The sequence below is a fragment of the Hippocampus bargibanti genome, linkage group LG01 (assembly GCF_051943395.1).
Source record: "Hippocampus bargibanti isolate YZ-2025 linkage group LG01, ASM5194339v1, whole genome shotgun sequence".
In the NCBI taxonomy this organism is placed as follows: Eukaryota; Metazoa; Chordata; class Actinopteri; order Syngnathiformes; family Syngnathidae; genus Hippocampus; species Hippocampus bargibanti.
The window spans coordinates 27937057-28051881 of NC_142734.1; the positions used below are offsets into that span (position 1 = coordinate 27937057).

The 114825-nt window shown below is 44.6% G+C and overlaps 9 protein-coding genes, 1 long non-coding RNA gene and 1 pseudogene across 26 annotated transcripts in view; 7 read left to right on the top strand and 4 right to left on the bottom strand.

Moving 5' to 3' along the window:
* Positions 1-7162, top strand: part of LOC148903718 (target of Nesh-SH3-like) — an 18278-nt gene extending 11116 nt beyond the window's left edge. The window contains exons 5-19 of the mRNA XM_089007531.1: positions 1-109; positions 372-424; positions 1871-1910; positions 2218-2277; positions 2433-2492; positions 2905-2952; positions 3027-3230; positions 3318-3407; positions 3474-3683; positions 4554-4659; positions 4736-4815; positions 4904-4933; positions 5012-5170; positions 5245-5367; positions 5449-7162. The exon at positions 1-109 is cut by the window's left edge and continues 73 nt beyond it. Coding sequence (XP_088863657.1) covers positions 1-109; positions 372-424; positions 1871-1910; positions 2218-2277; positions 2433-2492; positions 2905-2952; positions 3027-3230; positions 3318-3407; positions 3474-3683; positions 4554-4659; positions 4736-4815; positions 4904-4933; positions 5012-5170; positions 5245-5367; positions 5449-5564 — 1488 coding nt within the window. The 3' untranslated portion in view covers positions 5565-7162. The remainder of the gene's footprint in view (positions 110-371; positions 425-1870; positions 1911-2217; positions 2278-2432; positions 2493-2904; positions 2953-3026; positions 3231-3317; positions 3408-3473; positions 3684-4553; positions 4660-4735; positions 4816-4903; positions 4934-5011; positions 5171-5244; positions 5368-5448) is intronic.
* An 11210-nt stretch (positions 7163-18372) lies between these two features.
* LOC148903719 (uncharacterized) lies at positions 18373-20220 on the top strand. Its single transcript, XR_016116382.1, has 3 exons — positions 18373-18513; positions 18615-18757; positions 20084-20220. It is a non-coding gene; the product is annotated as an uncharacterized LOC148903719 (long non-coding RNA).
* Positions 20221-26175: 5955 nt separating this feature from the next.
* LOC148903720 (uncharacterized) lies at positions 26176-45112 on the top strand. 3 transcript variants are annotated; one of them, XM_089007561.1, is made up of 12 exons: positions 26176-27001; positions 27080-27486; positions 28043-28223; positions 29265-29558; positions 29800-29895; positions 32909-33180; positions 35522-35659; positions 35758-35924; positions 37543-37688; positions 40087-40164; positions 42053-42176; positions 43747-45112. In XM_089007561.1, the coding sequence occupies exons 1-12, from the start codon at positions 26440-26442 to the stop codon at positions 44381-44383; spliced, it is 3102 nt and encodes a 1033-aa protein (XP_088863687.1). In that variant the 5' UTR covers positions 26176-26439; the 3' UTR covers positions 44384-45112. The 3 variants fall into 3 exon arrangements, with proteins under 3 accessions (XP_088863687.1, XP_088863667.1, XP_088863678.1); XM_089007541.1 differs by having other exon boundaries at positions 26176-27486; XM_089007552.1 differs by having other exon boundaries at positions 26176-27486; positions 40087-40119.
* Positions 45113-49307: 4195 nt separating this feature from the next.
* LOC148903721 (cyclin-dependent kinase 15-like) lies at positions 49308-58550 on the top strand. Of its 3 annotated transcripts, none has more exons than XM_089007580.1 (13): positions 49308-49496; positions 49814-49942; positions 50053-50147; positions 51964-52043; positions 52754-52848; positions 52908-52970; positions 53109-53232; positions 53321-53441; positions 55896-55989; positions 56111-56174; positions 56561-56609; positions 57324-57466; positions 57540-58550. In XM_089007580.1, exons 1-13 carry the CDS (start codon positions 49311-49313, stop codon positions 57650-57652), a joined length of 1356 nt encoding a protein of 451 aa, XP_088863706.1. In that variant the 5' UTR covers positions 49308-49310; the 3' UTR covers positions 57653-58550. The 3 variants fall into 3 exon arrangements, with proteins under 3 accessions (XP_088863706.1, XP_088863723.1, XP_088863713.1); XM_089007597.1 differs by having other exon boundaries at positions 53124-53232; XM_089007587.1 differs by having other exon boundaries at positions 52911-52970.
* Positions 58551-61615: 3065 nt separating this feature from the next.
* LOC148903722 (frizzled-7-A-like) lies at positions 61616-63290 on the top strand. Its single transcript, XM_089001259.1, has one exon. The coding sequence runs from the start codon at positions 61644-61646 to the stop codon at positions 63288-63290; it is 1647 nt and encodes a 548-aa protein (XP_088857385.1). The 5' UTR covers positions 61616-61643.
* Positions 63291-64667: 1377 nt separating this feature from the next.
* LOC148903723 (claudin-22-like) lies at positions 64668-65635 on the bottom strand (annotated as a pseudogene).
* Positions 65636-65885: 250 nt separating this feature from the next.
* Positions 65886-67885, top strand: dph3 (diphthamide biosynthesis 3). The gene is made up of 3 exons (XM_089007731.1): positions 65886-66073; positions 66814-66888; positions 67555-67885. Exons 1-3 carry the CDS (start codon positions 65966-65968, stop codon positions 67621-67623), a joined length of 252 nt encoding a protein of 83 aa, XP_088863857.1. The 5' UTR covers positions 65886-65965; the 3' UTR covers positions 67624-67885.
* Positions 67886-68261: 376 nt separating this feature from the next.
* On the top strand, positions 68262-73489 carry LOC148903725 (pinopsin-like). Its single transcript, XM_089007744.1, has 4 exons — positions 68262-68907; positions 70654-70979; positions 71875-72102; positions 72747-73489. The coding sequence occupies exons 1-4, from the start codon at positions 68322-68324 to the stop codon at positions 72993-72995; spliced, it is 1389 nt and encodes a 462-aa protein (XP_088863870.1). The 5' UTR covers positions 68262-68321; the 3' UTR covers positions 72996-73489.
* A 127-nt stretch (positions 73490-73616) lies between these two features.
* On the bottom strand, positions 73617-93135 carry lrrfip1b (leucine rich repeat (in FLII) interacting protein 1b). 10 transcript variants are annotated; one of them, XM_089007682.1, is made up of 18 exons: positions 92607-93038; positions 87958-88044; positions 85724-85771; positions 85271-85315; positions 85115-85165; positions 84867-84944; positions 84703-84738; positions 82615-82740; positions 82318-82488; positions 79815-79907; positions 79560-79652; positions 79265-79357; positions 78981-79116; positions 76141-76190; positions 75918-76035; positions 75766-75845; positions 75497-75601; positions 73617-74869 (listed from the first exon to the last, which is right to left on the bottom strand). In XM_089007682.1, exons 1-18 carry the CDS (start codon positions 92694-92696, stop codon positions 74759-74761), a joined length of 1611 nt encoding a protein of 536 aa, XP_088863808.1. In that variant the 5' UTR covers positions 92697-93038; the 3' UTR covers positions 73617-74758. The 10 variants fall into 10 exon arrangements, with proteins under 10 accessions (XP_088863808.1, XP_088863736.1, XP_088863744.1 ...); XM_089007610.1 differs by lacking the exons at positions 73617-74869; positions 75497-75601; positions 75766-75845; positions 75918-76035; positions 76141-76190 and adding an exon at positions 76299-77686 and having other exon boundaries at positions 92607-93135; XM_089007618.1 differs by lacking the exons at positions 73617-74869; positions 75497-75601; positions 75766-75845; ... (1 more) ...; positions 76141-76190; positions 85271-85315 and adding an exon at positions 76299-77686 and having other exon boundaries at positions 92607-93135.
* Positions 93136-93934: 799 nt separating this feature from the next.
* mlpha (melanophilin a) lies at positions 93935-107469 on the bottom strand. 4 transcript variants are annotated; one of them, XM_089007711.1, is made up of 17 exons: positions 107148-107469; positions 106592-106716; positions 104870-105091; positions 104689-104801; positions 103362-103406; positions 102950-103008; positions 102182-102271; positions 101901-102003; positions 101624-101814; positions 101192-101272; positions 100406-100615; positions 97343-97513; positions 96288-96449; positions 95825-95881; positions 95706-95751; positions 94839-94886; positions 93935-94517 (listed from the first exon to the last, which is right to left on the bottom strand). In XM_089007711.1, exons 2-16 carry the CDS (start codon positions 106699-106701, stop codon positions 94843-94845), a joined length of 1704 nt encoding a protein of 567 aa, XP_088863837.1. In that variant the 5' UTR covers positions 106702-106716; positions 107148-107469; the 3' UTR covers positions 93935-94517; positions 94839-94842. The 4 variants fall into 4 exon arrangements, with proteins under 4 accessions (XP_088863837.1, XP_088863829.1, XP_088863820.1 ...); XM_089007703.1 differs by having other exon boundaries at positions 94807-94886; positions 107148-107468; XM_089007694.1 differs by having other exon boundaries at positions 93936-94886; positions 107148-107466.
* A 4458-nt stretch (positions 107470-111927) lies between these two features.
* Positions 111928-113960, bottom strand: cd59a (CD59 molecule (CD59 blood group) a). The gene is made up of 5 exons (XM_089001501.1): positions 113855-113960; positions 113553-113631; positions 113268-113369; positions 112381-112454; positions 111928-112308 (listed from the first exon to the last, which is right to left on the bottom strand). The coding sequence occupies exons 2-5, from the start codon at positions 113605-113607 to the stop codon at positions 112186-112188; spliced, it is 354 nt and encodes a 117-aa protein (XP_088857627.1). The 5' UTR covers positions 113608-113631; positions 113855-113960; the 3' UTR covers positions 111928-112185.
* Between the last annotated feature and the right edge of the window lie 865 nt (positions 113961-114825).

A 114825-nucleotide genomic window follows, 5' to 3' on the forward strand; every position in this document is an offset into this window, starting at 1 on the left:
ATTGACAACCTGACTCCTGAGACACCGTACGAATTTGGCGTCCGCTCCAACAAGGACGACCGCAGCGGCGCCTGGAGTAAAGCCACCATCCAAAGTACCAACATGGCTGGTAAGAAGGGAACATTGTCAACCGTTTGTCATGTCAAAATATATACTCCAAAGTCGGCCATTTTTTTTCTTCTCCAAAATCACAACAAACCCCCCACCCCATCCCCTTTCAATTGCTGCTGTGGACTGCAAATTACCCCATTGTGGGACGAATAAAGGTTTTTTGATTGTGATTCTGAAAGGAATGAACCGTTTAGGGCTAAAATACGACATTGTGTTTGCATGTCTTTGTGCGTGTTGATGTTTATGATTTTGTGTTTCAGCTAAAATGATACCAAAGCCACCAAAACGCCGTCTACCTCTGATGAAGCCACTGGTGGGTCAATTGACAAATGTTCTTTTTTTGGGGTGGGGTGGGGCGGTGATGTGTGTATTATTGGAATCTTACATTGAATTCTGCTGAGGGATCAATCCTTGCCGAGAACAGCAAAATATTAGAACCTTTTTCCCACTAAACACGAAACCTGATTTCAGATAAACATCAGTCTGTTGACGGATGCCACGAGGGTGGCAAAACACCTTATGAAGTCACCACTTCGCAACCAGTGGAAAACTCTCCTGTCAGGCTTTTTCTTTTATGTTATGCAATTTCGTGTTACATCAATCCTTTTTTTTTAATGCGGTGAACCCATTGCCTTACAACCAAGAGCAAAAAATGATTGATAACCACTACCAAAAGGTTTAGAATTACCTATAGAGGCCACAAGATGAAGCACTTGTTTTTCTCGATTATTCAATTAAACGGGATAATGGCCTGGCTAAACACAACTCCTTCCCGCTGTTGTTCAGACAAAGATGGACCAAAATTCTGCACTAAATTAATCTTTTTACATCTTCAACTTAGTATGATTAGTTTGGCAAATAGCGGATTGCGTTGATATTTTTTGTTTTAAAAACGTTTTATAGCATCTAAAATACCCAAAAATGGCAGGCTGATATTTTTAGTCAAATGAAAAACACCAATAAAAATGACTTAAAGTGTCCAAAAACTACTTCAAAATGAATAAGGAAATTGCCAGTTTCATAAGGTCCTGCCCCCTTGTTCGTGACATCACACCAAGACGTCTTGCCTTGCTCGAGAATCAAAACAATGGCTTCAGATTCAGAGAAGATGCTTTCTTGTTACTCATCCAGTTATGAATATGATTCAAATAGTTCTGAAGAGGAAAGCATAAATGTTTGCAATCGATTAAAGAAGTCATTCCGTGTCATTTTGAGGCATCTGGACTGAAATGCACAAGATGGCGCCCAAGCTCTGTTGAAAATGGGCTGATTTGTCTGCTGGGAATTTGTGTCAGCTAGTATCAAATAGTAGTCTTGATGCAACACACAACGATTCACCATCGCGTTATTTATGTGTTTTCCCTTCTAATTTCACCATCAACACGAAATTTTTCAGACCAAACAAAGTAATGTACTGTACTGTAAAATGCATTGTGTGTCGCTTTCTTGGTCAGGGGCGTTCCAGACGTGACGTCACGGTAGGTATCGTCACAAACTCAAAAACAAGACTTCATGAATATTCAGTGCGTGTCTTAAAACGTAAAATATAGCTATATATGGTGGAATCTTTGTAAAATCCGCTCAGTAGAAGTCATTTGAAGTGATTTTACAAATTATGGACACAACTTGTCTGGAGGCGTCGGTTGTCCTTTAAGATCAATTAATTAGGATCTTTGTTCGATGAAAGGTCCTAGACAGTTTTGGTGAAAATGTTTGGTCTTTTTGGTCATGTGAACAATGAGGCCCGTTTGTGTTTCAGAATCCACTCAGGCCTCGAGCTTTCTTCCCGCCACGTCCAGGTAGCGCCTCCTTTGGATTTCTTGACATTTAGCCTCTGACATAATTGTATACGTAAGAAGTTAACAACATGCTAGTCCACCGCCATGCCATTTGGGAATGGCAGTGAATGAGTTAATTAAAACAGAGGGAGAGAAAAAATCTGAGGCCCTATTTAAAAGCTTTTGCCTAGCCAGACTGTACTCACATGATGTAAAAAAATCAATTAAATGTAAAAAAAATCAAATTAAAATGTAATTACAAAATAAAAATAAAATTAATTAAAAAAATTACAACCTGGAATTGATGTAATGCTCCACTCTTTTGCAGCATTTCACAACCGAACAAAGTCTCGACTTCCTTCGCTGCTTCACCGCGCGAGTCTACCAGGCAAGCACTCTTCCTTTGGTGGTGACTTTCCGTCAAGAGGGGGGTGTGAGGGAGGGTCCTGATCTAAAGTTTAATTTGTTTATTTTTTTGCTTTTGGGAATAAATGCATTTGAGCAATTGAGTATTTAGTTAAATATTTTTTTCCCTCCCATCAGTGAATGGTCACCGGGATTTCCCCGGCATCAAGCCCGTTTTATGGACACGCCCTCGTTCAGGTTAGTGATTATTCTGCGGGGGGCGCAAAGCGGGGTGGGGGGCATAATCACCGGATGAGTTGAGGCAATGAGTACCTTTTGTTTTCAAACATCTGACATTTTAAGATCTGCTTCCAAACCGCAAATGAATTAGAAGCCAAAATGCAGATGTTACCTGCTCGCTTTGAGGTCGCCATTGATGTTTACACAAAGCCGATCGGAAGGAATGCGACAGCTCAGCTCATCGTCTTTCAGCTTTCGGCTCTATGCCGTGACTTGTTTGCTCGCTTTCTTTTTTGGAAAAGAATCAACAGAGTTTTTCCACACCATTCATGCCGTTACATTTTTACATGTCAGAACATAACGAAAAAGGGGATGATGTTCCTTGTTTTCGATGAGTGATCACGTACCAATGTGGCGTTTGGTGTTTCAGGCGCTCTGGGCAAGAAAACAAATCTGCTTGGAAAACCAAACCAATCAGGTGAGGCGAACGGTGAGTCGATTGAGTCGATCTTCTGCTTGTAGGCCGTTTTTCGGACAAATGTTCTTCTGCAGAGAAGACCATCGAGCGGAAACACGGCGAGAAACCGGCATTCCCTCAGCTCAAAGTTCCGGTGGTCGCCGCCAAGCAAACTACCGCTAAGCTAACTACCGCTAAGCCAACTATCGCCAAGCAAACTACCGCCAAGCCAACTCCCGCCCAGCCAACTACTGAGCGGCGACGAAAATACGCGACCACCGTGTCGCCTACTCCTCAAGGTACAACATCCCTCGCGGCAGATGGCGTGCGAGGTGCAGTCTGGCCCACCTCGATTCTGAGCAAGGACGTGATCTTTCCTCGCACAGCCCCTCAACAAGAATCGTGGGAAAACTCGGACTTGTTCCAGTCGCAGCCCAACTCGGTCATTGACGCCCTGGGCAAAGAACGTTACGTGGGTAAGTGTCTGATGTTGTCGGGAGTCGTTGCAAATCTGTACTGTGTCTCATACGTTGCCTACACAGCACCTCACGTCATCTACCAAACGGGCAAGAGAGCGGATGAGCCCTGTTCCATTACATCATCCTTGAACTTCTTCCCTGAGGATCAACGCGACGACGTCAACGCGACAGCTGCCCCCAAGTCACCGCCGTCAAACCTCACCGTGGTGACGGTGGAGGGATGTTCGTCCTTCATCATTCTGGACTGGGAGAAGACCAATAATGACACCACAGGTACATAGAGAGTCTTGGAATAGCATCTCGCTTGGTCCGTGGTGGAAATCCAGTCAATGGTTTACATCATATGCGCCTCTACAAGTCTAAAATACCGCCTTTTGAATAATATTGCCTTGGTGCGGCTCTGGAGAGAACGCCCTCCACTCTTTTCAGACACTGAAAAAAAACACTTGTTTGGGTTCATTTCAAGGTCCCTGCTGAGGGTTCGGGTAATGACCAACTATTAATGACACACTGGACTGGTCCTTCCCTTGAGTCCTAAGCAACTGTGATGTCGTTTTTGGTTGACAGCAAGTGTCAAAATGGCCGTTCCCGAGATATATACAAGCTGGGTGGATTCGGCTTCTGAATTTACATTCCACAAATGCAATAACTGTCGCAATCCTGTCCCCTTTTGGGTTTTATTTTCCAGTGTCTTGTGGGAGTGTAGGGTGTTCCCTCCAGAGCTGCCCCTGTCGCTAAGTTATCTCATTAACCAGCCACGCCAACAGCTGGCTGTCCAATTATTCACCTTGCTCACGGGTCTCTAGACCACAGGAGTCAAAGTCAAGGCCCGCAGGCCAAAACTGGCTTGCCCCGCACCCTTGCTCTCAATGCTCATATCTTATTCATTCCGCTCTCATTCTTGCCATAGTTTGACACCAATTTTTAACCTTTTTTTCTTTGATTCACTTTTGTATTGTTCTTGTTGTTGGATTTCCTTGTCTTTGCAATTTTACATTATTTTGTCCTGCCGATTTTGGTCTCCCGCGTTTGCTCCTGGTTCTTTGTTATCAGCGTCGCACCTTTACTCATTTAACATTGGACCCTTTTTGACAAATAATGTCCAAAATAGCTAACAGTTAGCATTTCCTCTCCTTTCCTCAGAGTATGAAGTCATCTCAACCACAAAAGGACCCGACGGGGAGAAAGTTTCCATTTTGACCACCAACCAGACACATACAGCAGTGGAGAACCTGAAACCTGAAAGCAGGTAAAACACGGGTTCCATCAGAATCTTCCAAAGCCATTTTCAGTCGGAATTAAATGTGTGTCCTTTTCGGTCACAGTTATGAGTTCAAGGTGAAGCCAAAAAACGACTTTGGTGCGGGACCATCCAGTGAGCCGGTTTCCTTCAACACCGAGTCAGGTACGATAAATCGAGTCTTGCATCTGCACCCTTTCTTGTTTTGAACCAACGTTGCGGTGATTCATACTTCCTCCTGATTATTTCCCAGCGGACCCCCGGGTGAGCGAAAACGTCTCAGGTGAGGCCAGACGTTGTGTCTTGAATGATACCGAGGCTGGCGTGGGACATATCTAACAAAGTTGGGTGGTCTTGACAGGTAAAGATGCCATCTGGACGCAGTTCCCCTTCAAGGCAGACTCATACTCCGACTGTCATGGTAAACAATACGTCAAGAGAACCAGATACCGCAAATTTGTGGGGGTCCAGCTCTGCAACTCGCTTCGATACAAGATCTACCTGAGTGACTCGCTAACCGGTAAGTGACTTTCTCTGCTGCGGGAAGTACGCCAGGCTTCCACCAAGATGCATCCTGCTCCACATCCATCCCAGGTAAATTTTACAACATCGGAGACCAGAGCGGCTTTGGTGAGGATCACTGCCAGTTTGTTGATTCGTTTCTGGACGGAAAAACCGGCCGACAAGTGCGTGCGGCCCAGCTGCCATCCAGATCTGGTAACAAATCATTCGACACCACATCGGCAGATAACAATTCAAGGCCGGGAGCAACTGATGAATCGGATTTCCCATTTTTAGGCTTTCATCGAGCGGTGCGACAAGAGCCGGTTCAGTTTGGCCCAATCGGTGGTCATTCACACATCAGCTACGTGTCTTGGTACGAGTGTGGAACTCCCATCCCGGGAAAATGGTAAACCTGTTGATTTTGCGCCGGGTGGGCATTCTTTTAATTTTGCTAAGAGTGGAACTCGATCCAAAATAACAAACTCGGTGGAACGTTACCTCATCAGTGTGGAAAATGAGACTTCTACATTTGCAGTTTGCACATCAGAAATGTCCTTCTGTGGGTACGCAAAGAATTTTCTGTCCTGAAAATGTTCTTGACTTAAAGGAGCACTTAAACTCATTCACTACCAGACAATCTGCAAAAATGTGTCCATTCCAGTGCCAGGGTTTTTGTCATTTTCAGTCAAATTGCAGGAACCTCAGAATATTGAGTTTTAGGACTACATAAACATTCAATACAGTGTTAGAAACCTTAGACTCTCTTTTATCAGAAAAATGAGTTAATTAAAGTTATAGGGGTCTGGAGTTATCTGAGCTTGAAATGGAGCAGCTGTACAAAAGGCAAATGTTGCCAACTCGTACAAGGGAAAAAACATTGCCAGAGGTCTGACCAGCACTTTATCGACAACCCCCGCTAGAAAAACCAAAACCCCAACAAATTCGTGAATGGCGCTCCACGTCACACTTTTCAATTCCCGAATCAATTCAGCAATGGCAGCGAATGAGTTAAAAAAAAGACAAAACTGCTCTTTTATTCTTTTGCCATTTCAGTTCTGCCAGTAAACAACAAACTAAACTAAACAAACTAAACCTCTTAACCAATGAGATGCCGGGAAGATGCTCGTTAATAGCCAATAGCAGAGCGGCTCTAAGTATGACGCGTTCATGAAACTTGGATCTTTGAGCACCTCTGCCCGAACTGTATTTTTGTAACAAGACGAAATATTTTCCTGTTGAGGCGTTTTGTAACTTCAACATTTTGAATGAAGAGACGTTTGTAAGTAGAGGGACCGCTGTGCATGTATATATCTTTGTGTGAAATCAACTAAATTGGGCCGCGGGGAACGGCTATTTATCTCGACATTACGATACTGTGTTATTCAGATTGGTTAACTCGTTTTTCGTGCGTACAACAACACTGTGTTAAGTTGAACCACGGGGTGCTTATCTTTTTGTATACAGGTATTTTCATCAAAGCAAATGTTGTTTTATATTTTGTATTCACTTTTGAGATGATCCAAATGTACGTCCATTATGCCTTTAGCTTAGCGCCAGAAGCTGTTAATGTTATTTTGTTGGTGCGAACACACAGGGGACTTTCTCACCCCTTTTTCTCTCTTGTAGTAATATGGTTGTTGTTTTTTTAAATTTTGAACAAATAAAGATTTCAATTATTTTTCAAAACGTTTCTAGAGTCTTTTTTTCCCCAAACAATGCTTGTCACGTTCTGGTTGGCAACCAACAGATAGCGCTGACGGCCCCGCCCTCAGTTGCACAGGTGTTGGTCGTCCTTATCAGTAGCAGTTAAAAGGACTCCTGGCACGACCATTCGGCGTTGGGTCATTGTACTGTGTATGTGTTTGCTACACCCTGTCCGGTTTGTTTCATCATGGCCGATTTTTACTCGTGGTTTTCTTTGATACTTTGTGCTTTTCTGTTTGGATGACTTTGATGTTTTGGATTTTGTTCCTGCTGACTTTATTTTAATAAAATTTGTCGAATACATCATACTGCTCTCTCCTGCCTCCCTTTTTTGGGATCCACAACCACCATCACCACCTCCGTGACAATGCTGACCAATGAGGGGAAAAAAACGTCTGAATACAATCTTGATTTAGTTTGGAGTAGCGGTAAAAACATCAATCAGACCATAATTCAATTTTTGTTGTTTATTTGCTGTGTTAATAAACAGAGAAGGATATAAACATATTTGCCTGTATTAGGACATTTTTGGAAAGGAACAATAATGATGAAGCTTAGACCGCAATCGGCGAATTCAGCAGGGGAGGTAAAAAAGAAACAGCAGGAAATCATGTTAGGATAGAGTAGGCTCAAGTTCACCACTGTTACATAACATTGGGCCGCCATCCATTTCTGACTGCATAAAAACATGAAAACCGTCTGTTGACGTGACCACGATTCATTTCCACAAGTGCGGAGCAGCCTTGGCACCCGGTTTCAACTCCTGTCATTTTGCAGCATGTCAGTCATCAAGTGCAAAAACTAAACAAAAAAAACCTGCCTGCGTTTCTGGCTGTCCAAAAAGTAACCGATTTTGAGACATCCAACGACTACCATTGACACAAACGTAATAATTTTGTAAAATGCTGTTTTTGAAATGGCACGAATTATTTACAATAAAAAAATTGCTAAATTTCTCTTAAAAAAAAGAATAGAAAAAAGATGAATTTTTTTGCATGTTTAAGTGAAAAAAAAAAACTAAATTAAAAAAAACATTTTCCACGAAGACCTCTAGTGTTAAGCTCTGACATATTAACACGTCACAGTGCAAATGCTAACACTTTGAACTAAGTTGGATGCAATAATGAGAATTAGCATGGAACTATTTTTCAGCTTTTCTGTGTTCCCTTGGTACGCGTGACTAAAATTGCGCTAAACGTGACGCACTTTGGTCTCCATCATCAATCCAACTCTGGCATATTTCATTGCATCAGTAGTTATCCAACACAAGTGTAACGTAGTTGTGCACTAGATTATTAAATTATGACGGAAGTGACGCAACGGCGCACAGTGTGGCACCAAGTCCCGCCCATAGTTTCCAGAACAATCTGGACGAGACCTATGTTAATCACAAGACGAAACCCATGCGACTTCACCCATCCCTTCTGCCATAGTGCAACATTCAGAGAATAAAAAAATAATCGTTCTTTCATAGTGCGTTCAGAGATGGCTACTTTAGAGCGCCTCAGTGTTGGCACCTACTCACGACTGAATTAGTTATTTTGTTTTTGGGATTTTTTTGGAACCCCTGTTTTTCATGGAAAACACTAATTGGCTGTCCAATAACAATTACAGTGTGAGTGGCGGGTGAAGCGAGGGGGGCCCAGTAATCCAGTGGTTACCACATCGGGTAGTAACAATTCATGCCCATGAATATGTGTGGCTCTACTGCTCAATTTGAAGGCTCAGGGGTCAAATATGGCCCGCCATATCATATTATTCGGCCCGCGAAAGCAAATCAAACTTGTGGAATTTAAAGATGCTTGCTGAAGTCCGAACCAAAATGTCAAATTGTTGGATGAAAACACAACAAGAGTTTATTATTTTTTACTTCAAATTTAAAAACTAGTTATCCATGAATTTGTTGTGTGTTCTGTATGTAATATGTGGAGGGGATGAAACATTCTAATGGCTTCCCCAAATTCATAACGGCCCATGGGGGGAAACCGTAACTACAATGTGGCCCGCAGCAAAAAATGACACCTTGCTCTAGTCTATACGAAAACTGGGAGGTCTACAGGAGGATGTTCAAGTGCTCCATTGATATTTTTGTACCAGGCCCATCTAGTGAAACAAATAGACACACCTGACTCTTGTGAAAATTTACTTTCCCAAACACGAGCAAAACAAGATTGAGTGAGTCCTCAAGTCCGTTGCTGCCTTTTTGTCAGGTTACTGCCGTCCTTGGATGGCGTCTTTTGGACACGCGGCGAGCCTTCGACTGTAACTGTACCTCGGGGGCGGCATTTAAAGGACGTGCGTGCAGCCTTGAGCTGGCAAGCTGTTTCCCATCAAATCGGGTTATGTAATCTACCATCGTCTTTCGTGCTCGTCAAAGCTTGTAGGCCGCGGGTGCGGCAAGCAGCATTCCTGACGACCCAGTGGCAGCTCAAACCAATCATTGCTTAGGGCCGTGTTCCAAACGTATTGAGTAGTGATGGGAAAAACGAAGCTTCATGAAGCACTTGTGATATTTTTTGATTCCTCCAGATGCTCTTGGTTTAAATACGAAGGTTAGTGCAAAGGAAACGTCTTAAAAATCCACTGCACCTTTAAACCATGAGGGCCATCTAGAGGAGTCAAAAACGATCACAAGTGCTTCATGAAGCTTCATTTGCCTATCATTAGTATTGAGGCATCATTGGCTTTACCGCTGCCGTGATTGGTGATGGCGACCACTCAGCAAATGGTTGGTGGATCTCTACTTGATGAGTAGCGGTACTGAGATTAGTGTTGATCAGTGCATATTTAATTATTTTCCTAAAAGTAAAAAAAAATAAACATCCATTTTACCATTTATTTTATACAATCCTCCTTTAGATAATTTGGCACACCAAAAATTTAATGTGTTGTTCTTTTAAACAAAGCGTTGGCTCCACTTCAATGCTATAAAAAAAACATCATCATAGCTAATGTCTTGAAATAACGAACAAGAAAAGAAATGCCAAATTAGCGAATAATTACGAACGAAATCAGTCATCATCTCAACCCCTGAGAGTAGAGGATAAATTTTCTTCATTTTTATGTCTTCTTCTTTTCCTTTCGACTTTTCCCTTCAGGGGTCGCCACAGCGAATCAATGTCCTCTTTTTTCATTTTTCTGTAAGAGTGTTTATACTGCCGTCCAGTGGCCATGGCGGGCAAAACAGAAGGAGTAGCACAATGAAGGTAATTATAGCATTATTTTGGTTACTCTTACTAAATAAACAAAATAATAAATAAATAAATAAATAAATAAATAAATAAATAAATAAATAAATAAATAAATAAATAAATACATAAATAAATACATAAATAAATAAATAATATAGACGTATAAGCAAAAAAAACCAAATAAATATACATGCTTGAATAAGAACAAATATAGTAATACAGTAAAGTCTCGTTATATCGATATTCTCGGGAGTCAGAAAAAATATCGATATAACCGGACTATCGATATATCCGATCCTGCGGGCATGTAATTTTCTCCTTGAGTCCATAGAAATAGTATCGTAATAAGCAGTACTATCGATATAACCGATATCGATATAACGAGACTTTACTGTATATAGTAACAAAGCCCTTCTTTACTTCCCATCGCAGGATTTCTGTTTTTAACCCATTCCTCAGTAGCAGCAGAGAAGATGATGACCAGTTCTTTGTGGTCAAGGGGCCGGTCTGGAATGTGACTCTTCTAAACACATGTTTGACTGACTCTTAATTTCCTTCAGAGTCGCCCACAGAAGCTGACGAACGAAGTTGCAGGTCTGCCGACACGATGTCGTTAACATCTCGGGTCACATCCCGTGGTGGAAACCGATGACCACAAGTGAGTGGACAGACTTTATGGGAGTGAGAAATGGCCATTACAGGTTTGTGCTGACGAGACTTCACGTGTGTCACACTTGTAACATTTATTGGCCAGTGAAGTGGCTGCAGCTGTGCTTCGTTATATAACCAAAAAAAAAGCAATTTCGGGATGCCTCACGTGAATTGCCAGAAGGGGACAACACAAACTAGAGAAACAAACATAGTATTATATTAAATGACATATTATTAGCAGATGCACTCCAGTCACGTATTGTACGTGGAAGACATGAGTACCGTAAGTTTCAAGATTCAAGTTCAAAGTCACCGTAACATAAACACAGCAATCTGAGTCGTGTCTCCGCCAAATCATTGACAGTGATACCTCAGCTTACAAACTTAATTGGTTCCCAGAAAGTGTGTGTAAGGCGAAAAGTTCATCTGCCAAATATTTATTTCACCTAAGAAACAATTAAAAATGAGAATAATCCGTTCCCAGGTCCCCATAAAACATAATTTTCTACTAAATAAGCCTTAAAACTACACAAAATATACTTTATTTTATGTATAATAAATGTGCTGTTGTATTGTAATTAAAGAAATAAACTGGACTTTATAATAAAGTCATTTTATTTACCTTTGTGATGGTCGTTGATGTAGTTGCCTCTTGATAATATCCAATTGAAGTTGACATGCTTTCTCGGCGATAATACCCTCACTCACACGGTTCCCTGCTAGGTCCTTTTTGTTAATCCAAATCAACATACGTTTTTCAACATCTTCTATTGCCTGAGACCATTGCTTAGACAACACAGAAACACGCTTTGCCACACGTAGCAGTGGTCGACTTAGCGTACTGGTATGCTAAGTCACACAAACGCACACCTCGTTCGTGTTTTTCAATGATTTCCTTCTTCTGCTCGACCGTAATTTTGTTTTGTGTCCTCTTCGGCTTAACACTAGCCTGTGGTGGGGTCTTTTTCGGTCCCATAATTGCAAAAGTACTCCACTCGATAACAAACCATATCTGCACTCATCGAAAGTGGGTGTGGAAAAGTAGTCCGCCAGCCACCGTGGCGCTGTTCAACCTTGTGGTTCGGTGTTCATCCGCCGAAAACTAGTCCGCCAGCCACCGTGACGCTCTGTGGTTTGGTTCATCCACCGAAAACTAGTTTGTATGACAAGATTATATTCTCGCGAATTTAATGGTCATAAGGCGAAAAGTTCGTCTTGACGTTTAAATCACGAAAATGCACCCCCCAAAAAAGTATCTTTCGAGAATCAAAACAAGTGTGATGCGCATCTTTGAAAATTACAGATTTTCAAACGTAAGCCTCGGTTAAGTCATGGACTCCGAGTTATGTCATCGATCACATTAGCATTAGCCATAAGGTATCAAAAAAAAAACTGAGATATGGAACACGTAGCGGAGGACATGTTTGGTGACCGTAAGTCGACGAAAATAAAGTCTAACGTTTCTAGAATGCAGAATTTACTTGGTTGTTGTTTTAGTTTTTATTTTTATTTTTTTATTCAAAACGGTTTGGTAACCGGAAAATTATGAAGCCTAAATATTGAGTGTATTTTCTGATGTGTGGCTGAATGTAATTTTAATCGAGGTACTTTTTCCACTCAATATTTTTTTACAAAGTACTTTACTAAAATACTAGTTTACTTATCTTCGAGTCGAATCTGCTCGCGTCGAACTGCATCCACCAAACGGATGTCTGTTGTGCGGCTTTTTTTTTCGTAAGCAGCTGCGTCTTTGTGCCGTGTGTTTGGGCCCTTTTGTGTTTGTTAAATGCTCTTTCTTTTCTCGTTAAACTTTATTCCTCTCAGCGTGTGCCCCACGACACAACAAGATGGAAATCGTGCTTGCGGGTTTTTGTGGGGGATTTTTTTTCTGACTGCCTTCTTGCAAACGGGCGCGCCAGTGCCATGATGGATGCCATCTGGTGACGACTGGAGAGAATGACTGATTGTTCATACTATGAAGCAAAAAGCAGAGGTTTTTTTTGGTGTGAAAATACTTGTCTTGGCAGTTCCCGGGAAAGCTGTCAAAACCTTTTGTGGAGGCGCCGGAAGAGTCTTTTTATGTGGTTTCGCGTGCAAGAGCAAGATCGTTCAAATCTGTCAAAGGAACTTCATTGGAGGCGGTTGTGCCATGACAAAACTATTCATTGCAGCTTTTTGTGGTCATGTTGAAGCAGCGAATCCAAAGAAAGGTTCAATTGTCAACATATTTAATTGTTTGACACTTAGGTATCAAATATGGCCCGTTTTGACATTAGACAGTGATGAAGACAGACAACCAAAATGTGATTCATTTCGCCCTGATTTTTTTCTTAAAATGATCCAAAATACACAAAATGAAAATATTTGAAATGGTTATTCCTTTATACCCAAACATCCAAGTTCGCATGCAGAGACTGTTGCAAATCAAATGTAACTCGCCATAACGTTTTTTTTTTTGTTCGTGGCGCGGTGATAATGATGTCTCCAACAATCTTGTGTTTACACCACAAACGCACAGTTTCTAGCAATTGGACTTTAAAGTACTACCGACGTCTCCGGACAAGTTGTGTCCATAATTTGTAAAATGGCTTCAAATGACTTCTACTGAGCGTATTTTACAAAGATTCCAACGCATATAGCTATATTTTACGTTTTAAGACTCGCGCTGAATATTCAGGAAGTCTTATTTTTGAGTTGGTGACGAGTCCGTAGGTGACGTCACTAAAGGACCACCCCTGACCGGAAAAAAGACGCATTGTAGCGGTCCTTCCATCACGTCAATGTATTTTGCTGTACTTGTTTGGTCTGAAAACCTTGTGTTGCACTCAAAAGCCGCCAGAAGGCCAGAAGAGGGCGTACAAGCGCCATATAAGGAATTTATCAGCCTGTGGAAACGGAGGTGGCCACAGGAGGTCGCCATTTTGTGCCTCTTTTTTTGGGTGAGAGATTTCCCACCAATGTTGCCTCAAAATGGCACAAATAAATTCTTTAATCGATTGCAAACATGTATGCTTTCCTCTTCAGAACTATTTGAATCATATTCATAACTGGATGTGTAACAAGAAAGCATATTCTCCGAAAGTCCCGCCGAAAGTCCCGCCCCCAGTTCGTGATGTCACGCCAAGACGTCTTGCATTGCTGGAGAATCAAAACAATGGCTTCAGATTCGGAGAATAGGCTTTCTTGTTACACATCCAGTTATGAATATGATTCAAATAATTCTGAAGAGGAAAGCATACATGTTTGCAATCGATTAAAGAATTTATTCCGTGTCATTTTGAGGCATCAGGGGTGGGAAATGTCGCACCCAAGGGAGGCAAAAAATGGCGACAAAGCCGTGTAGGGAATTAGTCAGCCCGTTTCCACAGGCTGATAAATTCCTTCTTCTGGCGCAACACGAGGTTTTCAGACCAAACAAGCATTGACGTGATGGAAGGACTGCTACAATGTGTCCTTTTTTCAGACAGGGGCGTTCCTTCAGTGACGTCACTTACGGACTCGTCACCAACTCAAAAACAAGACTTCTGGAATATTCAGCACAAGTCTTAAAACATAAAATATAGCTATATGCGGTGGAATCTTTGTAAAATACGCTCAGTAGAAGTCATTTAAAGCCATTTTACAAATTATGGACACAACTTGTCCGGAGACGTCGGTTGTCCTTTACAGGTTCTGAGGGAATCTTGGAACAGTAGAAGAGTCCAATGATGGACTGTTTATGTGTATTTTCATGGGATGGGGGAGTTGAGAGTAGTCTTCTCATGCAAGGCAATTTGAAACAGTCTCAAGAATGGTCTGTTTTAACCACAATGGAACTCCCTGAAACACCCGCTGACCTTTGCAGGGTCATCTGGGAATTTTTAAACCGATTTAAAAACATTTAAAACATACATTCTAAACCGAAGTAACAAAGGGTGCCTTGATACCGGCGCTCCATCCGCACATGTCAAAACAAGTACCCGCAATGTTTTGTCTGTAATACTAATCAAGGTTTAATTATCCATTTATGAATGTCAGACTTTTTGTAACGCCTTTGGAAATATCTGCGGTTCATATTCTAAGTAGAAGCAATAATTACAAAGATATTCTTGGCTGGAACTTAAGTTTGTATGAATGGAAAATGAAGAGTAATATTAGAAAATCATGCAAGAGTAAGACTGCGTGGCGGCCACCTTCAGATCGGGCCCTGAAGCTGAATTAACAGGTTATGAAAGGATGAGTTGAAGCTTTGGCTATGTTTTTGGTTGGCAACACATAAACCACACATATGTTATCAACCATGCAGAAAAATAGATACATAATTCAATCAAAAGAAAATAGAAAAAGCAGGTGGGGTATGATCTGTATCGCCAAAAGTTCGTTACAATTTCAGCTGGCACCCACTACTATTGGAAACTTTTAGTTGTTGTTTTCCATTCCAGGTTTGTTTCATGTACCGTTCCCAGGGGGAACTGGAAAAAATGGAGACTTTCATTTCCAGATCATCGTAGAAGAATTAGTGTGCGGTCCATCCTGGGATATATAAAACGATATTTCATGTTGGTAATTTATTAAAATTACTTTGCAAGGTGGGATTTTCTTCTCAATTTTGCCTTAATTTGTAGTTTTTTTGCACAATGATTAGAAATGGGAAATTTGGCAGGGGTTTTTTTGTTTTGTTTTTAGTGATTTTAAGAAGAAACAAGAAAAATGGAAACGTTTGAGGCCCAAATATTCCGTGAAAGTCTTTGAGGAACATAAATGTTTTAATGAAGGAAAATTGGTCGTCTCTGAAAATTGTACAGTAAAATCTCCTTAAATCGATATTCTCGGGAGTCGGAAAAAATATCGATATAACCGGACAATCGATATATCCGATCCTGCGGCATGTAAATTTTCTCCTTGCGTTCATAGAAATAGTATCGTAATAAGCAGTACTATTGATATAACCGATATCGATATAACGAGACTTTACTGTATTTATTATTGTACAGTTGATCACAATACAACTCTGGAATATTTTTGAAATCTGACTGTTTTGTTGACATTCCCTATAGCGCAACACCGTCCGTCTAATCTAATGGGTGCATAATGTAAATCTAGCCTCGACTGAACCCACCTTTAAAATATGATGCGCCTTACATATGGAAACTTTTTTGGAACATGTCATTCATATATATATTATATTTACACATAAGCACCCACGCTCCTGCTAGCAGATTTAAACAAAGTATATATGTTATGATCTGGTTTGCGACCAACGGGGGGCGTTGTCGGGCCCGCCTGCACCTGCACAGGTGCTGGTCGTTTCCAATCAGTGACACTCAAAAGGACCCCCTGCACGACCATTCGGTGTCAGGTAATTGTTAAATGTCATTGTATGCTGTTGTATGCAATTATATGCATTGTGTGCAAGTGCATATGTTTGTTTAACCTTGGAGGACTTTTAATCTTGGTTTTCTTTTGATACTTTGTATTTTTTCTGTTCAGATGATTTTGATGTTTTAGATTTTGGTCCTGCTGACTTTATTTTAATACAATTTATCAAACACAACCTCCTGCTCCGTCCTGCCAGCTTTTTGGGATCCACACCCGCCATCACCACCTTGCAAACCGTGACAATATATACGAGCAAAAGAGGGGAAACCCCCCAAGTTGTTATGATGTCACCAAATTCACCATCTGCTTCCAGTCAGTGTAGGCTCATTTCATACCCCGAAAAGGAAGACGCCGCTCCATCAGAATTTGTGCAGAAGAATAACCCCCACCCTCACCCCCACCACCACCCATCCCGCCCTGCGATCCAGCCCCCCTCTCGCGCAGCTGACCTCCACAGCACCGTCCCCTCGGCGCTTCAGACTACGCCCACCTCGGACCTCCTCGGAGGTAAAACTAACCCCCGCAGCAGAAACAACAAACAATCGCGGCATTCATGAACAGATAGACACATGTTTGCTCTCTCGTAACCACGTGTTCATTTATACAGTGAGTGTCGGAGGGTCGCGTGACCCTCACTTGTGTGGAAACACTTTTACACTAAGGTTGAGTTTGACGACGCATTTGCCTGATTTGACACTCATCAAAATACTTTACATGCTCACTCTGAAATGTGATGACAAATCATCCTTCCTCATTTACAATGCAATCAAGATCAATCTAATTTCTATTGTTATCGACTTTTAGTATTAGGCTAATTACTGTACCCCGGCTTGAGTTTGACGCTAATTTTATTTCATGCTACATACATTAGCTGCAATGCTAGCTAATCAAGAACAAATTTCTCTATGATAATCCAAAATGATTGTTATTGAAAAAAAATAGAAACCTGGTTGTATTGATTTTCATTCATTTTTACTGAGAGTTTTTTTTTTCTCCTCGAAAATCCTCGTTTTCCCCGTATTGTGTACGCCGTATAACAACTTTTTTATGATTAAAAAATGTGCGGTTATTGAGTCTTTGCCGATGAAGCATGATATGCGCATGCACGTTACATTGTTTTCGTTTGATTTTGTATTTACGCTTCCATATTCGAAGTTCGGCATTTGTGTTCCAATCGAGGAATCAACTAGTTATAACGTAGAAGTAAACATGGGAGAACCGCTAAGTAAGAAGAAAAAAACTCTAGCATCGGGTCGCCATCAAAAAGAATGGGAGAGTCTCCAAGGACGTGCGTCCTTGGAGCGTTTTCACTTTGTCGACGATCTTATCTATCCACGGATGGATAAGATCGTCGACAAAAGGTCCTCAGTTTTCATTCTGCGTTCAGTGCAAAAAGGAATAAAATAGGACGCTTAATAAGGGGAATTGCAATAATTAATAAGGGGAGCAAAAGTAATACTTGATCATATGTATATATTTTTTTAGCACTGCGTACGGTCGAATATGAAAGCATAATGTGCGCATGCACGGTAAACTGCATTTCCAAATAATGTACGGCGTACGTTAACTTTTATACGGGAATTGTAATCATTTATAAGGGCAGCTATTAGCCAAGGTTGACAGGTATGGCGTTTGTACCAACAGAACCTTGTTGTTGTTGTTGTTGTTTTTTTTTTTTTTTTTTTTGTTAGAGACAATTCTTACTACGATTCAAAAGTAAATACGCCTGTGTTCAAGCAAAATGTTGAAAACAATAGCAGGGGAATCATGGACAAAAATCATATCAAAAAAACGTTCCTTGTTCTTTTTTTTAATTGAAATGTAAATGTGTCAATCTTCGGTCATCAAAAGCGAAGGACAGCGTTCTCGATTCTCACACATGCGCAGAGGAAACCTGTAAGTGGCCGATTTGTGAACTGGACGTATTGTTGTAATTTCTATTAAAGCCACACGGCGGTGGTCGCGTTACATGTAATTTTAACCTGGAGCCACAATACAGATACAGTGAATTAAAGGCAATTGTTTTCTTTTTAGACCTAAGTTGCGGCGAAAAAATACTCTGACGTATGATACCCCCCCATAGTCCGATATAGTTACTTTTATCAGTGTCTCTTTTCGTACTTGTACCCAAGTATACGTATAATATTAATGGATGTTGTCAAAGAGGACATGAAGGTAGCTGATGAGAGAGAAAAGGATGCACAAAACCGGGTTAGATGGAGGACACTGGTTCGCTGTGGCGACCCCCTGAAGGAAAAGCCGAAATGAAAAGAAGAAGAAAGAAGACTTTCGCCACCTGAAGTCGACAATTGATTTTTAATTTGAAAAAAATGACCGGAAACGTGACGTAACACAAATATTTTGATGGGTGATCGAGCGAGGGCGAAGTCAAGTGTAGAGGAAGAGCGAACTGGTGCACGCACGCGCGGGCAAAAGCTCGCGGGTGCCTAACACGGTATTCATTTCCTCGACAGATTCAAAACAATTTTCACAATGTTAATCTTCAATTCGGATAATGTTTTTTTTTTAATCAAGTTGGATTATTTTTTTATGCAGCGGGACACTCATCTCATTTTGGAGGGTCGGAGGACTGACTGTGACGAGCGCGTGCGCGTACCCGTTTCCTAGCGATAACGACAGACGCGATTATTTTGGCACGTGAGAAGGCAAGTCCGACGTTCTGCACCGAAGAGAAAAGGGTGAGTTGAACACTCGACGTTGAATGTGTCAAGTTAACGTTCAAGTTGTCAGTCGGGTTGTTGGTAGAACTTGGCTTTACTCGTTCGGCAGATATAAAATCTTTTGAAGATGGGGTGGACGGCATCTGTAGGCATGGTGGCACGTTCAAATAACATTCAAAATAGAAAGTGAGAGAAAAAAATGAACTAAGTGTGACAAAAATATTTTTTTGCGTCCGCATTGTTCTGCGTGATCCTGGGCTCCTTCGTTTATAATTGATACATGCTCCATGCAGCGGCCTCGTTTTCAGCTTTCATTAATTACAGTTAATTGCCCGGTGGGGGCTCATGAAATTGTTCGGAGTACAGCGTGTTAATGAGACGATTGAAATGACAAAGACAATTTGCTTTTCACAACAAGACAATCAATCTGAAGTGCAAACCTTTTTTTCGCTGCAGTTAGTGGACATAAAAATTTAAGGATGCGGAGTATACTTTGGCATTCTTCAGAAGAAAGTAATCCCCCCCCCCCTCTTGTTAAATTACAAAGTGACTATTCCAAGCGTCGATTTGGGTCAAGCAGAGTTCAATGTTGCAGGCGACTACCCAAGCACCGCATTTGTTGAATGACATCAGAAATATCTGTCATAAAAATGAGGGGAAGGTAGAAGATGTCAAGAGGAAATTAGAAAAACCGTTATTGACATCTAAACGTAGACCACAGGGCAGAAAATTGCCCTTGATCATTTTTTTCATTATCTGATCCACTTTATCCTCACTAAGGTCGCGGGTGTTGCTAGGTTGCTGTCTTTGGGGACAGCGGACACCCTGAACTGGTTGCCCACCAATCGCAGAGAAAACAGAGACAAACAACCATTGGTGCTCACACTCATACCTAGGGACAATTTATAGTGTTTCATCAGCCTGCCATGCCTGTTTTTGGAATATGGGAGGATAGCGGAGCACCCGGAGAAAAGCCACCGCATAGCCAAGGAGAACATGCAAACTCCAAACAGGGAGGACGGAGCTGAAATTGAACCCGTTCCCTCTGCACTGTGGAATTGACATGCTAACCACTCGACTAACGGACTGCCTGTTTTTGGATTATAATAGCTAAATTTGACTAGCTAGCATAGCAGCTAAGGTTGCTACCTCTGAACTGTGAGGTTGACAGGCGAACCGCTCGGTCACTGAGCCGGACTGCCTCTTGATCATTTTTGCTTCTGGTATTTCAAAAATGTCAACACGGGGGGAAGTCATGTCTCTATATTTATTGCTGCTCGTTGAAGTATAGTGTGATATTTTTTTTCTTCATCATGACTGACTAGACCGTCACCCGTGTTGCAGGCGGTCGCTCGCAGTGCTCTCCAGGTGGACCCGCTCGCCTCCCGTCAGTGTGGACTTCAAGACTGCGATGGGGAAAAAAAGCTCCTGAGTGAAAGTTCTCCTCCACTAGGTCGCCGCTCTGTCTATGTGGATCAGGCCCATCTCGGCGCATGTCCCCCACCTCCTGGTCAAAGTTGCAAGCCTCCATCAGCAAAGCCGCACAAACTACTGGTTTTCCCTCCCGCCGGAGGCATCGTCACATCTGATGTCGAGCCTCAGGATCGCGGCCTGAGTAGTATCCTGACTTTCCTGAAAATCCCTCGAATCAGCCCTTACGCTACCTCAACCATGTACCCTTTTCTTGACATGGCGTACAAGGCCTCACTCATGGCGCCCTTTTCCCCATTCCTGTACCAGCACTTGGCGTACCAGTCATGGTGCCACATGTCAGAAAGCGGAACAACTGAAGACGGACTCTTTTATTTCCCTTGGTATGTTCCTGTGCATGGTTCTTCTCATTTGGAGCCTGACTTGCGAATGTACGCAACCGGACCAGGTGCTCTCTCGTTACGGGAACCTCAGATGCATCGGCAAACATCTGCCCTCGGTACCTCTACGCAAAAAGAGACTCGATCTTCCCCCCCCCCCCCCCCCCCCCCCCCCCCCCCCCCCCCCCCCCCCCCCCCCCCCCCCCCCCCCCCCCCCCCCCCCCCCCCCCCCCCCCCCCCCCCCCCCCCCCCCCCCCCCCCCCCCCCCCCCCCCCCCCCCCCCCCCCCCCCCCCCCCCCCCCCCCCCCCCCCCCCCCCCCCCCCCCCCCCCCCCCCCCCCCCCCCCCCCCCCCCCCCCCCCCCCCCCCCCCCCCCCCCCCCCCCCCCCCCCCCCCCCCCCCCCCCCCCCCCCCCCCCCCCCCCCCCCCCCCCCCCCCCCCCCCCCCCCCCCCCCCCCCCCCCCCCCCCCCCCCCCCCCCCCCCCCCCCCCCCCCCCCCCCCCCCCCCCCCCCCCCCCCCCCCCCCCCCCCCCCCCCCCCCCCCCCCCCCCCCCCCCCCCCCCCCCCCCCCCCCCCCCCCCCCCCCCCCCCCCCCCCCCCCCCCCCCCCCCCCCCCCCCCCCCCCCCCCCCCCCCCCCCCCCCCCCCCCCCCCCCCCCCCCCCCCCCCCCCCCCCCCCCCCCCCCCCCCCCCCCCCCCCCCCCCCCCCCCCCCCCCCCCCCCCCCCCCCCCCCCCCCCCCCCCCCCCCCCCCCCCCCCCCCCCCCCCCCCCCCCCCCCCCCCCCCCCCCCCCCCCCCCCCCCCCCCCCCCCCCCCCCCCCCCCCCCCCCCCCCCCCCCCCCCCCCCCCCCCCCCCCCCCCCCCCCCCCCCCCCCCCCCCCCCCCCCCCCCCCCCCCCCCCCCCCCCCCCCCCCCCCCCCCCCCCCCCCCCCCCCCCCCCCCCCCCCCCCCCCCCCCCCCCCCCCCCCCCCCCCCCCCCCCCCCCCCCCCCCCCCCCCCCCCCCCCCCCCCCCCCCCCCCCCCCCCCCCCCCCCCCCCCCCCCCCCCCCCCCCCCCCCCCCCCCCCCCCCCCCCCCCCCCCCCCCCCCCCCCCCCCCCCCCCCCCCCCCCCCCCCCCCCCCCCCCCCCCCCCCCCCCCCCCCCCCCCCCCCCCCCCCCCCCCCCCCCCCCCCCCCCCCCCCCCCCCCCCCCCCCCCCCCCCCCCCCCCCCCCCCCCCCCCCCCCCCCCCCCCCCCCCCCCCCCCCCCCCCCCCCCCCCCCCCCCCCCCCCCCCCCCCCCCCCCCCCCCCCCCCCCCCCCCCCCCCCCCCCCCCCCCCCCCCCCCCCCCCCCCCCCCCCCCCCCCCCCCCCCCCCCCCCCCCCCCCCCCCCCCCCCCCCCCCCCCCCCCCCCCCCCCCCCCCCCCCCCCCCCCCCCCCCCCCCCCCCCCCCCCCCCCCCCCCCCCCCCCCCCCCCCCCCCCCCCCCCCCCCCCCCCCCCCCCCCCCCCCCCCCCCCCCCCCCCCCCCCCCCCCCCCCCCCCCCCCCCCCCCCCCCCCCCCCCCCCCCCCCCCCCCCCCCCCCCCCCCCCCCCCCCCCCCCCCCCCCCCCCCCCCCCCCCCCCCCCCCCCCCCCCCCCCCCCCCCCCCCCCCCCCCCCCCCCCCCCCCCCCCCCCCCCCCCCCCCCCCCCCCCCCCCCCCCCCCCCCCCCCCCCCCCCCCCCCCCCCCCCCCCCCCCCCCCCCCCCCCCCCCCCCCCCCCCCCCCCCCCCCCCCCCCCCCCCCCCCCCCCCCCCCCCCCCCCCCCCCCCCCCCCCCCCCCCCCCCCCCCCCCCCCCCCCCCCCCCCCCCCCCCCCCCCCCCCCCCCCCCCCCCCCCCCCCCCCCCCCCCCCCCCCCCCCCCCCCCCCCCCCCCCCCCCCCCCCCCCCCCCCCCCCCCCCCCCCCCCCCCCCCCCCCCCCCCCCCCCCCCCCCCCCCCCCCCCCCCCCCCCCCCCCCCCCCCCCCCCCCCCCCCCCCCCCCCCCCCCCCCCCCCCCCCCCCCCCCCCCCCCCCCCCCCCCCCCCCCCCCCCCCCCCCCCCCCCCCCCCCCCCCCCCCCCCCCCCCCCCCCCCCCCCCCCCCCCCCCCCCCCCCCCCCCCCCCCCCCCCCCCCCCCCCCCCCCCCCCCCCCCCCCCCCCCCCCCCCCCCCCCCCCCCCCCCCCCCCCCCCCCCCCCCCCCCCCCCCCCCCCCCCCCCCCCCCCCCCCCCCCCCCCCCCCCCCCCCCCCCCCCCCCCCCCCCCCCCCCCCCCCCCCCCCCCCCCCCCCCCCCCCCCCCCCCCCCCCCCCCCCCCCCCCCCCCCCCCCCCCCCCCCCCCCCCCCCCCCCCCCCCCCCCCCCCCCCCCCCCCCCCCCCCCCCCCCCCCCCCCCCCCCCCCCCCCCCCCCCCCCCCCCCCCCCCCCCCCCCCCCCCCCCCCCCCCCCCCCCCCCCCCCCCCCCCCCCCCCCCCCCCCCCCCCCCCCCCCCCCCCCCCCCCCCCCCCCCCCCCCCCCCCCCCCCCCCCCCCCCCCCCCCCCCCCCCCCCCCCCCCCCCCCCCCCCCCCCCCCCCCCCCCCCCCCCCCCCCCCCCCCCCCCCCCCCCCCCCCCCCCCCCCCCCCCCCCCCCCCCCCCCCCCCCCCCCCCCCCCCCCCCCCCCCCCCCCCCCCCCCCCCCCCCCCCCCCCCCCCCCCCCCCCCCCCCCCCCCCCCCCCCCCCCCCCCCCCCCCCCCCCCCCCCCCCCCCCCCCCCCCCCCCCCCCCCCCCCCCCCCCCCCCCCCCCCCCCCCCCCCCCCCCCCCCCCCCCCCCCCCCCCCCCCCCCCCCCCCCCCCCCCCCCCCCCCCCCCCCCCCCCCCCCCCCCCCCCCCCCCCCCCCCCCCCCCCCCCCCCCCCCCCCCCCCCCCCCCCCCCCCCCCCCCCCCCCCCCCCCCCCCCCCCCCCCCCCCCCCCCCCCCCCCCCCCCCCCCCCCCCCCCCCCCCCCCCCCCCCCCCCCCCCCCCCCCCCCCCCCCCCCCCCCCCCCCCCCCCCCCCCCCCCCCCCCCCCCCCCCCCCCCCCCCCCCCCCCCCCCCCCCCCCCCCCCCCCCCCCCCCCCCCCCCCCCCCCCCCCCCCCCCCCCCCCCCCCCCCCCCCCCCCCCCCCCCCCCCCCCCCCCCCCCCCCCCCCCCCCCCCCCCCCCCCCCCCCCCCCCCCCCCCCCCCCCCCCCCCCCCCCCCCCCCCCCCCCCCCCCCCCCCCCCCCCCCCCCCCCCCCCCCCCCCCCCCCCCCCCCCCCCCCCCCCCCCCCCCCCCCCCCCCCCCCCCCCCCCCCCCCCCCCCCCCCCCCCCCCCCCCCCCCCCCCCCCCCCCCCCCCCCCCCCCCCCCCCCCCCCCCCCCCCCCCCCCCCCCCCCCCCCCCCCCCCCCCCCCCCCCCCCCCCCCCCCCCCCCCCCCCCCCCCCCCCCCCCCCCCCCCCCCCCCCCCCCCCCCCCCCCCCCCCCCCCCCCCCCCCCCCCCCCCCCCCCCCCCCCCCCCCCCCCCCCCCCCCCCCCCCCCCCCCCCCCCCCCCCCCCCCCCCCCCCCCCCCCCCCCCCCCCCCCCCCCCCCCCCCCCCCCCCCCCCCCCCCCCCCCCCCCCCCCCCCCCCCCCCCCCCCCCCCCCCCCCCCCCCCCCCCCCCCCCCCCCCCCCCCCCCCCCCCCCCCCCCCCCCCCCCCCCCCCCCCCCCCCCCCCCCCCCCCCCCCCCCCCCCCCCCCCCCCCCCCCCCCCCCCCCCCCCCCCCCCCCCCCCCCCCCCCCCCCCCCCCCCCCCCCCCCCCCCCCCCCCCCCCCCCCCCCCCCCCCCCCCCCCCCCCCCCCCCCCCCCCCCCCCCCCCCCCCCCCCCCCCCCCCCCCCCCCCCCCCCCCCCCCCCCCCCCCCCCCCCCCCCCCCCCCCCCCCCCCCCCCCCCCCCCCCCCCCCCCCCCCCCCCCCCCCCCCCCCCCCCCCCCCCCCCCCCCCCCCCCCCCCCCCCCCCCCCCCCCCCCCCCCCCCCCCCCCCCCCCCCCCCCCCCCCCCCCCCCCCCCCCCCCCCCCCCCCCCCCCCCCCCCCCCCCCCCCCCCCCCCCCCCCCCCCCCCCCCCCCCCCCCCCCCCCCCCCCCCCCCCCCCCCCCCCCCCCCCCCCCCCCCCCCCCCCCCCCCCCCCCCCCCCCCCCCCCCCCCCCCCCCCCCCCCCCCCCCCCCCCCCCCCCCCCCCCCCCCCCCCCCCCCCCCCCCCCCCCCCCCCCCCCCCCCCCCCCCCCCCCCCCCCCCCCCCCCCCCCCCCCCCCCCCCCCCCCCCCCCCCCCCCCCCCCCCCCCCCCCCCCCCCCCCCCCCCCCCCCCCCCCCCCCCCCCCCCCCCCCCCCCCCCCCCCCCCCCCCCCCCCCCCCCCCCCCCCCCCCCCCCCCCCCCCCCCCCCCCCCCCCCCCCCCCCCCCCCCCCCCCCCCCCCCCCCCCCCCCCCCCCCCCCCCCCCCCCCCCCCCCCCCCCCCCCCCCCCCCCCCCCCCCCCCCCCCCCCCCCCCCCCCCCCCCCCCCCCCCCCCCCCCCCCCCCCCCCCCCCCCCCCCCCCCCCCCCCCCCCCCCCCCCCCCCCCCCCCCCCCCCCCCCCCCCCCCCCCCCCCCCCCCCCCCCCCCCCCCCCCCCCCCCCCCCCCCCCCCCCCCCCCCCCCCCCCCCCCCCCCCCCCCCCCCCCCCCCCCCCCCCCCCCCCCCCCCCCCCCCCCCCCCCCCCCCCCCCCCCCCCCCCCCCCCCCCCCCCCCCCCCCCCCCCCCCCCCCCCCCCCCCCCCCCCCCCCCCCCCCCCCCCCCCCCCCCCCCCCCCCCCCCCCCCCCCCCCCCCCCCCCCCCCCCCCCCCCCCCCCCCCCCCCCCCCCCCCCCCCCCCCCCCCCCCCCCCCCCCCCCCCCCCCCCCCCCCCCCCCCCCCCCCCCCCCCCCCCCCCCCCCCCCCCCCCCCCCCCCCCCCCCCCCCCCCCCCCCCCCCCCCCCCCCCCCCCCCCCCCCCCCCCCCCCCCCCCCCCCCCCCCCCCCCCCCCCCCCCCCCCCCCCCCCCCCCCCCCCCCCCCCCCCCCCCCCCCCCCCCCCCCCCCCCCCCCCCCCCCCCCCCCCCCCCCCCCCCCCCCCCCCCCCCCCCCCCCCCCCCCCCCCCCCCCCCCCCCCCCCCCCCCCCCCCCCCCCCCCCCCCCCCCCCCCCCCCCCCCCCCCCCCCCCCCCCCCCCCCCCCCCCCCCCCCCCCCCCCCCCCCCCCCCCCCCCCCCCCCCCCCCCCCCCCCCCCCCCCCCCCCCCCCCCCCCCCCCCCCCCCCCCCCCCCCCCCCCCCCCCCCCCCCCCCCCCCCCCCCCCCCCCCCCCCCCCCCCCCCCCCCCCCCCCCCCCCCCCCCCCCCCCCCCCCCCCCCCCCCCCCCCCCCCCCCCCCCCCCCCCCCCCCCCCCCCCCCCCCCCCCCCCCCCCCCCCCCCCCCCCCCCCCCCCCCCCCCCCCCCCCCCCCCCCCCCCCCCCCCCCCCCCCCCCCCCCCCCCCCCCCCCCCCCCCCCCCCCCCCCCCCCCCCCCCCCCCCCCCCCCCCCCCCCCCCCCCCCCCCCCCCCCCCCCCCCCCCCCCCCCCCCCCCCCCCCCCCCCCCCCCCCCCCCCCCCCCCCAATGTTGCCCAAGGTCCAGGGTCAAGACAACCGACCGAATCTATCCAAGTCACAACAGCCCAACGTTGAACTCGGATCAACTTCCGCACCGATCCACGCTGACTCTTTTATTCCGCTTGGTTTAGGCTACCGCAAATTAGGCTACCTTCCATATTCGACGGTAGCCGATGCGTCCGTGCAGCGTTTGTCCATCTGTGGCAAAGGAACCGGCCGCCACACAGTCCTCCTTGATGGTCTGTCTCACAGATCTAAAAAACAAGATAGTCCATGCACAGAAGAGTCCCCGACTGCTTTGTTTCCTCCAGCTACCTTCACAGACGTCAAAAAACGTCCCAAGTCTGTCATGAACAAAACGAAAGCCGAGAAAGCCGGCAAAAGCCACGCCAGACCAAGACACCCGATCCTGAGCACCATCAATGGGCTTCAAACCAGGTCTTGAAAAAAAATTGCAAACCGTTCAATAGTGTTAGCGAGAGCATAGTTGGTGTTGGTGTGCATTTCAAAGACGATGATGAGACTGAAGGGCAGGGGTGCATCCAAGCCACCACGTTCCAGCCGCATTTTCTTTGTCACAGGGGTTCTTCACCTACTCCCACTCTGAGCAAGGAAATCTCAATGGAAGATTCTCCGACTACATCTGCAGAACTCCCAGTCCAGCAGACGACTCATTGTGCTCGTACGTCTCCCCAACAGTTCTCCAAAAACAAGCAAATAGGAGCCCCATCAGGTTCTGACAGCTTGGCAAGATGCGAACATAGTGCTGGTGGACTCGATGAAAGTGATTACGAAGACCAGCTCGATCATAGCCCATCTTCACCCATTGATTCAAGTAAAGAAAGTTCCTTCATCCTTTCCGGTACCACACAATTTCTGAACGGTTCCGGTCTTGGATGTGTCTCTCATTCAGATGGTCCAGTTTTCATCAGGAAGAGAACAAGATGTGGCGATGGACATCTTCACGTGCCGGCTGATGGAGTCGATGGCGACACAGAGTCCTGTGTCTCCATCAACCTAAGGGAACAGAACTCGGCCGATGATGCCCGAAGCGTCGATATTGGCCATCCGCCATATGGATGCGCCATTGCCGATCGCTTAGGTGAAGCTTCTTTACCTGGTCATAATTTCAGGGCCATCTTTATGGTCAGGGACAAAAACAACCCAGACCTCTTGGACGTTCAACTTGGGGAAGCCAAGGATAATCACATCAACAACCCCCTGGAATCTATTTCTCGCTCTTTGGACACTCAACCGAAATATGATACGGAGGAACCTTGTGTTCTACAACCCAACTGCCCTCATCAGGAGCAGTGGAAGGTATGAGCCTGTCTTTTTGAAAATTTATTTACCCCCAAATTGTCGCGCTGCCACTTGCATATTTGGAACTTGAAAGATGAACAAGCAAAACGGTACTTCTGACCTTGACGGTTCATATCGAACATCACTGCTTTACTCAAAAAGTTCAATTTACGGCTTCAAAAATTGAGTTTGGTGCTCACTCACTAGTTTTACAGCACTGGTGTCCGAGTCAAGGCCCGGGGGCCAGATCTGGCCCGTCGCATCATTTTTTTTGGCCCGCAAAAGGAAATCACACTTGTGAAATTCCATGAGAATAGAAATGGATCGTTAATTATTTTCTACCGTATCGTGTTCTTCAGTGCCTATCAAGTTGATTGCAAGCGAACGCTTCCCTTTGGTGATTTTAGACGTGTAAGATGTCTGGGATGAATTCATTGATCGAATGCTTTGTTTGTAAAAACATCTTGCCGGCCTTCAGCCAACTTCACATCATCTGCAGTAGGAGATCTTATTGCGGTTCTCCAGAAACGTACTGTGTGGACCCCTGACGGGTTGATTTATGCTTCCACTTAAGATTCTGACTTCGTCGAAGCTGAAGCAAAATCGGGATGACGCGACGGCGGCGTCAATGGAGCCTGAACCAGCAGACGGCTCGCCGCGTGACGCGGGTGGAGGCGAAGGGGGGTGTTTGGACCTCTGCCAGCAGAGCCGAGGTGGGGGCGGAGGCCCCCCGGTCCACGTCAACACACTGAAAGGTGAGAGAAAGTCCTGAGAGCTGTATAGAAGAATATTAGTGTGTGTGTGTGTGTGTGTGTGTGTGTGTGTGTGTGTGTGTGTGTGTGTGTGTGTGTGTGCGTGCGTGCGTGTGTGTGTGCGTGCATGTGTGTGCGTGTGTATGGAGCGGTTGCGTTCATTTGTGTGCCTGTGCATGTGTGTGCATGTTTGTGTATGGGAGGGTTGCGTGAGTGTGTTTGCGTGTGCGTGCGCGCGTGTGTGCGTGTGTGTGTGTATGTTTGCGTGTGTGTGTGTGTCTATGGGGGGTTGCGTGCCTGTGTGTGTGTGCGTACGTACGTGCGTATGTGTGTGTGTATGTGTGAGTGTGTGTGTGTTGTTGAATGGGTTGAGTGTGTATGTCGGTGGGGAGTTGAGTATGCGTTTGTGTGTGTGTGTTTGTGTGTGCATGCGTGAGTGTGTGATTGAGTGTGTGTGTGTGTGTGTGTGTGTGTGTGTGTGTGTGTGTGTGTGTGTGTGTGTGTGTGTGTGTGTGTGTGTGTGTTGAATGGGTTGGGTGTTCGTGCGTGTGTGTATGAGTGTGTGTGGCTGTGTGTGTGTGTGAATGTGTTTGTGTGTATGTTTGCGTGTGTGTGTGTGTCTATGGGAGGTTGCGTGCCTGTGTGTGTGTGCGTATGTGTATGTGTGAGTGTGTGTGGGTGTGAATGTGTGTGTGTTGTGTGGGTTGTGTGTGTATTGTGGATTTGCCTTTGTGTGCAGTGTGTGTTTACATTTCACAGCAGTGTGTGTTATGTGTGTGTGTGTGTGTGTGTGTGTGCGTGCGTGTGTGTGTGTGTGTGTGTGTGTGCGTGTGCATGTGTGTGTGCGAGTGTGCGAACCAGTGACTTCCACTTCCATTGCGATTTCATCCGTGCGGCTAAGGGTGCGCGCCTGCCCGCCCGGTGGTCCGACGGAAATTTGGTGCATACATTCACTCACTGCGACCACAGACGAGAGGCTGCAGATGAAAAATTGAACCCAACCCGTGACGTCTAGCATGCTGATATTTATTTTTCACCACGCAGATGCACAACCATCAAGCATTTGCGTCACGCCCTTGCCCCACCGTACCAACGACCTGGTCGGCAAGAACAGCTGCTCTCCGGAGAATGGAGAAAGTCACAAAGGAGAAAAGCAAGGGGATTTACTTCACGGCAATGAACCGTCCCCCGCGGTGGGCCGCGGCCATTTGGATCCCGACGTGGCGACAAACAACACCCTTGTTTTTGGCCTGGAGCCGTTTCACCTGAGCAGCTTCAGTGGCCGTTGTGTGAAGCGAAGAAGAACACAAGACGAGACTGAGAACCCGTTCGATGATGGTATGAGCGCTGCTGCGTTCTTCACAACCGACTGTGGATTAATACGTGGCTTGACCCAATTTTGAGTTTTTTTTTACTTCAGTCATTTAAAAAAAGCTCTTAATCACGGTTTCTCGTCATTTCCAATAGTTTCAATGAGGAAATGAGATTTTTAATAATCAGCACGGCCATGCACTCCTGTTGTATTTTATTATAATTTACTTCTTCTTTCTCTAATTGACTTTTCATTTTTGCACAATAGATGTGACGCCGGACAACATGAGCGGGCAAAAAAGTGGCAACCAGCTGAAAGCCCCCTTCACCAAAAAAACCCGTCTACCCGAGGATGACGTTCAAGGTATTCAATCCTCCTTTCTCCCACCCCTTTTACAAACGATAATTCATCCCCTTCAGCAAATGAACTTTACTCAAGTGTACATCCTAAAGGACAACCGACGTCTCCGGACAAGTTGTATCCATAATTTGTAAAATGACTTCAAATGACTTCTACTGAGCGTATTTTACAAAGATTCCACCGCATATAGCTATATTTTACGTTTTAAGACTTGCGCTGAATATTCCGGAAGTCTTGTTTTTGAGTTGGTGACGAGTCCTCACCCTACGTCACTGAAGGAACGCCCCTCAGCGAGAAAGGACATACCTTGCATCACCTCAATGCATTTTGCAATACTTTGTTTGGTCTGAAAACTTCGTGTTGATCAATGTTGATGGCGAAATTAGAAGGAAAACATAAATAACTCAATGGTGAATCCTTATCCTTTAAAACAACCACTGCTATATACAAAGTGGAGTACAGTACTTGGAGCCAAAAGTATTCATACAATAAACAAAGAGAAGAAATAAACACAAAAACAGTCCAACTAAAAAAGAAAATAAAAATTCTAGTCATGCTGAGCCAAAGAACATAAATGACTTTCAAGATGAGTTTGAAACATGCGCAGCGTTTGCATCTCGATAACTCTCATAATGCCCACAAACCAATTTGAAGGGACTCAAATCCGTAAGCTCTGTGTAATCCATTTCAAGATTTGAAAACAAAATAATAAGATCTCTAAAAGAACTCTAAGATGAGCCAATGTGGGGTTGTCAGAGTCAGAGTTCTATGCTCCCTCTTACGCATACCAGTTAAGAGGCAAGCGGCAGCATTGTGGAGCAACTGGAGATGCTTCATGGAGGATCTGCTAACTCCAAAGTAACATGCGTTACAGTCATCCCGCCGGGATATGACGCAACCATGAATGGCTGTTTCTAATTTCCCACCTGATAAAGGAAAGTCTTGACGTTAGCTTTGTTTTCTCGCTAATAGCAGCTAGTAACCTCTCGAAGGATCCCTACGTGTGTGAAATTCCCATCCGTCTCACAAAATGTTGACATTCACAGGCCAAGGAATATTTTCAGGAGACAAGTTAAATGTTCAAGGGAATTCACCCGTGACAGAGCAAACGGCCGGGGGGCAGGAAATGCCTCTGGCCGATTAATAATTCATCTCGGGGAAAACAACCTCAAGGCTGCGTTGACGCGTTTCTGGTTGCTTTTTCCTGCCATCCGTCACCTGCTGGCTTGCGCTCGGCATTCGTGTCTTGTGGGAGGTTGCGGGTTTGTTCGTGAGAAATGCCGTTTTTAGACCATTTTTTTAGCCTGCAGAATTCTGATAATTGTCAATCATTTTTGGGCTAGTTGACGTTACCATTTGTCGCACGAGACCAACAGTCAAATACAAAATAAAAGCACTCGCAAATAGCATTGTGCCGATGTTCACTTGGAACTAAATTGCGGTAAAAATACAACAACCTGAATTGGTGTCACGGTAACTTGCGTCATTTAAAGGACAACCGACGTCTCCGGACAAGTTGTGTCCATAATTTCTAAAATGTCTTCAAATGACTTCTACTGAGCGTATTTTACAAAGATTCCACCACATGCATATAGCTATATTTTACGTTTTAAGACTTGCGGTAAATATTCCGGAAGTCTTGTTTTTGAGTTGGTGACGAGTCCGTACGTTACCTCACTGAAGGAATGCCCCTGACTGAAAAAAGGACACATTGTCGCAGTCCTTCTATCTCGTCAATGCATTTTGCTGTACTTTGGTCTGAAAACGTCGTGTAGGACCAAAAAGAGGCAGAAGAGGGCGACAAAGCTCCATGTAAGGAATTAATCAGCCTGTGGCAACGGGCTGATGAATTCCTCACACGGCTTTGTCGCCATGTTCTGCCTTTTTTGGATGAGACATTTCCCACCCCTGATGCCTCAAAATGACACGGAATAAATTCTTTAATCGATTGCAAACATGTATGCTTTCTTCTTCAGAACTATTTGAATCATATTCATAACTGGATGAGTAACAAGAAAGCATATTCTCCGAATCCGAAGCCATTGTTTTGATTCTCGATCAAGGCAAGACGTCTTGCCGTGACACCGCGAACATGGGGGCGGGACCTTCTGAAACTGGCCACTTCCGGTTTCAAATTGAAGTACTTTTTAGACACTTTAAGTCATTTTTATTGGTGTTTTGCATTTGACTAAAAATATCATACTGCGTGTTTTGGGTATTTTAGATGCTATAAAACGTTTTTCTGATGTCAGTTAGGAAACAAAAAAGTGACGTCGGTTGTCCTTTAACAGGCCATGCCCATTGAAGGCACATGTGAATACACATATTTTACAGGACGTGAGACTTTGTTTTGCAGTAATCCCCCGCTGTAACACGATTCATCTTTCACGGCTTCATTGTTCACTGATTTTTCTTTTTGTTTTGTTTTTTGCGTCGCTCTTTTTGATTAATTATTTATAATTGTTTTTTTTTCAAACAGTGCTTTGTGTTCTGCATCCTGATTGGCTAAGGGACTGCTGACGAATGTCAACAATCTCGGCGCCTCACAACACTGTACAGTTTGCCAAATATTCTCCATGACAAAACACAGCAACAAACATGACAACATGACAAAACAAAGTTTCATTGAACATAGCATTGGATATGTTAAAATGTATTTAAAAAAAAACATTTTAATTACAATATGACCTGAGATAATATTTTAAGCTGTTCTGCTTGAATACATGCAAAATTTATTTTAAGAAAATAATAAAAATATATGAATAAATAAATGGATACTAACTAACTAATTAACTAACTAACTAACTAACTAACTCACTCACTAACTAAATAAATAAATACATAAATAAATAAATGCACTTTCCCATGTGGGACTATTAAAGGTTTAGTTGTTATTATTCTTACACTCAGTAGGAGAAATGTGTCATGTTTCTGCTGACTTTTTATTCTGTCACTCTGATGGATATGAACTTGCGTGTACATTTATACCCCCCCCCCCCTCCCCCCCGCCCATCAGTCCACATGGCCTCATCCACGGGCTCACCGGACGCCCTGAGACAGATGGGCAGTTCTAACCTCTGGCAGTCCTCCCACGTCGCCGCTTCCTGCCTCGGGGAGAAGCGTCAAAAGTTGAAGGAGAACCGCGGAGTCTCGTCACTCCTTCCCTTCCCATGTGACGATGACCCGGATAAGCCCGCGGGGAAACATCTGTGCAAGACCAAGCACACGAGTGACGCAGCGGAGGAGGCAGATGAGGAAAGCGGTGATAGTGAGGGCGGGATTCCACGGGTGAGTAGTGAAAGAGGAAGGTTCAACTTCTTCACAATGGTGACTTTAAGACGATCTTGTGGAGGGATTGCGGTGAAAAAAAAACATTTTGCTTTTGTTTTATTAGACAAACATAATGCATAGTTGAATCGCCATCAACAGGCTCACAGAAATCAATTCATCACGCCGTTAATTCATTAATCACACTTTCAATTAATTAACTAATTCATTTGATCATGTGCTCATTCACTGCCAGATGATGTGCAAAAATGTGTCCACTCCAGTGCCAGGGTTTTTGTCATTTTCACTCAAATTGCAGATGCCATAGAATATTGTGTGTTAGGACTACATCAACATTCAATGGAGTGTAAGAAACCTTAGACTCTTTTCTTTCAGAAAAAAATAGTTAATTACGATATATATGTGTCTGGAGCTATCTGAGCATGAAATGGGGCAGCAAAAGGCAAATGCTGCCCCCTCGTGGTAAGGAAAAACATTGCCAGAGGTCTGACCAGCGATTTATCGACACTCCTGCGCCAAAAAAAATCAAAACCTGAACAAATTCGGGAATGGTGCTCCACGTCATGCATTTCAAATCTCGAAGTCCTTGAATGTCGCAGCGCAGTCCTTGAATGTCTGGCTACGTGTGTTGCTGCATCGCTTGTGTTCAACTGTTGTGGAAAAGCTTATTCCGGGCGTGATTCTGATGCTAAATTCATTAGCATATTGGAGTGGGCGTGGAAACAAATCGCTTGAAGCAAGCTATCCCGCAACCCTGTGTGTGTGTGTGTGTGTGTGTGTGTGTGTGTGTGTGTGTGTGTGTGTGTGTGTGTGTGTGTGTGTGTGTGTGTGTGTGTGTGTGTGTGTGTGTGTGTGTGTGTGTGTTTGTGTATGCAGCTGTGGAAGACATTTCCTCTCGAAGAGTGAAAACGCACACACACACACATTTTTTTTTCATCACTCGGCACTCAGTCATTGCTGGGTAGCAACACCGACACACATATGCACCCCTCCAGGGCAAAGTTTGTATCTTGTCTGCCGATGCGCGATGGCGAACAGCCCCTGCACACGCGTGTCTTGCGCACACGCACGCACATACCGCGCAGCAGAAGCAATTGGTGTCGGCGGCTCTGTGATGTTGATTTTCATCAACAGGCAGAACATGTGGAATGTGACAACGCTTTCACCACATTTTGCTTCACAAAATCCGTTTAGCTTACCGCTAACAAGCAATGCAAAACGTATTCTGTTGCGGTGTTTTAACCATTCGTATAGTTAATATTTGGATAATAACTAAGAATTAAAAAAAGTTTTAATATTCATAATGGCCTTTGTTCAGCATTTTCGCTAATATCAAGGCTTTGGTAATGGTTTTAGTTTGACTCTACGGCTGAAGTCATATGGGGCAAGGTGGCGTGCAAAAGCGTGTGGTTGTGAGAGGATGAAGTTCAATGTTTGTGAAAAGTCTGTGTATTAGTGCAATATTGTACAGTGAGACCTCATCTTACGAACTTAATTGGTTCCCAGACAGAGTGTGTAAGGCGAAAAGTGTGTATCTAAAAAAAAATTCCCATAGGAAACCATTAAAATGGGAATAATCCGTTCCCGGGTTTCCATAAAATATACTTTTCAACTAAATAAGCCTTAAAACTACACACGGCATACCTTATTCTATGTATAATAAAGGTGCTATTGTATTGTAATGATAGAAATATACTGCATTGTATCATAAAGTCACTTTATTTACATTTGTGATGGTCATTTATTGCTTGATGGAATGGCGTTGGAGGTCAAAGGGAATTGCTGTTTGGAAAGAGAGGCACATTACATGAGGACTGTAATTAAAGAAATAAACTGTGCAGTAAAATAAAGTTGTATTTACCTTTTTGATGGTCGTTGATGGCTTATGGAAGGAGAGTCACCTTCCATAAGGACTGTTGGTAACTTAACCTCTGGTGCTGTTCGGTCGTGTGCTTCCGCCGAAGATCACTCCGCCAGCCGTGGTGGGTTTGTATTATGAAAATAGTGCTTATTATAAGGTTTAATTTTTATAAATTTGATGTTTGTAAGATGAAAAGTTTGTAAGATAAGGTGTTTGTAAGTTGAGGTCTCACTGTACTCGCATCAAACTCTTATTTTGCAATTAAAGTGCCATTTGCGTATTTTTTATGTCATTAGTTTTAGCTTTAAAAGGTTGCTTTATACAGATTTTACCATACATTATTATGTTTAGCTACAAAAAAAAACAATAATTCATCTGTTGCCAAACCTCACCCTTAATTTATGAATATTACTAGATTTATAAAACAGGTATGTATTAAATATTACACAAAAATGTTCACTTTGTTTTGGTGTCTTGCAGGTTTCATCCGACTCACGCTCGCTATCTCCGCCGCCAAAATTTCCTGTCAAACGTGAGCCCCCACAATCGGACCGTTTAATTGGGAAGAAACCTGCAGGAAAGACACCGCTGCAGCATGCCGCCCGGTCGGGACACCAAGTAACTAACTATCGTACTTGTATATTCCTGATCACTTAAAAATCGGCGACCTAGCGGAAACACGAAACCTCAACCGTATTTGTCTTGCCTGTGGCCAGGAAGAGATGTTCTACTGTCTGCGGCGGAGGCTCTGCAATTTCAACTGCAGAGATGGTGGTGGCTATTGTGCCCTGCACGAGGCCTGCGCGCAAGGCCGGCTCACCATTGTGCGCCAGCTAGTGGAGCATGGAGCGGATGTCAACTGCAGCGCTCAAGACGGCACCAGGTAAAAATACAATTCATATCGATTTATATAGCGCTTTAACAACAGCTGAAGCTGTAACAAAGCACTTAAAATGGACAGCTATCATATACAGGAAATAAAACTTACACAAACATGGAAAGCACAAGTAAAGTCTCACTAAAGGGTCTGGAGCAGGGGTGCTCAATACGTCGATCACAATCGACCAGTCAATCTCCAAGGAACTACTGTTCTCCAAGAAAAACGTTTTATAGCATCTAAAATACCCAAAACACGCAGGCTGACATTTTTAGTCAAATGCAAAACACCAATAAAAATGACTTAGTGTCCCAAAACTACTTCAAAATGACCTCGGAAATGCAGTTTCAAAGGTCCCGCCCCCTTGTTCGTGACGTCACGCCAGCACGTCTTGCCTTTGTCTCGAATCAAAACAATGGCTTCAGATTCGGAGAAGATGCTTTCTTGTCACTCATCCAGTTATGAATATCATTCAAATAGTTCTGAAGAGGAAAGCATAAATGTTTGCAATCAATTAAAGAAGTCCTTCCGTATCAATTCGAGCCGTCAGGACTGCAATGTAGCACACCAGAAAATGCACAAGTTGGCCAAGCTCCGTTGGAAATAAGCTGATTTATCTGCTAGGAATGTGTGCCAACTAGTATCAAATAGTAGTCTTGGTGCAACACACGATTTACCATCGCATTATTTATGTGTTTTCCTTATAATTTTGCCATCAACACGAAGTTTTCAGACCAAACAAAGTACCCAAAATGCATTGTGTGTCGCTTTCTCGGTCAGTGGCGTTTTTGATGCGACGTCATCGTCACCAACTCAAAAACAAGACTTCCTGAATATTCAGCGCGAGTCTTAAAACGTAAAATATAGCCATATGCGCTGGAATCTTTGTAGAATACCCTCAGTAGAAGTCAATTGAAATGATTTTACAATTATGGACACAACTTGTCGGTTGTCCTTTAAATATAATGGGTAGATCATTTTGACTTGTTCATTTCAAAAGTATAGGTCCCATGCTGAAAAAGTATAAGCACCCCTGGTCTAGAGCAGTGGTCCCTAACCCCTGGTCTGCGGATCAATAAATCCCGGGCCGCGGACCGGTAGATAAGAATGATTTATTTCTGTTTTATTTATGAAATGATTCGAGCGGTCTTTTATTTGGAAACGTCTTTTATTTTGAAATGAACGGTTTTTCCTCTTTGTTACGTCTCCCCATTTAGCGACAATATTTAACCTAGCTAGCAAAAGTTCCATATGAGTACACAGTGAATTCACATTTGTTATTTAATTAACTAATTAATTACATACATATATAACTAGATGAACAAATTAACAAATAAATACACAAGTAATTAAATAAATAAATTGATACATAACTGGAAAAATAAATATATAAAAAATAGACACATAATGAAATACACAAATACCTAATAAATGATGGATGGATGGATGGACAGTAGATTTTGAATTTGAAATTGAAATTGAGCTGCAGCATTTTTCCCAAGACCACGCAGCAGTGAAATACAGAGATGAGTAGTGTTCAGCTATGAGCAATTTAGGATGCAAAATGTCCTTGTCCTTTCTGGTTGTTTCATGACAAGCCGCATCCTCTTGTGTCTGCGGTCAGGCCTCTACATGACGCGATTGAGAACAACCACGTGGAAGTGGTACGTTTCCTGCTGGCCTGTGGCGCCGACCCCACCTTAACCTCTTACTCCGGAAGAGGACCAATCGACATGACCGGCAGGGTTGCCATGGAAACCTTCTTAGAAGGTAAGACAAGAATGTCACTGTGTTGTTGTCCAAGTCTGAGTTCATTCGCGTTTGTCAGGGTTTGTTCAGCTAAAACAAACGATTGTGATGACGCTTGGATTGTGAAGGTCATTGTCGGAATCCCATTGTGCGCCAAGCAAATGTAAGGGACTGAAGATCCGCCCAATTTTCCAAAATGGCTATTTTCTTTCTTTTTCTAAAATGGCAATTTTCTAAATAAAAAAAAAAAAAAATCAGAACTGCCGATTTTCTAAATTTAGAAAAATATGTAAAATGGCAATGTTCTAATTTCTTTAAAATGGCGACAAAAGATCAACGATAGACACTCCCCACCTTACGAACGAGCGGTCGTTCGTCAGGTGAATTTGGTCGTAAGTTGCTTGAGTGCTATATTTTGTATGGAATGTAAACAAATAAAGAACAATTACATCTGGTTTACAGTTTCAAAAAGTTTATATAAATATAATTAAAAAGTTCATTAAAGTGATAAAATGAAAATAAAAATACAATTATAAAATGCACATTTTCAAAGTAAAAAAATCTAAACTGCCAATTGGAACAAAATGGAAAATGGTGATTTTCTAAATTAAAAAAATATATAAAATAAACATTTATTTGTTTTTATTTTCTAAAATGGCGACCATCAACAATAAAAATGTGATTTTCAAAATTAAAATAATAAATTATAAAATTGCAATTTTCAATTTTGTTTTAATTTTCTAATATGGTGACAGTCAAAAAAAAGACCAAAATACTTCTGTTCTACTGTTACAAAAAAGTGAAGTGAATATTCAATTTCAATTTTCAATGTCCATTCAATTTTGATGCGCATCTTTAAAATGAACCAAAAATCATGCTTAAAGGACAACCGACACCACTTTTTTGTTTCCTAACGGACATCAGAAAAAACGTTTTATAGCATCTAAAATACCCAAAACACGCAGGATGATATTTTTAGTCAAATGCAAAACACCAATAAAAATGACTTAAAGTGTCCAAGAACTACAGTAAAGTCTCGTTATATCGATATCGGATATATCAATAGTCCCGGTTATATCGATACTATTTCTATGCACGCATGGAGAAAATTACATGCAAACAGGGTCGGATATATCGATAGTCCCGGTTATATCGATATTTTTTCGGACTCCCTTGAATATCGATATAACGAGACTTTACTGTACTTCAAATTGAACCCGGAAGTGGCCAGTTTCAGAAGGTCCCACCCCCTTGTTCGTGATGTCACGCCAAGACGTCTTGCCTTGCTCGAGAATCAAAACAATGGCTTCACATTCTGAGAAAATGCTTTCTGGTTCCTCATCCAGTTATGATTCAAATAGTTCTGAAGCGGAAAGCATCAATGTTTGCAATCGATTAAAGAATTTATTCCATGTCATTTTGAGGCATCTGGACAGAAATGTAGCACCCAGAAAATGCAGAAAATGCAAAGCTCCGTTGGAAAAGGGCGATTTGTCTCCTGGGAATTTGTGTCAGCGAATATCAAATAGTTGTCTTAGTGCAACACACAACGATTCACCATTGCATTATTTGTGTTTTCCTTCTAATTTCCCCATCAACACGAAGTTTTCAGACCAAACAAAGTACCGCAAAATGCATTGTGTGTCCTTTCTCGGTCAGGGGCGTTCCTTCCGTGACGTGTCGGGAGGACTCGTCACCAACTCAAAAACAAGACTTCCTGAATATTCAGCGCCAGTCTTATAACGTAAAATCTAGCGATGTGCGGTGGAATCTTTGTAAAATACGCTCAGTAGAAGTCATCTGAAGCAATTTTACAAATTATGGACACAAGTTGTCCGGAGGCGTCGGTTGTCCTTTAAGATAGCTTAAATAAAGAAAGTAAAAAAGCAAATGTCAAACACAGAATGGCTCGCTGAAATGTATTTCAATTAATTGCTGTTATACGTAAAGAACCGCCAAGTTTTCCCCCTCCTACATTTTTAATACACCAAATCTGACCCCCTTTGCAAAAAGTTTAGACACCCCTGTCCTACACCCAAATTGACTATCGTACAGGAGTCAACAAACGCATATAAGCATCAGTCGGACATGCTGGCGAGAACAAGAAAAAGTGCTGCAGCGTGCGAGCGTCCGTCCGTCCACTCGCCTGATTACAATTCAGCGCCTGTGTTTGTTCTCTCCCCCCAGAGGCTCTTAATGAGGCTTGGCTGCTGAATCTCAGCTTACCGCCGCGCAAACACGCACACACACACACACACACACTATCTTCTCCTAGCGATTTCCTTCCCCACCACCAACCCACCCCATCCCCATCCAAACACGCCCATCTCTCAGTGTTAGTGCGGCTCCTTTTTGTTGTCTTTCCGGCGCTGTCGTCTTCGGGTCGCTAATGGATTTGTCTGCCTCGCTCTCTCTGCAGAATATCTCGCTGATCTCCGGGGAAGGCCGGAAGGTGATTCTGGAATCTGCTGGGATTTTTATGGCAGTTCCGTGTGCGGTTCGTTTCACACAATCACACCAAATTGCATGAAAGGGGGGTTAGCGCCATGAACGAAAACGCTTGGATGCGTGAGATTGTGAGGTCGAGTGACATTGAGAAATTTTAAGTGGAAGTCAAAGTTAAACGAGCTCTGGAGCCTATTTCAGCTGTTTTCGGGCACTAGGCGGGGAACACCCTGAACCGGTTGCCAGCCAATCACAAAGCACACAGAGATGAACAAATATTCTCACTCCCAATCACACCTCAGGACAATTTGGAGTGCTCAGTCTGCGTGCCATGCATGTTTTTGGTATGTGGGAGGAACCTGGAGAAAACCCACACGGGCCCAAGGAGAACATGCAAACTCCACAGCTGGAATTGAACCAACAACCTCTGCACTGAAAGGTTGTTGGTCCTAATCATAAAAACAAAATTGTGTTTTTAAATAAAGAAAAATCACATTATGTTTTAAAGGACAACCGAACTCTCCGGACAAGTTGTGTCCATAATTTGTAAAATGGCTTGAAATGACTTCTACTGAGCGTCCTTCCATCACGTCAATACTAGAAAGAGCCAGAAGAGGGCGTCCAAGCTCCATGGAAGGAATTTATCAGCCTGTGGAAAAGTTTTTGCAGATTTTGGACACTAAGTCATTTTTATTGGTGTTTTGCATTTGAATAAAAATATCATACTGCGTGTTTTGGGTATTTTAGATGCTATAAAACGTTTTTCTGATGTCAGTTAGGAAACAAAAAAAGTGACGTCGGTTATCCTTTAAAGCTATCCATATAAAAACATTAAAACTGAGAAGACTTTTCTGAAAAGTTGAATTAAACGCAGTGATACCTCAGCTTCCGAACGCTTTAGCTCACGAACCTTTCGCCTCACGAACGTTAATCTTGGCATACGAACTATTTTTCGGGAAACACTCGGAGCGCCACAATGAGTGATGTGACATTCGTGAACGAGCCGGTTCTTGGAGCTGGATCTCTGAAGTGAACGAAGAGAGACGCTCCTAACAAGGAGCTGGAAATGGCAGCCGACTTTTTTTTGTCCTCTATTCCTCGCCCCCAGTCTTCGGTTGAAGCCGGACGTGATTGGTCAAGATCCATGGGAGAGGAGGGAGGGGACACACGCAGCAGTGAGGAGGAGGAGGGGTTAGAGTGCTCACAGCGTGCTTGTTGCACGCTGTGAGCACATGAAACAGGAAAGGCAGATGACAGATGTGGAAATGTGAAAAGGTGAGAAAATGAATAGAAAACACAGTGACATTTGAACTCGTTTCAACTTTATTGATAGTTCAAAGAGACTGCAGGATTAAAATATCCCATCAATCAGGATCCATAAATAACCCGCACAAACCTGTGTGTTTGCCTGCATCTGTTCCAATATCACAACTTCCAAGATGTACAACCCAGAGCTCCTTGGGACACCTTATACAAAACCTCTCAACCCATCTAAACAGACCACACAATTGATGAACAACTAGGTAAAATTATCGCAGAGAAAGCACGGCAACTTCACTCGGATATCGCCAAAAGGCAAACCGGAAGTTCGTTATCCATTGATCTACCAATACCATAGCACATTATTATACATAAAATAAGGTATATTTTGTGTAGTTTTAAGGCTTATCTAGTAGAAAATTATGCTTTATAGGGACCTGGGAATGGATTCTTCTCATTTTAATAGTTTCCTATGGGATATTAATGTTTGGAATACACACTTTTCGCTTTACACACATACTTTCTGGGAACCAATTAAGTTCGTAAGCCAAGGTATCACTTTATGGCCAATGTGTTTCGCGTTCTTTTACACACACACACACCTGTGACTGATAGAACAAAATGTTGTGATCCTGACAATTTTTTTTTCTCTTTGTTGGTGATTCCTGCGGATTTCCTAGAGCCGTACACCGAGGGGGGAGTTTACAACATCCTGGCCCATCCACCAGGGCCTGAAGAGGAGGAAGAGGAAGACACAGAGCGGCGCCTTGGAAGGGAGGAGTTTGAATTTGATTCGTCAACGGGGTAAGTGTTACTGTCTGACGACCACATTTTTCATTAAAAAAATAACAAAATGGTCATAATAATAGTAACACGGCCACATCATTGGCTGCGGATAATCACATGACATTACTTGGCCAGTGCTGCGGGAAGTTCAGTTTCACTCAGTGATTGTTGATAGAATGTCGTCTAATTAAATTAAAATTAAAAATTGGTCTACTTATCTCGTGAAATGTTATTTATCTTTTTCAGTTTTATAATACATGCACTTTTTTCATAACTTGAATTTATATTATATTTTTTCCATTAAAAATTGATATTTAAAATGTATATTTATCTATATATTTTTTAAAGAAAAAAAAATATATTTTTTTTAATTTTATATATATATATATATATATATATATATATATATATATATATATATATATATATATATATATATATATATATATATATATACAGTGATACCTCAGCTTACGAATGTAATTGGTGTAAACGTGTGTGTAAGGCGTAAAGTTCGTCTGCCAAACATTTATTTCCTATAAAAAACCATTAAAAATGAGAATAATCAGTTCCCAGGTCCCCATAAAACATACATTTCGACTAAATAAGCCTTAAAACTACACAAAACATACCTTATTTCATATATAATAAATGTGGTATTTTATTGTCATTGTAAAACCTGTACTATGTAATAAAGTCATTTTATTTAACTTTGTGATGGTAGGTGTCAATGAATGGTAGCAATGGTCGATTTAGCGTAATGGTATTGGGACAGCTAAGTCACACAAACGCACACCTCGTTCGTGTTTTTCAATGATTTCCTTCTTATGCTTGACCATAATTTTCTTTTGTGTCCTCTTCGGTTTAACACTAGCCTGTGGTGGGGTCTTTTTCGGTCCCATAATAGCAAAAGTACTCCACTCGATAACAAACCACGGGGTGACGAAAACTAGTCCGCCATCCACCGTGATCTCCTTCTTCTGCTTGATCGTAACTTTCTTTAATGTTTTCTTAGGCTTAACACCAGCCTGTAGTGGGGTCTTTTTCGGTCCTATAATAGCAAAAGTACTCCACTCGATAACAAACCACGTCTGCACTCACCTTGGCCGGTGCACACCCCCCCTCCGGTGCCATCACACGGTCGATTGCTGTGCGACAGTGAGGTACTGGCTGGCCAAAATTGGGCTGCGAGGGTGTCGCGCTGCCTTGCGTAGAATTTAAAAAAAAAGGGTCTGGCAGTTGTGGTCGTATGTCGCACCGTCGTATATACAGTAAAGTCTCGTTATATCGATATTCAAGGGAGTCCGAAAAAATATCGATATAACCGGGACTATCGATATATCCGACCCTGTTTGCATGTAATTTTCTCCGTGCGTGCATAGAAATAGTATCGATATAACCGGGACTATCGATATATCCGATATCGATATAACGAGACTTTACTGTATATGTAAAACATTTAAATTCCCCCATTGTGGGACTATTAAAGGCTTTCTGATTCTGATTTGTTTCACATTAAAAAATACAAACAAAAGACAGACAGATCCATAGATGCATAGATTTTTAAACACATGGGCCCCTCTTTCAGATCAGATGCCAAGGATTGGCTGCAGTTGGCGAAGGCTACGCCCAAAATCTCCACCATGCTCAGCTCCTCCCTCGAATTTGTGAACAATCGGGAGCCGCCAGCTCCAACAACACCACCACTAGCACCATCATCATCGCCAGATATCTCAGTTCTACCAGCACATGCAACCGCAGGCGGAGCTTCGCAAAGTCAAAACCAGCATCGCGCTCCAGTCACCTCACCGGAAAGTTCAACAACGGTCTCCGTTGAGTGTGAAGTGCAGCACTCGCAAAATAAAGTCGCGGTACGTACACACGGCGGTACCAAGGATCGCAAATGTGGTGAAAATATGGATGCGCAAACAAGGAAACACAATTCTCAGAATGAGGACAGCAAAGATGTTCCCGAAGTCGTTGACAAAGCTTTTCAGAGATTCATTGAGCAGAAGAGTGGAAGCGTACGTGACCCCAGCGGGCAGACTGTGAAAATGGACGCCGCGTGGCGAAGACACTTGGCTAACGTCAGAGTTCACATCAGGGATTTGGGGATAAATTTTGCTGGAGGCCGGACCCCAAGCAATGTGCTGGATTACAGGAAGGTTATTGACAAGGTCACTGAGAGCAAAACAACTCGACTCAAAAATCAAACGAGGAGATGAGGAGTTAAGAAATGATCTGTGACATTTGAATGACATTTTTTGTGAAGGTAAACATTCTTTTTCGGACCTTGGCGTGAACAAAACGGTCTTCATCCAAACATCAACCAAACGTGCCGTCCATTTTCTATTGTGTTGTATCTTCATTTGGGTCACTTGTGAGCTGACTTTGGGTGAGAAACGCATTCGACTGATTGCCAGCCAATCATGGGCCGAGCGTGCAACCAACCCATACTAGGTGCTTATAGTGTACATCGTGTGTACGGTAAATATTAGAGTGGAAAATATTTTTTACCCTCTTTAAAAGCGATCGGTTCAGTTTCATGCCATTTCAGTGGTCGATTTGTTCCAATTTGAGAATGTCGTTCGCTATATTTGTATGTGGTTTTGTATTCTGCTCACAGTTGACTTTTTTTGCAGTTTTCCCCAACTTCATGCCTCATCAAATAAACACAAAGGAGTAGAAAAGAAAATCGTTTACATCTGACTTTCTAAAACAGGCTTGTGTGCCAATCATTTGGCACCTGTATACATAAAGAAAATTTATCTCTAGTGCTACAAATTACCCAGCTAACCCAAATAATATTTCATGTTGTTTTAAAGTGTACAATGTTCAAGTCGATGAGGAGCCAAGTGTGGTACAGTTTGCTTGTGTAGCTAGATGGACCGATAATATACAAAGCAAGCTGGGAAGCAAGCTAGCTAGCTGGTTTTGTATCTAGCTCACTTGTAGATGTTCTATCTATCTATCTATCTATCTATCTATCTATCTATCTATCTATCTATCTATCTATCTATCTATCTATCTATCTATCTATCTATCTATCTATCTATCTATCTATCTATCTATCTATCTATCTATCTATCTATCTATCTATCTATCTATCTATCTATCTATCTATCTATCTATCTATCTATCTATCTATCTATCTATCTATCTATCTATCTATCTATCTATCTATCTATCTATCTATCTATCTATCTATCTATCTATCTATCTATCTATCTATCTATCCATCCATCCATCCATCCATCCAGATAAGTAGCTCACTAGATACGTAGATTGAGCATAGTGTAACTCTAAAATATTTTTTGAAGTTAATGTTAACCATGGCATCTCCATCTGTGCGTTAACATGAATGTCGCGTGACCGCTTGTTTGGACTCTTCAACTGTTTTCTTGTTTAGAGAGACGGATCAATCGATACAAAGCCAGCTAGCTAGCTGAATTTGTATCTAGCTAGATAGTTTGCTGGCTAGTAGGCTTTGTGTCTTGCTAGCTAGTTTGCTAGCTAGTTGGCTTTGTATCTAGCTAGCTTACTACCTGTTTAGCTAGCTTGCTATCTATATAAGTAGATATAACAAGTTAATGTTGACCAATGGGTATCACCATCTGTGCGTTAACATGGCCGCTTGCTTGGGCTTTTGAACTGCTTGTTTGCTAGATGGATCAATAGATACAAAGCCAGCAAGCTAACATGCTCGATGGCTGAATTTTTATCGAGCTAGCTAGTTTGCTAGCGCGTTGGCTTTGTATCTAGCTGCTTAGTTCTCTAGCTAGTTGGCTTTGTATCTAGCTAGTTTGCTACCTATTTAGCTACCTTGCTAACTCGACAAGTTGATAATAATAATATTAATAATACATTTCATTTATAAGCACCTTTCAAAACTCAAGGATCTGTGCGTTAACGTGAATGTCGCATGACTGCTTGCTTTGGGCTCTTAAATGTCATCTTAGCTCTTAGCACAATGGGGTGTCAACAAAACAAGCAATGAGTGATGTATTTATATATTTTTAGATCATTTTATTTTTGAAGGGGTAGTGAAGGTGTGTGAAACGAGCAAGAAACACACATGGTGAAGGAAAGCCAGACGGTTTCAAGCTTCCCTTTTTTTACTTCCACACAAACAATCTCACACATGCATTGTCGCACACATTCCACCAAGACAAGGTCACTCTCACACACACACACACACACACACCTTCATGCTTCACGGGCAAAGCTTTTAACGTGACTTTCTCTTTTCCTCTCAGGCATTTGCTCTCTCGCTCACTCTTATCTGACTCGCTCGCTCCTTCATGAGGAAAATTAGGAAATCAATTAGGCCCTCCTCCCTTCCTCATTTCCTCCCCCGACTTCCTCCTCTTCCGTCACACGCCGTAGTGGTGGCGGTGGGTGTTGTGGAACAGACGTGACATCACAGTGGTTTTTTTCCTTCATCTGCCGCAATGGCAAACTACCTAAAATTCTGAAGATTCTGATGGAGGATTATAATCGAGTGAATCCTTTTAAAGGACAACCGACGTCACTTTTTTGTTTCTTAACTGACATCAGAAAAACGTTTTATAGCATCTAAAATACCCAAAACACGCAGTCTGATATTTTTATTCAAATGCAAAACACCAATAAAAATGACTTAAAGTGTCCAAAATCTGCAAAAAATTGAGCTGCGAATTGGGCATTTTCAAAAAGTCCTGCCCCCCGTTCGTGATGTCACGCCAAGACGTCTTGCATTGCTGGAGAATCCAAACAATGGCTTCAGATTCGGAGAATATGCTTTCTTGTTACGCATCCAGTTATGAATATGATTCAAATAGTTCTGAAGAGCAAAGCATACATGTTTGCAATCGATTAAAGAATTCATTCCGTGCCATTTTGAGGCAACATTGGGGGGAAATGTCTCACCCAAAAAGAGGCAGAAAATGGGGACCTCCTGTGGCCACCTCTGTTTCCACAGGCTTTTAAATTCCTTATATGGAGCTTGGACGCCCTCTTCTGGCGGCTTTTGGGTGCAACACGGTTTTCAGACCAAACATGTACAGCAAAATACATTGACGTGATGGAAGGACTGCTACAATGTGTCTTTTTTTCGGTTAGGGGCGTTCCTTTAGTGACGTCACGTACGGACTCGTCACCAACTCAAAAACAAGACTTCCTGAATATTCAGAGTGAGTCTTAAAACGTAAAATATAGCTATATGCGGTGGAATCTTATTAAAATACGCTCAGTAGAAGTCATTTGAAGCCATTTTACAAATTATGGACACAACTTGTCCGGAGACTTCGGTTGTCCTTTAATGCATTTGTTTAAAATAAAGGCCTGTGTTGTTTTTTACTCTGGTTTCCTCCCACATAAACAAAAGCACGCATGGCAGGTCATTGGAACATTCTAAATTATCCCGAGATGTGAGTGTGACTGTGAATGGTTGTTCATTTTTAGGTGGTTTACGATTGGAGAGCAACTGGTTCAGGGTGTCCCTGTCTATTCCACAAAGACAGCTGGAATAGGCTCCAGCACCCCACGTGACCCTTGTAAGGATAAAGCGACTTGGAAAATGGAAGGAAGGATGTTTGAAATGATAATAAACATGTGACATATTTTGATGGTTTTAATACTCATTGGATGGAAAGTAAATTCTCAGAACAAAATAGTTTGGCTTTATTATTATATAACTTTGTTTTTTTTTTTTATCATTCACAATTCTACTTTTTTTGCCCTTCGCATTGTGGCCTGAATCGACCTCTATAGAATTTCTTTTGGGGACACATGATTTGATTTCATTTACGCGAGCAGTTTTACCAATTTTTAACTTGCTAGAAAATTCTAAGCACGTGTGTTTGGTTTGCATGCACACACACTCACACCCACATGCAATCTAATTCCTTGTGTGTGTGTGTGTGTGTGTGTGTGTGTGTGTGTGTGTGTGTGTGTGTGTGTGTGTGTGTGTGTGTGTGTGTGTGTGTGTGTGTGTGTGTGTGTGTGTGTGTATTCGTGTAGCACATTATTTAAATTGGCCGGGGGAGAAACGAGACAGACAGAAATCTCCCCCCCCCCCGGTCTGTCCCACCTCCCCCAGCTGTCTACTCGCTCTGTCGCTCTCCGCCTTTGTCCGCCATCCTCTCGTCCGTCTTCCCGCTACCCTCCACCCCCAATCCCACCACATCCCCCTCCAGTCCGCCCTTTCCTCGCATCGTCCAATTACGTCCCTGTCGCCGCCTCGTTCTTCATTCCGTTGCCAGGGGCTGTCACATTGAGCGGTTGACGCGCTAAACTATTTCCTACCTTGCGTCGCTCTCGGCGTTAATAGATGTCGACGAAAAATGCTGCTATGGAGAGAAGAAAGAATAATATTTTTGTCCAATAAGGAGAAGAGGTCAAATGCCACTATATATATGTATAGGGAAATATTTCAGGCCTTATGGATGATCACATGGTGACAAATGACACTATTGTCTTTTGTTGAAAACTATTGTTATTTTTGGCACTTGTTTGACTTTTAATCATGATAAAATGTGATTTAAAAAAATACAATTTCATCGTGGTTATAGTTTGAACACGAAACGGATTTATTCGACGTAAAGTGTACACACACACACACACACACACACACACACACACACACACACACACACACACACACACACACACACACACACACACACACACACACACACACACACACACTCATTCGGCCGCCTCCAGTCTTCCTCTCCAAATTGTCTTTCATTGTACTTGGTCATACTGTCCCCTGATGGTCATTGTTAAACATCACATTACCATCCACCATCGAAAAAAATATTTTTTAATTCACTTGGACGTTTGTTTATTGCAAGTTTATAAATTGTAAATACCTGATTTCAAATATTTCTGGAAAAAGATTAAATATCGACTTATTTGTCTTTTAAGTACAATAACGTATAGTTATTTTTTTACATCCCACCTCTGGACAAGCAGTGAATGGCCATCATTGACAGAAATGCCCACTAGAGGGCAGTAACACGCCGCATGTTGAATGGGACTGTTGTTCTGTCTCCCTGAAGGGAGGGATAGTGGGGTGGGGGGCAGAAAATGTCATGAGACCATGTTTGCTCTCCTGCAGACAGCACGTTGGTCATATGAGCAGCAGAAGCAGACGAAGAAGAAATGGCGATGGACAGATTGTCCCGCTGGATGAGGAGGTGCTGCTGTTGCGAGGTCGAAGTGGATGAGGGGGGCAAAGGTCCATGGAAAGGAGAAGAAGAGGAGGAGGAGGAAGAGGGGCAGGTGGAGGTGTTGAGAATGGAGGAAAGGCCCGTGAAGAAGAGCAACAGTTCTTCATCACTGCCAGTTTCCGAGGTATTTGGTGAAACGATAAGAAACAAAAGTAGTCTTTGCATTTGCTTTTAAAGCTGGCAAGTTTTACTTGTGGACACTCTGCTTCCAACATCCATTGAACTCCAGAATATTTCGTTCCAATGCATTTTAAATTACAGTGCAGTCGGCCATCTTGGTGTTAGGAACTATATGTTGAAGTGAGTTGTATACTTCCATTTAGACAAAGGTAGTGCTTTGACCCCATCCTGAAGAATTGATAATTCACTTTGTGTGTGTGGGGGGAGGTTCCTTTATCATGATTTATTAAATTATTATTTTATTTTATCTTTTTGGCCAAGATGACTCCTGACAGTGGCCCGCAGCCTCACTGGTTCCACACTCTGCAGATGCGACGGCTTCGAGTGCAGAGAGACCGCAGCAACAGTGACCCGTGGAGTCAGACAAACTGCCAAAACCCCATTTTCTGGGTCAGCTGAGACTCATCCTCAATTTTACACCTCAGGTGACATTTAGTGGCACCACTTACCCGTAGGCCTGTGTTTTAATTGCATTTGTGTACATGTGTGCGCAATATCAGAAACCTGGACTTCAGTTTGGAACGGCCAACTCGTACGTGAGCCTGGAGAAACTTGGAGAAGGCTCATACGCGTCCGTTTATAAAGGCATCAGCAGGTGAGAAATCACGGCTGTCAAATTTGAAAGTGCTTGATGTAAAATACTACAGAGGTGGAACAATGGATTTGCACTGGAATACAAAATCACTGAGAAAAAAAACAATAACAAAAACTTTGACTTGGAAGTCGCCAAACGATTGCCAATCCCTCACTTTGGAACAAGCCCCCGTTAAAGGTTATAGGTCAGGCCAGGTCTCTTTAAAACACATTTTTATTATGTGGCTTTTGTCTAAGCATGCAACCGACCATTGTTTTGTGTTTTTGCAATTTTTATGTTATTAATTTTTTGTTGTAATATTAATTTTATGGACACAATTTTGTGTGCGGCCATGGTTATTTTTGAAGTGCCCTATGAGTTGTATTGAATTGAGATTCAACTCTTGTCCTTAAATTAAAGCAAACGGAGTGGAAATTCTGAATAATATCCTACAGTCAGGGGGATCGATATTTTGCTGTCAATTATCTGATTACCTGTAGTTAAACCATAATTCACTTTGTCTTGACAGCCATGTCCATTCTTACAAATGTAAGATTATGTTATATTCTTAAATTATTATCATTTTATGTTGGAGCATCATATTCTACCACGTTAAGAAGACCAAAATAACATTTGTTTGTTAAATAATTGCTTCGACGACTATTTATGTTTCTCGCTTCTAATTGGCTGTTAAAAGTAAAAAAAATCAGGAAGTAATTTAGTCGGCGCGCGCTTTTGGTTGGCTGTTGAACGTTAAAAAATAGCAAGTGATCGAGTCGCCGCTCGTATTTTTTGCTCCCTTCACGAGATGCGGTAGTTCTTTCAATCAATCCGCGTTCCGAATGGAATCATCTCTCCGTTGCTGTTTCGGAAAGTGTCCATTAAAAAAAAACGAATCCCTCAACTTCGACAAACAGCGATGCAGGTTTCACGTCGCGTTGGTGATGAACGACGCTACATAGGCGCTAGGGGGTGCTGTATCCCCGAGAGAAACACGCCGAGCTCCCGTCAAGGTCCCTCAGTAATGTCTTCTTCTTTTCCTTTCGGCTTTTCCCTTCAAGGGATCGCCACAGCAAATCAGTGTCCTCCATCTTTAGAGGTTTGATCAGCATGTTTGTTTTGGCCACGTTTTTACGTCGGATGCCCTTCGTGACACAACCCTCTGTATTTATCCGGGCTTGGGACCGGCACAAGAAGACATATGTCCCTTTGTGGCTACAGAACAAGCACAGTATGTAGTTACAGTATTTATTTACGTAAAAAAAAACAAATTCGCAAGTAGCCAATAATTTCTCATACAATCGCTGCTCCCGTGTGTGTGTGTGTGTGTGTGTGTGTGTGTGTGTGTGTGTGTGTGTGTGTGTGTGTGTGTGTGTGTGTGTGTGTGTGTGTGTGTGTGTGTGTGTGTGTGTGTGTGTGTGTGTGTGTGTGTGTGTGTGTGTGTGTGTGTGTACAGTTTTACCCCACGTGTGCGTATTTGTTCGTCTTTCAGTTCTTTTCACGTTGGGTCAGTTCGTTCAGATCTATTTTCAAAATAGGTTTTGTGGTAATTATAAAATACGTTTGAATCTATTGATAAATTGTTGGCTCAATGCTAGAAAAGGCATTTTTACGTCCCAAGTCAATCATCCCCAATGTATTATCGCACAAAAAGTTGCAAATGGAAATCATGCACTGTAGATACTGCATCATAATAAAAACCATCAAAATGAATTAGTTCATTTTCAAACGTCGTGGTATGTATGTCTCAGTTCCACATAATAAAACCATAAACATTACAAATAGATAGCTGATGATAATCATGATGATGATGATGATGTTTACTTGGTTTGTGGAGGATCAATGGGCAGCTGGTGGCGTTGAAGGTGATCCAGACAAAGACTGAGGAGGGTATGCCGTTTACTGCAATCAGAGAAGGTGAATTCACACACACACACACACACACACACACACACACACACACACACACACACACACACACACACACACACACACACACACACACACACACACACACACACACACACACACACTCATTGAAAATGGCAATTTTTAAAAACTTTTAAAAAAAACTAAAATAGCAATTTTCAATATTAAAAAAAATCTAACTGACGATTTTCTAAATTTCCAAAAAAGTCTAAAATGGCAACTTTTACTTTTTTTTTGAAGTGAATATTGAATTTCAATTTTCAATGTCCATTCAATTTTGATATACAACAGCTGAAATTAAAATAAAAAAGCAAATATTAAACACAGAATGGCTCGCTGAAATGTATTGAAATTAATTGCTGTTTCATCTAAAGAACACCCACCAAGGTTGTCACCCCCACTAGATTTTTAACATACCAAATCACTTTGCAAAAACATTTGAACCCCCTGCATTAAAAAATGACAAAAACATTATCTCTTTTGCTCTCAAACTCGAATGTTTGAAAGTGGGGTGTACATATGCTTATCCCCCACCAACCATCTGCCTCCAACCACACCCCACCCCACCCCACCGTTCCCTCTGGCAGATCCAGTGTGTGCCAGTGTCACTGTCGAATCCTGTGATTCATTGACAAAGCGACAATAGAACATTTCTTCTGTGTATGTGTGTGTGGGTGTGTGTGTGTGTGCGTGTGTAGCCTCACTGCTCAAAGGCCTGAAACACGCCAACATCGTCCTACTCCACGACATTGTTCACGCCAGAGACTCGCTCACCTTCGTCTTTGAATATGTGGTGAGACGCCCTCGTGGTGGCACGCCCGCATCCATTTGCCTCACGCGTGTGACTTGCAGCAGACGGATCTGGCACAGTACATGAACCAGCATCCCGGGGGGCTCCACTCCCACAATGTGCGGGTAGGACAACTTCTCGTTGGTCCATCCGTTTTTAAGTGATTTCTTGATTCAAAACCAGCATGAGTCGAGTTTCCCCAATGAGGGATTCTCGCTGGTATTTTAAACACAACCAAATTGAATGGATCTCCCCCCTGATAGATCTTCATGTTCCAGTTGCTACGCGGTCTTACCTTCATCCATGAACGTCGGATCCTCCATCGAGACCTGAAGCCTCAGAACCTGCTCATCAGCTACTTGGGAGAGCTCAAACTGGCTGATTTTGGTCAGTTCCTAACGGGAGGACCGTACCCCATCGGGTGTCACGTTGCTGTGACGAGACTGACCGACCCACTTTTTGGTTCCCCTTGCAGGTCTGGCTCGGTGCAAATCTGTCCCCTGTCAGAGTTTCTCCTCAGATGTGGTTACCTTGTGGTACCGCCCTCCCGACGTCCTGCTGGGATCGACAGATTATTCCACGGCTCTGGATATCTGGTCAGCTGCCATACATCCATTTACTGACCCAGTTCATCCGAACCTGGTGGACAGCCAATCGCAGTTGACGGAATGTCCTGATGCGGAAATAAGTCTCATTCAAATTCGACACACTATTATCACGGTTTGCGAGGTGGTGTTGGTTGTGGATCCCAAATAAGCAGGCAGGAAGGAACAGCATGTTGTATTTGACAAATTGTATTAAAATAAGTCAGCAGGAACAAAATCTAAAACATCAAAGTCATCCGAACAGAAAAGTACAAAATATCAAAGAAAACCATGAGTAAAAATCTGCCAAGATGAAACAAACCTGACAGGGTGAAGCAAACACATTCAAAGACCTGACACGGAATGGTCGTGCCGGGAGTCCTTTTAACTGCCACTGATTGGAACCTGTGCAACTGCAGGCGGGGCCGACAGCGCTATCCGTTGGTCGCCAACCAGAATGTGACAGTCCGCCACTGATCGGAACGACCAACACCTGTGCAGGTGCAGGCGGGGCCGACAGCGCTACCCGTTGGTCGCCAACCAGATCATGACAACTACTTGCTCAGTGGGACATACATAGATATGACAGTCATCTTCATAGCAGTGGAGAATATACCATGTTTCCTTAGTATGGAACCCTGTGGGAGTAGGTATAGTGAGAACATTAGTCCCAAAATTGAGCGCTGCGGAACACCACATGACAGAGGGGTAGTACGTGACTCAGAGCAAGCCAGGGCGAACACAAAAGGTTCTGTCAGAGGGTAGGACCTAAACCAGTCAAGAGCACTACCGGTAATGCCCACCAAGTGCTGATCTAATATAACCAGACACACATAATCTCCAGTGTAATAGGACTGACTCAGTGCTATGCATCGTCTTGACACCTGACTGGAAGACCTCCAAGATGTTATGTTTATCCAAGAAAAATTCAACTGCATCTGCACCACATTTTTAAGCAAATTTGAGATGAAAGGCAGTTTTGAAATGGGCCTAAAATTTGACAGTGCATCTTGATCAAGACCAGGTTTCTTAATCAAGGGTTGCACAACAGCATGTTTAAACTGTTGGGGGACAATGCCAGAAGAGCGGCTGCTGTTGATAATTTGCTAAGACTGATGTGCCAATACTCGGGAGAACTTCCCAAAATAAATGTGGAGGAAGAGAGTCACGTGGAGCCAGATGGCTTAGACTGGCGAGCCACAACCAACCTTTAAAAGGGTCAAGGACACAGCTTCAAAGGAATCTAGCACATCTGAACACGGAACTTTGACAGAAGTTTCAAATGTGGTATTTGAAGCAAGAGTCCTCGCAATAGAAATATTATCAATGAAAAACTGAAGGAATCTGTTGCACATCTCGGGTGACGGTTCCGAGCAAGTAGACCAAAGGGGTTTGAGTACAGAATGGATGATTTTAAATCATATACACGTGTTGTGACAGTTAGCCTGAATAAGGTCCGACGAATATTGTCTTTTAGCCTCTTTTACTGTGATTTGATAGTTACACCTAGTCTTTCCATAATTGATCAGAGACCTGCAATTAATCTTTTTTCCACTTATGTTCTGTTTTACGACACGCCTGTCTAGCTGTGTGTGTTTTGTCATTAAACCAAGGCTCGGGTTTAGGTTTTGGGAGCACAGCTTTAGAAGGAGTCACTGAATCTAGAATGGCCATGGCTTGATGATTGTTTTAATGCGTCTCTTTGTATCTTGCTCCTTTAAATCCTGTTTCTGAAATTCCTTGGGATGTTTCTTGACGAGACTCTCCATTTTTAGAGCTTTGTCAACTTCTTGAGGACGGGTCTTGTCTTGTTTCTCTTCTCTCTGTGGTTTCTGTTGTAGTTTTTCAGCATCTTCTTTGAGTAATTCCACAGACCTTTGTCTTTGGAAGGTTTGCTCAACTCAACATTGTCCCATTTTACTTTCTCTTCTATCTCGTCCTGTGCTGATTCTTGGACTATCTTCACTCCCTTTTTAGTTTTCCTAACGTCCTTTTCTTTGTTAGAAATTTATTTGACTTCTGTCTGAGTTTTCTTGACTTCTCTATTGGTACCTTTGACTTCTGAAAAGCTTCTTTGACCTCCTTGTCTTGTTTCTGTGGTTTCCTGACTTGCTTTGAAGATACCTTGACCAAGAGGTGAGTTCCTCTGTGTCAGATGAGGGTACGCAAAGTTTATTAAAGGCGTCGGAGAACTGGCTAGCAGTCAGAGGATTAAAAAATCGCCGTTTGCAGGCAGGAGCGACAGATTTTATAGCAGCACCTAATAGGACTACATCAAATAAGACTGCCATGTGATCAGAAATCCCATTTGCAGAGATTTTCAAGTTTGACATTGGTAGCCCACAAAGAAAAAAACAGGTCTAGAATATGTCCTTGTTCGTGTGTCGGGCTGGTCACATGTTGCACAAAATTGAAAGAGTCAATCATGACTTGCCAAATATGAGACTCGCTTCCACCTGTGTCCAGGGGGGCCGGTTGCATCTTTGTGGAGATGCTGGAAGGGGCTCCGGCATTCCCGGGTGTCACCGACGTGTTTGACCAGCTGCAGCAAATCTTTATGGTTGGTACAACAAACATCTGAGCTGATTATTTTTTTTTAATAAAATGAAGAAATGAACATGATGTCCACAGTCACAGATGAAGTTGATGCAAATAACCTTCACGTTTTTGCGTCTCTGCAGGTGCTTGGGATTCCATCAAAGGAGACCTGGCCCGGAGTCACGCGGCTGCCCAATTATCACTCAGGTCAGTCTCGTCTTGTCGCATCCAATTGCCGTGTGGCGTGTGATTATGGCTCCGTTGATTTGTTTCTATCATGCGGCAACACGTCCGCCATGTTTGATGTGGCGGATTTGCAGCTGAACACAATGGAATGGAATTCAGAAAATCCATTTCCACTAAGGGGAACAAAATCAATGCCATTTTTTCCACTCATTCACACACACACACACACACACACACACACACACACACACACACACACACACACACACACACACACACACAAAAGTCAAATGTTGGTATGTTGTTTGACAAGCGTACCCTTCTTCGTCCTACTAATTTTGAGAAGTAAGCCTTCTGCTCGAACACCAGGCCAAAGTTTTCACGTCTCATTCTTGTTGTTGTTCCAGACTGGTCAATTTCCTCCAAGCTGAAGCCAATTCGCTCAGTGTGGAAAAGGTGAGAAAGGCAAAGAAAAAGTTTAAAACTCAGGATTGGGAATCATCTTATTTTCTGATGAATCACGAAATGCGGTTCAGTAGGTACAGCCAAAATCAGTCAACTGCTTTTTTGTGGTTTGTCCGATTATTGTTCAAGTGAGTGTGAATCGGAAAACCAAAAATATTGCGAAAGTCTGAATGATATTTACAATATGACCTTTCGGAACACATTTGAGCAAAGCGCCATAAAAGTTGACACACGTGATTTGAATTGGCGGACCATGTAAAATGAGGTGGCGGGGCCGAATCTGGCCCCGCTGTTTTTGCGTTTTATACCCGCGATTTAGAGCATTTCATTTATCTGCCGTGCCTGTTTTTGGAATGTGGGAGGAAACTGTAGTAGCCGGAAAGTACCTGGGAAAAAAAACCCGCACAGCCAGGGGAGAGAATGCTAAGTCCGCACTAGCCGGAATTGAACCCTGCACCTTCGCAAATTATATTTCAAATATGATCACAATAATAATAGAACTGCTTATGTCTTTTTTCTGCCAAAGTCTGAGTTTTCACGATGGCCTACAAAAAAAAATCCATCTGTGTCTGACTTGACTTTGTTTCCGCTAACTTCGAACCCGCTAACAACACGCTGCTCATGAATGATGAGGTTTTCACGTTGGAGATGAGTTCTCGACAACATTCCGGCTCTCCTGAGGAGATATGATTGATCTGCGTTTAGATTGAGTCGACTCCCGACCAAAACCGAAGACCTGGTTCAGAAAATGCTGATGCTCGCGCCTGCCGACCGTATCCCAGCGCCAGATGCCCTGCTGCACCCCTATTTTAACATCTTGCCGCCGCCCATCATGCACCTGAGGGACAGTAAGAACCCATTCCATCATGCACCTCACCGTCATTTCACTTCCCGCGTTCCCACCTCTTTGTGTTTTTCTAGCCGTGTCCATCTTCAAGGTGCCCGGCGTCCATCTGGAGACAGAGTTCCGCGACACCTTCACTCCCGGCGGACGAGTCCGACCTTCAATTTTGCCTGCCATCAAATTTTGGTGAGCTCTGGAATGCTTTTTGTAACTCTTACCCAACTTTGGGTTCATTATTTTGGCCTGGCGGATTGGTTTCAAGATTGGATTTGGGCGGGCCGAAGAGCTGAAAAGCTGGTTGCCGTTTTGAAGTGAAGTACTGAAGCCAATGAACTGAAAAGAGCTGGCTCATGTGCATCGTGTGAGTGACTCACTGATGGGGAGAAGTTGTTTCTTCAGAAGTGCCTGAGGCCATTTTGAAAGTTCGGGTTAGCATTACGAGTAGGGTTCGGGTTGGGATTAGGTTATGTGTTAGAGCAGGGGTGTCAAAGTCATTTTTTGCCGCGGGCCACATTGTAGTTATGGTTTCCTCTCGAGGGCCGTTATGAATTTGGGGAAGCCATGAGAATGTTTAATCCCCTCCACATATAGAGCGCACAACAAGAATATCAAGAACAATGACTGTTATTGTGGTTTACATCCAAAAATGTGACATTTTGGGTAGGATTTTAGCAAGCATCATGGAATTTCACAAGTGTGATTTGCTTTCACGAGCCGAAAAAAATGATGTGGCGGGTCGGATTTGGCCCGTGGGCATTGACTTTGACATCTGTGTGTTAGAGGGTTTGGGTTAAATTTAGGGTTTGGGTCAGGGTTATTTTAGGGTTAAGGTGTTGAATTTGGGGTTAGGGTCAGGATTTATGGTTAGAGATCGGGGTTAGGATTAGAGTTAGGGGAGGGTTAAGGGTTCGGGGTTTGGGTTAAAATTAGGTGTTAGAGGGAAGGGTTAGGGTTAGAGATAACAGATTCGGGGCTAGGTGTGGGATTTAGGGTCATAGTTCAAGATTAGGGATGTGGTTGGAATGTTGGGGTTGGGGGTATTTGTCATGGAGTTAGTCTTAGGTTCAAGGTTCAAGATTAGGGTTAAGGGAAAGGGTTAGTGATAGGGTTAGAGTTAGGGGCGTGGGGTGGAGGTCAGGGGCAGGGATAGGGGTTAAGGTCCAGGGTTTGGGGGTTATGGTTAGGGTTGGAGTGTCGGGGTTGGGGGTTTGCGTCATTGTTGGAGTTAGGGTTAGTGTTCAGGGCTAGGGTTAGGGTTAGTGCGAGACTTTAGGGTTCGGGTGTAGGGGTTAGGGTTGGAGTGTAGGGGTCGAGAGTTTGGGTCATGCTGGGGTTAGGGTTACGGTTAGGGTAAGCTTTCAAAATTAGGGTAAAGGGGAAGGGTTTGTGCGAGGGCTAAGGTTGGAGTTAGGGTTAGGGGTATGGTAGGGTCAGGGGTTGTGTTAGGTTTAAATTTAGGAATTGAACCTGGTACCTTTGCACTGTGAAGTCTACATGCTAACTACTACCCACTCCCTCTCTCAGTCTACACAAACTTTCACTATTTCTAGTTTTGTTAATGATGTGTCATTTTGGTCAGCAAATTTCCGAGTCAAAAGAATGACATTTATATTGTTGTCAAAATTGGTTTCAAATCAAACAGTTGTCAAGCTTCAAAGAGAAATGATGGTGACAGACTTTCCAAACTCAAAGAAAAAAAAAGTGTTGTTACATGCGACAAGCTGCCGAGAATAATAACGACTGGCATAATTTATTCTACCATTTGCTCTCTATTAGCATCTCTTAAACAGCCGCTCAAGTCTGTCCCTGAGAATCCTTGTGAATAATTCATGTTATTTTCACTGAAATTAAACCCTGTTGGATATCGCCGTGCCGCTGTCTTTATGACAAACCAAATATGTAACAAGTGTGAACAAAAGAAGACGGGCAGGGAGTTTGTTGGCAAAATAGGCACCATTCATTGAAATACTCTACATCTGTTTGTATACCTTTCTCAAGATTCGAAGATTCGAATGAACCATTTGTGATTAAAAGAATAACACATTGTAGATTTGTTTATTTACTACTTTTTTGTGTCTTTTGGGGGGGGGGGGGGGTTGGCTGCTATTCTGTTAGACAGAGGGGCAGTTGGCCACGCCAAAGACTGGGATAAGGCTGATGAAATTCACTCGACCAAAGAAACAAAATGGAATAGTTTTTATTTGTTTTTAAACATGGCCCTTTAATCGCTCAGTTTATTTATTCATGTATTTATTTCTGTGTTTATTTATTGTTATCCATTTGTTTATTTATTTGTCTATTTGTTCATTTAATTGTTTTCAAACTATTTTTATTCGTTTTACCTGTTTAATTATGTATGTATCTATGTATTTATTTGTTTGTATTCATTTATTTGTTTATTTATTCACTCATTTGTTTAGTATTTTTTAAATGTTTTGTTTGTTTGTTTGTTTGTTTGTTTGTTTGTTTGTTTGTCATGTCCTCAAACGAAAATGTTTGCACACCGCTGCTACCAATGGTCTCTAACTCATGAACTCCTTCCAGTTATGGTTGCGATGTAACTTTGTTTTGTACTTTGTACGTAATTGTCGCGCCACATACAACGACAAACCCCCCACAACATCTCCTCCCGCCCCGCCACTTTGTTTCTTTTGTTTTCATAATGTGAAACTTGGCGGCGACCTAAAAAAAAAAGTTGTTTTCTCGGCGTGAGTTGATTCGGTTCATACATTACCATTTGTTTTGATTCTTTTGATTGACACTGAGTGGCACAAAGTTCGGAAAGATAAAAGAGCGAGAAGCTTTGCGTGAATATTTTACGGCGTGTTTGTTTTTCGGCAAATCTCTCATCTCGGTCCGTTGAGCAAAAAAAAATAATAATCATTTTCATTCGCTACATTGACATAAATAAACATTAGCCTTTTGATTTTTGCCTTGTGCAGATTGTGACGATTGACAAGTTTGATTACAAACATTTTAATGTTCTTTTATTTTTACATTTTTTGGGGGCGGCAATTGTAAACAACTGCAATAGAATTATTGAAAGTTTTATTATTGAAAGTTCCAATCGACAAATCTTCAATTAAATAACGATCCAAAAAGTAATCTGGACTCGAAAGGAATTGGGGAACTAATTGGATACACTACACAGTACAAAAGGGCAAACAAAAAAAGATATTGTCATGAAAATGCGAGTTAATAAAGACCATCTGAGAAATGCGACTCACCATGACTCCCCCAAGTAGCTCTCGTCTGAATTGTTCAGTCACTTCCGTAATGATTTAATAATCTTAGTGCACGACTCTGTTACATATGGAAATTGCCAAACGAACCGAAATTCCGAAATTTCCAAACCGAACGAGGATTTTGACATCGGAATGAAGCAAATGTTTGATTTGAAAAAAAAATCTTTCATTTTTTTTCTTTAAAGTTGTCGGCCACCTGGGCGGAGATATTCTGTAAATTGTACGCACAACGTAAAAGTTGCACGCCCCGGGCGTCCCGGTACGCGTTATTTCAGAGTCTGCCATTGGATAATTTCTCACATAAATTCATAAACGACAATCTATGACCAAAAAAAAAAAAAAGAAATCTCAACTATTTTTTTACTCAATCCAAACTTTTAGCATCCGTGTAGAGAATATTAACCTGAGCTGATTTATTTTACAATTACAAACTTGATACATTTTCAAAATTAATAATTCATCTTTAAAAAGTGGAGCGAAACAACATTGGTGACATTGGAACGTAAGACAAGCATTCACATCTCAGCGTCTTGGTTTAAAGATGGGGGGGTGGAGATCCCTCATGAAGCAGTCTTTCAATCTTGGATTATCACTCTCATCGTCGTTGGGGATTTAAAAAAACATTGGGATTAATCAAAAATATTTTTCTGCTGCTTCTGTCAAACTTACATGCACCTAAATCCTTCACCAAATCTTTTTAAAAGCTGCAGAGCTTCTGTGCTGCCTGGAGCGCCGCCAAAGCCAATCACAGACAACAATCTGGTAGATGAAAAAATCAGCCAATTGCTGCAGATGGAGTCTCAATCCCCACCCCCTAAACCAAAGTCGGAGGCTGAGACTCAGCGTGGCGCAAAAACTTCCCCGAGCAACTCGGCAGTGACGGGTCGTTTGGGTTACATTTCTGTTGCTCGGCTGGATTGGACGACCACCATAGCGATGCCGGGGATCTGGTCCCGGTGGCTGAGCTACTCTTTACTCTTTCTCATCCCACTGGTCTCAAGTCAGGAACACGAGGGCTTTTCTGTCCCGGATCACGGATTTTGTCAGTCCATCTCCATCCCCCTTTGCGCCGACATCGCTTACAACCAGACCATCATGCCTAACCTGCTGGGTCACGGCAAGCAAGAAGACGCGGGGATGGAGGTCCACCAGTTCTACCCGCTGGTCAAAGTCCAGTGCTCGCCGGATCTCAAGTTCTTCCTGTGCTCTGTGTACGCGCCGGTGTGTACGGTTCTGGAACGGGCCATCCCCCCTTGCCGGACTTTATGTAAGCGGGCTCGGCGGGGCTGTGAGGCGTTGATGAATAAATTTGGCTTTCAGTGGCCAGAGAAGTTGCGCTGTGAGAAGTTCCCGGTCCAGGGTGCTGGGGAGATATGCGTGGGACAGAACGCATCTGACAAGAACGGTCCCACGCCGACTCTGACCACAGACCTCGCCGGGCTGTTGAACTTTGCTTCCCGGGGCTCAAGAGACCCCGTCTTCTCCTGCCCGCCGCAGCTGGAGGTGCCCGCCTGCCTCGGCTACCGTTTCCTCGGAACCAAGGACTGTGGCGCCCCATGCGAGGTCTCCACGCCTGAGGGACTGATGTACTTTGGGGAGGAGGACCTCAAGTTCGGGCGACTCTGGGTCACCATCTTGGCCGGACTCTGCTGCGTCAGTACCCTCTTCACCGTCCTCACATATGCGGTGGACACCCAGCGGTTTTCTTACCCAGAAAGACCGGTGGTCTTTCTCTCTGGTTGTTACTTGATGGTGGCGCTGGTGTACGTCACTGGTTTCCTGCTTGAGGACAAAGCGGTGTGTGTGGACAAGTTCAAGGCAAACGGTTACAAGATGGTGGTTCAGGGTACCAAGATCAAGGTCTGCACCGCGCTCTTTGTGGTGGCTTACTTCTTCACCATGTCCAGCTCTGTCTGGTGGGTCATCCTGTCACTCACCTGGTTCCTGTCGGCGGGGTTGAAGTGGGGTCACGAAGCCATCCAGGCCAACGCGCGCTACTTCCACCTGGTGGCCTGGACCTTGCCGGCGTTGAAAGCTGTCATCGTCCTGGCGATGGGGCAGGTAGAGGGAGACCTTCTGACCGGCGTCTGCTACGTGGGTGTGTACGACGTGGACGCCCTGCGGGGTTTTGTGTTGGCCCCACAGTTGATCTACCTCCTGCTCGGAACATCATTCCTCCTGGCTGGCTTTGCGTCTCTCTTTCGCATCCGGACCATTATGAAGCTCGGCGGTACGGAGACAGCCGAGCTGGAGAAGCTGATGGCGCGGATCGGTGTCTTTGGACTACTGTACACCCTCCCCGCCGGCGCCGTGGTAGCCTGCCACTTCTACGAGCAGGCCCTGCGTCCGCGCTGGGACCGGACGTGGCGCACGCGGACCTGCAAAGGCTTCGCTGTGCCATGCCCGTCGGGAAACGCCGCTCCTCTCACGCCGGACTTCAGCGTGTTTATGAGCAAGTACCTGATGAACATGATGGCTGGGATCATGTCAGGCTTCTGGATCTGGTCCAGGAAGACCGTGGAGTCCTGGCGCTGCTTTTATCAGAGACTGAGCCGTTCCGAGCCGGGCGATAGCACAATTTAGTGATTTTTCACGTCAACCCTTACGGATCAGCGTGGACATCCCGTCGTTAATTTACTTTCACCTATTTATTGAACTCCACGAGTATGAAAATAAGACCACACACAAGCATATATATCTGGCCAAACTTTTATGTAGGATGCCATTCCTGACACAACCCTCTGTATTTATCCGGGCTTAGGACAGGCACAATAAGACACTGGCTTGTGTCCCCTTGCGGCTACAGAACAAGCAACTCGATGAACTTAATAAAGATGAAGGTGTTCCATTATAGGCCCCCAAACACAAAATGGTCATCGGCACAGCAACTACTCACCATTTGATGACAATGCCCTGATCTTACAGTGAAATGGGCAAATCTTTCATCACGAACACTTTCAGAAAGCCTTTACAACAACAATGCCCACAGTGTCAATATTGCACATAATACCCTTGAATAAAATTCATACAGCGTTTGTCGTCCTTTAAAAAATTAATAATGCTTCTTATGGCACTTTTGTTTATAGAAGGGAGAGAACAAAGCCCTGAAAACAGGTTGATGTGAATAGCCCTTGGTTGTCACAGGAACAAATATATAAATATACTATGTATATATATACAGGTATAAATATATACAATATATGTATAAAAATATATATACACTGAGTATATATAATGTGTATATATACTGTATCTATATACTGTGTATATATATATATATATATATATATATATATATATATATATATATATATATATATATACTGTATATATATATATATATATATACTGTATATATAAACAAACATGCGGATCAAACCTCTGAAGATGGAGAACACTGATGCGTTGGCGACCCCTTGAAGAGAAAACCCGAAAGAAAAAGAAGAGATATTCTGTTTTATATACACACACACACATACTGCGCAGACACACACACACACACACACACACACACACACACACACACACACACACACACACACATATATATATATATATATATATATATATATATATATATATATATATATATATATATATTGTTTTTTTTCTGGCATTGTTTTTTTTTTGCAACTACAGAACGCCTAAACAGTCTGTGTGTCCTTTGAAACCGCACAACTTGAGAGTCCCTGAGTGCGCCCCCCCCCCCCCGGCACACGCAACCCCCCCTTCCCGAAATTTCACCTGGTGATGGCTACAAAGTGTTCCGCATGTTTGGCTGCTGATGAGAGCCAACGAGGTGAACAATGCGCGTTGGAAACTTTCCTTCTTGTTTCTAAACTCCATTGTGTCTTACGGGAAAGGGGTGGTGTTGCACGGGGGGTTGGGGGGTCGCTTTGAGCTATCGTGTTTAACCTCTGACCTCACGGGCGATCGGTAAGAAAAGAGTACACAGCTACGTAGTGTGACCGACTCCTTTTTATTAATTTTGAGATTTGTCGACGACATAATACTCAACAAAAGCTCGTCCAAGCGTCCCTTTCAGACGTAGTCGGTCCTCGGTCGGTGATGCGGGCGATCCAACGGGGCGGGGGGCGACGTCGGTTTTGCGGAAGGGCGCAGGAGGCGAACAACGCGATGCCCGCCATCAGGTGCAACACGCCCGCGGTCCACCCACAGAAGAGGGCGTCTCCGAACTCCCATCGCGGCACCACGTCCGGCACCGACTCGTCGAAGAAGCGCAGCGCCGCCACACGGGCGACGTCCGACGCCGGGACGAGCACCAGCACGGCGCAAGCCACGCTCAACGCCCCGCCGCACATTTTCATCACTTTCTTGGCCGGCGCGTCGGCGCGCGCGTTCACCGCGTGAGAACCCGGGATGGCGAGGGCGAGCGCAAGCAGGCCGGCGCACAAGGCCGCGCACACCAGCACGCGCGCCAGCTTGAGGTCGCGCGGCAAGGCCAGCGGGCTGCCGTGGCGTTGGCAGAGCAGGGCGCCATGCACGTCCTGCACCACGCACGTCTCCCAAAGACCTATCTCGATACTCTCCGTGGGTAGCAGCTCCGTGGACAGGGTGAGCCACGCCGACCTGAGCGCGGCCGCCAGCGTGAAGATCCAAGCGCACGCCGAGAGCGCCACACCGAACAGCTCCAGGATGCGGATCCGCGGGTCCACAAGCGACCTGGTTCCCGTCATGCCCGTTTTTTTTTCTGACTTGGTCAACCAGGTGGAAGTCTACAGCCTACCCCCTCCCCCTAAACAGAACACACGCCCAGACCACCGAACAAACCCACGTACGTCCCCTTGTATAACTCTTTCAAAAGCCGTAAAAACAACAAAATAGTCGAGTCTTGTTGCAAATAATTTGGTGTACGCTGTTTGTGGCCATTTTGATCCTTGTCAACTAAAATTCTCACAAATACAAATAAAAACATTAGTACACTCGTACGTTTATGTGCGCGAGCGTCTGTGCGTGTGTCTGTGCGTGCGTGTGTGTGTTTACGGATGATTTACATTTTATTGGTCGTCGCTTTCATAAATTCAGTCCGTTTTATGGGTTTACGGGGCAACTCTGACACATTCATCATGGCGGACACACGTACGTATTTATGAAACGAGCCACTCAGCTCAGTCCGTGTGCTTTGTATAGCTGAGGCGATTAATATGACGTCATAAAGTGGCGACCGAACGCGTTTTGCAAAATGCGTGTTTGTCGTGTAAGGGATCGTTTATAAGTGTTTTTATTTCTTTGCGAAAATGTCTGTTTTCCATGACGAAGTTGAAATCGAAGACTTTGAATACGACGAAGACACCGAAACATACTATTTTCCTTGTCCATGTGGAGACAAATTCGCCATAAGCAAAGTAAGTCAACATGGGCTAAGCCATTGCTTCATCATGTTAGGACTGTCCAGTTCGTATTTTAAACATGATTTATGTCGCCTATTTGTCCGATAAAGCGTCCTGAATTGATTATCCTCCTACCACGCTTATTGAGTTAAAGGACCACCTTTCTGTTACTATAAACCTTATAGCGTTAAAGACATTTGAACAACTTCGTCATTGTTGGAATACAAGGAAAATCCAAATGTACTCTTAAAAACTCCAATGACCGTTCGGAAAACTTTATACAACAATAATATTTATAGACACTATGGCGCCCTATTGCACAAGTCCTTTGTTTGAAAAGGAGTGGAAAACTGGGTGGGTCATTTTATGGAGTTTCCAAACATTTCCATATTTGGAGTTAGGATGGAACGGCCCGGTAGTTGTGTGGTTCGGACGTCAATTTCAGAGTGCAGAGGTCGTGAGTTCAATTTCATCTCCCGTGTGGATTTTTCATATTCTCCATGGCCCGCGTAGGTTTTCTCCGGGTCCTCCGGTTGTCTCCCACATTCCAAAAATATGCGTGGCAGGCGGAACACTCTAAATTGTTCCTAGGTGTGAGTGTGACAGTGACTGGTTGACTCTGTATGCCCTGCGATTGGCAGGCAACCAATTCAGGGTGTGTGTGTGTGTGTGTGTGTGTGTGTGTGTGTGTGTGTGTGTGTGTGTGTGTGTGTGTGTGTGTGTGTGTGTGTGTGTGTGTGTGTGTGTGTTGACAGGAGGAGCTGGAAAACGGCGAGGACGTGGCCACGTGCCCAAGCTGCTCGCTCATTGTCAAAGTCATCTATGACAAGGTATGTGTATGTATTTTTTTGTAGATAGTAGTGATGGGCAAGTGAAGCTTCACGAAGCACTTGTGATTTGACTCCTCAAGATGGCACTCTTGGTTGAAAGATTCAGGGGATTTTTCAGACACTTCCTTTGCACTAACCTTCATATTTAAACCAAGATCACCACCTTGGTGCTTCATGAAGCTTCATTTTGCCGTCACTAGCAAATAGGGTTAAATGTGGGAAGGTTTCAACATGGTTTTATTATTTATTTATTATAACGTCTCTCTACAATAAATATTTTTACCTATGGACAAGGTTTTTCTATTTTATTTTATTTATTTTTTATCTGTCTTATGTCATGCATATTTGACAATAAAGCTGACTGTGACTTGACTTTTTTTTCATAAATTCTCCCTACATTACTGATTTTCACCGACTGGGAGGGTCTTGTACATAATCCCCTTGCCATCAACAAGTTGACTGTCGTTATCATCTCAAAACTCTTTTTGCAAGGGCCCCCTAAAATTGAGAATTGAAATGCCTTAAAAAAAGATCTCAAAAGAAAAAAACAGCACTCGTAGCTTTGGTGCCCTCTTCTGGCATCGTCGCACATTTACAGGAAGTGCTTTTTATTTTCAGTGGGGGGGTTGCCTGGCACTAATTGTATTTCACATTTGAACTTTTCAGGAGTCTTTCATGTCGGGGGAAATCATCGAGGCCCCATCGGAAAACAAAATGGCACTGCTTAGCGCCTGACTTGGACGCCGTTTGAAGACTATGATATAATTCAAGTTATGAAGTCATTATTATGATTGTCTGTCGCTTGGTAATGTGATGAACTAGTGAAACTCTGTGTCCCAAACGACAGAAATCTGCAAAATGGGCGCAACTGATGTTTCCTTTTCATTTGTTTGCCCTTGGTTGTGCCTCGGGCTTCACCTAAAAAAAAATTCTAATGTAAATAAATGTCACCGCTTGTTATTTAAAGAAAGAAATAAAATGTGTTTATGGTATCATATTTTCAATCGGACTGTAATCCTTTACACCCCCGGAAGACTCCTTTGAAATTGTTAGCAATACGGAAAACTTGGAAATCCTCATCAGTGGCCGTTTCTGGATCAAAATCTTGAATCTAGGTCAAATGGGTATTTTTGGTTTGGTGCTGCATGCAGGCGATAATTTCTCATCTTTGAATTTGGAGGGAGTAACATGATGGTCACTGCGTCTTGTTATGGGCAAATAAAGCTTCATGAAGCACTTGTGATAGTTTGTGACTCCTTTTGAAAGTACTTTAAGCATGCAGTCAATTTTGCAGACATCACCTTTGCACTAACCTTTACATTTAAACCAAGAGCACTATCTGAAGGAGTGAAAAAACATCAAGTGCTTCACGAAGCTTCGTTTTCCCGTCACTGCATCTGACAACAGTTTGACTGAGTTTCTCACTTTGCTTCATGTTTTCAATATTTCAACCCGGAAGTCGAATGAAAGATGACATCCTGACAGGTGCCTGCGGGGGCGTTCACACCTTAAAAAAAGCTGCTCACATGTTCATTATCGAGGGAGATGATGAGGAGTCCTCAGCTGGTGAGCACATCAGCTGGGGCCAAGGCCCACTTTACGGGGTGACCTTCGCGCTGGCGTTTTTAGGGTGGCAAAATCTCGCCGTGAATGACACAGGAGCTCAGTTCCTCTGGCACAGTCGACCCGACATCGCCGACATGTTATCACACGGGCACGACTGGTGGAGTGAGGCGCAGAGAGAGCAGCAGCTGACCCGCGGCGGTCACTGCGTGGTGTCGCTCTTCCTGGGTTCCATCATGGTGTTTGGCTTCTTCAACAACCTGCTGGTGCTGGTTCTGTTCTGCCGGTTCAAGACGCTGAGGACGCCCGTCAACATGCTGCTGCTCAACATCAGCGTTAGCGACATGCTGGTGTGTGCGTGCGGGACAACGCTCAGCTTCGCGTCCAGTCTGCGCTCCCGGTGGCTGTTTGGGCGACTGGGATGCTTGTGGTACGGATTCATCAACTCCTGCTTCGGTGAGTCGTCGCCGCCCAACGGACGGGTCGGGAGTCGCCCACTCAGTCTATTTAAGAGTCGATACAACAATAAATGATAAGAAAAAAAGGCTGCTAATTAGTCATTAATTTCCTGGGTCAATATAGTGAAAAGTATTTTCGTTGACTGTCAACAATACACATTTTGTGATATGTTTCGATTTGTTTTTCCCCAAAGTGAACCCATGCAGATTTAAAAGCGTTGATCTCTTACATTCGGGTAAAAAAAGCAAATAGAATAACAATCAGGATTAGATAGCAATTCAAATTGTTCATTTTTCATGCTCTTTGATGACACCTTTTTCCAACATGATAAAACAGTGGCCATTCGCTATAAAGCTGAAAAATCAAATGTGATGTAAAATGATTGGCATTTGGGAGTCAGTCCTAAATAATAGAATGATAATTACTACATCCATCATCCACCCACCATCCATCCTTCCATCAATCCCTCACTCCATCCATCCATCCACCAACCCATCAATCATCCATCCATCCACCAACCAACCCATCCATACATCCATTCCTCATTCCCTCCATCCATCATCGATCCATCCACCCACCTACCCAACCATACACACATCCATCCACCCAACCATGCATCCATCCATCCACCTAAACCCACCCACTCATCCATCCACCCATCAATCCACCCATCCACGGACTGACTATCCATCCAACAATCCACCCATCCAATCATCCATCCAACAATCCATCCATCCACAGACTGACTATCCATCCAACCATCCATCCACAGACTAACCATACATCCAACAATCCATCCATATACCCAACTATCCATCCTTCAATCCATCCATCCACGCATCCATCCATCCAACAATCCACCCATCCACGGACTGATTATCCATCCATTCATCCATCCAACAATCAATCCAACCATCCAACAATCCATCCATCCACAGACTGACTATCCATCCACTCACCCCCACCCTCCCATCCAACCATCCACCCATATGTCCAACTATCCATCCATCTACCCACCCATCCACACATCCATCCATCCACCCAAAACCACTAACCCACCCATCCATCCAACTATCCATCCTTCAATCCATCCATCTACCCATCCGTCTGCGCATCCATCCATCCACCTAAAAACACCCACCCATCCATCCAACAATCCATCCATCCACAGACTGACTATCCATCCAACCATCCATCCACAGACTAACCATCCTTCCAACAATCCATTCATCCACTCACCCCCACCCTCCCATCCATCCACCCATATATCCAACTATCCATCCACCCAAAACCACTAACCCACCCATTCATTCATATATCCAACTAGCCATCCATCAATCCATCCATCCACGCATCCATCCATCCACCCAACCATGTATCCATCCATCCAACCATCCATCCAACCATCCATTCACAGACTAACCATCCTCCCAACAATCCATCCATCCACTCACCCCCACCCTCCCATCCATCCACCCATATATCCAACTATCCATCCATCCTTCAATCCATTCATCTACCCATCCACCCACCCATCCATTGACCCATATATCCATCTACCCATCCATCCACCCAAAACCACTAACCCACCCATCCATCCATTTTTCAAGAAGTCTGAAGAAACTCTTTTCAATCTCTGGTTGGTTGGAGAATCTGCGAGCGGGAAAAAAGTGTGCTGCCGAATGTTTTTTGTTTCTTTTAACAAGGAGGATATGTGCCCAAGTGTTTTGCATTTGCCCTCAGGTATCGTGTCTCTGGTGTCTCTCGCCCTGCTGTCCTATGAGCGATACAGCACCCTGCTGGTGCACAACAAGCAGGCCCGGGACTACAGGAAGTCTCTGCTGGCGGTGGGCGGGGCTTGGCTCTACTCACTGGCGTGGACGTTGCCACCCTTGCTGGGATGGAGCAGCTACGGGCCGGAGGGGGCGGGAACCAGCTGCTCCGTCACCTGGACCCAGCCGACGTCTTGCTCTCATTCCTATATCATCTGCCTGTTCATCTTCTGTCTCGGCCTCCCCGTCTTGATCATGGCGTACTGCTACAGTCGCCTTCTGCATGCCGTTAAACAGGTGGGTGGTGGCGGCCATCGAGCAGCCAATCAGAGACAGCGACCCAAAGTCTTAACCTGTCCGCAGAGGTACCAAAAGTATTCACTCTGTTTCCAATTAGAAGTATAAAGACAATTGTTTTAAATAAAGGCCACATTTAGAGGTGGTTTGAACATCATCAAATGAGTGCTCTCATTTTCTGAGTTATTTGTAATGGGCAAATGAAGCTTCGTGAAGCACCTATGTAAGTTTTTGACTCCTCAACATGACACTCTTGGTTTAAAGATGCAGTGGATTTTCAAGACATTTTCTTTGCCCCAACCTTCATATTTAAACAAAGAGCGCCACCCAGAAGTGTCAATAAATATCACAAGTGCTTCATGAAGCTTCATTTGCCAATCACTACTTATTATTACCATGAAATTCAGGTAAAAAAAATGTGCATTTCAATTTATACCCAGCATATTGAGTTGTGGATTTGACACTGTGTCAGGTTTCCATTTGAATACAAAACGGGTAAAACTACCCATTTGGCTGAGTTTTAAGTAATGATTTTAAGTGACGAAGCTTCTTGAAGCACATGTGATACTTTTTGACTCCTTCAGATGCTGCTCTTGATTTAAATATAAAGGTTAGTGCAATGGAAATGTCTTGAAAATCTACTGTATGTTTAAACCAAGAGTGTCATGTTGAGGAGTCAAAAACTTACATAGGTGCTTCATGAAGCGTCACTTGTAAACCACAAGTTTTGAGATAGCCCAAAATTGAATGACCGGGTTGTCAGGAGACAGAAGCTCCTGTTAAATATTATTTTAATGTCCAACATTTTGTGAAAAGAAGCAACTTGCACTTGCCAGGGGTTGATAGCCAAAATCATCTGGATGTTATATTTGGCACAAATCTGCTCGGTCATCAGATGGGTCGCATTCGTCGGACGAGGCGGCGCGAATTCCACATCCTCTTCACGGTCGTCACGGCGGTGGCATGCTTCCTCATCTGCTGGATGCCGTACGGCGTCGTCGCCATGATGGCCACTTTTGGTCAGCCGGGTCTCATCGGGCCCGTGGCCAGCGTGGTGCCTTCCATTCTGGCCAAGAGCAGTACGGTGTTCAACCCCATCATCTACATCCTGATGAACAAGCAGGTGAGGTGGGATCTTCGAGCCCTCCATTTTCTGAAGCTTCATTATGGGTGTGAATGTCCTCCGTGGCGGCCATTTTGCCTTTTGTTGTTTGACTGAAATGATGTGAGAGTTCTTCAGGGCTCTGGTTACAGTTGCGTTTTATTTGAAGGTCACATGACCAAACTCAGAACACAGCGGCATCTAATCCGTCCTTCTCTTTGTTAATTTTGAGTTCTTGATTCACTCGAGCGTCTTTAAAATCGTCATAGTCACGGTGGGCAGCGTCTCTTCGTGGCGTCACACGTGCGTACCGCGGCGCTGACGTGTGTACGCCTTTGAAGTGCGCCTTTCAACCCTTTGATGTCTTTCAAATGAAATGTGTCTCAGCCTAATGCATTCCCACGCAGACAAAGGGTATATAAGTAGCGCGGGACAGAGAGAGATCAGTGGCAGAATCACTCGGACCCACACGCAGACTCCCAGAAACCTGCACAGCGTCGGATGGAGTTCACAGCACGACTTGCTCCACTCCACGCCACGATCTAGCTCTGCGTATCACTTGCCTGGGAGATCTGACAACGAACCCACTTACGAATGAAGTGAAACATCAAAATCTTTATCTTCACAGTGTTGGGAAAATAACAGCATTTCTTTTGAACCTTCAGTTCCACCGCTGCTTTCTGATCCTGATCCGCTGTGGGAACCCACTGACGGAGAGGAATCAGTCCATCCCGAGCAAAAGCATCATGGTCCATCTTCAGCGACTGGCAACGCGCGGCGACAGCAGGAACCCCATGGCCTTTGGCGTTGCCACAGAAGCAGCTGCCACGGCCCGCGGCGCGAAGGGCCCCAACACTACCGTCTCAGACAAAATGGAGGCACCTGAACTGTCGCCGCCTGATGTTTCCGTGTGAGGTCCACTTCGGATTCAAAAGTTGAATGGAATATCCAAGAAATATCAAGCGGAGCCCAGAGGTACCTGACAGGTGACCGTTTTGAACTTCTTGTTTTCCTTTCGGTTTTTCCCTTCAAGGGATCGCCACAGCAAATCAGTGTCCTCCATCTTTAGAGGTTTGATCCGCATGTTTGTTTTGGCCAAGCTTTTACGTCGGATGCCCTTCCTAACACAACCCTCTGTATTTATCCGGGCTTGGGAAAGGCACAAGAAGACATATGTCCCTTTGTGGCTACAGAACAAGCAACTCGATCAGTAAAAGGCTCCCAAACACAAAATGGTCATCGGCACAGCAACATTCAAAAAAGCAAAAACTATACTCACCATTTGATGACAATGCTCTGACGTTACCGTGAAATGGGCATCTCTTTCCTTACATTACATCACAAACAAAACCGTTTTGAACAACTGTAAATATTTTCTGTGTAGAGTCAACCTGCTGTGGTGGTTAAAGGTGGAATAAAGGTCTTTTTCATGGCACATCCTCAGTATTCAGGTGTAAGTCAGGTGTCTGTAACCGGCGGCTCAAGAGTTGTTGATAGTAGGCTAATATCGCTAATATAGATACATACAGCATGTGTTGAGTTCGTGATAAGGCTTTTAATTTTTTGTGGCTGCAGACATTTTGTTTTGGGGTCCAATATGGCTCTTTCAACATTTTGGGTTGCCAACACCTGCTATAAGAGAACACCAAATCAGACCGCCTAGTTTTTGGGACACTTGTTTTTTTGACCGAGACTGACGACACTCACCAGCGAGTGGGAACCCGACCCGCGTTGCCTGCACGGAGGTTAGGGTGAATGAATCGCCGCGAACACCTGCGAAACATTTTGGCCTCTCTAGGTGGTTGCTCTTGCTTTCAATATAAAGGTTAGTAAAATAGAAATGTACTGCAATTCTTGCAAATTTCCCAATTGTGGGACGAAAAAAGGTTTTCTGATTCTGATTCCTCTGCATCTTCAAACCAACAGTGCCCTCTAGAGGAGGCAAAAACATACACACGTGCTTTATGAAGCTTTGTTTGTCCACCACTTGCGCACTGTGCTCTTTCAAGTGACAATTTGCTACCGATGTCTCTCTGTCATTTGAAAAAAATTTGATTATCAGCTTCAGGTTCATGTATGTACAAAAACCCTCTTTCCACACTGACAGTACTACTAGTGAATGTCATGTATGAGTACAAGTCATTCTACAGGGGGCGTCATAGTCATTATTTTCCAAGTGCAAAGGAATCTCAGCTATTTATGTGCCAGTCTCATACAGTCATGATGTAGTTGCTGTACTAGTGCATAGATGTGTCAAACCTAAGTGGAAGACGATCACAACACTTGTTACGAGTGTCCAGCAATGCCATACGGTAGTTGTTCCAGATTGTAGTAAATGTCTTGATGTCACCTAGTGGCATCATCCTCCTGAGATCAAAGAGCATCGTCATAACACGACTTTTCCAGTGTCGGAGGAGAAAGTTGATGAGGCAGAATTCATTTGCTTCCAGAACCTGGAGAAGCACTTGTGTGGGGTTTCAGGATATCATAAGATATTATCGGGAGCTTCGCATTACCTGGTCACACCAAAACGGATTCAAAGAGTCCCTCGCGGTGTTGAAAAATCAAGCAGCCGTCACCCAACGGAAGCCATTGCCGAGTCCCAAGGGGGGATGAAAGATTCCATACGATTTTCAATCCAGAGAGTCACTCGGGGGTCCTGTCTGTGACGTCAGGGTCACTGCTGGGCCAAGAGGATGTTGCGGTTGGCCTTCATCTTCTCCAAACGTTTAACGAGGAAGCCGTTTGTCGCCTCTAGTTCCTGGATCCGATCCAGAGCGGAGCGCAACTGAAGAGGGAATACAGTAACCTATTTTAATTTTGAATAATCAATCTCTGATTTTCAGCTTGGAAAACAAAAACGAAAAGACAATGAAAGATTATAAACTGATATAAAGTACAGTAAAGTCTCGTTATATCGATATTCAAGGGAGTCCGAAAAAATATCGATATAACCGGGACTATCGATATATCCGACCCTGTTTGCATGTAATTTTCTCCGTGCGTGCATAGAAATAGTATCGATATAACCGGGACTATCGATATATCCGATATCGATATAACGAGACTTTACTGTATTTGCAACTCAATACAAATATCAGTGCGGGCAGACCATACACTGTGCATGCAGAAGGCAAAAGGAAACGGTAGTTTGGAGGCAGAAAAATAGACATCAAATAAAAATACAGTACCATAAATGAATTGCAAATTTTGATACTTTAGCTTGTGGATCAATTCAAATTGGGCATGCGTCGCGAAATATCAATGTTTTCGTTTTGATGCACCCATCCCTACAGGGGAGCATCATTCTCATTTTCTTATTGACTTTGTAGTATTTCACAATGTCACTCTGAAAACTAAAAAAATCACACTGCCTCACAAAGAGCAAATGAAATAAAATGTACGAGGAAAGTACTTCTCTGTGTAGTTTTCTCCTCTCGACCTTCAGCTCATCCTCAAGCAACTCTGCGCTCTCTGATGCCGTCTTGTAGCGAGTCACCTGACCTTCCAACCGGATGACCTGGAGAATGGCACAAGGCAACAACTCAATTATAGTGACCATGAGGACTGAACGATAATTCTCCCAACATTTGCTTCCTATTGCTGCTGTCCTTTGAGAAACACATATGGCCAATTTATAATATATATATATATCAAACAACAGGGAAAAGGTGAAGGACGTACGTTTTGTTCCAGTGTGACAACTTCCTGTTCGGATTTCACAAGTTTGAACTTCAGGTCGCTGATTTGTCTGCTTGCATCCCCTGAGAAGAAAAATGTGCCATTGACGAAGACAAACATGAAATTTACTGTGAGAGAAAGAGAGGAAGGCTCACTCTGAGGGTCCGAAATATGCGAATCTGTGCCATTTTCAAGAGTGTCTTCGTCAGGATTTTGTCTCCCTTCAGCCCCGTTTCTTTGTCTTAGAAGCAGTTGAGACTTGAGCATTCTCACCTACACAAGAGGAACATTTTCAAAAATCAAAACAAAAGCATGTTTTGCTGGATGGTTGTTTGTCTCGCTTTTATGGGACATTTCCCACGTTGCTACACATCGCACCTGATCCTGGAAACTTTCTCTCTCTTCAAATAGCTTCTTGAGATGTAGCTCTGGAATGAGAGGAGCGAACACACCGTTACTCAGTGGCACAGCCTCCCGGGATGCTTATTGGTTAATTGAAGTCATGATCACATGATTCTAATTACAACTAAAAAAAATTTAGAGCAACTGTAGTGAAGTGTGATAACTAGTGATGGGCAAGTGAAGCTTCACGAAGCACTTGTGATCATTTGTGACTCATCCAAATGGCACTCTTGGTTTAAAGATGCAGTGGATTGAAAATACACTTCCTTTTCAATAACCTTCATATATACCAATAGCACCATCTGGAGGAGTCCAAAAATATCCCAAGTGCTTCATGAAGCTTCATTTCTCCAGCACTAGTGGTAAAATCAAATGATTTGGTAGTTTGATTCAAGAGATCCACAATTGTTCACACATTCCAATCAACAGGGATTTTTTTAACGATTTCTTACCCGTGAGAAATGCTGCAATGTCGCTGTTGAGAAAATCATAACACGGCAGCAGTCTTGTAACAAAAACATTGAGTTCAATTAAATATAAATCATTTATTGATTATCACAAAGAAAAATGAAACAATACAAACATCGGCCTCTCATAATTTGAAGCTCATGAGTCTCTTTAAACACGACTGATTAGTGCTCCATCTCCTCATGGGCTTCCTCACAGCTGTCCGTGTCTGCCACTGAAGCGTCCTGGCCAGCTTGCACGTTGGTCCACAGAATCCAGCTGGAGGGTCGCTCCTCAAAGAGTTTTCCTTCCGGGAGTTTCATCAGTACCCATTCGGGAGCCGCCATGACCTTGAGTTCCTCCACGAACCTTCTGAGCTTGCAACAAACCTTCTGATCATGTGCCGTTTCATATTTCTCAGAGGCATTCGCGATGGCTTTTTGCTCAGATGTTGCAGGACGATCCTCAAAGTCTCCATGTATGAGACTTGCTGAGAAAGATGAGTCACCAGCGGGTGTGAAGGAACTTTTAGCAGGCTTCTCATTCATTTCCGGGCCTGGTGAGCGGTGAAAGTCAGCTTGGTCTAAGGTGAGGTGATATATCTTGTGCTGTTCAGCTGACTTCCCAGATCTGATGGTATTTTGGTCCAAGATCAAGTCTGAAGCAGACTGACTTGATTTGTGGACTCTTCCAAAGGAAGTTCTACAAACACGAGAGATGGTTTTTTTCCATTTTGGCGGACTGTTGCATTGTTTTGAGGACAGTTGAGCATTTTTCAGTGACCCAAAAGACGACTTGACTTTGGGTGTCAAAATTAATTCAGCAACAAGGCTTCCACTTTGTGTCGCCGCTTGTCTTACAATTGCTCCGTTCACGGACGCGCAGCTTCGTCTGAGTCTGGAGGCCAATGTCCTCATGTGACCTTTTCTTCCACCTTTGTGATTTGTTTGTCTTACCGAACGGGCCTCTCGGCTCACAAGCAAGGCTCGTAAGAGCCTGGCGGCTGAGCTGAAGCTGAGCGCCTGTAGGGGTTTGTTTATCTGGCAATGGCGGGATGTCATGTCTCCATTGATGCCTGAAAGACCATCAAGGATATATTGGAGCACCGATCACAGACACGTTGTCAAGCGGGGAATTAACCCAGACACTCGGGTAAAAAGTGAACACGAGCAGCTATTAGATTGATTCAAATAAACTGGAACATATTCAAATTATGGAGAAGCAATCATGCTTTAGGGCTGGGATGTCCATTTATTTTTCCCTCCACAGCTGCATTTGGAACAGTTGAAGAAAAACTTTGAAATTATTTGACCTTGATTGAGTAAATGCGCTAAAAACATTCCATTGAGTAATTACACAATACATTATGGCAATAGTCATTAGATTATTCGTCCGATATTGGGGGTAAAAAAATGATTTTTTTTCATGACGGTCGATACTCTGCGAATGAGGCCGATATTTAGCCCGAGATCGTACGCCGCATTAAATATATAAACGTACATCCAATCAAAGTCCTCTCGACTCCCAAGATAATATTAACGATAAATATTGACACTTGGGGTTAAACAAATCACGAGCCCACCACAGTCCCCTTTGCTTGGAAAATAGCCGGAGCTAAGGCTCATTTTTCGGCGGCCACCCGGCTCGACCACGGAGGATGATATTGATCGATGCGTTTTCCTATTTTACCTTTTTCCACAATCGTTGCTGGACACATTAAATGTTTTAATCGGCGTTAGATCACCTTGAAATAGAAGAGTTCCGGCTAGTTTTCAGTGTAATCTCAATATCAATGTAAATTATATCGCGCGTCACAGCGTTAGCTTTGTGTGTTGTTATCGAGGTCTGCAAGGCCTCGGGGATAACGAACGTAACGTCAAGAAAAATTGGGCCATTGGGGTTTCCCCGCAATTTCCAACATTCTTACAACAACTACAACTTTTATACATTAAATAAATTGTGAACTGTTCTTACAAAGACCATTTTGGCTCAAATCCAGTTCATCTCAACTTCTGGGAACCAACGACGATGCTGCCATCAATCGCTACTATAGTCACAGCAAACAGCAAAAGTAATCCATAATTGTATGTTTTTTTTATCGCTGCGTACGGTTGTATTGATAAAAGCATAACGTGCACATGCAGTGTAAGCTGTATGCATTTCCGCTGGTTAGCGTTTTATTATTTATCATTTCAAATAATGTACTACAACTTTTATATTGGAATTGTAATCATTTATAAGGGCAGCTATTAGCCATGGTTGACAGATATGAACAAAATGGCATGCAAATGGACATAGGCGAAAATTTGGACACCCCTGCTTTACGATGACGGAATGATATTCTGTGCTTTCTGCCAACCGAGCCTTACCTAGCATGCTCTCTCCGCTCCCAGGAACTTCGTTCGCCAACTGGGAAGCAAAGCTATCGCTGACTTGTTCCTCACCATTGTCCAATGTAGGCCCCCCGTCTGTTGCGACCTCCGGAGAAATGACCTCGCCATATTTCTGTTTGGAAGATGAACAATAATCAGTGACTTGCACGATTTCTGTCAAACATAATAAAATAAATAAACTCTGAAAGAGGCCAAATTGTTCCGAGTCATGTTGTGTTCCGTGACATGACAATGACCTCACGCGACTTCTTTTTCTGTACCTTGACAACATCTCGGAGGCTGAGCACCTCAACTCTCAGCTGGTCGCGCTCGATTTGAATCACGTCAGAGATTTCCCTCTGACCCTCTAATGCCTGACAGGCACCCGGGACGATGAGTTGGCGTAAAGGAGGAAAAGTGTCAAAGTCCGGGAAAAGGAGAGAAAGCGGGTTAAGTGAGATTTATGGATTTAGTGGTGATATTAGTATGACGTTTAGTGGAATTCAAATCTGATTCGGTGTGACTTTTAGTAATATTTGGGTGTTTGTCATGTTTGGACATTTGATCGCGTCATACCGCGATCTTCATTTCCTTCCACTGAAGAGCCTCCTGTAAGTCAGACACCTCCTGAGAGGAAGCACGTGTTTGTTCTTGTAACTTTGACACTTCCTGGGGTGAGTGGAGGGGGAGTGAGCAGGAAGAAAGAAAAGAAGGAAGAGAAACAGGAAGGAAAATAGAAAAGTAACACGTTTGTAGTTAGTTGCTCATTAAAAGATGGGCAGAATGTGAGGACGGCACTCTGTGTCTGTTGGGGGGTCGTATTGAACTGACCCTCAGCAGGTCTTCACTTCGTCTCATCGTCTCCTTCATTTCTTGAAACTGGAACTGAAGTACAATGTGACTGTCGCGCTCATGTTCGTATGCCTGCAAATGCACACGGCTCACATTAGAAATCTCGAGTAATGCCTGGATTGCGCAATGTTCCCACAAGAACGTTTACTTATTAATACAGGTAACATCCGATTTACGACTGGCGTGACTTACGACCACGACCGCCAGACCGGAGGCGGGTGGGTGTCGGCGCTCGGGCGGGTGTGATTGGCGCAACACAAACGCCGCGTCGGGCTCACCGTCGCCTCTTTGAGACAGTTCGTTCTGCTTTGTGGCAAGATTGGGAGAGTCGGCGTTGCAGACGGCCCCTGGGTTGGGCCGCACGTCGACGCGTGGTACGGCCGGGAGAGGGCAACCGGTAGAACCTTTTTGCTTCGGCGTCCGCCTGAGTCCGAGTGTGTGTTTTGGGTGACCTCTTCTAGCTTCTCCGTTAGCAGGAAGAGCGATTTTTCAACAGCTCGCATGCATGGGAAGCCGTGCGTATTTGGGTCAGCCGAAAGCATGTGTGCCGACACAGTTATAAAAATCGATAATACGAAATATAAAATGATTAGAATGACACTAAAAGTTATAAGATTTATAAATGAACGGTCAACATTTTGGTATATAATAGTATTCAATAGAAAACGTTGCTTACAAAAACATACACTATCCTGTCGTATAAACCTTGCGTCAGCCATTTTGAATGCATTTCGATTTACAACCGTCGGAACGGAACCCGGTTGTAAGTCGGATGTTACCTGTAATGTTCATTTTTAGATAATAATCGTCGCTGAAAGTAGACGAAACTTTTGGCGAGTTGGAAGCAGGTCTTAATTGTGGCACGTGACTTTGGTGAATTTGATGGAAGTGCACACAGATGATATGTGCGATAGGTTTTGTCATATTTTAATGACAAAAATATGAGCAGAGCGTGTATTAAATCCTTTGAATGATCGAAGAAGTCGATTCATTGAATGTGTTGTTTTTATGAATCACCGTATTTCTGGACTATAAAGCGACCCCAAAAGCCTTCATTTTCTTATATTTTATCACTTTATAATCCAGTGCACCTTGTTTACGGATCAATATTGAGCCACAACAGGTCTCATAGAAGAAGTAGGGTGCGGTGCATTCTGGGATATATAAAACGGACGTTTAATTTCAATAATCTCTTATAATAACTTTGCAAGGTGGATTTTTTTTTCTTGATTTGGGCGTAATTTTATGTTTTAGGCACAGTGAGTAGAAATAAAAATGTGGCCTTTTTTTGCTTGTATTTAGTGTGTACAAAAAATTCTGAAAATGTTAAGGTAAAAATATATATAAAATGACGTTTCATTTCGGTAATCTCTTAAATTTTTTCTCGATTTTGCCATAATTTTTGGTGTTTGGCACATTTCTGAACATTTTACGGCCAAAATATTCCATGAAAACCTCTAAGGAACATAAACGTTTTAAAGAAGGAATATTGGTAAACTCTGAAAGTTATCTTTATTATTGTCTTGGATTTGGATTGGATTTGCCTTTATTAGTCTCGCAGTGGAAACATTTACATTTCACAACAGCAAAGTTATGAAAGGAATGAAAGTAGAAAAACAAAATACAGGAGCTGCTGGAAAGGCAGCCACTCTCGCGACGCTGTCTTGAAGTCAAAAGAACAAAAAAAAAACTACGTAACAAATAACATGACAACACAAAGACACAGAGTCATTCATTCATAAGCACTTTCTGTACCCTCTTTGTTACACGAAGCAGCACGAAGCACGAAGTCTTGTGAAAAATCTGACAAAATGCCACACCTTCTATTAAATTCCATCTATTGAAATTCGTGTTTGACATCAAAAAAGGAAAATGAGAGCGTAATCTGACAGTTTCGTGCCATTTATTGATGTATTATTTTATTTATATATCCATTTCCCATTATTATTACCCATTTAATTTATTTATCTATCTCTATTTATTTACCCATTTATTTATTCGTATGTTTGTTTATTTATTTATGCATTTGTTTTGTTATTAATTTACCCATTTAATTTAATTATTTATCTATCTCTATTTACTCATTCATGTATTTATTTATTCATGTTTGTTTATTTATTTACTATAAAAAATAAAATAAATTACAAGTTTAAAAATAAAAAAATAAATAATATAATGTAATAGTAATAAATGAGCAATAAATAAATAGATTAAAACAACAAATAAATAAATAATACATGTCATTCATAGGTGCCTTTCAAACTCTCAAAGACACTTGACAGTCACAGGTTAATACTGCAAATATATAATGTCTGTGAATTAGAGAATCGCGCTTGTGCATGTCGGCGACAGTCACGGCTTTGATAAACTCCCTTCGTATCGTGCCAACAGTTGGAACGCCGCAAGAATGTAAGTACTCCCCTCCCCACCTCTGTTAGAATCATTCAAACAATGTTATCCGACATCCCATCGATGGACTCACCTTTGTGCGCTCGTCAGCGTGCCGTCGCGCCTCCCAAAGCAGCTCCTCCATGTCACTCAGTTCCTCCCGCAGAATTTCCACCTGATACATCAAAGTTGATTTGTCGTTGTGCAGCTGAGCGTTGGAAACCATCGCTCGCCGATACTTTTCTTCCGCTTCGGCTACGGAGTCCTGAGTCAACCAAAGCAAAATAAAGTTCCATGCGTCAGATTCAGTACGAGCCCATCGCTGAATTAACGGCAATCGAAATAAGATAAAATTTTCTTCTCGGTCGGACAGTGGTGACATCACTGGTACCTTCATCTCTTTAATTGACGCCTCCATCTCGATGGAGACTGACGTGTCACAGCTTCCTCTGCGAGATGACGCTCCACCAAGGGAAGAGAGTGTGGCGGCTGAAAAGTTCAGCGCTGTTCGGGAGCCCTGCCAGACACACATGAAACAGATTCGATGGTGAGAGCAGCGGAAAATAAACGTTTATTTCATCAAATATGTTTCCACTTTTTTTTTTCAGCATAATTTTATTGCCAGTTTTAGTGGTACTTTAGGTGCACCAATGCCACTTTGTTTACAGCCTTAGTATGACTACTTGATTATCTTATTGCAGATAGCAATTATTTTATTTTGATCACATTTTCTTCAAAACCAGCAAAGCAAACTTTTCACTCTTTAATTCGTAATTGTACGACAGTCACTAAATGAAGTCACTAAGTGAAGTAGATTTCCCGCAGCACCGATTGGCCAGACAATATCATGTGATCACCCGCAGCCAATGATGGCCAAGTGTCAATTCAGGTGTGTCTTAAAGGACAACCGACGTCTCCGGACAAGGTGTGTCCATAATTTGTAAAATCGCTTCAAATGACTTCCACTAAGCGTATTTTACAAAGATTCCACCGCATATAGCTATAATTTACATTTTAAGACTCGCGCTGAATATTTTGGAAGTCTTGTTTTTGAGTTGGTGACGAGTCCTCACCGTACGTCACTGAAGGAATGCCCCTGACTGAGAAATGACATACCTTGCATCACCTCAATGCATTTTGCGGTACTTTGTTTGGTCTGAAAACTTCGTGTTGATCCGTGTTGATGGCGAAATTAGAAGGAAAACACATAAATAACGCGATGGTGAATCGTTGTTTGTTGCATCAAGACTTCTACAGTGTATTTGACATTCGCTGACAAAACGTCCCAGGAGACAATTTTCACGGAGCTTTGTCGCCATCTTCTGCCTTTTTTTGGCTACTGTGAGTACTAAAGAGTTTGTCACATTTCTCTCCAGATGCATCAAAATGACCGGAATAAATTCTTTAATCGATTGCAAACATGTATGCTTTCCTCTTCAGAACTATTTGAATCATATTCATAACTGGATATGTAACAAGAAAGCATCTTTTCAGAATCTGAAGCCATTGTTCTGATTTTAGAGCAAGGCAAGATGTCTTGCCGTGACACCACGAACAAGGGGGCGGGACCTTCTGAAACTGGCTACTTCCGGTTTCAAATTGAAGTACTTTTTAGACACTTTAAGTCATTTTTATTGCCGTTTTGCATTTGACTAAAAATATCATACTGCGTGTTTTGGGTATTTTAGTTGCTCTAAAACGTTTTTCTGATGTCAGTTAGGAAACAAAAAAGTGATGTCGGTTGTCCTTTAAACTTGCTGGCAGAGGCTTCGACAAACTCTGAGCCCGATGCACCGAACCGATGCACTTCATGTTTTCCTAACATTCCTGTCTCTGTTGTAGTTTACAGTTACTTTACAGAAAAAAACAAACTTTACAGCGTAACCTGTGAGAAAATGTATTTCAGTCACCAACGGTCGGTTGGAGACGACACGTTACCTTTACGCGTTGAACCTGACCTTTAATCAGGTGTAAGTACAGTAAAGTCTCGTTATATCGATATTCTCGGGAGTCGGAAAAAATATCGATATAACCGGACTATCGATATATCCGATCCTGCGGCATGTATCTTTTCTCCTTGCGTTCGTAGAAATAGTATCGTAATAAGCAGTACTATCGATATAACCGATATCGATATAACGAGACTTTACTGTACGTCAACAGTGTCAAAGTCATTTTTTGTGGCGAGCCACATTGTAGTTACGGTTTCCTCTAGGGGGACTGTTATGAATTTGGGGAAGCCATTCGATTGTTTCAAATCCAAGATCAAGAATAACGACTGTTATTGTGGTTTGCGTATGACAATTTGAAATTTTGGTTCAGACTTTAGCAAGCATCATGGAATTTCACGTTTGATTTGCTTTCGTGGGGCGAATAAAGTGATGTGGCAGGCCAGATTGGGCCCCCAGACCTTGACTTTGACACCTGTGCCCTACGTTCACCCGAGGACACATGAGCTAAACATCAAAACTTGACTTACTCTATCCAGGATGTCTCTGTCCGGTCTCTCCTCTACCTAAGTACAGACACAGAGTCAAACCACGGAGACGTTCTACTTCTTCACAAACAATTCGATCCACCGCACGGCTAACACCTGGTCATCCGCGACACAACATGAGGTTGAACAGACCCGCTGAAACTTACCACGGGGCTCGCGCGAGCTGAACTCGCTCTGGAAGACGTGCGAGAGCAAGAACCGAGAAATGAACTGTAGTCTGAAGGCTGGCAAAGGAAGAAAGGAAGGACAGGATGGAAGGACGGACACAGATGATCGTCGGGAGGACACAAAGATGGATGCCAGACAGAAAAGGCTTTTAGAATTAATGAAACCAGGAGAAGAAATAGAAGCGATGTAAAATCCCAAAAATGGACGACGGCTGAGATGAAATCACCTTCAGACTGCCTCGACTCCCAACGGACATCCGCTCTTCATCATCCGACAGCTGTCAAGACAAACACACGTTGATATGGTAGTACGCCAACGATCATCAAAACATTCGCCAAAACTTCTCACAAAGACGAAAAGAAAACACAGAGACGATACAAACCGAAGCGAGCCTCCGCGACTGGCGAGAATAACGTTCGCCATCCTCCTGGTAGGCCGCGAAAAAGGAACAGAGGGAGAGAAGAAGAGACGGTTATGGGGAAAGAGTACGTCTCGGATTACGTTCAATGCCATGCAGATGGAAAATTTAAGTTGAGAACGCAGGTGTGCGGCTTCCACGTTGCAAAACAAAAAGAAAAACACAGGAAAAGTGATGTTGTCTCGAAATACACAACAACGGCAGGTTGACATGCAGTGTAGTAAGCCGACTCGTAAAAACCTTCCACCTCCACCCGTGAACATTTTGGTGTCTATGATTTGATTCAAAATCCTGTGGCGTGACGTTTGTGCTCTTTAACCAGGTCAATCTGACCAATGCGAATCTTTGAATTTGTTTTGGAAGAAACAAGACGGTAGGAGGTTTTTCGCGGGTCAGCGATCAGATGTGAGGTCATACCATCCACTGCTCAATGTGACCCCATTTATAATCCGGACCGTAATATTTCTGTCGGGAGGGAGAAAGGGGGCAACGATTAGAAACACTTTTGAACTGCTCTTCCTCAATACAGTCAGTTACACGCAGAACTTTTAACTCATTGGCTGCCATTCCCAAAATTATTCGGGAATTGAAAAGTGTGACTTGGAGCGCCATTCCAAATTTCTTTAGGTTTTGGTTTTTCACATGTATTAATGTATTTATTTGTGTATTTATTCATGTATTTATTTATGTATTTTTTATTCATTCATTCATTTACTACATTGTTTTTCTTACTTGTGTCATGATCTGGTTGGTGACCAACGGGGGGGCGGTGTCGGCCCCGCCTGCACCTGCACAGGTGCTGGTCGTTTCCAATCAGTGACACTCAAAAGGAACCCCGGCACGACCATTCGATGTCGGGTAATTGTTGAATGTCATTGTTGTTTGATGCACTGTTGTATGATGTTGAACAACAGCATACAATGTGTATGCTGTTGTATGCAATTGTATGCATTGTTTGCGGTGCATGTGTTTGTTTAACCTTGGCGGACTTTTAATCTTGGTTTTCTTTTGATACTTTGTATTTTTTCCGTTCAGATGATTTTGATGTTTTAGATTTTATTCCTGCTGACTTTATGTTAATACAATTTGTCAAACACAACCTCCTGCTCCCTCCTGTCTGCTTTTTGGGATCCGCACCCGCCATCACCACCTTGCAAAACCGTGACAACTTGCATTTGGATGCAAGCACGGCGAGAACATGCAAACCCCACACAGGATGGCGGCAGTCTGGAATCAAACTCGGTACCCCTACAACGCGAGACGGATGCGCTGACTTGGTTTGGCCTTAATTGTGATCACACCCATAATTTTCTTCGACCGCACAACGCATACGGATACTCGGTTCGAGTGTGATGCGCCTCCTAACGTTGATTTGCCGTTTATCTCCGTCATCATAATTAACGCGACAAGCTGCGATTCACCAAGCTCATCTTGATGTTTAACTGACAACTTGAATTTCAGATACAAGCAGGACAAGACATCTCCACACCTCCCCGTTGAAAGGAAAAAATATATAACACGGTGGAAGTGAATGTCTGGATTCCAGGCAATTGAATCAACAGTAAATGAATTAACTACAAGGTATGTGGCTGTCTCTACGTGGCGCGCACGCCCAAATTAGAGCGCAAAAAATAACTAGGCGCTATTGTGAAAAAAAAGGTTAGTGGTGGAGAAGAATTAAGGACAGGATGATCGACAGAGAAGTGACTCACCGCAGGATGAATGTCCCAAATGACTGTTAAGTCACACTAGCGCCTCTCCTACCATCTGTCTGACCTCTGAACCGCAAAAGGCGCGTCACATGTTTGCTTCTTGTCATTCAATGGAAATTAGTTGATTAGTGTTGATGAGTGGCAGATATTTTGAGTGGCAGACTTTTGTGACTTCCCCATTTCACGAGAAAAAAAAACAAAAAACAAATACCACTCAACTTATACTTCAAGAGCAATGCTGCCATGAAGTGTGGTTGATGCGCAGTGTCCAAAATGGCAGACATAAAATTTTGACTGGATCTCAAATGTTCAAAAAAGGAACATTTTGCACAGAGAACATGGAATATTATATAATGTATTATATATATATATATATACATATCCATATCCATATATACATTCATAGTTCGACCACACCAACGCACTTCCACTTCCTAACAAAAATGCTTCTGTTTGGCCATCTCAGGTGCCATGTGACGCCATTCAGGGAGCCATTATTGATTGTCCCGTTAACTTGCTGTTCGCCATTGTGTGTCAAATGCCTCACCGCCATGTGGCGATGCGTTACTCACATTCAAGTAAACGAAAAGGAAAGAATGGTGCACGCAAACGAACCGGTTTCGTTCTCACGCCAATTTAGGCGAGCGTACTTGGAAGACCTGTTTTGTCAACACTTTTGCTTATGGTGGGGGGTTTACAAAAAGGTAGCTGTGATAATCAATCAATAATTAGATACTAAGTAGGTTCCATGTATGGAATCCTGTATAGGAAAAAATATATACATTGACAAATTTATGTAAACACTGCGCATGCTCTACGATGAAGCAAATTGGTTCTGAGGCCATTTTGTAAAATAAATAAAAAATAGATGACATTGATTCGCACCAGTGGCCCTTATTTGGGCTCATCAAACCGGGTGGGTGAGTGACAGCAACTCACCTCTTTGTGTTGTTTCTCCAGCTCCTTCATCCGAATATCTCTAGCCTCCGCCCTTGCCGTCCGCCTCGCCGCCAAGCGAGCTTCTGCCTGTCACAGACGTTCACCGCATTAAGATCGACTGCACATGCAGGTTTGTCCATGTAATTTCAAGCATCGTGATTGTTTTTACCAAATAAATACTGAAGATGGAATTTTATGGTGTCAAAACGTTACTGAAAACCTGGCACAGGCGGCAAAAAGACAGAATGTTGGGGAATGCTCATGAAACACCTGCTCGGAACATCACACGTGTGAACAAGCTCACTGGAAATGGGGTGGATGCCATAATTGGGTAGAAAAGGACCTTCCTCAAAATACTCGGTCATCAACAACCAAAGAGGGAGTGAGGTTCAACTCTCTTTAACAGAAAAAGTGTTTTGTGGTCTGACAAGTCCAAAATTGTGGATGTCGTGTTCTCCAGGCCAAGAAGGGAAAGAATCATTAGGATTGTTACGGAGGAAAAGTTAAAAAGCTAGCATATGCGATGGTCAACGTAAAAGACTGCAGATACTTAACCAGCCTGCCTGCAGTCCAGACCTGACTCCAAACGTGTGGCGCTTTAAATACAACGACTGGAGACCCCTGAGAAGCCGCATATCAAACAATAATTCCAAGTTAATGATTATTTGCTCAAATCAATCAAGTTTGCCACATTGACCATTAAAGATCTTGTCTTTGAGTGCATAAAAAATTGAGGTTGGACATGTTTTGCAAATCATTCTCTTGTTTTTATACATATTTAATTAGATTTGTATGTACTGTAAATTGCTTTTATACATTATTTTCTTTTATTGATATCGTGTCTACATTGGTTCAACACTTAAGAAGTGGACTCCGTGTTTTCTGAAACATAAAAAGTTAAAGTAACAAAGCCAAGGAGTTATTTGCCTTTATTGTTGTAAACCGGCTCATGACTCACTAATTTATTTTGATGCCACACTCGTTGGGAAGAGGCTGCCAACGTGAATCCGTAAAAACACTGTGAAAGTGTTGCGTAAATCAACCGCTCGGATTAATATCGATAAAATAAGTTGTTATATTAATTCATAATTCATTTACCGTATTTTGGCATAAAAACCATAAATGTTTTTGTATTGTTTCTTTCGTCCAGAATAATTTCTTGCTTGGGTCAACTAAAAATACACGGGAAGAAGACAAAACAGAGCGCTTGGTCACACAACTCACATATGTGGAACTGTTGCGGGTTGGAATTGAAGCGGATTTATGTGGGACAGGAGATATTGGACAATCAATGGATGCTACAGCTTCGTGTTTGCTTTCAAAACTTAGCTTGTAGCATATGTGTAGATTTCGCCATGACATCCCTGATCCACTGATGCAAAGGACGCTTTGATCCTCTTCTCTTTCACCTAGAACTGCTTCATTCAACAAAGTCGATAGAACTATTTTATATGCATATCCTTAAACATCCAATGTTACTTATGTTCTACTCATTTGTATTTGTCTAAGTTTAGTCTAAATTGTTACTTCATATACAGTAAAGTCTCGTTATATCGATATTCTCGGGCGTCGGAAAAAATATCGATATAACCGGACTATCGATATATCCGATCCTGCGGCATGTAAATTTTCTCCTTGCGTTCATAGAAATAGTATCGTAATAAGCAGTGCTATCAATATAACCGATATCCATATAACGAGACTTTTTATATATATATATATATATATATATATATATATATATATATATATATATATATATATATATATATATATATATATATATAAAATTCGCGTCTCACCCACCATGGGTGGTGTCTGGTGTCTGTATATATATATATATATATATATATATATATATATATATACATACACAGTAAAGTCTCGTTATATCGATATTCAAGGGAGTCCGAAAAAACATCGATATAACCGGGACTATCGATATATCCGACCCTGTTTGCATGTAATTTTCTCCGTGTGTGCATAGAAATAGTATCGATATAACCGGGACTATCGATATAACGAGACTTTACTGTGTATATATATATATATATATATATATATATATATATATATATATATATATATATATATATATATATATATATATATATGTGTGTGTTTACCTTATAACCTTAGATATTTGTAGTGTGTACAGTTACTCAACCATTCTTATTTCAGTCTAATATCATACTTCACCCTTCTATCTCGTAGCTGATAGGCCCCTTTTGAAATGATGTCATTCCCGCCCTCTGTATAAATAACATCTCGCGTGGGGGAAGAACAGAAGCTTCTACCTCAATGGCCTGCCTACTTCGACCTCACAATGTCTCTGCTGTCCAAGATTAAAATAATCTTTTGTTCATCACTTTGATTCCTGCTGATTTTACGATCACCTTCTAACACCGTCAAGAGCCATGAACCAGAGGAAAAGATCCATCAAAGTGCTTAAGATTGCATAACTGTATGTGTCTTACGTGTTGTGTCAAATTATTTATCATTTTGTATTTTTTTTTTTGTTCTTTTGACTTCAAGATGGCCTTGCGAGAGTGGCTGCCTTTACAGCAGCTCCTGTATTTTGTTTTTGCTGCGGTGAAATGGAAATTTCTCCACTGTGAGACTGATTATTATTGTTAGTGTTATTATTGTAATTATTATTATTGTTATTCCGGGTAGAGTGAACGCTGGCGCGGATGCCTGCCGCTGCTCACCCGCACAAGAAAATCCTGTGACTGTAAAGTGTCCTTGAGCGTTTTGAAAGGCGCTTAGAAATTAAATGTATTATTATTATTATTATAAAGCCTCATCCAAGCTAATCTAATAACTAGAGGCCGTTCCTGGTATCTGTGCGAAATGTGTGTCTGCGCAGGGCGGCATTCCAAAGTGGAGGAAAAAAATGGAAGTGAAAGGTGAGCGACGTCAAGGAAGTATGATCATTGTTTGATGATCTCTGTACATCGGTGAGGAATGAAGGGTAGCTTTCGGTTGGTGGAATGTGACTGGGAGTGTCATGACCAGATGGAGGCGCCAAAGAGGATCTTTGCAATGAGTGCCATTGAACGCAACAAACAACTAAAATTCTAGTCTACATGCTGTATTGAAACACTGAAACAATGCGGTGACGGAATGTATTCCTCCCAAAAACAAGGAAAGAAAATTTGACCCAATCGTGACATGGAATTTTACTCCCACGTCCTAAAAAAATGCACGGAATTAATGAGCGAGCATGACTGCACATCAATGTGGACAGAAGTTATTGTTCTTCCCGCTGACCTACAACCAGAGTGAAAGGCAGAGTTGATGATTTATCGAACTTTTCTATAAAAGCTCTAAACATGGAATGCAAAAAATATTTATTATTTTGATGGATTGGGTGAAATGAAGGTGGGGAAAATCCTCCATCAATCCATTTTCAACATACTTTATCCTTCAAAATTGAGTTGACAGGCAAAAGGTGAGATAGAACCTGGGACTGGTCGTCAGTCAATCCCAACACAAATATAACAATAGGATAGACAAGCTAAATTTAAAACAAGCAGCCTGCATTACACTCAAGTCTCAAATTGGAAAATGTGATTGTTTTTTTGGGTGATATACCACTTATCCATTGGTGTTATTTTTTGTGATATGCCAGTTATCCATTGGTGTTATTTTCAGGCACGCCTGAAGCTGGAAATAGGAATGCAAAAAAAACCTCTCATATGCACCCCTTGTATTCTTTGGGCTAGAAATCTGTGAGACTCCCCATCCGCACCCACATTTCTAGGTGACAAATTAGCCCAAAGCTCCAGTTAGTTTTCTTTTGCAACTTCACTGACCATATGTGTGTGTGTGTGTGTGGGGGGGGGGGGGGGGGTGCGCGCGCATGTGTGCCAGTGACCCCCATTCTTTAAGCCTCTAAACATTAATCTGCATCTCAGTGGTCACGACTAGTCTGCCACAAATGTTTTGTTGTTATTGGTTTGTATGTTTTATGTTTTGAAGATAACGACTATAATAATAATAATATATTTTATTATGGAACATTATTTCAGTCAGATGACAATTTTAAAATTACTTTAGCAATAATAAATAGTCTGAACCTAATAATGATTGTGGTTTTCGTTTTACTATTATTATTGTTAGCGTTGGTAGAAGAAGCATTTTGGTATATTTATTTGATGCATGATAATATTCATAAAAGTTATATTGTGCCTCAGTGTGTATGTCAATGGTTGTTTGTCTATGTGTGCCCTGTGATTGGCTGGCAATCAGTTCAGGGTGTCCCCCAACTGTTGTCCAAAGACAGCACGGAGAGGCTCCAGCAGGCTCGCGACCCATGTGCGAGGATTGATGAAAAAAATGGATGGATGCAAAGATTATCATTAATTATAAGAATTTGTATTATTAGTAGTGTAACAGTGTAAAGAACATAAAGACATTAAATGCTGTATTATAATCAGGATAATAGGTTTACGTTATTATACTGACTATATACAATTAAACCATCAACGAGTGGTATGAATAATTATAAAAATAATGTAAAGGTATTGCATTTAAAATAATTGAACAACATTATGGTAAATTGTGTCCTGCAACCACATTCATCATCAATATCATGAAAATACATTTTTAATCTTTTTGAAATTTCATCTTTCGGCAAAATTCACCTCCCGGGCGATCTGTTTGAGAGCATCGTCCTCTGCGGTCAGCTTCTCCAGGTTCGGGAGCCTCTTTCGGCCGGGTACTTGGGTCCCCATCGTCCACAAAGATCCAGCGACTCACTATGCAGTCGCGGCTTCGTCTCCGGAACGCAACCGTCCTTGGCTTCACAAGCTTGACCGACACCACGCGGACGCGTTGACCAATCAAAGCGGCGCTTTTTCGAAGCGCTTGGTTGGGCTTCGAATCCTTTTCCGGGCTCGAACTCTCATTGGAGATTCGGTGTCTGTCGTTGCCGCCCAAGCGAAACGTTCGCCCCGCTTCAGAACCACAAAACGCTTGAAACCGGCTTCGTCGCAAATGCCGCCCCTCCTCCGCCCCAAAAAAACTCGTTAATCCGCCTCTGTCAACATCCGCCGACAGCACGGGAGCTGCCTACGTTACTTCCGGGATGTCAAGAATCAAGAACCGACGTCACAGCAGTGGCAGGTATCGTGCGGAAGATGGACGCCACCGGTATTGAAACGCCGCATCTTGAATACCACCTGACCTTACCTTCCGCAGTATGATCACGTGGCATATGGAAGGGGCGGGGCCTGGGCGAAACAAAATCTTTTATTGGCACTAGTGACAAGTAAACAGTTAGCGAACAAGAGTAAAAACTCCTCATGTCAATGTAACATTATAATCAGAGATGGCTTTATGTGTCCTGGAGCAGCATATTTGTGATGGTAACAAAAAACATCTTAACTATTTTTCATATTTTGTTTTAAAGTTTGACGCATCAACCCAGATTTGATCATGGTTGTAATTTTTAGCTATATGACGTCAGATGAAAAACATTAATTTACAACTATGAATCAGGATGTCCCTGACTCACTTCCCACAAAGTTTCACATTTTGTGATGTTTTTTTAAAGTTCTCTCAGTATTTATAATAATTAACCACACAAACAAATAGTCAACCAGTTACTTAATGAATTGGCTTGTTTATTTAATTACCTGTTTATTTATGTATTTAAATTTTTATTTCAAACCAAGAAATGCCGGCATTAATCACATTCACCATAATGATCAACAATGATTAAACCGTTGAAAACAAGAATATTAATATTGATATCATTATTGGTATTAATATTGATGGTATCATAAATAATAATAATAATAATGTCACCAGATCTGTCACCATCCGGGCCAACCAGAAGCCATGGCTGACAGGTAAAGTCCACAGGCTCCTTAGGGCTAGGAACGCTGCCCAAGGACAGTTTCTGCCACTAGGCAGTCTGGAGATTCTAATCCCTCCCAGCCCTGCCCACCCTGCCCCTTCCCACTGCCACACTCACCGAACTCTGAGGACATGCTACACGCTGTACTATCATCCTGAACTCTATTTTTTGTTCTTTCTCATTTTTTTTCTGCAAGACCTCACTTCAACCACTTCAACACTTTCTTCTTGTTTGTTTTTGCATTACTACATTACGTCACTTTATATACATCACTACCTCAATTTACATACGTCACTACCTCACTTTACATACGTCACTACCTCACTTTACATACGACACTACCTCACTTTACATTCAGAAATTACATGTATTGTCTATTGTCAATTGTATGTCTTTTTAGCCACGTTATTAGTGCCTTGCACGCTGGGTCAGAGAGGACATTAATTTAATCTGTGCTGTATGTCATGCATATTAGCATATTTGACAATAAAACTGACTTTGACTTTGACTTGACTAATAGATTATATTCATTTACATTAGGTGAGCTTTTATTTGTCTCACAGTGACAAATAAATAGTAGACATTTACATTTCACAGCAGCAAAAACAAATAAACCAATATGTATGTATTTCATTGTATTTTAGATAGCCACCTTCATTTCAAGCTCATATAACTCCAGACCCATTTACTTTTCCTGCAAAAAGATTACAGAAAAAAAATGGAGAAAAAAATATGTTAGCAAATTGTTGAGATGTCAAACTGCAAGCCGGCGAGCATCTACATTTCAGTATATAATTGTGATCGCTCAGATTTTGAAATGATTTTTGATTCTTGAAAATCTTTGAGCATTCCAAAATATCATTCAAAACTTCATTTCAAAAGATTGTAAATTTTGCAAATAACTGCATATTTAGAGGATTATATTTTTCATCACTTCAATGATTTCCTCAAAGAGAAGTTGGGGGGGGGGGGGGATTTTAAACCTTTGAGATCTAACAGAGTAGATGAAACTTGCTGGTTTAGGAGATGCTGGATTTGAAAGCTGCGCCATTTCTCTCAGGTTCTGTGGAGAGAAAAATAAATATTTAAGATAAGAAAGCCGATAAAGCACTGGGAATGTTTTTCCCTCCCATTAGAATTGCCTTTTGTACAGCTGCCCCCATTTGAAGCTCAGATAACTCCAGACCGATGTAACTTAGGAATTACCTCTTTTTTTGTGATGAAAGAAGAGAGTCTCTAAGGCAAGGGTGTCAAAGTCATTTTTTTGCCACGGGCCACATTTTGGTTACAATGTCTTCTCAGAGGCCATTATGAATTTGGGGAAGCCGTTAGAATGTTTCATTCCCCCCGCATGTTACATATAGAGCGCACAAGAAATTAATGAATAACTAGTTTTCGAATTTCAGGTCAAAAATAATAACTGATATTGTGGTTTACATGAGTCTATAAGAAATTTTGGTTCAGACTTTAGCAAGCATCATGGAAGTTCGCAAGTTTGATTTGCTTTCCCAGGCCAAATAAAATGATGTGGAGGGCCAGATTTGGCCCACGGGCCTTGACTTTGACACCAGTGATCGAAGGTTTCTTATGCTGTATTGAATGTTTATGTAGTCTTAAAACTCAATATTCTGTGAGTGCTGCAATTTGAGTGAAAATGACAAAAACCTTGGCACTGGAGTGGACACATTTTTCTCACATTGTCTGGCAGTGAATGAGTTAATATTCCCACAATGGGGGCATTTGCATTCAGTGAAAATGATAGACCTTCGCTGAAACCTCTGATGTCATATTTTAGCTAATTTTTCACACATTTACTGTATATTCCTGGTTCAGTTCACACATGCGTTGTTGTTATTTTGACAAACATAAAAAGTAGCCTTACTGGGAAGGAACTCTTGAGTAGACTTCTTCCTCTGTGATCCGGAAACCTAAAACAACATTCCAAACAACAATGATATTGCGTGACAACGCATAAAAACAAAGATGGTGGTGGTTCATTACCTTCTTCTTTGATCGTGCAGCTTTCAGGGCTGCAAGTTTATTTTCGATATCAGATACCTGAAGAGAGAACGTGTATTTTTCACGATTCAATGATAGACTGCAAGACTCCAAACTAGGGTGCGGAAAATCATAATGGACCCTCCACACCCTGCCCACCACCTTTTCCAGCTACTCCCCTCAGGCAGGTGCTACCGATCCATGCGCACCAAATCCAGCAGATATTTAAACAGCTTCTTCCCCCAAGCCATTAACTCTTTGAACAGTAGCCCAAATGGAATTGTATAGTGCCTCTTTGCAATTTTTTTGCTGATGATACTAGTGCAGCCTGTTCGACCGGAAACAAATTCCTTGTGTGTTCTACATACTCTGCAATAAAGATGATTCTGATTCTGATTCTGATAAGAATAAATGCATTTTTTCCAGCCTGTCATCAGTCAATGTGCGCAAAAAAATGTCTGCCTACCTCGCTCTCGGCACTCTGCACCCTAGCGGCTGTAAGCGCCACCACATCTTCCAACTCAGAAAGCTCCGAATCTGTTGCGCCGCCAAAGCGATTTTTGGCACTTTGTTCCAGCCGCCGCAGTTTCGTTTCCAGTTCGTGCGACTGCCCGGCGGCGATGTACACCTGTGACACACACGTGATGTATGAGGTGCTGCACGGGCCTGGAACATTTGTCTCTCACACATACAAATGAAAAATCTGTCAGGCAGACTGGCAAATAAATAAATAATAAGTAAATGCATTTATACATACATACATACATACATACATACATACATACATACATACATACATACATACATACATACATACATACATACATACGTACGTACATACATACGTACGTACGTACATACATATACATACATACGCAGAAACATAAACAAATAAATAAATACAGACATAAATAAATAGATAAATACATAAATATAAACATAAATAAATAAGAAACCAGTAAACAAACAAACAAATAAACAATTAAATAAAAAATAAACACCTGCATCAAAAAAATATTACACGCATACACAGGTGGCTTTTCTCCGGGTACCCCGGTTTCCTCCCCACATTCCTAAAACATGCACGAAAGGCTGATTGAACACTTTAAATTGTCCCTGGCAGTGAATGTGAGCGCGTATGGTTATTTGTCTTTTGTGTTGCCTTGCGATTGGCTGATAACCGGTTCAGGGTGTCCCCCGCCTACTGACCCAATGTGCCTGGGATCGGCTCCAGCACCTTCGCGGCCCTAATGTGGATAAAGTGGTCTGCGAAATGTATGGATGAATAAATGTATGTACTGTTATTATGATTATTAAATTCCTCAATACATATTTTTAGTTGCACCATTTAATGGACATTCGACACGAAATAGAGAACACGACTCCCTAGGCGGCGAAGCGTCGTATGGCCAAAAAAATACAATTAAATAAAGAAAAGAAATGTAGCCGGACCTTCATAGGGAAGTGAAGTTCAGAAGGAGGGTTATAAGCAAGAAAGCGTACGGTTTGCCGGAGGCTTACATTTTCCTCAAGTTGCCTGAACGCCTCATCGGCTTGTTTAGCATCACTCCCTAACATGTGGCTTCTGTCGATCGGCTCTGACAGGCCGAACTCAACCATCGCGTTTTCTGTGGCATTAATGGTTCTCAGGGCCTCAGTGGTGAGGTCACAGAGGGCTGCGGCGGTGGATCTCTGAAAGTCATGTAGAGGGACAAGATGTTAGGGGGTCAGCAGGTGGTGGTGGGGGGGGGGGGGATCCTGCACTAAATTTGTAAATTGTAAATTTCTCCACTGCGAGACTAATAAAGGTAAATCCAATCCACTGTACTACCAGCCTGAATGCACCGCCGAGCCTCCTTTCTTTGATCTAATCAGGATGCCTGAGGCAAACTGCAACAGTGTCACGTCTAAATTCCAATCAGCTTTGGGTCGAGAGGTTGAACATCATTGAACTCATGTTGCCACTTTCTCAATATACGAATCCCATGACCAACGCTTAGAAGTTTTTTTTTTAATTGAGAGCTTCACCTTCTGGTTTAGTGACTGATGCTTCACAACATCTGCCGTCTCAGCTCATGTCAACAAAACCCTCGGAAATAAGAACTGATTTAAAGGACAACCGACGTCACTTTTTTGTTTTTTAACTGACACCAGAAAAACGTTTTATAGCATCTAAAATACCCAAAACACGCAGTGTGATATTTTAGTCAAATGCAAAACACCAATAAAAATGACTTAAAGTGTCCAAAATCTGCAAAAATTGAGCTGCGAATTGAGCTGCCCCAGTTTGTGACGTCACGCCAAGACGTCTTGCATTGCTGGAGAATCAAAACAATGGCTTCAGATTCGGAGAAGATGCTTTCTTGTTTCTCATCCAGTTATGAATATGATTCAAATAGTCCTGATGAGCAAAGCATACACGTTTTCAATCGATTAAAGAATTTATTTGGGCCATTTTGAGGCAAACGGGCAGGGGGGGGGGGGGGGTGTCTTTAAAAAGAGGCAGAAAAATGGCGACCAGCTCCGGTGAGGAATGAATCAGCTCGTTTCCACAGCTCTGATACATTCTTTCCATGGAGTTTGCCTCCCTCTGCTGGCGGCTTTTGGGTGTAAGACATGGTTTAAAAAAAAACAGTACAGCAAAATACATTGACGTGATGGAAAGACGCTACAATGCGTCTTTTTTACGGTGAGGAGGCGGTCCTTTTCTGACGTCACGTACGGACTCGCCACCAACTCAAAAACAAGACTTCCTGAATGTTCAGCGCGAGTCTTAAAACGTAAAATATAGCTATATGCGGTGGAATCTTATTAAAATACGCCCAGTAGAAGTCATGTGAAGCCATTTTACAAATTATGGACACAACTTGTCCGGAGACGTCGGTTGTCCTTTAAAAGTAGGCATTTCTATTTTTGTTGTTGTTGTTGTAAATGTCCATTAATATATATTTTTTTTTATGTATTGTAAGTATATGAAACATATCACAAGTTGTACATGAGCCACATTTCGGTTCTGCCTGGCAGTCAAGTATCCAAAATCCATTGAACTTTAATGTGGAATAATATTTCTCTCGACTGACCAACCATTTCTTGAGTTCATAAACAGTGTACATTAAAAGCAAACAAAAGGTGTACTCTGAGAGATTCGTTTTTAGAAAATTCAGCGGAAAGGTCGGTGCTCTTTGACAGTCTGCGGCTGAATGGATGCATGGCTTGAGGAGCCCGCGATGGGAAGAAAGGAGCATCAGCGCAGAGCGCCGATTCGTATGTGGAACTGTCACGGCTTGGAATTGAAGCGGATTTACGTGGGACAGGAGATGTGACACAGTCTCTTTTCGTCTGGATGCTGCAGGTTCATGTTTGCTTTCAACATTTAGCTTGTAGCAGACGTGCACATCTCACCATCACATGCCTGATCCAGTGGTGAAAAGGATGCTTTGATCCTCTCCTCTTTCATCTCAAACTGCTTCATACAACAAAGAGGGTGCAGAAAGTGTGAAAGATCGAATGGCTGTCTGTGTCTTTTGTGTTGTGTCACATTGTTTGTTATTTAGTTTTTTGTTGTTGTTTTGACTTCAAAGTGGCGCCGCGAGAGCGTCTGCCTTTACAGCATCGCCTTCTTCCTTTCCTCTTCTCTTCGTTTAATCACTTTGCTGCTGTGAAATGTAAATTTCTCCACTGTGAGACTAAAAAAGGCTAATCCAATCCAATCCAATTCAATCCAATGACTTCTTGATTTCCATAATTGTTCACTTTTTTAGGTAAATCAAGAAGGACCATTATCACAAAAAAAAAAAAAAAATCCCCCGGGGTATTCTCGCACCCCCTAGAAGGAATTCTCGCACCACCGGTTAAGAAGCTCTGATATAAAGGCACTTGGATTGTGTTAGTGGGGGGACATGGAAAAAGCACGGAAAGCTTCATGCTGGACAAGTACAGTCAAACCTCGGTTTTCAAACGTCTCGGTTCTCAACCAAAAATGTCATATTTTTTATGCCCCGGTATACAACCGAAATTTGGTTCTCAACCAAACTGAGTGCATCTGAATGCATCACTCGACTACCCTCCGCGTCCTTGTACGTCACTTCCCTAAATGTCACGTCTTCCTCATTGTGACCGACGCATTAATACTGTTGTTGTTTTATTTTTGCGAAAATGCAGACACATTTGGTTAAGATCTCCTGAATAGTATGATTTTAAAGCAAGCAGAGGATGGTTTGAAAAGTTAGTGTGCCCCGTGTTTGCCCAAAGACAGCTGAGATAGATGCCAATACACCTCGTGGCAGAAAGAAAATTGGTGAAAATAAAAGTCTGTTTTTATAGAATTTTACACATGACCTACTCTATTATAAGTTTTTATCCGGTTTATGCGATGAAATAGTTAAAAAGTTGTTTTCTAGACTTTGAACGGATTAAGATTTTTTACATTGATTTTAATGGAAAGTACTGTTTCGGTTTTTGAACAAATCTGTTTTCGAACAGGTTTCTGAAACAAATTATGGTCGAAAACCGAGGGATCACTGTACATCCAAATATCAATATTTCAATCTCTTCCTGCTTCCTGAAGCAGTACCGCCATCTTACCTTCTGTGCTTCACTCGGCATGTCGTCGCTGGATGAGCTCAGGTCCTTCATGGCCGCCGTCCTGCCACCGCCGATACTTTTCCCTCCCAAAGAGGATTTCTTGTCCGCCTCGTCGTCTGATGACATGCGCTTGTTGCCGAGGTTCCCGGCCAACTCGCTCAATTTCTTCATCAGTTTCTCTTCCTCATTCTGTCCCGGTGATCCAGACCCCTGCCAAACATATATGAGAGACATGATGAGAGCAATTTCAAGGTGGTGGAGATGCCTCAAGGATCATGCTTGAGCCCCTTTAAGCTTGCCACGATGACAGACAGATCGACAGATGAGGTCAGACATCAATCCATTGTGGATGATGAGTTCTGTTCTATTTCTGAGACATTTTTCTACATGTGATACTTTGTTTCTGTTTTCTACTCCCACCCCCTACAATTTTGCTGCTGGAGATTGCAAATTTCTCCATTGTGGGACTAATATTTTTTTTTATCATGTGAGTCAAACATCCAGATGTAGAGTTTCTCGGTCAGTAAAACTGTTGCGTCTCAGTATTACGTCAAATACAGTAAAGTCTCGTTATATCGATATTCAAGGGAGTCCGAAAAAATATCGATATAACCGGGACTATCGATATATCCGACCCTGTTTGCATGTAATTTTCTCCGTGCGTGCATAGAAATAGTATCGATATAACCGGGACTATCGATATATCCGATATCGATATAACGAGACTTTACTGTATAAGGTATTGTGACTCTGCAGTGAGATGGTCACAAGGATTTCTGGCCTCACCTTGTTGGCGGGTGACATCTTTTCCTCCAAACGATTCAGCAGACCCTCGATGGCAGACATGCGTTTATTCAACTCGTTAATCTGCGGGGTCCAAAAAAAAGGTGTTCAGGTCACTACATCCTTGTCCGTACAGAAACATCTCCATGAAACACCTGAGTGTGCTGCATTTAAGGGAAATGTGAGGAGTTGCAGTGAATTGAATCAGCTCTGTCCACGCCCTCAACGACGCAAAGCAGGTGTTTTAATAATATGCTGGTTTTGGTCACATCCGTGAAATTAATGACCTTCAGTCTAAAATGCCCCCCCCCCCCCCCCCATTTTATCCCTAAACTGTGCAGTATTTGCACCACAGAGTATTTTTTCATCTTCATTGATAATCATCAGAAACAGGAATTTTCCAAATTAATTTGAGGCCCAACCCAAGCGACTTACCGGAGGGTTTTGGACAAGGTTCTCCTGAGATGAGGCCCGGCTGTTGCGCCGACGGTGGTGGGGTGGTTGGTACATGGGAGGAAACCGCTGACACTCCTCCTCGTCAGATGTGTCGATATACTGCTGACGAGCCATGGAGCTAATCTTGGATAAAGATCGAGTCCGAACCATCCGATTCTCACCATAATCATCTGAGGCAGAGAAGGAACGCCATCATTGGTTCAAACAAGTATGCGCTTCTATTCTGCAAGCGTGCTGGGTGGGAGTCTGTTTGCACCATTTCTCATCGCGAAACGATCCAAACTTTTGCGGCGATTCATTCGCTGTTGGTTCATGTCGAATTCGCCGTCATTCCTGTAGGCTCGATCCTCCTGAATTTGCTGACGGGTGACACATAAAAGTGCATTTCTGGTGTGATTTATATTTGAGGTGAAATCTTACCAAAACAATTCTGAAATATGATTGATTGAAAGTACTAAAATAGCTATTAAAGTGTGTGTGCGTGTGTGAGTGGGTTCGGGGGTGTTATTATGGGGACTGAATATTTGTGTGTGTTACCTGCACGGACGAGCGGCGTGAATAGGGGAAATAATCCTCCGAGTCAAAGTCGAATGGATGAACTGACAGCAGGCGTTTATTTTTACGCATCTAAAAAAGAAAATTCATAATGCATCAGGAAAAAAATAGGATAATTATAAATAAATAGGATCATAATTTTTCGTTTTAAAAAACTAACTAAAAAGTACAAATGTTTAATATTTATTTTTCTTTTGTTTGTTTTTTTTCTCTTAAAAGTTTATTTTTTGTAGTTTTTTTTAATTATAAGTATTATTTTTTTATAATTACAATAAAAAAAATCCAAAAATACAATCCGAACATTTTTTCCTGTTTTAAAAATAACAAAATTTATGTTTTAAATAAATGTTTTAAAAATAACAACATTTATATTATATATATATATATATATATATATATATATATATATATATATATAGTGGTTAGCACATATATATATATATATATATTGCATATTGACCACTAAATTGTCCCTATGTGATAGAGTATGTTGTACGTCTTTGTGTGGCCTGCGATTGGCTGGCATATATGAGATATATATATATATAGATATATATATATATATATATATATATATATATATATATATATATATATATATATATATATATATATATGGCTGCCGCTGCTCACCCACACAAAAAAATCCTGTTACTGTAAAGTTTCCTTGAGAGTTTTGAAAGGCGCTTGGAAATTAAATGTATTTTATATATATATATATATATATATATATATTCGGTTTTGTTTTACCGATTTGTATCGTTGTGCCTCAATTTCTCCTTGATCATCGTCATTTGGGGTGTAGTAGTCTGCAACACAAAATGATTGACATTTTAAATTTAGGTAGCTTCAGAATGCGAATGTTTGTGAGTGTAGTATTATTATTTTTTGAGTTGTTCATAGAAAGTTGCAAAAACATTATCTGGTCAAGCAATTTTACTTGCCGCGAACCGTTTCTCTTGTTGCCATCAAATTTTGATGTTAAAAGAAAATTTTGTGACCCTCCTTTGTTTGTCATCATTCGATTATTCGTAAACACTCGTCAAATATCTTTGCAGCCTTTTGCAACCTTCAGCAAACCCACCCAACCAAAAAAAAAAAACATTCACCTGTCAGCATTTCATACTGAAAAGAGTGAATGAGAAGTATTTTAAGGACTCACTGCTGCGGACATCCGGCATGCTCTGCGTGTCGTCATCCCGTCCACCTGTCGCATAAAAAGTACTTTATTAGCTCTTCGCACATACTAGTCGAGGTCATTCGCACTCAGAAATACATTTTAATACCCTGTGCTCTTTTTTTTAATTGGGCAGAGTTATCAACTGATACTGATATCCACTAGCTTTCCACTCCCATATAAATAACATAACTCGGTCTGCATATTTCCACCTCTGTAATATCAATCGTCTCTGTCCCTCTCTCACTACTCACACCGCTGCTATCCTTATCCACAGTCTTGTCACCTCCCGTATCGACTATTGTAACTCACTTCTTTTCGGTGTCAATCAAAAATTTCTCCAGAAACTCCAACTACTTCAAAATTCCTCAGCCCGGATCATCACTAAAACCCCCTCCTTTCACCCCATCACCCCTATCCTCCAGCAGCTCCACTGGTTCCCTGTTAAACTTCATATTTAATTTAAAAATACGTACTTCTGTTTACATTCAAAGCCATCCATAACCTTGCCCCCCCTATCTGTGTAGCCTTCTTCAAATTTCTGTTCCCTCTCGGTCGCTCAGATCCTCATCCTCCCTTCACCTCAATGTGCCTTCTACCTGTCTCATCACGATGGGGTGCAGAGCTTTCAGTCGCTCTGCTCCCAAACTCTGGAATTCACTTCAACCCAACATCCGTAATATTGACTCCCTTCCTACTTTCAAATCCCATCTCAAAACCCATCTGTTTAAAATTGCATTCATGGTTCAACCAGCTATTTTATTATTTATCATTTTATTTATGGTTTTATTGTTCTGTGTATTGTTCCTTTGATTGTAAAGTGTCCTTGAGTGAAAGACATTTGGAGATTAAATGTATTATTATTATTATTATTATTATTATTATATTTGAACACCAAAGATGGAGCAACACACGTAGACTTATGACCATACTCACATGCATATATTCTATAGCCTCTGTGAAGAACAACGATGACTCCACGCACTGTGTACACTATGTTTGTATTTTATGAGGTGGCTAAGGACCAGGCGGGTCAGCACAATGTCGATTTTAGAGAAGCCAAAATGATGTCCGCAATTAATTTCTTTGTCGTGATATAATACGCTATGATATAATGCTATCTTTTGCGTTAAAAGAAAAACAAATTGTTTAATGGTTGAATTCAACGGTATGGCTTTCAAACAGGTTCAAACAGGTTTTGAGATTCAAATATTTTGAGCACGGTCGCCAAACTAAATTAAACTTGTGAGTCAACGCACCGCCGCCTCTTTAAATAATAAAAAACGTTCAGATTGCCCCGCTTGGTGCTCACCGTCTCCATTCAATCTCTTGTACAGTGACCTCATCACCTTAGCACTACCGAATCGCTTGAAACGGTTCCGGATGTTGTCGTGGTACCACCCCAGGGTGCCAATCTGAAGAACCCTGAAAAGAATTGAAAATAACGTTAGAGCATTGTCCAACCGAGGTGGGCGGGAAATACTCGTACGTACCTGGTCATGCGACAGTTGTCGCATACCCAACCGTGCTCCTTCTTGTTGTATCGGCTGCACGACTTGCAGGTGAACATGCGGCAATCCAGGCACTGGCGTTTGCTGTTAACCAGGAATTTAAAAGGTTGCAGGCAGCGGATACACAACGACTCGGCCAAGTTGTTTTGTGCGCCGAGGAGCTCTCGTTTGGTGTCCTCCTTCTCGATGGAGTCCTTCAGTTTGCTGTGAAACAGAAAATTATTAGTTCCCTGGAGTGACGCCTGAATGGGATAAAAAGTTTTTTTTTGCAGTGAAATAAGACTAAAAAAGTCGGGGACTAAACGTTATATCCCTCCAGGACGCAAGAGACACTCCAGGTGTCATTGAGTCAATGACTCCTATAATAATTTGCTGTTTCTAAATGAGCCCCTTGATGGCAGCACTTAGCACATGCAGGTAACAGCGCTACTGCCCAATGTATTCATTCTACATGCAAGCCAGACGTGATTGATATTATGACGGGAGGCTACGGGCCGGATAAAAATGGACCACGCATTTGGCCCCCGGGCCGGAATTTGGACGGGTCTGTTCTAGAACAAATACACTCGGCATGATCATGTCAACTTAATCAATACAAATGAATGTCAAATGTAATCCAACATCCTTTTTTTTTTCAAATATTCACAGACATCAAATCAATATCATGAATATGAAGTCACGCCCATATAGTAAATCAAGTGTCAAACTTAAGGACCGTGGGTCAGATCTGGCCCGCCACAGCATTTGACGTGGTCCACAAAAGCAAATATCACATCAACATCCATGATGCTTGCTCAAAATCTGTACTAAAACTTCACATATAGCAGCATTTGACTTTTGTACAGCCGTCACCATTTCAAGCTCAGATAACTCCAGACCCATATTACTTAGGAATTAACTCTTTTTTTTCTAATGAAAGAAAAGGTTTCTTACGCTGCGTTGAATGTTTATGTAGTTCTAAAACTCAATATTCCGTGGGTCCTGCCATTTGAGTGAAAATGACAAAAATCCTGGCACTGGAGTGGGCACATTTTTTTGCTCATCATCTGGCAGTGAAGTAGACTGTTATACAATATATAGGTTGAGTGGATAAAGGTTTCCCCAGGGAAACAGGAAAATAAATGTGACGCCCCAGCAATCATGAAAATCGAATTGGGTGTGGAATAATTTGATTGTGCCACCGAAAGTGAAATTCTGCTTGAGATGAGCGAAATTGTGAATGGGGTTATGAAACTGTCGATGTTATCGTCAGAAGTAGCATTCTCCCCGTGTGGGTTCACCGGCTTTCTCGTTTTTAGAAATGTGTCAAGACAACTGAATAATCCTCCGAATTCCGCATGTATGCGTGCGTGCGTGTGTGTGTGACCTGAGGTCTGATGGGATTTTGAGTCTGCTGTGTAAACAAGAGTGTCTTTGTGGCATCTCCGTGTGACTGTCATGATGTACTGCAGCTTTCACGCTCACATTCCCTGATTGTCTGCATGGAAACGTGTCGCATGACTACAGAAAGATCTTCAACCACAGGCGTTAAAACTCAAAATAGATACGGTGGCACATTTTTTTCTTTTTTTGTGGGTTCATTTGTGATATAACCCAATTTGGTTGCATCTACACAACCACAACAAAGAATGTGTCTTTTGTTTTTTCGTATAATACACAAACAGATATGTACATATTACCATTAAAAAAAAAAAATCGACCCACCCTAGTCGTTCTTCCTCGTTTTTCCGCAGGTTGAAGTCGCGTTGAATCACCTCCCAGACGTGTTTCGCTTCTTCATCGGTCAAGCGAGACAGATCGAGTTTACGCTCCATGGTGAAGTCACTTCTCTGAAGGGGTGAGAAAAGAGCCCACTGTAATGTTTGTTTCTTTTTTTTTTTAAACTCAAACATTATTTTGTGGAAGCAGTATTTTTTTTTCATCGCCTATATTGTTTTTGAAACAATCCTTGGTTAAATCCTGAAATCTTGATATCCTGCAGAAATTCTAGGTCCGGCGATGGCGATAACAAAAGATTGAATAAAACATGTAAAAAGAACTTTGCAAGACATTTTAAAGGTTCCAAATAGGAATCACTCTAAAACACGAAATGTGTTGAATGAAATCACAGTTAAATGCATGAAAACATTTCTAATTAAAGAGCTGACAAGATAAATAATTTCACCAACAAAGTGCCAAAGAGGCAATGTTGCTTTCCGGTTTAAAGTTGAAATTCATGCATTTTGGATCAAGAAAATAAGGAATAAAATAGGAAACTCACCTCACTGCGGCTGCTGCTGAATCATCCCAAGCTTAACTGAGAAGGTCAGCTGATCACATGTTCACATCCTCCTGACATCATCAGGATCACACTTACAATAAATACTTTGTTTTCCGAGCGCGGACACTGAGAAGTCCAGGTATCCACTAGGCTCCATTAAGAATCGACTAAAACAGTATTGTATTGTATAATGCCTTTAGCTCGAAATGCCCACCCGGTTTCATTTGAATCAGTCTCACAGTTTTTGGTAGCTCCGTTGAAATCCTAGTTGACTAAATGTGTTAGAAAACATATAAGCACATGTCTTTAGGGAGCATAAAAATCTTAACCACATTAGTTCAACAGCCTTGGCTTGCTAGCTAGCTAGCAATTAGCTATTGCACCATATTACCTCGATAGATCTTATCTTTAAATTTAAATCGTATTCTCTGTGGGGTTTTATCTTTTGTTTTTATTTATATATATATCAAGATCAGATATATATATTTATATATATATTTGATCTGTGGTTTCATTTATGTGCTTATTTTCTGATTGTAAACTGTCCTTGAGAGTTTTGAAAGGCGCTTATAAGTGAAATGTATTATTATTATTATTATCTTGCTATCTAGTGATTAGCTATCGACCCACATTAGCTCAATCGCTCTTAGCTTGCTGATTGCGAGCTAGCTAGTGATTAGCTATCGACCCATATTAGCTCACTAGCTCGCTAGCTCTTAGCTCGCTAGCTATTAGTTGTTTTCAAAAGCTAGCTAGTTGAACCACGTTCACAATTCAAAATCCCCATTTCACGTAATTCAACATCCATTTACTGAATTTGCTTACAAGGAACATATTTTCAATGTAAACTTCATGAAAATGACCGTTTTTTCCTACAAAATTGTGAAAAGGTTGCAACATTTCTATGATCGATTTGTATATTGTACATCTGGAGGCACTACGGTGTGGTCCTAATAATAATAATAATAATGATAATAATAATAATAATAAATTGAATTTCGAAGCACCTTTCAAAACTATCAAAGACTCTTTACAGTCACTGGAATCTTTTTTGTGCGGGTGAGCAGCGGCAGCAATTCGCGCCAGCGTTCACTCTACCCGGAAGTAACACAGTAGTCCTAAGCACATGGTCTGAAAACGTGTGATAAACAGAAGCAAATCTCACTGTCTGTGAAAAGGAGTCTCTTAGCCGTGACTTCGAATTGCCAAAGTCAAGCGTTTCAAGAAATTGGCCTTTGTGCAACAAAATCATGGCAAAGTTTGGCTAACGGATTGAAAGATAATCGTAAATGGCTTTGTCAGCGGTACGACAGTTGGCTTTGTCAACCCGCAATGGCAGTTTACGACTGCAACTGAAAGTTTTCAGAGGTGAAATGGAAACGCTACAGTTGTTTGCTTCGATGATTATACAATTGTGTATCTTCATATGTACATATTTAGAGTCTAAATGATTGAAAAACTAGAAATATTATAGATGTATTGTATTAGACAATGTTGGTTGGCGGCCATTTTATTGGAAATGCTTGAAAATGAACTAATGTTATAACCGACAGATCTGTCATGTCCCTCAGGGCATGATGGATAAATAAAATGCATTTGTACTTTTACTCAAGTAAACTAATCAAATCATACTTTTTTAAACAAGTATCTGTACTTTTATTTAGATAAAGAGCAGAATGTCAGTAAGTTTGCCACATTTGTGTATTGATGACATCTGATCCAAGCGTGATTTGTTATGAAGCCACTTTGAAACACATTCAACCATACTCTTACTTTCCTTTCCTCTTCCTTTCATAACTTTGCTGCTGTATTACTTCCGGGTCGAGTGAACACTGGCGCGAATGGCTGCCGCTGCTCACCCGCACACAAAAAAAGTTCGTATCCTGTGACTGTAAAATATCCTTGAGAGATTTGAAAGGCGCTTGGAAATTAAATGTATTATTATTATTATATCTTGCCGGCGGCTGCCTGCGGTAGTTTCGCAGCTTCTCATGCCACATGTGATGCATTTGTCGGGGATAACACAATGGCATTTGACTGGCCTCTGGCAAGCAACACAAACAGCATTGGGGAAGGACCTGATGGCAATTTGTTGTTTTTTTTTTATCTGAGTGGAAGATTCGATAACACTGTAATTCACTATCTTCCGCACTAGGTGACACAAAATAGACCAAAAAAAGGTTTTTTTTTGCCAGTTTTGGATGGGGTGAATGAAAAAAAAAAAAACACCAAATTCTTGTTTGGATAAATCGTCAACAATAATCATGTACAGTGATGCCTTGTCTTACTGTCTAATTGGTTCCCAGACAGAGTAAGGCGAAAAGTGTGTATCCCAAAAATTAATTTCCCATAGGAAACCATTAAAATGAGAATAATCCGTTCCCAGGTCCCTATAAAACATCATTTTCTACTTTCTACTTTTGTAAGCCTTAAAACTACACAATATATACCTTATTTTATGTATAATAAATGGGTTTTGGTATTATAATTAAAGAAATAAACTGTACTATATAATAAAGTGTTTTTATTTACCTTTGTGATGGTCGTTGATGGCTTGATCAAATGGAGTGGCCGGTTTCATCAGCATTAAACACTTGATGAGGAACGTAACCTTCTTTCACCATCTTGAAGAATCATCCCTTGTAGGTGCTTTCTCTGTGATAATTTTATCTAGTTCCTCATCAATTGTGTTCTGTTGAACTGGGTTGATAGCTTTTTGCATCAAGTGTACAGATGGCTTGTGCGGGTTGTTTTTGGAGCCTGATTGGTGGGATATTTTAACCTTGCAGTCTACACTCTGCCTTTGAACTATCAAAGTTGAAACTCTCACTGTCGGTCTGCCTGTCTCTTTAATGTTTAACACCCCCCCTCCACTGCTACGTTCTTGACCAATCACGTGGCTTTACCCGAAGACTGGGGGCGGGGAATAGAGGACAAAAACAGTCGGCTGCCATTTTGTTGTTAGAAGAACGGGCTCGTTCGCAAACGACACATCACTCTTTGAGGCAGCTCCGTGTATGAAAAAAGTTCGTATGCCAAGGTAAAGTTCGTATGCCAAGGTAAAATGTTCATAAATTTAAGATTCATAAACCGAAAAGTTCGTAAGCCAAGGGGTTCGTAAACCGAGGTATCACTGTACTTCAATATTTTTTTGTTTCAAATAATATTTTTTCCAAGTTCATGATCCAATTAGAGTAATGGATTATTTACATCTTGCACATTTATTTTGTGGACAATAGTTACAAGGAAAATTACAAAGTTACATACAAATTCAAGTGCCGGTGTCAAAGTCGAAAGCTCACGGCGAATTTTCAAAATCTGCCATAAAATGACAACCAATTGCATGGCCCACACACTGAACATGTTAAGTAAGGAAGGAAGTCCGCAAACAAACAGTGCAGCTCAGCTTCTGACTTGCGTGAAACATACCATATGATTTTCTTTTCTAGCAGAGTTCAAATTCAACTTCGAGCTGCATTTCAACAACCGAATAAGCCGGCATCAGAATTTCGACTGTTCAGACTGTTCCTGTGCTTTTCGGCATCATTTCAGAATCAGAATCAGAAAACCTTCCCCACAATGGGAACATTTGCAATTTCCCGAGACCAAGACACATTACTATTGTTGCTTTTTCCTGGTGATGTTTTCCTTTTCAATGTTATTAAATCTGCTGTTTGTTTTTTGCTTTTTCCTCCTTTGACCAGATCGAATGACCTTAAAGGACAACCGACGTCTCCTGACAAGTTGTGTCCATAATTTGTAAAATCGCTTCAAATGGCTTTTACTGAGCATATTTTACAAAGATTCCACCGCGTATAGCTATATTTTACGACAAGACTCACGCTGAATATTCCGGAAGTCTTGTTTTTGAGATGGTGACGAGTCTTCACGTTACGTCACTGAAGGAACGCCCCTGACCGAAAAAAGGACACATTGTAGCAGTCCTTCCATCACGTCAATGCATTTTGCTGTACTTTGTTTGGTCTGAAAACTTTGTGTAGCACCAAAAAGAGGCAGAAGATGGCGACAAAGCTCCGTGTAAGGAATTAATCAGCCTGTGGAAACGGGCTGATTAATTCCTTACACGGAGCTTTGTCGCCATTTTCTGCCTCTTTTTGGTGCTACATTTCCCACCTCCAGTTTCAGCACACTTTTAAGTCATTTTTATTGATGTTTTGCATTTGACTAAAAATATCATACTGCGTGTTTTGGGTATTTTAGATGCTATAAAACGTTTTTCTGATGTCAGTTAAAAAACAAAAAAGTGATGTCGGTTGTCCTCTAAAACCAAGTGGTCTGACAAAATCTTAATTTTTGGTGTGCTCTTCGTTAAGCTAGTGATAGCATGTTATGAATCTACGCCCTCATCACCACTTGACATGTCTTGAACTGCTTGTTTTTTTTCAGTGTTCAATATTAACTCATTTGTTGCCATTCCCGAATTTATTCTGGAATTGAAAAGTGTGACATGGAGCGCCCAAATTTGTTCGGGTTTTGGTTTTTCTTGCGGGTGGTGCCGATTAAGCGCTGGTTAGACCTCTGGCAATGTTTTGCCCTTCCACGTGGGGGCAGCATTTGCCTTTTTTCCATGTTAGCGCTTTGTTACAGCTTCAGTTGTAAACCGCTATATACATCAATACACATCGTATTGTATTCTGTACAGCCGCCCCCATTTCAAGCTCAGATAACTCCAAACCCATATAACTTAGGAATTAACTCTTTTTTTCTGCTGAAAGAAGAAATTCTAAGGTAGCTTAAACTGCAATGAATGTTTATGCAGTCCTAAAACTCAATATTCTGTGGGTCCCGCAATTTGAGTTAAAATGACAAAAACCCTGGCACTGGAGTGGACACATTTTTGCACATCGTCTGGCAGTGAATTAGTCAATGAAATCTAGACCTTGTGAAAACTGCTTCGTAGGTGAGGTTTTATCAAAATTAAAAAAGAAAAAAATACACCTGTCCAACCAATAATCAGCTCCACTTGGACATTGATGGCGTGTCAGGAAGCAACGATCGGTTGTCAAAACGACGACGTTTAGTGGGTCACCCACCAGGTGGCGACCACAGACGCCAAGGCACCAATCAAGGAACTTGCTGCGGCAGAATGGGCGGAGTTACACAGATCCGAGTTACAGCACTTGAATGTAAAACTGGACACCTGTGAAGCACACGGTGGGGTTCAATATTCTCAGAACGGCGTATTTCTTCAGCAAAAGACTCGTTCCCCTACCTGTGGAAACATCTGCCCCAGTCGGCCGTACTCGCAGTCGGAATACTTGAGGCACTGGCGAAAGGTCATCCCTCCTGGAAAACATGCACAAAGGAGCCACATTATTATTATTATTATTATTATTATTATTATTATTATTATTATTATTATTATTATTATTATTATTATTATTATTATTATTAATATACACAAATAAATAAATAAATACAAATTAAAAAAACTAATAAATAAAAATGGAAACATTTTATCTGTGGGTCCTTTAAACATTAATTTCAAAGATAGGAAATAATAAATATATCAGACATACATTTTATTATTGTTGTTTTAATTATACTAATACTACTACTATTACTACTACTACTATTACTACTGTTACTACTACTACTACTACTACTACTACTACTACAACAACTACTACTACTACTACTACTACTACTACTACTACTACTACTAATAATAATAATAATAATAATAATAATAAGAATAATAGGCTCGGTAGTCGAGTGGTTAGCATGCCGGCTTCAGAGTGCAGGTAGTGAGTTCAAGACCGGGTCCGGCCTCCCTGTGTGGAGTTTGCATAGGGCCCGTGTGGGCTTTCTCCGGGTCCTCCGGCTTCCTCCCACATTCCCAAAACATGCATGGCAGGCTGATTGAGCACTCCAAATTGTCCCTAGGTGTGAGTGGAAGAGTGACTGGAAAGGGATGGATGGATAATATTAATAATAATAATAATTTCAAAAAACTTAAATATTGACTGATATTTATGGGAACAACTTTAGTTAGCGCAGCACAGCAAAGCAAGCAAGTTGTCTCCTCCAAAAGAATTTTCTGAGTTGCTGTTAATATCTTTTAAAGTTGGGAGCGTCATCATTTCATCCGGCAGGCACCTCTCTCTGTGAGCGTCAGACAGGCATCATCATAGCTGCAGTCGCGTTGTTTGGAGCAGCTGCCCGTGTAATCTTTACAACTGTAACAGCGAATAGCTGAGCCTGAAAGAAATTGATCACTCGTTTCACATCGCTTCTTCAAGATGGTTTTGCAAAAGGAAAATGCACATTTAAAACAATATATATTTTTTTCAAAACATTGTTTAACAACCAATCCATTGACAGCATATCATAAAAAATGACGTTTCAATTAATAAGAGAAACATCTTAAAGGGTGGAACATACCAAGTCCGAGGAGAGTGAAGCAGGTCAGGAGAAAGATGCTAAGAGAGAACTTCATGTTGACCTCCGCACAACGCAAATTCTGAAATGCCAAATGGACTACTTGTACTGCATGTACCGAGTACACAGTGTAAAACAGCTACATTGACTCATTGAAAGCTACTTGTTCTATTTACTACCACATGTATTTTCCACATATTATATTTTATTATATATATATATTTTGTGGGTTTTAATGTGTGTCAAATGCCAATGTGTGTGTTTCCGTGTGCGCGTGTTTGTGTGCGTGTATGCAGAGTCCTTACCCAAAAGTAGAGTGTGAGTGATGCTACGGCTTTCACTAACTGAAAAGTGTACAGGGCTGAAAATGAACATGCGAGACCACACCCCCAAGGCGGAGCCTGTAAGAGCAGGTGGGCGTGGCTAGAAGAGACAAAAACAGCAAAATATTCTTGTTGTTATTCTTGATTGTTAAATACTTTGGTACTTTGAATTTGTAAAGTTGTATTTATTTATTTATTTATTTATTTCTCAATGTATTCTTCTATTTATTTATTTGTGGTATTCATTTATTTTTTTAATTTATTTTGTTTCGGAGTGTCACTATGTTTGATTAATAAATTAACCAAAACATTTGAAAGGAAGGGTAACTAGCCACACTAAGTGGCCACATTGTAAATTAGACGAGCCCACAAAAAATAATAATAATAATAAGAAGAACACAATTTTACGCTGAATGCAGTGCTGCAGTCTTCTCATTTTTCAAACAGACTGTACAATGTGTTGAGGAATAAAGTTGTCAATTCATTTACAGTGAGGGTGAACAACTTTTTATTTCTTTTTTGACCAAGGACTGGTTACCAGTATTGACGGGCAAGTGAAGCTTCAGAGGAGTTAAGATAGATATAGATATATATCTAGTACTATGTAAGATGTATTATTGTGATAGTTTAAATCCCCTAGGTGGCACTCTTGGTGGATTTTAAAGACATTTTATCTGCACGAATCTTCATATTTACAACAAAAGCACCATCTAGAGAAGTCACCAAATATATAAGTGCTTCATGAAGCTTTGTTTTCCCCTCACTAGCTACCGCACGTGCACTTATACACAGTGCCACCAGACCATATAACAAATTTTGAATTAGAATAATAAAACGTTAAAAAAAACAATTTAAATTAAGATATTCAAGCACCACGGTTTTATTATTTTATTCTATAATTATTTATTATTTTTTGTCAAATAGGAACTGAGAGGACCAACAGTGGTAGCTTC

Excerpts from the sequence above, each read along its gene's own strand:
- LOC148903720 (XM_089007541.1), top strand. The coding sequence starts at position 26,440 with ATGCACAGAAGAGTCCCCGACTGCTTTGTTTCCTCCAGCTACCTTCAC. Across the intron at positions 27,487-28,042 it reads CTCATCAGGAGCAGTGGAAG|ATTCTGACTTCGTCGAAGCT; the intron begins GTATGAGCCTGT and ends CTTCCACTTAAG. Across the intron at positions 37,689-40,086 it reads CATGGAAACCTTCTTAGAAG|AATATCTCGCTGATCTCCGG; the intron begins GTAAGACAAGAA and ends CTCTCTCTGCAG.
- LOC148903721 (XM_089007580.1), top strand. The coding sequence starts at position 49,311 with ATGGACAGATTGTCCCGCTGGATGAGGAGGTGCTGCTGTTGCGAGGTC. Across the intron at positions 53,233-53,320 it reads GCTCAAACTGGCTGATTTTG|GTCTGGCTCGGTGCAAATCT; the intron begins GTCAGTTCCTAA and ends TTCCCCTTGCAG. Across the intron at positions 56,610-57,323 it reads ATTCGCTCAGTGTGGAAAAG|ATTGAGTCGACTCCCGACCA; the intron begins GTGAGAAAGGCA and ends ATCTGCGTTTAG.
- LOC148903722 (XM_089001259.1), top strand. The coding sequence starts at position 61,644 with ATGCCGGGGATCTGGTCCCGGTGGCTGAGCTACTCTTTACTCTTTCTC.
- dph3 (XM_089007731.1), top strand. The coding sequence starts at position 65,966 with ATGTCTGTTTTCCATGACGAAGTTGAAATCGAAGACTTTGAATACGAC. Across the intron at positions 66,074-66,813 it reads ACAAATTCGCCATAAGCAAA|GAGGAGCTGGAAAACGGCGA; the intron begins GTAAGTCAACAT and ends GTGTGTTGACAG. Across the intron at positions 66,889-67,554 it reads TCAAAGTCATCTATGACAAG|GAGTCTTTCATGTCGGGGGA; the intron begins GTATGTGTATGT and ends TGAACTTTTCAG.
- LOC148903725 (XM_089007744.1), top strand. The coding sequence starts at position 68,322 with ATGTTTTCAATATTTCAACCCGGAAGTCGAATGAAAGATGACATCCTG. Across the intron at positions 68,908-70,653 it reads ATTCATCAACTCCTGCTTCG|GTATCGTGTCTCTGGTGTCT; the intron begins GTGAGTCGTCGC and ends ATTTGCCCTCAG. Across the intron at positions 70,980-71,874 it reads TTCTGCATGCCGTTAAACAG|ATGGGTCGCATTCGTCGGAC; the intron begins GTGGGTGGTGGC and ends CTCGGTCATCAG.
- lrrfip1b (XM_089007610.1), bottom strand. The coding sequence starts at position 92,696 with ATGGGGACCCAAGTACCCGGCCGAAAGAGGCTCCCGAACCTGGAGAAG. Across the intron at positions 84,945-85,114 it reads GGAGTCGAGGCAGTCTGAAG|CCTTCAGACTACAGTTCATT; the intron begins GTGATTTCATCT and ends TTCCTTTGCCAG. Across the intron at positions 82,489-82,614 it reads CGTCAATTAAAGAGATGAAG|GACTCCGTAGCCGAAGCGGA; the intron begins GTACCAGTGATG and ends TGGTTGACTCAG.
- mlpha (XM_089007711.1), bottom strand. The coding sequence starts at position 106,701 with ATGGAGCGTAAACTCGATCTGTCTCGCTTGACCGATGAAGAAGCGAAA. Across the intron at positions 95,882-96,287 it reads TGCAGAGTGCCGAGAGCGAG|GTATCTGATATCGAAAATAA; the intron begins GTAGGCAGACAT and ends TTCTCTCTTCAG. Across the intron at positions 94,887-95,705 it reads TACTCAAGAGTTCCTTCCCA|AACCTGAGAGAAATGGCGCA; the intron begins GTAAGGCTACTT and ends TTCTCTCCACAG.
- cd59a (XM_089001501.1), bottom strand. The coding sequence starts at position 113,607 with ATGAAGTTCTCTCTTAGCATCTTTCTCCTGACCTGCTTCACTCTCCTC. Across the intron at positions 113,370-113,552 it reads CTTCACTCTCCTCGGACTTG|GCTCAGCTATTCGCTGTTAC; the intron begins GTATGTTCCACC and ends AATTTCTTTCAG. Across the intron at positions 112,309-112,380 it reads TGGGGCAGATGTTTCCACAG|GTGTCCAGTTTTACATTCAA; the intron begins GTAGGGGAACGA and ends TGTGCTTCACAG.